The 144,179-nt window shown below is 30.8% G+C and overlaps 5 protein-coding genes across 12 annotated transcripts in view; 4 read left to right on the forward strand and 1 right to left on the reverse strand.

Annotated features, from left to right (window-relative positions):
- Window positions 1-391: 391 nt before the first annotated feature.
- LOC126734846 (adenosine deaminase-like protein) lies at window positions 392-15,222 on the forward strand. Of its 2 annotated transcripts, none has more exons than XM_050438625.1 (5): window positions 392-490; window positions 8,486-8,999; window positions 9,058-9,210; window positions 14,754-14,854; window positions 14,906-15,222. In XM_050438625.1, the coding sequence occupies exons 1-5, from the start codon at window positions 443-445 to the stop codon at window positions 15,101-15,103; spliced, it is 1,014 nt and encodes a 337-aa protein (XP_050294582.1). In that variant the 5' UTR covers window positions 392-442; the 3' UTR covers window positions 15,104-15,222. The 2 variants fall into 2 exon arrangements, with proteins under 2 accessions (XP_050294582.1, XP_050294583.1); XM_050438626.1 differs by lacking the exon at window positions 392-490 and adding an exon at window positions 6,865-7,076.
- Window positions 15,223-20,503: 5,281 nt separating this feature from the next.
- LOC126734848 (GTP-binding protein Rit1) lies at window positions 20,504-24,332 on the reverse strand. Its single transcript, XM_050438627.1, has 5 exons — window positions 23,974-24,332; window positions 23,753-23,809; window positions 21,583-21,656; window positions 21,313-21,520; window positions 20,504-21,026 (listed from the first exon to the last, which is right to left on the reverse strand). The coding sequence occupies exons 1-5, from the start codon at window positions 24,170-24,172 to the stop codon at window positions 20,791-20,793; spliced, it is 774 nt and encodes a 257-aa protein (XP_050294584.1). The 5' UTR covers window positions 24,173-24,332; the 3' UTR covers window positions 20,504-20,790.
- Window positions 24,333-24,644: 312 nt separating this feature from the next.
- On the forward strand, window positions 24,645-80,520 carry LOC126734831 (spatacsin). Its single transcript, XM_050438591.1, has 13 exons — window positions 24,645-25,015; window positions 27,871-28,065; window positions 28,174-28,513; window positions 29,609-31,437; window positions 68,431-68,610; window positions 68,668-69,796; window positions 73,732-74,012; window positions 74,337-74,528; window positions 74,591-74,780; window positions 74,831-75,186; window positions 75,380-75,579; window positions 79,813-80,165; window positions 80,240-80,520. The coding sequence occupies exons 1-13, from the start codon at window positions 24,872-24,874 to the stop codon at window positions 80,269-80,271; spliced, it is 5,421 nt and encodes a 1,806-aa protein (XP_050294548.1). The 5' UTR covers window positions 24,645-24,871; the 3' UTR covers window positions 80,272-80,520.
- A 23,377-nt stretch (window positions 80,521-103,897) lies between these two features.
- The window catches only part of LOC126734838 (protein dead ringer-like), a 235,509-nt gene continuing 195,227 nt past the window's right edge, over window positions 103,898-144,179 (forward strand). For all 6 annotated transcript variants that reach the window (XM_050438607.1, XM_050438608.1, XM_050438610.1 and 3 more), the window contains exon 1: window positions 103,898-104,284. In XM_050438607.1, the coding sequence (XP_050294564.1) occupies window positions 104,237-104,284 (48 nt within the window). In that variant the 5' untranslated portion in view covers window positions 103,898-104,236. The remainder of the gene's footprint in view (window positions 104,285-144,179) is intronic.
- On the forward strand, window positions 134,063-139,111 carry LOC126734842 (uncharacterized). Of its 2 annotated transcripts, XM_050438620.1 has the most exons (3): window positions 134,067-134,619; window positions 135,221-136,025; window positions 137,828-139,111. In XM_050438620.1, the coding sequence occupies exons 1-2, from the start codon at window positions 134,262-134,264 to the stop codon at window positions 136,015-136,017; spliced, it is 1,155 nt and encodes a 384-aa protein (XP_050294577.1). In that variant the 5' UTR covers window positions 134,067-134,261; the 3' UTR covers window positions 136,018-136,025; window positions 137,828-139,111. The 2 variants fall into 2 exon arrangements, with proteins under 2 accessions (XP_050294576.1, XP_050294577.1); XM_050438619.1 differs by having other exon boundaries at window positions 134,063-134,619; window positions 135,221-139,111.

A 144,179-nucleotide genomic window follows, 5' to 3' on the forward strand; every position in this document is an offset into this window, starting at 1 on the left:
AAAATAAGGAGCAACTTTTAGAAGTATATTAAAAAAACAACAATGCAAAACTAGGATAGCTTGCTATTTCTATCGTCATTATATAGGATTGTTTTTTAATTTGCGCTTTTTAAAAAATGAAATTTACATTATTTAATTCACCATACCAGAAAAAAAATTTCCTACAATCTTTTAAGAATTCTTGTCAGTGCATGCCCAGTTTCCTTTAAAAAATCAAACACTTTTTGGCTACACCTAATTATCGTAATTTTCTACTCGCATAATCTGTTGCTATATCTGAAGCCATTCGAAATAGCCTTATCAATATTCAACAATATAAATTTCATATGATTAATGCCTCGTAATCAATTATTGTAACCGCAATATCTGATAAAAGTGCCGTAAATATCTGAGGAAATTGCATTTTTCGTTTCAGTATAGTGAAGTTTGTGATGTGCGTAAGATGTCGTTTTGGCCTTTGTTCCCGAAATCGGATTATGTAAAAAATTTGGTAAGTCTTTAAGGTTTAATTAGAGCATAATTACAATAAAGCATTATACGCACACTAAAGCAAGACACAAATAAATAATAAAAAGTAATTAGTATTATAATGAGTAATTCCCTCAGGGTTTACTGATCTAGAGGCACTTTTAGCCAGGATCAATCTTCCCAAAGTAAAACCACCTGAACAAATTAAAGTTTGCAGATTTTTTAGTGAGTCGAATTTGAATTATTTCCGTAATTTATCCAAAAGTACAGACTCATGTTCCTCTCGAATAAAAGTTTCAGAAAACTGAAGGTAAAACAAAAAAACCATGGTCCTAAGGTGACAATATACCTTGAGAAAACTAATCCATGTTTCGACCATTACTATAATGTGTATAAAAAAAATTACAGGCAAGTTATAAGAAGGGCTAAGAAAGATTACTACGAGCTTAGATTGGAGATGGCACATAATAAACCCAAGGAAAATTGGAGCATTATGAATGAACTTAGAGATAAGTCAATGGGAACTAAATATTAATCAAATGGCAGAAACTGTCAGATAATCCTAAATCCCCAATCCTTTAGCTTTTACTCAATGTATTTCTGTTAAAGAATCTTTTGACAGACGTGAGGTTATGAGTGTTCTTTATACATTTAAAAAAAACACACTTACGGGATTGATGGATTATCTATTAAGATTCTTCAAAGTCTGCCAGATCAGGCTCTTTTGCATTTGCAATTAATGCTACATTTCTGAATAACCTCAAAGTAAAGTCTATTGTAAAACCTCTATTTAATGATGATGAACTATTTACCTCTGCTAGTTATAGACCCATTTTACTTTTACCAAGTCTTTCTTAAATCGTAAGAAGGTACCTTCCTCTATTTAGAGATTTAAAGGTGGTACTGACGTTAAGCTGTTTGTTTAAATTGGAAACAACGTGCAACTTCTCGATTTATCTACCAGTAATAAATCGAGTGAATAAAAATAAAGTGACTTGACTAGGAACTCTCTTATTTATTTCAGATTTCACATTTTTAATTATTTCCCAATTAATATAATGTCTGGACAAGCGTTGATTTGCTTTAAATGATCTGTTGTATCACTCCTTAAAAGTGAATCATTTTACATATATGCCTTATATTATATTGTAAATAATTTATGCTACATAGATATGGAAATTGAATATTCTCTGCATATATAATATAAATGAAATGAAATAAAATAAATTACGTCAAAATGTTCTATATCCTTGCAGTGTGCAATTTTGTGCGTAGTCATAAAGAATTAAGATGTTTGTTATATCTATGAAACTCGAGCCAATATGGTTAATAATCTAAATATTCCACAATCTAAGTGTGACTTAAATTTACATTTCACGTCTTATCTGGACCTAAATTTTATAATTTAATCCCTCAAAATATTAAGAATGTGGTAAATAACAAAAGCTTTAATATTCTGTTTAAAATATATTATTGGGAATATCGTGAAATGTTTTTACGTCTATTTTAAATTCTTTTAATTTTATATACTATGGGTATAAGTAGTGAGCAATGTATGTAATTTTTTCCATTTTTTTGTAGAATATGGTAGGTGCTTTTCTCGGTATTTTAGATTTGTAAATATATTTTGGTTTGTTAGCAGCTATGCAAATATTAATAGCTGTAGGTATATTTTAATTATAAAATTTGAAAAAGAAACATATGTACATACTAATTATTTATTTATTATATAGACTTATTATAGATACCAGGTGCATACAAATTTTCTTAAATTTAGGCACCCTTTATAATAATACTAATAATAAAGTTAATAAGGATCAGGGGTACTGTTTCTCTACAAAAAATTATATCTATTAAACATTTGCCAGGAATATTGCTTTTGCATACTTATGCGCTATTTGACTTATTGCAATACATGTTGTCAAGTGAGATATAGCTGGCGGTATATTCCACAGATATTGGGTTGTTATCTGAAAAATCTAAAAGTGGCATTAAGTGTCTTAATTTAATTCCAATAAGGCATCGGTCGTGATTTTTGTATGTGTCCAAGGAATTTACTGCGATTTTTTCGAGGAATAATACAATAAAATCCCCGGAAGAAAAACAAAATTACGTCAAGTACTCTAAAAGAATGAAAAAACGGTAATTACCAAAAAAAATATGAAAGAAATTAACATGTTTCAAGAAAATCGAAATATTATTCCAGACTTTGTTTTTCTTTAAGGAATTATAAGTTTTTTATATTTTCCAGAGATTTAAACAAAAATCCTTAAATCTCTGCAAATAACGTAAAATTCCTGGAGGATAAAAATTAAATTTATACTCTCTCTAGTTTCCAAAATTACCAAAAAAAAAATTTGTCTTATTTATTTTAAATAACTTACTGGAGTATTTTACAGCAATTGAAAATTGTCTGGATATTCTAGGCATTTTACCATATATTTTGTCAAATGAGATATAGATAGCATATTCCAGGGATTTTGGGTGTTGCACCAAAATCCCTGAAAGATACATAAAGTGCCTTAAAGACATAAATAAATAGACGTTTTATTTGATAAAAATTAATTTTATAGGTTTTTGAATATCAAAAAAATTTCCCAGGAATGTGAAATAATTTTCTTTGAATTTCAGGCATTGTCGTGACATTTGTATGTCTCCGTTTTCAGGAATTTAAAATAATTTTTTGTTTAAATCCCTGGAAAAAACACAAAATTCCATTAAGTACCTTAAAAGAATAAAAAATCATAATTATCTTAACAAAAATATAAAACATAAGCTAAAAACTCAAAAAAAAAATTAACGTTTCCAGAAAATCGAAATATTTTTTTATTTTAATCCAGACTGTGTTTTTCTTTAAGGAATTATAAGTGATTTTTTTATTTTCCAGAGATTTAAATAAAAATCCTTAAATCTCTGCATAAGATTTGTATTGGAAAAGTAACAGAATATCGTAAAATTCCTGGAAGATAATAAATAATCTTATACTCTCTCGAGTTTCCAAAAATCCAAAACTGCAAAAAAAATATTAAAAAATTAAGCAAACTAAAATATATCCATATTTTCCAGCAAATAAACAAAATTCCAGGCACAACTACTGGAATATTTCACAGAAATGAAAATTTAAAATTTTTGGCATATACGATTTCTGGCATATTTCTGGGGTATTCCAGGCATATTACAATTTATTTTGTGAAATGAGATATAAACGGCATATTCCACGGATATTGGGTGTTGTCCCTGAAGTCTCTGAAAGGTACAAGAAATGCCATATAAATTGTCTTAAATAAATAACAAAGTAACTTCTAAAAGACATAAAAATAGGATTTTATCTTAATAAAAATTAATTTTTTAGATTTCCAAATATCCAGAGAATTAAAATAATTTTCATTTTATTCCAGTCATTTGTCGTGGATTTTGTATGTGTCCAAGGAATTTACGGTGATTTTTCACGTTTTCCAGGTATTTGGCAGGCGTAACTCTATACAATTTTTTTTCCAAAATTTAGAATTATTTTTCTTTAAATCCCTGGGGAAAACATAAAATTACTTTAAGTGCCTTAAAAGAATAACGAAATAACGTAAAATTCCTAGAAGGTAAAAATAATTTTTTAACGTTCGGTTTCCAAAAAAACCATAATGCCAAAAAAATATTAAAGAAAAACACAAGCTGAAAACTCGAAAATCGAAATTTTTTTATGTAATTGTAAGTGATTTTTTATATTTTCCAGGTATATACTTGTTTAGTATCATTATTACAGCAGTTTCTTTACTGTAGTTTTCTGATTTTTTTAACTACAAAACTAAATTTTGGTGCAAAAAATTAGATACAATGTAAAAAAATTAATGCATAACATAAATGGACATGGTGCCCCTGTTACGCATTTATCCGTGACTTAAAATATTTTTTCTTTAAATCCCTGGGAGAAACACAAAATTACATTAAGTGCCTTAAAAGAATAACGAAATAACGTAAAATTCCTAGAAGATAAAAATAAATTTTCAACTATCGGTTTTCAAAAAAAAACCATAATGGCGAAAAAATGTGAAAGAAAAAATAAGCTGAAAACTCAAAAAAAAAAATTTTTTCCAGAAAATCGAAATTTTCTTATGTAATTGTAAGTGACTTTTTATATTTTCCAGGTATATGTATACTTGTCTAGTATCATTATTACAGAGATAAAAAAATCCTTAAGTTTCTACAAGATGTGTCCTAAAAAAATAACAGATTAATGCAAATTTTTTGTGTACTCTCTCCAGTTTCCAAAATTACGAAAGAAATTAAGCACGTTTGCCAGAAAATAAGAAAAAATATTATTTCAGGCATATTTTTTCGTAATTTGTTTTTATGACATCCAGGAACTTTAGGTACCTAACCTTTGCATATTTTTCATTATATTTGACGTTATTTTGTTACATTTGCCAGAAATTTGAATTTATTTTTCATTAACCCTGGAATGCTACACTTATTTCCGACTCTGCATCTGCTACACAGGGGTACAACCGTACCCCAAATAAAACACGTCGTATTTTAGAAAAACGAAAAATTTATTCACTTATAGAAAAATAATAACTTAAACCGAGCCTCTAAGAACACTTTTAACGCACATCCATAATAAGATGTTCATGCGGCACACACTGAGCATATTTTTTGTTGATGTTGCAAACAAACTTTTTGCATACAGCACAGCTTACTCTCGATTTTCGATCCTCTCTTCTGGGACAAAGCACACATCTACCCACTGTTATTGTAAGCCTAGTAGGTACTTCTTCTGAAGTGGTTATCTTGAGGACCCTATATAGTTTCACGGAGTTCGCGCCTCAAAGTTGGAGCTTCCAAACGACTCATCATGTGCGGTCTGACCAGGTCAAGGGCAAGCTTCTTGAGGTATTCTCTTCTGTGCTTTACAATTTCTTTATTCACTTCACCAGAGCCACGCAAAAGAATCATTGAATTATATCCCAGAATATCCAACAAATTATAGAACAGGCATAATGGCCAGCGACGTGTATTTCTACCAGTAGAATAAATGTGGCACAACTGGTCTAAAGTATCCACTCCTCCTTTTGTAGAATTATAAAATTGAATAATTTCTGGTAACTTGGTCGTAAATGCCCCATCACCTTTTTCGTGCATTGTCGAAAGCATAATTACTGCTTTTTTAGCACTCTTGGGTGGACAGTATGATAACAGTGTCAGATGTCCACTGTAGCAAAATATGGCAGAATTTTGATTCCTTTCTTTGAGTTCCAAAAACGACTCAGGATTTTTTTTTAATTTCTTCTCACAGTACCAAAAATGCTAATTTTCCTCTCCAAAAGATGTTTCGCGGTCTCAATAGAAGTAAACCAGTTATCCATGGTCAAGTTCCTATTTGTTCCTTGGACAGAACTGGTTAGTTTATTGCAGTAAAGTAGTAGTGTGGAACCTTTTCCTATATAAATTTCAGCATCAAGTGCAAAAGCTGTTTTGGCATCACAGGACAACACAATTTTGATTCCGTATTTCTTGGGCTTTGAAGGGATGTATTGTATATTTTGAAAGGACATCGCCCATGAAGGAGTATATAGGTTTTTCATTTTAACGATTGACCTCTCAAATACCTCTCGAAAAGCTGCAAGCTTATCAGTTTCTTTTCTTTCAGCTCTGGACTGCTTATCATCAAAGCGAAGACAGTTTATCAAAAACCTGAAACGTTCCTCGGGCATGGTAGCACGGAATATTGGAATTACTGTGTCTTTATCAAATAGTTCCTTGGTCAGAACTTCGGCCATTTTCAGAAACACCGGCATAATAAAATAGCCCGAAAAGTGCTTGGAGTTCAATGCTGTTTGTATCCTTAATCCAAGAGGGTCTCTTACCTACTGGCGTAATAACAGGTGCATCAGTATCTTGGTCATCGTTCTTATTTGAATATTTCAATCGTTGAACTTGGATCTCGTTATTAGTTATTATAGGAAAAACCGTGTGCCAATGTCAATTGTCGCACGCGAACTGACTTGCCGCGTCTTGAAACTAATAAGATGTCGGCGTTCGTTCCGCCGCCCACTTCCATTTAACTTGAGATATGATTAATGATGGGGTACAAATGTACCCCAAGTAGCATTCCAGGGTTAATGATCTTGGTTTGTTTCTATTTTCTTGTCAATTTTTAATATTGTTAAATTACTGTGATAACTTTGTTATACATTTATGATGTTTGCCTTTTTTATCAAAAGGATTGTATTTTGCTAGCTTTAATATCTTCTCCTTCCTATTTGCTACACATTAGTACTTTTTAGATTTAGATACTTTTAAATCACTATTTAGTTACTCTTCAAGTGCTGAATGTTTTATCTAGTAGGGAGCTTTATCCACAAACGCGTTGTATTGTGGACAATGTTTTGATTATATATTTTATATTTATCCCTATGACTTGTTACTTTATGAAAACAGTGGCAACCTCGCAAATACACAATCGCGAATCCTGTGCACAAGCACACACACATAAAAACGGTTTTATAGGCAAACACGAACTCATAGAATAATATTGAGGGGGTATATGCACGAACTCTTTTCGAATTTGACCTTCGCCCGAAATGGACTCGTTCTGTCGTAAACTACCGAAAATCGTGAGTAAATTTAAAGTACGCCCTACCCGCCCTTTTCGATGTTAATTGAGTCAACAATGGTCGAGTTCGGCGTTTCATCTTGTTCTATTCGGTTTACATTTGCCCTCAAGAGGGTCGCTTAATGTTATAAAAGGTCCGAACGCACTCGTTCACGTGCCTCGAATAATTTATAACCTTCTAATGGTGTTTGAGTTTTCATTGAAACTTTCGAGTTTTATCGGTTTTGTAGAGAGCATATTGAACCGCGGGGTTGCCAAGAAGTGATTTTTCTTATTGTATATTGAGGTGAACTTTCGAAAGTTGACAACAGCGTAATTAATTTGATAACATAATATGTCGGCGGGTTCAGTATATGCTATCTGCGTGATTTCTTAAACTTTTTGTATGTGACAAATTGCCACTTTAATGGCAATAAAAAAATAAATATTTGTCGGGAATATAAAATTGTAAAACAACCACGCAAATACAAAACTTAAAATTTCAACGTAAACATAATTGAATCACGTTCTGACAATTTAACAAGTTTAGAGTCGATTGTTTCAATTAATATAAAATCCCGGTATGTCTCTCATTGACTTATCATTTACAAGTATAGAAAGTATAATAAACCCAGGGGTAATCTTTGTCGAAGTAGATCACTTTTTAATTTATTCAGAATTTAAATTCGAAACTTTAAAAATAATTTAAAGAAGCAATTTGAACCCGATTTACGAAGCTATGGCTTGAAACAAATACTTTAATTACGTATTATGGATGAGAAATTAGAGTACTTTAACTTTACTATACCTTGAACTATTTAATTTTCACGCTCCAATAAAACAATGTAAAAAACGCAAAAATTACAACAATTATGCTGCGTGGATTATGAAGAATATTAAACTTATGCAAAAATTAAATAATAGTAAATTTCCCTACAGCTGTCATTAAAATGGAGTAGGAAATATATGTACGTACAAAATTTGAAAAATTATCGTACAAAAGTCCTTTTTTTACACCGCACGACGTGTCGAAGTTTGGCGAGAATCTTCCGGTACAGCGTTCTGCCGAGTATATAGCGAGCGGCAGCGCCGATTGAAGTCATTTGTCATTTCAGTGAAGTAAAGTTCGGATTATTGGCGCGAGATTTAAATAAATACAATAAAATAAATATTTCTAGTAGTCATAAGTAATCGTGTTTTCATGGTATAAATGTGTAAATAAATTAGTTCCCTATTTTCGATTGTTTTAATTCACCAAAGCTCCACAATATTAGTACACAAAATTTGATGATGGTAGACGAAACGCCACTTAACGAATTCAAAAATGCCGTTATTAGCGTAAAAAGAAACTTAAATTATTGGGCGTGGCTTACATGCATGACTACAGATCAAATTGGGCACATTTTAATTATTAATAATAAACCTATATAGGAACTTCACGCTCATTTAAACGGTTCCCTAAGTCGTTCCACTCTAAAAGCGTTGGGATGCCTCGACAATACCATCGGGACCTACCAAACCGTTGAAACCAACCTGGACGATGTTTTTTCCTTGTTCCAAGTGGCCCACAAAGCGACCCGAACCATCGATAATTTACTCTATGCCACCCGAAAAGTGATCGAAGAGTTCGCGGACGATAACGTGATTTATCTGGAGCTAAGAACTACCCCCAGAAGTGAGGAGGGCATGTCCACCGAGGAATACATCGAAACTGTTGTTAAAGCAGTGAGGAGTGTCGGGAGCGGTAAGATATTGGTGAAGTTGCTTTTGTCTTTGGACAGGAGGAGGAGTATGGAGAAACAGGAGGAGGTGCTGGATCTGATTATCGGTTATAAGGATAAGTATCCGGATTTGATTAAGGGGGTGGATTTGAGTGGTGATCCGAGTAAAGGGGCGTTTTTTAAGCAAGTATTTGAAAAAGCGCGCAAACACGGGCTTTATACAGGTGAGTAATCGTTAAATCTTAAATAAGGGAATTTTGAACTTTTATGGTGTATTTTTAGCTATACATTGCGCGGAAGTGAAAAACGACGAAGAAGTTAAGGATATCATTGAGTTTAAGCCGGATCGGTTGGGGCATGGGACATTTATTCATCCTCAGTACGGAGGTTCTTTGAATATTTGGGAGGTGTATAAGCAAAAGGAAATTCCTGTGGGTAAGTGGTGTATCAGGTTTGTATATGTAAAACGTTAGGGTTCGTTGGAAAGAGTAGGAATAAAACACTAAGTATTAGTTTAGTGCGGCATTTTGCCAATTTAATTGAAGCTTCCTCAGACACTGAGATAAAGATATGGATTTACGTAAGAAAATAGGGAGAAATCCTTTTCTTTAAAAAATGAACAAAAATTACTGTTAATATAGATATAAAAAAGGCAATACAGTTGAAAAGTACTAATTAGAAATTTAATAAAGTGTTCTTAAAAACTCTTAATTACGATTAAAAAAAACAAATTAATTAATTTCCTTAACAATCAGTGGTAATCCAGCAATACATGAGAACACAACACAAGAGATACATCACTCGTTTTCTTACTAAAATAGACAACTTATTCACATAAATACGCGATAAAAAAATCGGAAAAATCGATCACGACAGTTAAGAGACGTCGTGTATGCATGTATTGTTGGATTACCACTGATTATAAGGGTAGGTAATTAATTATTTAAATCGTATCGTCTATCAAAATTTAATTTGCTAAAAATTAGTCACGAACGTAGTCGCAGTAAATCTCAGCGTAAGCGCATATTAAATTGCAATATACGCTTACGCTGAGCTTTGAATTCCTGTATTTATCGTACTATTAAATTTTTTTTACTTGTATGTCGTTGTAGTAGCTATGGTGGAATATAAACAATCAACAATTATGCCAACAGTAATGTCTAGTCGTATTGTGTCATGTCGATAAAAAAAATTACCACAAATTACTGGTCATTCAATGAAAGTCTGCTATAAAAGATGTTTGTCAAGTAAAAGAGCTACTTTGCAAAAAGGTAAATCCCACTCGCAAGTCCCGATGAACCCTAATGTTTTACAAAGAAATTAATTTAAGGGAATAAAACTTACTATAATAGCTTATACTATTAGATAAGTAATCATTTTATTGATGAAGAATATGCCTCAGAGTAGTAGCTTGATATTGAACATCTTCTCTGACAAAATTGCTCCTAATTCAAGAAGCTTTAATTACCTCAATCAATCAATCAATGCTTTATTGTCAAGAAATTGTTACAATTTGTAGACAAAGCTGTAAAACAAAAAAGACACAAAAATACAAACAAAACACAATTAAAGAAAGAAAAACAAAACTAAAAAATTATAAAAAATCCTAAAATAGCTACACAAAGCAGTATATCATAAAAATACATAATCAGCTAGTGCGCAATTTCAAATCAATGATTACAAAAAAAAATCGTTAACTGTATAAAAAGCTCTCTCCAGTAAGAATGTTTTTAATGCCTTACGAAATGGAAAAAAAGATGTGATGGATTTAATTTCCAATGGCAGATGATTGTGCATTTTTTTTGCATTATATAATATGGAACTTTTGACCAACTCTGAATGTGGGGTAGGCAGGTATAGATCATGTTCCGTGTTTCTAAGTGGATAACTATGGGAAGGCCTATCAGATGCTGAACCGTGTTTGCGTATTAGACAAACGGACTCAAATATGAATAAAGATGGAAGAGTTAATATTTGAAATTTTTAGAAGAAATGACTTCTGTATTTAAGTCTCAGTGTATAACGTAAAGCTCTCTTTTGTAGTCTAAAAATACGGTCAAATTGAGTTGCACTACATGTACGCCAGAATGGAAGGGCGTATCGAAGGTGCGATTCAAAAAGGGCAAAATAAACTGTTCTAGAAGTAGACAGGCTAAGCTCCTTAGAAATTGATCTTAACGCAAAACAAGCGGAACTTAATTTTCTTGATAAAGAGTCAATATGTGTGCCCCATTTTAACGAGTTGTCAACAGTTAGCCCTAAAAACTTTACAGAATCAACTTCGTCAATTGTTGCGTTACCAAGTACAAAAGATTGCAAGGTATTTTTATAGGAGAACATTTTAGTTTTGGAAATGTTGAGACAAAGGAGATTAGAGTCGCACCATGATTTGATAGTAGTTAAATCACTCACGATACGGTTCTACGAAGTGTAGAAATATCCGGATTACTCCAGGTAAAACTAGTATCATCAGCAAATAGACAGACTTTACCGTTAATATTTAGATTAGCAATGTCATTGATGAAGATAAGAAACAAAAAGGGCCAAGTACGGAACCTTGAGGCACTCCACTTTGTATTGGCTTGCAAGAAGACATAGTCAAATCAATTCTCACAGCTTGACTTCTGTTATTGAGATACGACTTAAACCATTCAAAAAGCGCTCCTCTGAACCCGTAATATTGCAACTTTTTTAATAAGATGTCATGATTAACACAATCAAAGGCTTTAGAAAAATCACAGAAAATTGTTGCTGTAGGGTGTTGGTTGTTTAATCTAGAGTATACATTATTAAAAAGAGAAAACATAGCATCATTTGTGCATTTGTTATTTAAAAATCCAAATTGATGGGAAGTAAGTATTTTATATTTTAGCAAAAATGATAGAAGTCTTTTTTAACCAATATTTCAATAATTTTTGAAAGTGTGGGAAGAAGACGATAGGGCGATAGTTGCAAGACTGATCTTTGTCTCCTCCTTTATGTAGTAGAATTATTATCGCCATCTTAAGGCAGTTAGGAAAAACACCTTTTTGAAAAGACTGATTAATTAGAGTAATAAGATGACATAATGTACATTCGGGCAGATTTGAAAACATTTTGAGAGTAAGTCCATCAATTCCAGAAGAGCCTTTATTTTTGATTTCCCTAATTGAACTGCAAAGCTCTGGTAACACTACGGGCGTAAAGAAAAAACTATGGAAATTCTCATTTGCAATGGGAAGATATAAAAGTGGATCATGGGAAGGAGTTATGGTACTCATTAAATTATTTGCCACGTTTACAAAATAATCATTAAGGTTCTCAGTTGAAGTGGAGATAGCATTCGACAAAGAAGGCTTATTTCTCAAAGCATTAACAATCGACCATGTTTCCTTAGCCACATTTTTAGATTTAGCCAGTCTCCTATTATAGTAAATATTCTTGGCGGTTTTTAAAGTTTCCTGATAAATCTTTTTGTAAAGTCTTACGTATTCATGAAAAAAAGCGCTGTCTGAAAATTTCTTAAGATGAGATAATAAGCGCATGTTCTTAGCAGATGTACGCAAGCCTTGGGTAGACCAGGGGTTATGTTGCTTCTTTTTAAGAGGTCTCAAAGCGTTTTTACAAATCTAGAGAATTCTGAATCAACGTCGTCAGAGAGAATATTCCAGTCAGTTGATTGACAAAGGTGCCTAAAATGTAAAAAAAATTTATCCGAGAAAATACGGCCTAATTTGCGTGAAACATTTTTACTTTTAGATTTAGTTATGGAAAACTTGGTTAACACTGCTTCATGGTCTGAGAAACCTGAGCTTAAGACAGTAATCCCAAACCCAATCGACGAAATCTGGCTCGAAGGAAGATACGACATACTTAATCTATTGTACTAGAGCTGGTTTTAGTTATTCTGGTAGGTGATTTAATGTGCATGATTAAGCCAAAAGAGTCGAAAATGGACTGGAGAGATTCTCGAGCAGCACACACACTGGAAAAATCAATGTTTAGGTCGCCACATAAAATGAGTTTGCTTTTTAACGGCAGAGACTCAAGCAACCTTAGTATTTTTGGAAAAAAACATTTACGTCAGCATCAGGTGTTCTGTAAATACAAACAACGTAAAGATCAAAATTATTATTGTAGACAATGGAAAATTCAAATATTTTTTCAGAAACTAAATTATCGAACTTGGTTACCATTGAAAAGTCGTTGCTCGGAGATAATATCACAGGAGATAATACCTTTACATGAAGGAACTGAATTTCTTACTCTCAATGTCACTTAATATCCGTGGAATATAACATCATTTTTTTTTTGGCGCTGGTTTAATCATTTGGCCAGCTTCTCTCTTTATGAGATAAAGTGTAGGGAAAAATCAAATAAATAAAAAAAAATCATCAGTTTAAATTTAAGACCAATAATATTTTAAGTCTAATTCAACTAAAAACACTTTACACAGTTAAAGATTTTAAATTTTGTTACAAAGAATACCAATATATATATTTATGAAACCTATATACCCTTAAATTAATGCTATTACATAAAGGTAACTGTGTATAATGTTTTTTTCTTTTTTTTATTAATTAATTTTTTGTTTTAATTTTTTTTATTATATATTTTTTAATTGATATGTTACAATAAATTTATATAACTCTATCTATAGAGCTATATTTTCTGACAATATTATGGTACTTACATTAAACGGATTTATTACCTGTTCTACTATATTAGAATATAGAATAGTAATTTGATTACAATGAAGAGAACCATGTTGGTTTCTTAGACGAGAAAATATTCGTATTAAATTTTTTATTAGTTTCCTACGAATTTTGGAAAATAGGTTTTTAAAATAATTACCTTTAATACACACTTTAAAGCAATTCTGTCAGTTTTTTAAGTATTTGGTATTTTTTGCAAAAATATCAGTAAATGGTAAATAGAGAATGCCATCTATATCTAATATGACGAAATGTATTGCAATATGCCTGGAATATCCCACGAATATGCAAAAGCAATATTTCTGGCATATATTTAACAGATATGCAGAGAATATTCACTCTTCATATCTATCAAATATTCGAGCGGCATCAGTTATTTAAAATTAATATATTTTTTAATAAAGTACACGCACATTTATCTTTAGGAAAAGAATAAGAAATTGAGTCTCCATACATTAAAAAAAAAGAAGCAATTCAATAATTTATTATAATGGGCAATACATCCAGGTTGTCAATTTGACAACTTTTAATTCAGAAAATATTTGAAAAAATGCCGTTTGGAATATACTACGTTTTAGAAAGGTTGGTGGAACTATCATAAATTAATTGTAACCTCTTTTTCCAAATTTTTAATTAAAGGAGTATAGTAAGCAAATGAGACAAGACAAAAAAGACCTTTAATTGAAAATTTGACATCAGTGGTTCAATTTGAATGATAGGGACGCTTAGGCATCCCTAAGCGTCACCCACCCCTTGACAAAAATATGTAAATTATTACTTTACATTCTAAATGAAACTTCAAAGCAAGTGGTCATCAATGATATTGATTATATGAACACTCAGATTACAAAAACCTTGAATTTGACTCGTACATAATCCCAACTAATGAATTAGCAAAATGAAATTTTCGCTTATTAGATGTTGACAATCGCCTAATCGTCCCAAATAATTTTAGTTTTTATAACTTCTATGACAGTCATTCCAAAGCGCATTTTTCCAACTCTTATATTTTGCGAGATATTCACATGGACACTTTCTAAAATTGATCCTGTATAAATAATTAATTATGCCTAGGATGTATTTTAAAAGATGAATTATTCTGGGCATATGTATGCAATGTGTTCGTGCTGTCTGGGTTACTAACATGAAAGAACTAAACTAAGAATCACATTTTTAACCCTTAAATGTATCCTCTGTCTTCTACAGAAACACCCCTTTAAAATTCGAATGTACTACTGCAGTATCTAGTAAATTTATAGCTAAAAAATACTCTTATTATTCTAGAGTGTTGCTTAACCTCCAACGTTATATGTAAAACATCAAAGTCCTACAAACAGCACCACGTACAAGAGTGGATCAAAGAATCCCTGCCTTTCTGTTTGTCGGTAAGTTCCTCACATGTGCGCACTATCAGATTTTTTAAGGATTTCTTTCAGACTGATGACAAAGGAGTGTTCAACACATCCCTATCGAAAGAGTTCCAGGTGGTACAAGAAAATTTCAATTTAACCCAAGAAGAATTATGGAAAATATCCAAGAATTCCGTGGAATATTCCTTTGCCAGTCCCGAAGAGAAGCAGTTTTTGATTTTCGAACTGGAACAGTGGAGAAATAAGAATATTCCGAACCGATAAGGGTGTATAAATAAAAGTCCATTATAATTTAGTAAAAACTGTAATTTAATTAAAGAAAACCATCGGTAATTGAAAATTCGTATGCACTGTTTAAAAATTAAAGAATACAATATGGTCAATTCAGTCTTCTCTATAAAGTAGCATTTAAAGCAATTCATAAAATCAGGTAAACAGGCTCTTAGAACACTCAACTCGTAGTACTGTAAATCTGTCAAAAAAATTTCATTTTTTTATTTGAAAAATGTTTGGTTCAAGGGTACTGCCTTTTTGAAAATTGGATCTCACAAAAAGTCTAAAAATTTAACAGATTTACTGTACTGTCAAGTAAATTTTCAAACTTTGATTAAAACTGTTACCCAGTTTGTCCTAAGTGGTAGACTAGAAACAAAGAAATTTCACTAATAAACCTCTAGGCATAACAATTAAAAATTAACAAGCGGAGACTAGTTTCCTATATAACTTTTTTTTTGTACATTTGTTTGCACTTACAAAGCTTTTTATAAAAAATACTGTTTTTAACAAGCAACCGGGTAAAAATAACCAAAATACAACTGTATAAATAACAAATAGAAATAAAAAAGAACGAACGAATACACAACAAACGACTATTTCCATAAATACACTCTATATATCCATAAATTTCTCTAAATTTATAACCACTCAACGTTTTATTAATATAAACCTAATCGCGTCACACTCACTGGGGTACATAATATTATACATTCATCTTATTGCTTAATATTTATCACTTAGATAAGTTATACCACTATTCATTACCTAAATTGTTTTATATAAATTAATGATCGGAATAACTTAACGTTCTGTTTTTGGAATTTTTAAAGACCTTCTCAGTATGTTCTTTGGGAGAGCATACAACTGATTGTCACCTTTAAAAATAAACGAGAACCTTCACAGCACATCTGTGAATATCGTTAATCATTATTTTCAGGAGAAGCTTAAAAAACCGCTTTTTTCCTTTAAACGTACAGGGTGGACAAATGAGCAGCTGTAGCTAAGGCAACAATGGCTTTTTTTCGGTGATATTTATAGCAAAATAATCTGAGTGGTGTTTTTGGATCATTGTACCTACAAAAAACCTTTGGACTATATTTGCACATTTGATTTATATATAAGTTATAGTAAAAAAAATTCCCATTGTTACCAGATAACCAAGATACAACCGCTCATTTGTCCATTCTCAATAAGTAAAAACAAATTAACCATACCCAAAATGAGCAGCAATTAATTAATTAAACACACATTCACCTTAACATTAAATGGCTAAACCTAATATATATATAGATTAAAGCTCTGGTACTTATTTTGCCTCTAATAAAATATATCTAAATATATATCGATCGAAACGCAACAAAGCCCTAAAAATAATACCGAAAAAATATGAAATAATTTATGTCTGTTCACATAAATGCAGTAGTATTGGTCTTTAAACGATAAATTGTTTTTTTTTTTGGTCAATTATAATCTCTCAAGAACGACTAGTAATTAATAACATTTAGTTTATATACTATAATAATTTTTTTGTTTTAATATTCAGGGTTTTTTAGGCTTTTTTTTATTTGTTAGACTGGAAATTTTATAAAACACGTTTAAAGTGGTCGTAGTTTTTTAATCAATTAGGTCATACTTTGTACTGGTCACTTTAAAATATGTCATATTTTAAAGCACTTTTTGGTAAAAGTACCATAAATACGATAAAGTTCTGCTTTGGGTGTCTTATTGCAATCTTAGAGGGGAAGACTATTCCTCTTATAGGAGTTTTCATTTATAAAAGGCTCTCTTGGAAAATGAAGAATAAAACAGGACCAAAATTTGCAAAAGGATCATGGTTGAAATTTTCCCCAATTTACCTTCCGTCTATCTAAATATGCTATATTTTAAAGTACTTTTCAGTAAAAGTGGCATAAATAAATAACATAAGTTAAATAGGATTAAATTAATTGCTGGTCAATGGAATTGACCTTAAAAGAACCTTTCTTGTTCAGAACCTTTCAGTCACTGAGTCGTCATTTGACGACATACAAATCTAATTACGTTTATTCAGAAAGTATGCGATTTTTGCCGTTTAGTCACGATGTAAGCAATTGGCGATAAGGTATTTAACGCATTTAAACACTCAATGCCATCTGTGTTATTTCATCCGAATTTTGATCGCGCTTGGCTTATTAGTTGTTTTGAACGTGGGCACGCCGGGCCGTCATAACATTGACGATTATTCAAATACCAAATCGAGTTTTTTGATTTACATACGTTTTTGTTTTCAAGGGTTGTTTGTTTGCTTAGCGGTAAGTATTAGTAAGTAAATGTTTATAATGGAGTGAGGGTATTTTTTTTAAATTATGCGTCGTCATTTGGCGACAGTGTGACTAACCGGTATAAAATTTTTCAGAATTTGGAAAAAAAAAGGTTGTAAGAAATCAGTCATAATGAGCAAAAATAAACCGTTATCTTATGAGGAATTGGTCGCTCTAGCAGAGGAGATGTCAGACATAGAATATCTAAGAGATGACAATGGGCAAGATGAGAATGAAGATATAAATGGTAAAATTTGTAAACTAGTAATGATTTATTTGTTATTATTTTTAAAATAAATTTATAAAATAAATGTTTTTCTAGAAATTCTAGACAATAATGATATGAACGAGCTGCTTGATAGACAAGAAGATAAAATTGTTGATGGTTTGGAAGAGCATCAAGAAAATACAGAGGACGTAAGTGAGCAGGTAATAGTCAGTGAATCTTCTGTACGTGACGTAATAAATGTCCAGAATAAGGAATCTACTACTAGTGTGACAGAGTTTTTTCTCGAAAATGATCTTACGATGAAAAGAAACATACGTTGGAGAAGAAAGGTGACATTTCTTACTCCTCCAATACGGTGGTATAAAAAAAATGTTGAACAACATGTTACCTTGGAAAGTCCTTTATATTTTTTAAAAAAATATTTCACTGATGAATTATTTGAGGACATGACTAAATATACCAATCTTTATGCTATTCAACAACATAGCAAATTTAAAAATACCACACAAGAGCTTAAAAATTTTGTGAGAATTCACATAATTATGGGAAATTTGCACTATCCCCGGCTTCGTTTCTATTAGGATTCAAACTTAAGAATACCTCGTATAGCAGATTGTATGGCTCTCAACAGATTTTTTTAAATTTGAATGCATGTTCATTTTGTGAATGTCAAGGAAAAGGATCCACAAAACAATGATCGTTTGTGGAAGGTAAGGCCTCTTTTCGATGCAATAAGACAAATATGTAAATCTCTGCCTTTAGAAGGTGAGCTATGCATTGATAAACAAATGGTCCCCTTCAAGGACTTCTTGAACGTAAAGCAGTATGTGAAAAATAAACCGTCACCATGGGGTATAAAAATTTTCGCTCTGTGTGGAAAAAGTGGGACACTCTACGATTTTATTATATATGAAGGATCAACAACCAAATTAGAAGACCTAGAAAAAAAAGTTTTCGGCCTTGCAGGTGCTATTGTAGCAAAATTATCAACAAGAATAGACGTACAAAATATTCAGTTGTATTTTGACAATTATTTCTCCAATTATAATTTATTGCGATTTCTTAGGCATAAAAATATATATGCCACATGCACAGTAAAGAGTACGTCATGGTGCCGAGACCAGAAGTAATAAAAACTTATAACCGTTACATGGGCGGCGTTGATTGCATGATTTCGATTTACAGAACATTCATTAGATCACGGAAGTGGACTTTGCGAATGTTTACACATGCCATCGACATGGCTTGTACTAACGCATGGTTTGAGTATAGACAAAAAGCACAAGAAATGGGCATTTCATCGAAAGAAATCTTGGATTTGATACATTTCAGGAGCCACGTCGCAGAAGCTTTGATCGCGTGTAATGCTGTATCAAGAAAAAGAGGAAGACCTTCAAATGAATCACTTTTAAGTCCACTTCCAAAAAAGAGAAATTACCAAAAAACTAGACCCATAGATGATGTGCGCTTCGACAATTCAGGACATTTTCCTCTTCACGAGGATAAAAAATCAGCTTTAAGATGCAAACTTCCGGGCTGTAAAGGTACTTCTCGGATTTTTTGTGAAAAATGTAAAGTGCAATTTATGCTTGACAAAAAATAAAAAATGTTTTGTAGCTTTTCATAAGCAATAATAAAATAAAGTTTGATTTTATATGTAATTTTATACATACTTTTATTTCATTGTGAAGCAACCCTTTGGTCACAATGTCGTCAAATGACAACATTCAAAAATTATACCAAAAACAAAAAAAAACAATTTTTTAAGATAAAATGCTAAGCATAATAACATAATTTTTAAATTCCTTACAAATAATTGTGACTGAAAGGGTTAAACAATATCAAATATTAACTTAATAAACAAAATCAGTAAATTAATTATTAAGGAAAAAGTCCATTCTGAAGTGGAGTCAATATAATATGAGACTTCCCCCACTAACTTTTCAATACTAAATTAATTATTTGCTTAAAAAAAGATTAGCTAAAGCATACAATTCAATGCTCATTCTGATCTAAGAGTCTCCAAGGTCCCTTCAAAATCTTTATTTTGACTAGAGTAAAATTGTACATAAATTTGTGATATTCATAATTTTTAGGTCTCAGATGAATTTCAAAATTTTGGATAATTATTTTGCTATTACAGATAGAAAGTTGATTCAAAAACTAAAATTTGCACCCAATGATTTAGTCCATTTTATGTTACTACAAAAAAGTTTGAGAAATCAATGGTATTTGAGAAAAATCGAAATTTGTGATTTTTACAATTTTTATGTCTTGGATGAATTTCAAAACTTTGGATAACTTTTTTGCTATTAAAGATATGAAGTTGATTCAAAAAATGAAATGTGTACCAAGTGATTTAGTACATTTTATGTTACTACAAAAAAGTTTTAAAAATCAATGGTAATTGAGAAAAATGGAAATTTGTGATTTATACCATTTTCATGTCTCTGATAAATTTCAAAATTTTTGATAAGTTTTTTGCTGTTAAAGATAGAAAGTTGATTCAAAAACTAAAATGTGCACCGATTGATTTAGTACATTTTATGTTACTGCAAAAAAGTTTGAGAAATCAATAGTATTTGAGAAAAATGGAAATTTGTGATTTTTACCATTTTTATGACTCAGATGAATTTCAAAACTTTGGATAACTTTTTTGCTATTAAAGATAGAAAGTTGATTCAAAGATTGAAATGTGCACCGAGTGATTTGGTAAATTTTAAGTTACTACAAAAAAGTTTGAGAAATCAATGGTATTTGAGAAAAATGAAATATTGTGATTTTTACTATTTTTATGACTTGGATGAATTTCAAAACTTTGGATAACTTTTTTGTTATTAAAGATAAAAAGTCGATTCAAGGATTGAAATGTGCACCGAGTGATTTCGTATATTTTATGTTACTACAAAAAAGTTTAAGAAATCAATGGTATTTGAGAAAAATCGAAATTTGTGATTTTTACCATTTTATGTCTCAGATGAACTTCAAAATTTTGAATAACTTTTTTCTTATTACAGATAGAAAATTGATTCAAAAACTGAAATGTGCACAGAATGATACAGTACAAAATACATTTCCGACCCAAAATGTTATGCAAAAACGACCACTTTAACTTAAAAAAAAACCAAGACTAACCTTCACATTATTTAAGAAGTGACACTCGTCTGTCGTTTCCTCTTAAAAACCAACGCGAAAATACTCCTTAAGCGCCACCATTTACTGTGCCTGCGTAATTTCCGCTCGTTTCCGGGCAAACCGAGTCTCTGACGTTCTTTCGTCCGGATTTCCCGGACTAGAGTGTGAAACGCGTCGTCCACGTACGTCCTCAGGCAAGCGGACGTCTCGTAAAATGGACAACCGAATTGATGTGCTAGTGATTTTCCTAGAAAATTCAATATTACAATTTTTACGTAGTAACTATACACGTCTGGCAAATTTGTCCCTTGGGTATCGAAATACTAATGCATGCAACGGAAATTCATTAAAAAGATCACGACAATGCAGTATCATTGATTTACACCCCCGAATTACAATGCAAAAAGCTTTAACAAGTTCCCATAAATTATGATATTACAGAAAATGATAGTCATTTGAGCAATCATATAATTGATTTTCTCAATTGTTTTAATCCAAAGGAATTTTGGAGGAAGAAGATGAAAAATTTTTACCTTCTTCAGTGGAAACTTTGCGTTGCATATGAAGATCAAACTTATTGCCCACCAGCACCATGGGGGTGTCTTCCGAGGCCCTCACTTTCTGAATAAGTTTCCTGTACTCGGTTGCCTCTTGGAAACTGTGTCGGTCGGTAACACTGTAGCAGATCATAAATCCCTCGCCGCATCTCATGTATTGGTCTCTCATGGCGGTGAATTCAACCTAGGGCACACGTGAAGATGTCGGTTTTCTGGATTATCAGTTGGGAACATTGATTTTCTCACCTGTCCAGCTGTATCCAGAATGTCCAAGAGTGCAGGCTCGCCATCGATAACTGCCTGTTGTTGATATGAGTCTTCTACAAAATGAAATAGTGATTGGGACATGATATATTTTAAAATAAAATGGCTTGATATAGATAAGTTTACTTTAGAAGTACATCTGAAAAACTTCAAATGGTAGGATTACCATTGAAAATTAGGTTCAATATATTTAATGTTTGTAGAACAAAATACTACATCTACGGTATACAAACTACATTACAAAAGAGAGTTAGGTATCTATTATACATTAAGTTATTTGATTTGTAACTACCCCACTTGTATATACAGGCATTAAAGTTGATTCAAGAGAGTTCAACTTACATGGAATTAATTAAGTGCAAGGAAAAAGTGATTGACAATGGTCATTATTATTCCTGCGATTCGTGTTTTGAATTGAACGGAACTATCAGCACCTGAAATCAAATGTATGCCACTGCACAAAAGATGTCTGTCACATGATGTCTCAAAGTGATCTAGTAGGTTCAAAAAACCTGAAAACTGTATTAATGCCAACAATTTGTTTTTCTTTTTTAGTATAAAATTAATTATTATGCAGCCTAACTATCCCACATACCAACATCATCTACAGTTCTACACCATCTAAGAGATACAATTAATTATTGTCGATAATTGCTCATTCTGATCAAGAAGCCATACTAAATGAACTTGAACATTTAGCTGAAGGTATAGAATAGAACTAGAACCACTGCAAGCAGGACATATGGGGTAATAAATATTATGCAGTTAAATATAAAAAGTGTTAAGGAAAACTTCAGTAAGTTGCTACTACTTAGAACAGATAAATAGAACATATTAAGTTAACATGTTGATTAAAGGTGATTTTACTCAAATTGAAATGACAGGGTTCTTTTATTTATTGGGTCAACTAAACCCTGAAATAGTTGGTCATTTTCAATGAAAGAGAACAAAAAAAACTGTTACTAGAATCACCATCAAAGCAAGACTTGAAATTTCCACAGGTGCCCTTAACATTAATTTAAAAGATACAAATGATCCAATTGTACATGAGTATCTCTGCCTCTTAGGAAGCTTTGGCTACTTACCATTTATCAAGAATAGTACCAGATATGATACAGAAACATGCATTGACCATTTTTTTTAGTAATAACAAAACCCAACATCTTTTTCCGAACAAATAGAGCAGCCAAATAGTCAGGTAAATGTTGAGATTCAATATATGAAGTAGATTATGAAATCCTAAAGGAAAAACTGTCAAGGAAAACATGGACTCATGTCTATGACACCGGTAGCCCTAATCAAGCAATAGAAAATTATATCATGCTTAATAAATTCAATTGATCAATCATCACCCATGAATTTACCGCAATACCCTTAACAAATTAATTTAAAAAAAAAGCTTTAATGCTAGAGAAAAGAGATTGCCAATAAATGACCAACTTTCAATTCTATAAACATAAATGATACAGATGTTATTCAATCATGTAACAAAATTAAGTACCTTGGTCTTATGATAGACCAGAATCATAGATGGACAACCCATATTAAGAATGTTGCATCCAAAATTAGAAAGTTGGTTTATAAGTTCTATATTCTAAGAGATATATTAACTACCAATCTTAGTATGTTATTATATAAGTCCTTAGTGGAATCTTTGTAGCGTTGTGCTATAGTGGTGTGGGGTGGACCTACGTTCTAAAGGTTATTTATAAAAAAAGTAAATTATATAGCACTGATAGCTTGTATAATGATAGTGTCTTTAACATTGTAAAATTGTATATTTTGTAACAACCTGTATCTATATGCATAAAAAAATCAGAATAATTCATTCTCAGTATTAATAGACATTTAGTACTCCAGTCAGTCAGAAAACTTAATAGGGACAAAACGAGTAAAATAATGTATTTTTTTCTAATAACTATTTCTGTTTGTCATATTACTTAAGTTAATTAGGAAGTGTATTTTTTTGAGTAGCATCATTTAAGAGCGAACTTAATTCTTCTCATTTGTACATACAGGCATTTAATTGTCTAGGTGCAAATCTACATTAAATACTATAAAATTAGATTTTTGCAATTGGTAAGTAAATCTGTATCTTGGATTTATAATTTATACAGCAATATATTTAGTGTAGTATATAAATTTAACTTACCGATGGTTGGGTCATGGTAGTCTAAGAAACTGTGGCTTACAAACTGCAGGGTAACAGCTGAAATAACATTTAAACATAATTATAGGTAATAATTGTGAGTTTCAAAGATTTCCTTTAATAATAAGCAAAAGTTGGCATAAAACATTCTCTATGTTAGGTGGCAATTCAACACCTTATTAAGCCCCCAGGGGTGGACATGGTTAAGTGAAGAATTAACTTACCAGACTTTCCAACCCCACCATCACCCAAAACAACGATTTTATAAACCCTACTGCCCGTTCGGGACTTATTTTGTGTTTGATTACTGCTACCGCCTACACCGAGACGATTATCAACCTCGATTTCCGAGTCTTTGACGGACCTATTGGACTCCTGGCGCGATAGTTTCCCTTTTTTCTTGTAACTCACCTCACCAGCCATCGATGAACGGGGATTTCGGTGCGGTGCGCTTAATTTTGGACACCGCTGGCAAATTCATAGAGAGGACAAGTTTGAATATTAATTGAAAAGACACCCTCCCTCTCGATTTTACTAAAAGGAAACTTTACTGACCAGTTTGACAGCTGATTATTTTGAGTTTTTCCCGTTTTGAGTTTTCCCCGTTACGTCATCTGTCAACCGGCCGTCACCTGTCATGTGTCAAAGAGGTTTTAAACAACAACTGGTTCAGTAATCTGTAACCAGTTCCGCTTGGGAAAATATAAATTTTTATTATTTTTTCATATTGTATTTCTTTAAATAATGTTTGTTGATAGAAAATAATAATAAGCATTATAAAAATACAAAATAGTATGTGCTTTAGGCCTAACTAATATGGGAAACCCTATGACGTCATACCAATACAACCAGCCGTCAATTGAAACAGCTGATCTTCATGGCTTATTTACGTTTTTAAATATTCCAAAAAAAAATTATAAACAACAATTTAAAAAAAATCGATTACACAAATTCCACAACAGTTTATGAGTCACTTTAGTGGAATAATAGAAATTACGATAACATGGGGGTCAAAGCAAACGTTTCAGGTTGTATTTGGTGCGTTTAGAATTGAAGAACCTCATTTTGAACCAGCTTTACTACCATAATTATCTGAAAAAAGGTCAAACTAGTGATGAAAACATGCACAATATCAAATATCACAAGTACAGGCTTAATTCTGAGAGCCACCCTGAAAACAGTGCGAGTTCGGCATCATCTGCACCAAGGACTTCTGAGCCGCACAAAGTTGTAGCTAGAGGGGCCACTGTGACAAAAAATAAGCAGGTAATGGTTTGCACCAAATTTCCTCGATATATGCCACAAATCTAAGATAAATCCCCAAATGTAGTTCACTGTACTATATTTTTAGAATGTGTTAAACATTTCTAAAACACTATCTCAGAGTTGCCACCTTTTCTGTTTAGAAAATCGGGACAGAACTGACACAGCCAAAAATTCCAAATATTATAAAATTGATTTAAAAAAAACTACTCTTAAATTTATTATCTACATCTTATTATATTTACCTAAAAGTAAAAACTAAATAATATTATTTATTAGAAATAGGATTCAAAAAGGAACTTAACCTGACTACATTCTAATACATTTGACTATTTATTTAACTACATCTAAAAAGAAAAATTAATATTTCAAGTTAGTTACTTAAATTTAAGAAAGGTACTAGGCACTATATACTAATTCTAACTAAATAGAAATGCTAAAAACTAAAGTTATAATTTTATTTATTTTTAAAAGAATACTTTTTATTTGATTTTGCTGCCAAAATAAGAGATTGATAATTTTTAATCTTCTCTACGAATTCCGCACAATATATAATCCGGATAATTTATTGCCTGAGTTAAAACCAACTTAAAATCAATAATTAAAGTTGTTTGTTCCGTAGGTTTTAGGTTCTTGATATTTTGCATAGCATAGGATCCAAAAAATTCTTCTAAACGAGAAGAAGAAGTCGCTGAATAGCAGGCCCTAAAGATAACCATCTTGTTGGAATATGTTTTAATAATTCTTGCCATTCTAAATCTACAAACTCAACAAATTCCTTTAAATTTTCCCTTCTGGAAGCACTAGAACTAAAGTGGTTAGAAATTTTTAAAATAATTGTTTCAACATCAACTTTTAATTGCTGAAAAGAAAATTTAAATGTATTGTTAACAACATGTGCCAAACACCCATTTTTAATTAACCGAGATTTTTTTTTCACTTGAAAGGGGTGTAACCAGATCTATTTTTCCCGAAATTTGCGTTTGTGTTGTTAGCACTAAAAGCAGCGAGATTTTCAATTTTTAAATTTACTCTTTCTAGTGCTTTGGTAACAGAATTGGCAATTGCATCAGCCGTTTCTGAAGCTTCCTCAAAGAAATCCTGTAGTTTGGATTGAACACCTTTTTCAATTGAAAAATATTGTAGGCAGATCGGATACACTTTTCTGTTTCCTTTGTTAGATGTATCCGTGGCTACAGAAAAATAATTATAAACCCCTTTTTCACTAATTAAATCATTTAAAATCTCTTCTACAGACTTTGGCCCCAAAATATTTTTAACGATATTTTCCGCTTTAGTTCTCCCGCAAGACATTTTCTTACAAATATGTGAGTCATACAGAATTTTCGGAAGAAGTTTTATCCTGCAATCTAAAGAGTTATAGGATTGATTATATTTAACACAATGAAAAATTTGTGCTAACTCGGCTATTATCACATTACTAGTGTTTTGTATGTTTTTGTTATCAACAAAAAATGTTGTTAGTATTTGTGACTTTTCCGCATTTTCACGTCTTTTATGTTCATTTCCATGCTTATGGTGTTTAATGTCACTTAAACCGCCATGAGAAATAGAAAAGTCTTTTTTACAAAGAATGCACCGGAATAAAATGAAATACAATGAAACTTCTTTATTTAAAGAACCATACAATATAAAACTTAAGTATATACATTGCACAGCTAAATGAATTGTATTCAAAAGTCAAAGTACAATTTAATTTAGTACTAAATACTCTAATTTTCTCAAAAAGTTTAAAAAAATTCTATATAGAAACAATAATAAGTAAGAAACACATTAAATAGAACATTATTGTTAAGTATACAAATCAAGCAAATTGTTCAACAAGCAAATAATGGACAAACAATTTAAAACAAAAATTGCAATAAAAATCACAAGTTTAGCCAATATTATAATTCATGAATTCCTCACTGCTATAAGGTTCAATGTTAAATAAAGATTTCTTGAAAAAATGGAATGTTGTTTTTTTTTCCTTTTTTAATTTTGGTGGTAACTTATTGAAATAAGAAATGCATGTATTTGTTGGTCATTTCTCAATAATGTCAGGAGGGACATTATAGTTTAACGAAAGTGTATTATAATTTTGGTGTAAATTTTCAAATTATTGAAATTTATGTTCGTTGTTTACAAGGAAAACAATACATTCAAAAATATAAAAACCATACACAGTTACTAAATTCACTTCTTTGAATTATCCTTTGCAGGAATCTCTAAATGCCATGTTTGAATTGCTCGAATTGCTCTCTTTTGTGTAAAAAGATAACCTCCTTACTACATCCACCCCAAAAAATATTTGTAAAGTATAACAGACAGAGTTTAGGGTTTTTGTTTAGTCCTTTTTATGTGTGTTCCAATTTAAGTAAATTCTATATAAATGCTGTAAATGAACTTAATCTTCAAGGTAAAATGATATCCTATGCCGATGACACAGCAGTAATATTTGAGCAGCATGGGAAGAGGCTACAGCAAAAGAAGGTATAAATTTAATTAGACACTTTCTAGATTTCTTTAAATTGTCCTTAACTCCAATAAAAACAATTACATAGTAGCAACAGACCCAATTTCCTAAACATCAAAGTAAGTGACATTAGTAACCCCATTGAACCAGTAAAGTCTATTAAATATCTTGGAGTACTAGAGTATTGACTAAAACTCATATTACAAAGCTTGCAAAAACAATCAAGGGAATTTTACATAAATTCTGTGTATTGAGGGATTTTCTAAATAAGAAAAATTATTTTAATGGTACATACACAGGCAGACACAATCAGTCAATTTGAATCAATGAAATAAACTAAATAACTGATATATTCCTTGATTAAATTAGTGTTTTTTTACAGGAAACATTGGATCCTCCACCTCCCAGAGACATATCCAAGGAAAATTTAGGGATATGGATTGGCTGGACGTACAGAAGCGACAGAGAAGTTGCCAGAGAGTCAGCTACCAAAGGACACATAGCTTTGGCCAAAAGGTTTCTCAGTTTACGTAAGAGCATTATAATCGAAAGAGCCGCTGAGTTTATAAACAGTGAAGTAAGTTATTTTTTGATCTTGAATTTGCATCCAATAATCTTCTACCAATAATTTGGGAGGATAATAACTTCCTCTGCACTATTTTAATCTAAAAATTTCTTTTCTAAGGTTTTACTATGGGTAGATGAACTGTTAACCCGAAAGCTAATCCTGAGAATCTCAAGTTTATTAGAAAACATTGGCCTAGACCCGATTTACGAGCTGCAAAACATGTTCTACCAGACCAAAAACCCTGACAGGAGAGAATATATTGGGAACTATTTAAAAACCAAGGAAGTCTTACCGACGAACTATGAAAAACTATGGAATTTCTTAAATATAATCTTACAAAATAAGGTTTTACACTGTGGCGATGATACAGCAGCAGAAGTTAGTATAGAGGATCTAGAGAAGAAACCCGATGGGTGGAAGGAGGAAATTGCCGCCAAATTGTTCTTAGACACTTATGGTAAGTAATCTTTTATTATTTGGTACAATAAAACCTTATACATATAAAAAATAAAAGTTAAAGTCATATATCTGAGATATATTCAACAAAGAATTAAAAATCGATCTCTTTTTCACAAAGCACATAATTAATTCGGCCGATAAGGACCAATAAACTGCACAAATTGGTCGTGATTTTTACATTCTAAATGAAGAGTATCTTTATTCCAGCTGACTGAGGTTTAATTTGGAGATCTTGACCTCTACTAATTGTTGTCAGTTACTTCGAGTTTTATTTTTTGCATTATTCTTGGCACTCATTTTTCACTCAACCCATTTTTATTTAAAAATGTATTTTTGTGTGTTATGACCTTAAACATGCTGTGTTTTTGTATATGCGTATTGAGTAAAGGTGGAAATAGTTAAATTATTTTTGAAATGTAATTGGTATTATTAATAAAACCGTTACTTTGTTATTTAATGTCTTGCAATATTGAGTCAATCATTTCATATTAATTAATTAATTCATTGAATATAATTGGAACTCTGCGCAAAAAGTTCGAAGTTTAAACTGCTTATTCTACTTGATGTGACTTCTCATGTAATAATTTAGTATTATGACTTATTTGCGCAGTGATTGAATTAAACTTCTTCAATAAACTTGCTTTTGCTAAAAAGCAATTGCTTCAAGTAATTGCTAGATTTTTATTCATCAGGCCCAGTGTTGTTAACGTAGTCAGCAGTTTCTGCTTTATAGTCCACGTTATGGTTTATTGTTGTGGTCACGTTTAAAACCTTGACATGAAGGTTTTTCACCTCTGAAATGTTAGGGTTAAGGTCGTAATAATGAAATAAAGTGTGGGTCTATTCTACAACTTTGGCAAATCCTATTAAATTAAAAAAACTACTATTAAATAAAAGTAACTAGAAAACAGCTTGACATCAGATTTCGAAGACTAAGTATATATAACGCTTTAGTTGACCCCACTGTTTTTTTTCAAGCATAAGTTTTCAAGTTACAAGAAGTTGATAAATCTTTTGCACATTCCGTACGGCCATATATATGGCCCTTTTTTTTATAACCTTTTATATAAAATTAACAAGTAATTACTTCCAGATTCCACACTGGTCACCTGGATAAAACCCAAAGTTCTCTGGAAACAACTCTTACTAACCAACCAGCTCCATCTCATAAAAACCTGGATAAACTTATCCTTTTCCTCTGGCAATGTTGCTCCAAACACGCCGGAAACCATAACGAACTTACTAAAATCCTCCCCATTAACTGAGGAAATGATTGCGGAATTATCCGACTCGAATATGCCCCCGAGCAGTTTCGAAGTTATCCTAAACGATTTGGCCCTGTTTGGTATATTTATTGAGCCTGAAAAGAGTGACTTTGTAAAAGTGCTTGCCAGGGTCGATGCCGCTGATAAACTGTTGAATATTTACGAGATACTTGGAAAAACGACTTCGAACATTCCTCTGATCACTTTTGAGTCCATGCTAGTGGAATATTGTTTGCAAAACGATTTGTTAACAGTTATGAGCGCTTGTACGGCCAATTTTGATCTGGCGTTAATACCAAAACTGAGAGAGTCCCCACATGTGGATTTACTAATGGATTTTAGGTGCTTTATTGAGAATTTTAATGATAACGATTGCTTGCTTGGGAATATTTATAAAGTGGCCAAGTATTTGAGCCAAAGCAACTTGGAAGAGTATTTTAACGAGAATTTCATGATATTTTTGGCCCTTTTAGTACTCACCCCAGAGGTGTCTCTGGAAGACTCTATCAGAGATAAGTCGGTTTCATTATTCGGGAATAATTTGTTTAATTGCTTGGCCAATATTCTAAAGCATCACCCGTTGCTCTCCAACCTGTACTTCCGCAAAACAACCGGGGTAAAATGTAATTTAACTTATCAAGACTTAGTCGAGAAGCATCTTAAAATAGACCTGAGGCAAGTGAAGTGTTCCGTGTTGGAATCCCCCAAAGCCTATTCAAAAAAAGTTAATTTTATCTTTTACTTGATCCAGCATCGGCCCAGTATCGCGAGCAAGCGGTTCTTCCTGGATCTCCTAAAGAAAAACGAGCCTATCGATGCCAAAGCGAAATCACTGGCCCAAAATAAAGTCTATAAAATCGCCATAAAAAACTTTCTGGATCAAGGGTTGACCACCACTTGCGTGACATTTTTAAATATGATTGGAGCGGAGGCGGAACATTTACGTATCAGCTTAATGGCCGCGAACATTTTGCACCAATCGGGAGTGGATATGCACAACGTCATCTCACTGTTCCTGGACAATAACCCTCAAATAATCCAGACCTTATTGGACGAGAATCTGGTGAAGTTTTTCCAGTTTTCTCGCTCGATTTCCGGCGGTGAGTTCGTGAGGGCCGTAAAAACGTTCGATTTAGTGATAAAGTTTTCCACGTTGCATAACTTGCCGTTGCCCGAGAGTTTCTTGAGGAATTTGGCCCAGAATAACTTGTGGTTGCCCTTTTTGTTGTACGCCCAAATGAAGAATTATCCCATAGAGCAAATGAAGGAGTTATGTTCGAACATTAAGAGCCCCAACTTGTTGGAGCATGTGATCCATAGCGTTTTGCACGACATCCATGTGGACGAGACCAATGTTTTAATGCGAGAAAGGGATCCGAGAAAGTATCTGTTATCGAAGATCGGAGTACGTAGGACCGTGGATAGTTTAGTGGGTCCTACAGCATCGATTACTTCCAGATCTACTGTTGGTAGTGGAGACAGTTACGTGAGCACATCCGGTTCGGAATCGTTGGAAATCGATATTTCTAACACGAAGGCCACACTGTTGCAGATTTTAATACGGTGCCATAATAGTACGGATCCGCCCAGGGCTCTTTTGCAGGCCTGTCAGCTGTATAGGAATCCCCTGTTGGCTATTTTGGCCACTAGTTACGAGGTAAGGTTCATTTGTTTTATTTACTTTTATTATTTGTTTTATAAAAATTACGTAAAATAGAATATTACGTGAAGTCTTTAGAAAACATACCACAAAAACCCTGGAATAAAATTTTAATTTCTAAATAGTGTTTGGATCGGCTAAAATTAGTGTTTTTCTCTTGTAATGTGTCTAATTATACCCGAAAAACATCATTTAATTCCCATCCTCTTTTAATTTTTTGACTAAGATAGAGATATAGAAATGAGAATTTGATTTTTCCACCTAATTTCTATATCATCGTTTAATTTTCTAAATAGTGTTCGGATCTTCTAGAATTAGTGTTTTTCTCTCGTAATGTGACTAATTATACCCGAAAAACATCATTTAATTCCCATCCTCTTCTAATTTTTTGACTGAGATAGAGATATACAAATGAGAATTTGATTTTTCCACCTATTTTCTATATCATCATTTAATTTTCTAAATAGTGTTCCGATCTCCCGGAATTAGTGTTTTTCTCTCGTAATGTGTCTAATTATACCCGAAAAACATCACTTCACTCCCACTTTATTCTAATTTTCAAACTGGGATAAGGATATATAAATAATAATTTGATTTTCCCACCTATTTTCTATATCATCGTTTAATTTTCTAAATAGTGCTCGGATCTGCTGGAATTAGTGTTTTTCTCTCGTAATGTGTCTAATTATACCCGAAAAACATCACTTCACTCCCACTTTATTCTAATTTTCAAACTGGGATAAGGATATATAAATGATAATTTGATTTTTCCACCTATTTTCTACATCATCGTTTAATTTTCTAAATAGTGTTCGGATCTCTTGGAATTAGTGTTTTTTTCTCGTAATGTGTCTAATTATACCCGAAAAACGTCACTTCACTCCCACTTTATTCTAATTTTCAAACTGGGATAAGGATATATAAATGATAATTTGATTTTTCCACCTATTTTCTATATCATCGTTTAATTTTCTAAATAGTGTTCGGATCTCCTGGAATTAGTGTTTTTCTCTCGTAATGTGTCTAATTATACCCGAAAAACATTACTTCACTCCCACTTTATTCTAATTTTCAAACTGGGATAAGGATATATAAATGAAAATTTGATTTTTCCACCTATTTTCTATATCATCGTTTAATTTTCTAAATAGTGTTCGGATCTCTTGGAATTAGTGTTTTTTTCTCGTAATGTGTCTAATTATACCCGAAAAACGTCACTTCACTCCCACTTTATTCTAATTTTCAAACTGGGATAAGGATATATAAATGATAATTTGATTTTTCCACCTATTTTCTATATCATCGTTTAATTTTCTAAATAGTGTTCGGATCTCCTGGAATTAGTGTTTTTCTCTCGTAATGTGTCTAATTATACCCGAAAAACATTACTTCACTCCCACTTTATTCTAATTTTCAAACTGGGATAAGGATATATAAATGATAATTTGATTTTTCCACCTATTTTCTATATCATCGTTTAATTTTCTAAATAGTGTTCGGATCTCTTGGAATTAGTGTTTTTTTCTCGTAATGTGTCTAATTATACCCGAAAAACGTCACTTCACTCCCACTTTATTCTAATTTTCAAACTGGGATAAGGATATATAAATGATAATTTGATTTTTCCACCTATTTTCTATATCATCGTTTAATTTTCTAAATAGTGTTCGGATCTCTTGGAATTAGTGTTTTTCTCTCGTAATGTGTCTAATTATACCCGAAAAACGTCACTTCACTCCCACTTTATTCTAATTTTCAAACTGGGATAAGGATATATAAATGAAAATTTGATTTTTCCACCTATTTTCTATATCATCGTTTAATTTTCTAAATAGTGTTCGGATCTCTTGGAATTAGTGTTTTTCTCTCGTAATGTGTCTAATTATACCCGAAAAACGTCACTTCACTCCCACTTTATTCTAATTTTCAAACTGGGATAAGGATATATAAATGAAAATTTGATTTTTCCACCTATTTTCTATATCATCGTTTAATTTTCTAAATAGTGTTCGGATCTCTTGGAATTAGTGTTTTTCTCTCGTAATGTGTCTAATTATACCCGAAAAACGTCACTTCACTCCCACTTTATTCTAATTTTCAAACTGGGATAAGGATATATAAATGAAAATTTGATTTTTCCACCTATTTTCTATATCATCGTTTAATTTTCTAAATAGTGTTCGGATCTCTTGGAATTAATGTTTTTTTCTCGTAATGTGTCTAATTATACCCGAAAAACGTCACTTCACTCCCACTTTATTCTAATTTTCAAACTGGGATAAGGATATATAAATGATAATTTGATTTTTCCACCTATTTTCTATATCATCGTTTAATTTTCTAAATAGTGTTCGGATCTCCTGGAATTAGTGTTTTTCTCTCGTAATGTGTCTAATTATACCCGAAAAACATTACTTCACTCCCACTTTATTCTAATTTTCAAACTGGGATAAGGATATATAAATGAAAATTTGATTTTTCCACCTATTTTCTATATCATCGTTTAATTTTCTAAATAGTGTTCGGATCTCTTGGAATTAGTGTTTTTCTCTCGTAATGTGTCTAATTATACCCGAAAAACGTCACTTCACTCCCACTTTATTCTAATTTTCAAACTGGGATAAGGATATATAAATGAAAATTTGATTTTTCCACCTATTTTCTATATCATCGTTTAATTTTCTAAATAGTGTTCGGATCTCTTGGAATTAGTGTTTTTTTCTCGTAATGTGTCTAATTATACCCGAAAAACGTCACTTCACTCCCACTTTATTCTAATTTTCAAACTGGGATAAGGATATATAAATGATAATTTGATTTTTCCACCTATTTTCTATATCATCGTTTAATTTTCTAAATAGTGTTCGGATCTCCTGGAATTAGTGTTTTTCTCTCGTAATGTGTCTAATTATACCCGAAAAACATTACTTCACTCCCACTTTATTCTAATTTTCAAACTGGGATAAGGATATATAAATGAAAATTTGATTTTTCCACCTATTTTCTATATCATCGTTTAATTTTCTAAATAGTGTTCGGATCTCTTGGAATTAGTGTTTTTTTCTCGTAATGTGTCTAATTATACCCGAAAAACGTCACTTCACTCCCACTTTATTCTAATTTTCAAACTGGGATAAGGATATATAAATGAAAATTTGATTTTTCCACCTATTTTCTATATCATCGTTTAATTTTCTAAATAGTGTTCGGATCTCTTGGAATTAATGTTTTTTTCTCGTAATGTGTCTAATTATACCCGAAAAACGTCACTTCACTCCCACTTTATTCTAATTTTCAAACTGGGATAAGGATATATAAATGATAATTTGATTTTTCCACCTATTTTCTATATCATCGTTTAATTTTCTAAATAGTGTTCGGATCTCTTGGAATTAGTGTTTTTTTCTCGTAATGTGTCTAATTATACCCGAAAAACGTCACTTCACTCCCACTTTATTCTAATTTTCAAACTGGGATAAGGATATATAAATGATAATTTGATTTTTCCACCTATTTTCTATATCATCGTTTAATTTTCTAAATAGTGTTCGGATCTCTTGGAATTAGTGTTTTTCTCTCGTAATGTGTCTAATTATACCCGAAAAACGTCACTTCACTCCCACTTTATTCTAATTTTCAAACTGGGATAAGGATATATAAATGAAAATTTGATTTTTCCACCTATTTTCTATATCATCGTTTAATTTTCTAAATAGTGTTCGGATCTCTTGGAATTAGTGTTTTTCTCTCGTAATGTGTCTAATTATACCCGAAAAACGTCACTTCACTCCCACTTTATTCTAATTTTCAAACTGGGATAAGGATATATAAATGATAATTTGATTTTTCCACCTATTTTCTATATCATCGTTTAATTTTCTAAATAGTGTTCGGATCTCCTGGAATTAGTGTTTTTCTCTCGTAATGTGTCTAATTATACCCGAAAAACATTACTTCACTCCCACTTTATTCTAATTTTCAAACTGGGATAAGGATATATAAATGAAAATTTGATTTTTCCACCTATTTTCTATATCATCGTTTAATTTTCTAAATAGTGTTCGGATCTCTTGGAATTAGTGTTTTTTTCTCGTAATGTGTCTAATTATACCCGAAAAACGTCACTTCACTCCCACTTTATTCTAATTTTCAAACTGGGATAAGGATATATAAATGATAATTTGATTTTTCCACCTATTTTCTATATCATCGTTTAATTTTCTAAATAGTGTTCGGATCTCTTGGAATTAGTGTTTTTCTCTCGTAATGTGTCTAATTATACCCGAAAAACGTCACTTCACTCCCACTTTATTCTAATTTTCAAACTGGGATAAGGATATATAAATGAAAATTTGATTTTTCCACCTATTTTCTATATCATCGTTTAATTTTCTAAATAGTGTTCGGATCTCTTGGAATTAGTGTTTTTCTCTCGTAATGTGTCTAATTAAACCCGAAAAACGTCACTTCACTCCCACTTTATTCTAATTTTCAAACTGGGATAAGGATATTTAAATGAAAATTTGATTTTTCCACCTATTTTTTATATCATCGTTTAATTTTCTAAATAGTGTTCGGATCTCTTGGAATTAGTGTTTTTCTCTCGTAATGTGTCTAATTAAACCCGAAAAACGTCACTTCACTCCCACTTTATTCTAATTTTCAAACTGGGATAAGGATATTTAAATGAAAATTTGATTTTTCCACCTATTTTTTATATCATCGTTTAATTTTCTAAATAGTGTTCGGATCTCTTGGAATTAGTGTTTTTTTCTCGTAATGTGTCTAATTATACCCGAAAAACGTCACTTCACTCCCACTTTATTCTAATTTTCAAACTGGGATAAGGATATATAAATGATAATTTGATTTTTCCACCTATTTTCTATATCATCGTTTAATTTTCTAAATAGTGTTCGGATCTCCTGGAATTAGTGTTTTTTTCTCGTAATGTGTCTAATTATACCCGAAAAACGTCACTTCACTCCCACTTTATTCTAATTTTCAAACTGGGATAAGGATATATAAATGAAAATTTGATTTTTCCACCTATTTTCTATATCATCGTTTAATTTTCTAAATAGTGTTCGGATCTCTTGGAATTAGTGTTTTTCTCTCGTAATGTGTCTAATTAAACCCGAAAAACGTCACTTCACTCCCACTTTATTCTAATTTTCAAACTGGGATAAGGATATTTAAATGAAAATTTGATTTTTCCACCTATTTTTTATATCATCGTTTAATTTTCTAAATAGTGTTCGGATCTCTTGGAATTAGTGTTTTTTTCTCGTAATGTGTCTAATTATACCCGAAAAACGTCACTTCACTCCCACTTTATTCTAATTTTCAAACTGGGATAAGGATATATAAATGATAATTTGATTTTTCCACCTATTTTCTATATCACCGTTTAATTTTCTAAATAGTGTTCGGATCTCCTGGAATTAGTGTTTTTCTCTCGTAATATGTCCAATTATACCCGAAAAACATCACTTCACTCCCACTTTATTCTAATTTTCAAACTGGGATAAGGATATATAAATAATAATTTGATTTTCCCACCTATTTTCTATATCATCGTTTAATTTTCTAAATAGTGCTCGGATCTGCTGGAATTAGTGTTTTTCTCTCGTAATGTGTCTAATTATACCCGAAAAACATCACTTCACTCCCACTTTATTCTAATTTTCAAACTGGGATAAGGATATTTAAATGAAAATTTGATTTTTCCACCTATTTTTTATATCATCGTTTAATTTTCTAAATAGTGTTCGGATCTCTTGGAATTAGTGTTTTTTTCTCGTAATGTGTCTAATTATACCCGAAAAACGTCACTTCACTCCCACTTTATTCTAATTTTCAAACTGGGATAAGGATATATAAATGAAAATTTGATTTTTCCACCTATTTTCTACATCATCGTTTAATTTTCTAAATAGTGTTCGGATCTCCCGGAATTAAAGTTTTTCTCTCGTAATGTGTCTAATTATACCCGAAAAACATCACTTCACTCCCACTTTATTCTAATTTTCAAACTGGGATAAGGATATTTAAATGAAAATTTGATTTTTCCACCTATTTTTTATATCATCGTTTAATTTTCTAAATAGTGTTCGGATCTCTTGGAATTAGTGTTTTTTTCTCGTAATGTGTCTAATTATACCCGAAAAACGTCACTTCACTCCCACTTTATTCTAATTTTCAAACTGGGATAAGGATATATAAATGATAATTTGATTTTTCCACCTATTTTCTATATCACCGTTTAATTTTCTAAATAGTGTTCGGATCTCCTGGAATTAGTGTTTTTCTCTCGTAATGTGTCTAATTATACCCGAAAAACATCACTTCACTCCCACTTTATTCTAATTTTCAAACTGGGATAAGGATATATAAATGATAATTTGATTTTTCCACCACTCTCACGAGATGTGTTTTAATTTTCTAAATAGTGTTCGGATCTCCTGGAATTAGTGTTTTTCTCTCGTAATGTGTCTAATTATACCCGAAAAACATCACTTCACTCCCACTTTATTCTAATTTTCAAACTGGGATAAGGATATATAAATGATAATTTGATTTTTCCACCTATTTTCTACATCATCGTTTAATTTTCTAAATAGTGTTCGGATCTCCCGGAATTAGTGTTTTTCTCTCGTAATATGTCCAATTATACCCGAAAAACATCACTTCACTCCCACTTTATTCTAATTTTCAAACTGGGATAAGGATATATAAATGATAATTTGATTTTCCCACCTATTTTCTATATCATCGTTTAATTTTCTAAATAGTGCTCGGATCTGCTGGAATTAGTGTTTTTCTCTCGTAATGTGTCTAATTATACCCGAAAAACATCACTTCACTCCCACTTTATTCTAATTTTCAAACTGGGATAAGGATATATAAATGATAATTTGATTTTTCCACCTATTTTCTACATCATCGTTTAATTTTCTAAATAGTGTTCGGATCTCCCGGAATTAGTGTTTTTCTCTCGTAATATGTCCAATTATACCCGAAAAACATCACTTCACTCCCACTTTATTCTAATTTTCAAACTGGGATAAGGATATATAAATAATAATTTGATTTTCCCACCTATTTTCTATATCATCGTTTAATTTTCTAAATATTGCTCGGATCTGCTGGAATTAGTGTTTTTCTCTCGTAATGTGTCTAATTATACCCGAAAAACATCACTTCACTCCCACTTTATTCTAATTTTCAAACTGGGATAAGGATATATAAATGATAATTTGATTTTCCCACCTATTTTCTATATCATCGTTTAATTTTCTAAATAGTGTTCGGATCTCCTGGAATTAGTGTTTTTCTCTCGTAATGTGTCTAATTATACCCGAAAAACATCACTTCACTCCCACTTTATTCTAATTTTCAAACTGGGATAAGGATATATAAATAATAATTTGATTTTCCCACCTATTTTCTATATCATCGTTTAATTTTCTAAATAGTGTTCGGATCTCCTGGAATTAAAGTTTTTCTCTCGTAATGTGTCTAATTATACCCGAAAAACATCACTTCACTCCCACTTTATTCTAATTTTCAAACTGGGATAAGGATATATAAATGATAATTTGATTTTCCCACCTATTTTCTATATCATCGTTTAATTTTCTAAATAGTGTTCGGATCTCCTGGAATTAGTGTTTTTCTCTCGTAATGTGTCTAATTATACCCGAAAAACATCACTTCACTCCCACTTTATTCTAATTTTCAAACTGGGATAAGGATATATAAATGATAATTTGATTTTTCCACCTATTTTCTACATCATCGTTTAATTTTTTAAATAGTGTTCGGATCTCCCGGAATTAGTGTTTTTCTCTCGTAATATGTCCAATTATACCCGAAAAACATCACTTCACTCCCACTTTATTCTAATTTTCAAACTGGGATAAGGATATACAAATGATAATTTGATTTTCCCACCTATTTTCTATATCATCGTTTAATTTTCTAATTAGTGTTCGGATCTCCCGGAATTAGTGTTTTTCTCTCGTAATATGTCTAATTATACCCGAAAAACATCACTTCACTCCCACTTTATTCTAATTTTCAAACTGGGATAAGGATATATAAATGATAATTTGATTTTCCCACCTATTTTCTATATCATCGTTTAATTTTCTAAATAGTGTTCGGATCTCCTGGAATTAGTGTTTTTCTCTCGTAGTGTGTCTAATTATACCCGAAAAACTTCATTTAATTCCCATCCTCTTTTAATTTTTTGACTGAGATAGAGATATACAAATGGGAATTTGATTTTTCCACCTATTTTCTATATCATCGTTTAATTTTCTAAATAGTGTTCGGATCTCCCGGAATTAGTGTTTTTCTCTCGTAATATGTCTAACTATACCCGAAAAACTTCACTTCACTCCCACTTTATTCTAATTTTCAAACTGGGATAACGATATATAAATGATAATTTGATTTTTCCACCTATTTTCTATATCATCGTTTAATTTTCTAAATAGTGTTCGGATCTCCCGGAATTAGTGTTTTTCTCTCGTAATGTGTCTAATTATACCCGAAAAACATCACTTCCACTCCCACTTTATTCTAATTTTCAAACTGTGATAAGGATATATAAATGATAATTTGATTTTTCCACCTATTTTCTATATCATCGTTTAATTTTCTAAATAGTGTTCGGATCTCCCGGAATTAGTGTTTTTCTCTCGTAATATGTCTAACTATACCCGAAAAACTTCACTTCACTCCCACTTTATTCTAATTTTCAAACTGTGATAAGGATATATAAATGATAATTTGATTTTTCCACCTATTTTCTATATCATCGTTTAATTTTCTAAATAGTGTTTGGATCTCCTGGAATTAGTGTTTTTCTCTCGTAATGTGTCTAACTATACCCGAAAAACATCACTTCACTCCCACTTTATTCTAATTTTCAAACTGGGATAAGGATATATAAATGATAATTTGATTTTTCCACCTATTTTCTATATCATCGTTTAATTTTCTAAATAGTGTTCGGATCTCCTGGAATTAGTGTTTTTCTCTCGTAATGTGTCTAACTATACCCGAAAAACATCACTTCACTCCCACTTTATTCTAATTTTCAAACTGGGATAAGGATATATAAATGATAATTTGATTTTTCCACCTATTTTCTATATCATCGTTTAATTTTCTATATAGTGTTCGGATCTCCTGGAATTAGTGTTTTTCTCTCGTAATATGTCCAATTATACACTCTCACGAGATGTGTACTCCCACTTTATTCTAATTTTCAAACTGGGATAAGGATATATAAATGATAATTTGATTTTTCCACCTATTTTCTATATCATCGTTTAATTTTCTATATAGTGTTCGGATCTCCTGGAATTAGTGTTTTTCTCTCGTAGTGTGTTTAATTATACCCGAAAAACATCACTTCACTCCCACTTTATTCTAATTTTTAAACTGGGATAAGGATATATAAATGATAATTTGATTTTTCCACCTATTTTCTACATCATCGTTTAATTTTCTAAATAGTGCTCGGATCTGCTGGAATTAGTGTTTTTCTCTCGTAATGTGTCTAATTATACCCGAAAAACGTCACTTTACTCCCACTTTATTCTAATTTTCAAACTGGGATAAGGATATATAAATGATAATTTGATTTTTCCACCTTTTTTCTATATCATCGTTTAATTTTCTAAATAGTGTTCGGATCTCCTGGAATTAGTGTTTTTCTCTCGTAATGTGTCTAATTATACCCGAAAAACGTCACTTCACTCCCACTTTAATCTAATTTTCAAACTGGGATAAGGATATATAAATGATAATTTGATTTTTCCACCTATTTTCTATATCATCGTTTAATTTTCTAAATAGTGTTCGGATCTCCCGGAATTAGTGTTTTTCTCTCGTAATATGTCTAACTATACCCGAAAAACTTCACTTCACTCCCACTTTATTCTAATTTTCAAACTGTGATAAGGATATATAAATGATAATTTGATTTTTCCACCTATTTTCTATATCATCGTTTAATTTTCTAAATAGTGTTTGGATCTCCTGGAATTAGTGTTTTTCTCTCGTAATGTGTCTAACTATACCCGAAAAACATCACTTCACTCCCACTTTATTCTAATTTTCAAACTGGGATAAGGATATATAAATGATAATTTGATTTTTCCACCTATTTTCTATATCATCGTTTAATTTTCTATATAGTGTTCGGATCTCCTGGAATTAGTGTTTTTCTCTCGTAATATGTCCAATTATACCCGAAAAACATCACTTCACTCCCACTTTATTCTAATTTTCAAACTGGGATAAGGATATATAAATGATAATTTGATTTTCCCACCTATTTTCTATATCATCGTTTAATTTTCTATATAGTGTTCGGATCTCCTGGAATTAGTGTTTTTCTCTCGTAATGTGTCTAATTATACCCGAAAAACATCATTTCACTCCCACTTTATTCTAATTTTCAAACTGGGATAAGGATATATAAATGATAATTTGATTTTTCCACCTATTTTCTATATCATCGTTTTAATTTTCTAAATAGTGTTCGGATCTCCTGGAATTAGTGTTTTTCTCCCGTAATGTGTCTAACTATACCCGAAAAACATCACTTCACTCCCACTTCAGTCTAATTTTCAAACTGGGATAAGGATATATAAATGATAATTTGATTTTTCCACCTATTTTCTATATCATCGTTTAATTTTCTAAATAGTGTTCGGATCTCCTGGAATTAGTGTTTTTCTCTCGTAATATGTCCAATTATACCCGAAAAACATCACTTCACTCCCACTTTATTCTAATTTTCAAACTGGGATAAGGATATATAAATGATAATTTGATTTTCCCACCTATTTTCTATATCATCGTTTAATTTTCTATATAGTGTTCGGATCTCCTGGAATTAGTGTTTTTCTCTCGTAATGTGTCTAATTATACCCGAAAAACATCATTTCACTCCCACTTTATTCTAATTTTCAAACTGGGATAAGGATATATAAATGATAATTTGATTTTTCCACCTATTTTCTATATCATCGTTTAGTTTTCTAATAGTGTTCGGATCTCCCGGAATTAGTGTTTTTCTCTCGTAATATGTCTAATTATACCCGAAAAACATCACTTCACTCCCACTTCAGTCTAATTTTCAAACTGGGATAAGGATATATAAATGATAATTTGATTTTTCCACCTATTTTCTATATCATCGTTTAATTTTTCTAAATAGTGTTCGGATCTCCTGGAATAAGTGTTTTTCTCTCGTAATGTGTTTAATTATACCCGAAAAACATCTCTTCACTCCCACTTCAGTCTAATTTTCAAACTGGGATAAGGATATATAAATGATAATTTGATTTTTCCACCTATTTTCTATATCATCGTTTAATTTTCTATATAGTGTTCGGATCTCCTGGAATTAGTGTTTTTCTCTCGTAATATGTCCAATTATACCCGAAAAACATCACTTCACTCCCACTTTATTCTAATTTTCAAACTGGGATAAGGATATATAAATGATAATTTGATTTTTCCACCTATTTTCTATATCATCATTTAATTTTCTAAATAGTGTTCGGATCTCCTGGAATTAGTGTTTTTCTCTCGTAATGTGTTTAATTATACCCGAAAAACATCACTTCACTCCCACTTTATTATAATTTTCAAACTGGGATAAGGATATATAAATGATAATTTGATTTTTCCACCTATTTTCTATATCATCGTTTAATTTTCTAAATAGTGTTCGGATCTCCCGGAATTAGTGTTTTTCTCTCGTAATATGTCCAATTATACCCGAAAAACATCACTTCACTCCCACTTTATTCTAATTTTCAAACTGGGATAAGGATATATAAATGATAATTTGATTTTTCCACCTATTTTCTATATCATCGTTTAATTTTCTAAATAGTGTTCGGATGTCCTGGAATTAGTGTTTTTCTCCCGTAATGTGTCTAACTATACCCGAAAAACATCACTTCACTCCCACTTTATTCTAATTTTCAAACTGGGATAAGGATATATAAATGATAATTTGATTTTTCCACCTATTTTCTATATCATCGTTTAATTTTCTAAATAGTGTTCGGATCTCCTGGAATTAGTGTTTTTCTCTCGTAATGTGTTTAATTATACCCGAAAAACATCACTTCACTCCCACTTTATTCTAATTTTCAAACTGGGATAAGGATATATAAATGATAATTTGATTTTTCCACCTATTTTCTACATCATCGTTTAATTTTCTAAATAGTGCTCGGATCTGCTGGAATTAGTGTTTTTCTCTCGTAATGTGTCTAATTATACCCGAAAAACGTCACTTCACTCCCACTTTAATCTAATTTTCAAACTGGGATAAGGATATATAAATGATAATTTGATTTTTCCACCTTTTTTCTATATCATCGTTTAATTTTCTAAATAGTGTTCGGATCTCCTGGAATTAGTGTTTTTCTCTCGTAATGTGTTTAATTATACCCGAAAAACATCACTTCACTCCCACTTTATTCTAATTTTCAAACTGGGATAAGGATATATAAATGATAATTTGATTTTTCCACCTATTTTCTACATCATCGTTTAATTTTCTAAATAGTGCTCGGATCTGCTGGAATTAGTGTTTTTCTCTCGTAATGTGTCTAATTATACCCGAAAAACGTCACTTCACTCCCACTTTAATCTAATTTTCAAACTGGGATAAGGATATATAAATGATAATTTGATTTTTCCACCTTTTTTCTATATCATCGTTTAATTTTCTAAATAGTGTTCGGATCTCCTGGAATTAGTGTTTTTCTCTCGTAATGTGTCTAATTATACCCGAAAAACGTCACTTCACTCCCACTTTAATCTAATTTTCAAACTGGGATAAGGATATATAAATGATAATTTGATTTTTCCACCTATTTTCTATATCATCGTTTAATTTTCTAAATAGTGTTCGGATCTCCTGGAATTAGTGTTTTTCTCTCGTAATGTGTTTAATTATACCCGAAAAACATCACTTCACTCCCACTTTATTCTAATTTTTAAACTGGGATAAGGATATATAAATGATAATTTGATTTTTCCACCTATTTTCTACATCATCGTTTAATTTTCTAAATAGTGCTCGGATCTGCTGGAATTAGTGTTTTTCTCTCGTAATGTGTCTAATTATACCCGAAAAACGTCACTTTACTCCCACTTTATTCTAATTTTCAAACTGGGATAAGGATATATAAATGATAATTTGATTTTTCCACCTTTTTTCTATATCATCGTTTAATTTTCTAAATAGTGTTCGGATCTCCTGGAATTAGTGTTTTTCTCTCGTAATGTGTCTAATTATACCCGAAAAACGTCACTTCACTCCCACTTTAATCTAATTTTCAAACTGGGATAAGGATATATAAATGATAATTTGATTTTTCCACCTATTTTCTATATCATCGTTTAATTTTCTATATAGTGTTCGGATCTCCTGGAATTAGTGTTTTTCTCTCGTAATATGTCCAATTATACCCGAAAAACATCACTTCACTCCCACTTTATTCTAATTTTCAAACTGGGATAAGGATATATAAATGATAATTTGATTTTCCCACCTATTTTCTATATCATCGTTTAATTTTCTATATAGTGTTCGGATCTCCTGGAATTAGTGTTTTTCTCTCGTAATGTGTCTAATTATACCCGAAAAACATCATTTCACTCCCACTTTATTCTAATTTTCAAACTGGGATAAGGATATATAAATGATAATTTGATTTTTCCACCTATTTTCTATATCATCGTTTAATTTTCTAAATAGTGTTCGGATCTCCTGGAATTAGTGTTTTTCTCTCGTAATGTGTCTAATTATACCCGAAAAACGTCACTTTACTCCCACTTTATTCTAATTTTCAAACTGGGATAAGGATATATAAATGATAATTTGATTTTTCCACCTTTTTTCTATATCATCGTTTAATTTTCTAAATAGTGTTCGGATCTCCTGGAATTAGTGTTTTTCTCTCGTAATGTGTCTAATTATACCCGAAAAACGTCACTTCACTCCCACTTTAATCTAATTTTCAAACTGGGATAAGGATATATAAATGATAATTTGATTTTTCCACCTATTTTCTATATCATCGTTTAATTTTCTATATAGTGTTCGGATCTCCTGGAATTAGTGTTTTTCTCTCGTAATATGTCCAATTATACCCGAAAAACATCACTTCACTCCCACTTTATTCTAATTTTCAAACTGGGATAAGGATATATAAATGATAATTTGATTTTCCCACCTATTTTCTATATCATCGTTTAATTTTCTATATAGTGTTCGGATCTCCTGGAATTAGTGTTTTTCTCTCGTAATGTGTCTAATTATACCCGAAAAACATCATTTCACTCCCACTTTATTCTAATTTTCAAACTGGGATAAGGATATATAAATGATAATTTGATTTTTCCACCTATTTTCTATATCATCGTTTAGTTTTCTAAATAGTGTTCGGATCTCCCGGAATTAGTGTTTTTCTCTCGTAATATGTCTAATTATACCCGAAAAACATCACTTCACTCCCACTTCAGTCTAATTTTCAAACTGGGATAAGGATATATAAATGATAATTTGATTTTTCCACCTATTTTCTATATCATCGTTTAATTTTCTAAATAGTGTTCGGATCTCCTGGAATTAGTGTTTTTCTCTCGTAATGTGTTTAATACTCTCACGAGATGTGTGTTTAATTATACCCGAAAAACATCACTTCACTCCCACTTTATTCTAATTTTCAAACTGGGATAAGGATATATAAATGATAATTTGATTTTTCCACCTATTTTCTACATCATCGTTTAATTTTCTAAATAGTGTTTGGATCTCCCGGAATTAGTGTTTTTCTCTCGTAATATGTCCAATTATACCCGAAAAACATCACTTCACTCCCACTTTATTCTAATTTTCAAACTGGGATAAGGATATATATATATATATATATATATACACTTCACTCCCACTTCAGTCTAATTTTCAAACTGGGATAAGGATATATAAATGATAATTTGATTTTTTCCACCTATTTTCTATATCATCGTTTAGTTTTCTAAATAGTGTTCGGATCTCCCGGAATTAGTGTTTTTCTCTCGTAATATGTCTAATTGATACCCGAAAAACATCACTTCACTCCCACTTCAGTCTAATTTTCAAACTGGGATAAGGATATATAATGATAATTTGATTTTTCCCACCTATTTTCTATATCATCGTTTAATTTTCTAAATAGTGTTCGGATCTCCTGGAATTAGTGTTTTTCTCTTCGTAATGTGTTTTAATTATACCCGAAAAACATCACTTCACTCCCACTTTATTCTAATTTTCAAACTGGGATAAGGATATATAAATGATAATTTGATTTTTCCACCTATTTTCTATATCATCGTTTAATTTTCTTATATAGTGTTCGGATCTCCTGGAATTAGTGTTTTTCTCTCGTAATATGTCCAATTATACCCGAAAAACATCACTTCACTCCCACTTTATTCTAATTTTCAAACTGGGATAAGGATATATAAATGATAATTTGATTTTCCCACCTATTTTCTATATCATCGTTTAATTTTCTATATAGTGTTCGGATCTCCTGGAATTAGTGTTTTTCTCCCGTAATGTGTCTAACTATACCCGAAAAACATCACTTCACTCCCACTTCAGTCTAATTTTCAAACTGGGATAAGGATATATAAATGATAATTTGATTTTTCCACCTATTTTCTATATCATCGTTTAATTTTCTAAATAGTGTTCGGATCTCCTGGAATTAGTGTTTTTCTCTCGTATATGTCCAATTATACCCGAAAAAACATCACTTCACTCCCACTTTATTATAATTTTCAAACTGGGATAAGGATATATAAATGATAATTTGATTTTTCCACCTATTTTCTATATCATCGTTTAATTTTCTAAATAGTGTTCGGATCTCCCGGAATTAGTGTTTTTCTCTCGTAATATGTCCAATTATACCCGAAAAACATCACTTCACTCCCACTTTATTCTAATTTTCAAACTGGGATAAGGATATATAACATGATAATTTGATTTTTCCACCTATTTTCTATATCATCGTTTAATTTTCTAAATAGTGTTCGGATGTCCTGGAATTAGTGTTTTTCTCCCGTAATGTGTCTAACTATACCCGAAAAACAGCACTTCACTCCCACTTTATTCTAATTTTCAAACTGGGATAAGGATATATAAATGATAATTTGATTTTTCCACCTATTTTCTATATCATCGTTTAATTTTCTAAATAGTGTTTCGGATCTCCTGGAATTAGTGTTTTTCTCTCGTAATGTGTTTAATTATACCCGAAAAACATCACTTCACTCCCACTTTATTCTAATTTTCAAACTGGGATAAGGGATATAAATGATAATTTGATTTTTCCACCTATTTTTCTACATCATCGTTTAATTTTCTAAATAGTGCTCCGGATCTGCTGGAATTAGTGTTTTCTCTCTCGTAATGTGTCTAATTATACCCGAAAAACGTCACTTCACTCCCACTTTAATCTAATTTTCAAACTGGGATAAGGATATATAAATGATAATTTGATTTTTCCACCTTTTTTCTATATCATCGTTTAATTTTCTAAATAGTGTTCGGATCTCCTGGAATTAGTGTTTTTTCTCTCGTAATGTGTTTAATTATACCCGAAAAAACATCACTTCACTCCCACTTTATTCTAATTTTCAAACTGGGATAAGGATATATAAATGATAATTTGATTTTTCCACCTATTTTCTACATCATCGTTTAATTTTCTAAATAGTGCTCGGATCTGCTGGAATTAGTGTTTTTCTCTCGTAATGTGTCTAATTATACCCGAAAAACGTCACTTCACTCCCACTTTAATCTAATTTTCAAACTGGGATAAGGATATATAAATGATAATTTGATTTTTCCACCTTTTTTCTATATCATCGTTTAATTTTCTAAATAGTGTTCGGATCTCCTGGAATTAGTGTTTTTTCTCTCGTAATGTGTCTAATTATACCCGAAAAACGTCACTTCACTCCCACCTTTAATCTAATTTTCAAACTGGGATAAGGATATATAAATGATAATTTGATTTTTTCCACCTATTTTCTATATCATCGTTTAATTTTCTAAATAGTGTTCGGATCTCCTGGAATTAGTGTTTTTCTCTCGTAATGTGTTTAATTATACCCGAAAAAACATCACTTCACTCCCACTTTATTCTAATTTTTAAACTGGGATAAGGATATATAAATGATAATTTGATTTTTCCACCTATTTTCTACATCATCGTTTAATTTTCTAAATAGTGCTCGGATCTGCTGGAATTAGTGTTTTTCTCTCGTAATGTGTCTAATTATACCCGAAAAACGTCACTTTACTCCCACTTTATTCTAATTTTCAAACTGGGATAAGGATATATAAATGATAATTTGATTTTTCCACCTTTTTTCTATATCATCGTTTAATTTTCTAAATAGTGTTCGGATCTCCTGGAATTAGTGTTTTTCTCTCGTAATGTGTCTAATTATACCCGAAAAAACGTCACTTCACTCCCACTTTAATCTAATTTTTCAAACTGGGATAAGGATATATAAATGATAATTTGATTTTTTCCACCTATTTTCTATATCATCGTTTAATTTTCTATATAGTGTTCGGATCTCCTGGAATTAGTGTTTTTCTCTCGTAATATGTCCAATTATACCCGAAAAACATCACTTCACTCCCACTTTATTCTAATTTTCAAACTGGGATAAGGATATATAAATGATAATTTGATTTTCCCACCTATTTTCTATATCATCGTTTAATTTCTATATAGTGTTCGGATCTCCTGGAATTAGTGTTTTTCTCTCGTAATGTGGTCTAATTATACCCGAAAAAACATCATTTCACTCCCACTTTATTCTAATTTTCAAACTGGGATAAGGATATATAAATGATAATTTGATTTTTCCACCTATTTTCTATATCATCGTTTAATTTTCTAAATAGTGTTCGGATCTCCTGGAATTAGTGTTTTTCTCTCGTAAGTGTCTAATTATACCCGAAAAACGTCACTTTACTCCCACTTTTATTCTAATTTTCAAACTGGGATAAGGATATATAAATGATAATTTGATTTTTCCACCTCTTTTTTCTATATCATCGTTTAATTTTCTAAATAGTGTTCGGATCTCCTGGAATTAGTGTTTTTCTCTCGTAATGTGTCTAATTATACCCGAAAAACGTCACTTCACTCCCACTTTAATCTAATTTTCAAACTGGGATAAGGATATATAAATGATAATTTGATTTTTCCACCTATTTTCTATATCATCGTTTAATTTTCTATATAGTGTTCGGATCTCCTGGAATTAGTGTTTTTCTCTCGTAATATGTCCAATTATACCCGAAAAACATCACTTCACTCCCACTTTATTCTAATTTTCAAACTGGGATAAGGATATATAAATGATAATTTGATTTTTCCCACCTATTTTTCTATATCATCGTTTAATTTTCTATATAGTGTTCGGATTCTCCTGGAATTAGTGTTTTTCTCTCGTAATGTGTCTAATTATACCCGAAAAACATCATTTCACTCCCACTTTATTCTAATGTTTCAAACTGGGGATAAGGATATATAAATGATAATTTGATTTTTCCACCTATTTTCTATATCATCGTTTAGTTTTTCTAAATAGTGTTCGGATCTCCCGGAATTAGTGTTTTTTCTCTCGTAATATGTCTAATTATACCCGAAAAAACATCACTTCACTCCCACTTCAGTCTAATTTTCAAACTGGGATAAGGATATATAAATGATAATTTGATTTTTCCACCTATTTTCTATATCATCGTTTAATTTTCTAAATAGTGTTCGGATCTCCTGGAATAGTGTTTTTCTCTCGTAATGTGTTTAATTATACCCGAAAAACATCACTTCACTCCCACTTTATTCTAACTCTCACGAGATGTATGATAATTTGATTTTTCCACCTATTTTCTACATCATCGTTTAATTTTCTAAATAGTGTTTGGATCTCCCGGAATTAGTGTTTTTCTCTCGTAATATGTCCAATTATACCCGAAAAACATCACTTCACTCCCACTTTATTCTAATTTTCAAACTGGGATAAGGATATATAAATGATAATTTGATTTTTCCACCTATTTTCTATATCATCATTTAATTTTCTAAATAGTGTTCGGATCTCCTGGAATTAGTGTTTTTCTCTCGTAATGTGTTTAATTATACCCGAAAAACATCACTTCACTCCCACTTTATTATAATTTTCAAACTGGGATAAGGATATATAAATGATAATTTGATTTTTCCACCTATTTTCTACATCATCGTTTAATTTTCTAAATAGTGTTTGGATCTCCCGGAATTAGTGTTTTTCTCTCGTAATATGTCCAATTATACCCGAAAAACATCACTTCACTCCCACTTTATTCTAATTTTCAAACTGGGATAAGGATATATAAATGATAATTTGATTTTTCCACCTATTTTCTATATCATCGTTTAATTTTCTAAATAGTGTTCGGATGTCCTGGAATTAGTGTTTTTCTCCCGTAATGTGTCTAACTATACCCGAAAAACATCACTTCACTCCCACTTTATTCTAATTTTCAAACTGGGATAAGGATATATAAATGATAATTTGATTTTTCCACCTATTTTCTATATCATCGTTTAATTTTCTAAATAGTGTTCGGATGTCCTGGAATTAGTGTTTTTCTCCCGTAATATGTCTAACTATACCCGAAAAACATCACTTCACTCCCACTTTATTCTAATTTTCAAACTGGGATAAGGATATATAAATGATAATTTGATTTTTCCACCTATTTTCTATATCATCGTTTAATTTTCTAAATAGTGTTCGGATGTCCTGGAATTAGTGTTTTTCTCCCGTAATGTGTCTAACTATACCCGAAAAACATCACTTCACTCCCACTTTATTCTAATTTTCAAACTGGGATAAGGATATATAAATGATAATTTGATTTTTCCACCTATTTTCTATATCATCGTTTAATTTTCTAAATAGTGTTCGGATCTCCTGGAATTAGTGTTTTTCTCCCGTAATGTGTCTAACTATACCCGAAAAACATCACTTCACTCCCACTTCAGTCTAATTTTCAAACTGGGATAAGGATATATAAATGATAATTTGATTTTTCCACCTATTTTCTATATCATCGTTTAGTTTTCTAAATAGTGTTCGGATCTCCCGGAATTAGTGTTTTTCTCTCGTAATATGTCTAATTATACCCGAAAAACATCACTTCACTCCCACTTCAGTCTAATTTTCAAACTGGGATAAGGATATATAAATGATAATTTGATTTTTCCACCTATTTTCTATATCATCGTTTAATTTTCTAAATAGTGTTCGGATCTCCTGGAATTAGTGTTTTTCTCTCGTAATGTGTTTAATTATACCCGAAAAACATCACTTCACTCCCACTTTATTCTAATTTTCAAACTGGGATAAGGATATATAAATGATAATTTGATTTTTCCACCTATTTTCTATATCATCGTTTAATTTTCTATATAGTGTTCGGATCTCCTGGAATTAGTGTTTTTCTCTCGTAATATGTCCAATTATACCCGAAAAACATCACTTCACTCCCACTTTATTCTAATTTTCAAACTGGGATAAGGATATATAAATGATAATTTGATTTTCCCACCTATTTTCTATATCATCGTTTAATTTTCTATATAGTGTTCGGATCTCCTGGAATTAGTGTTTTTCTCTCGTAATGTGTCTAATTATACCCGAAAAACATCATTTCACTCCCACTTTATTCTAATTTTCAAACTGGGATAAGGATATATAAATGATAATTTGATTTTTCCACCTTTTTTCTATATCATCGTTTAGTTTTCTAAATAGTGTTCGGATCTCCCGGAATTAGTGTTTTTCTCTCGTAATATGTCTAATTATACCCGAAAAACATCACTTCACTCCCACTTCAGTCTAATTTTCAAACTGGGATAAGGATATATAAATGATAATTTGATTTTTCCACCTATTTTCTATATCATCGTTTAATTTTCTAAATAGTGTTCGGATCTCCTGGAATTAGTGTTTTTCTCTCGTAATGTGTTTAATTATACCCGAAAAACATCACTTCACTCCCACTTTATTCTAATTTTCAAACTGGGATAAGGATATATAAATGATAATTTGATTTTTCCACCTTTTTTCTATATCATCGTTTAGTTTTCTAAATAGTGTTCGGATCTCCCGGAATTAGTGTTTTTCTCTCGTAATATGTCTAATTATACCCGAAAAACATCACTTCACTCCCACTTCAGTCTAATTTTCAAACTGGGATAAGGATATATAAATGATAATTTGATTTTTCCACCTATTTTCTATATCATCGTTTAATTTTCTAAATAGTGTTCGGATCTCCTGGAATTAGTGTTTTTCTCTCGTAATGTGTTTAATTATACCCGAAAAACATCACTTCACTCCCACTTTATTCTAATTTTCAAACTGGGATAAGGATATATAAATGATAATTTGATTTTTCCACCTATTTTCTACATCATCGTTTAATTTTCTAAATAGTGTTTGGATCTCCCGGAATTAGTGTTTTTCTCTCGTAATATGTCCAATTATACCCGAAAAACATCACTTCACTCCCACTTTATTCTAATTTTCAAACTGGGATAAGGATATATAAATGATAATTTGATTTTTCCACCTATTTTCTATATCATCATTTAATTTTCTAAATAGTGTTCGGATCTCCTGGAATTAGTGTTTTTCTCTCGTAATGTGTTTAATTATACCCGAAAAACATCACTTCACTCCCACTTTATTATAATTTTCAAACTGGGATAAGGATATATAAATGATAATTTGATTTTTCCACCTATTTTCTACATCATCGTTTAATTTTCTAAATAGTGTTTGGATCTCCCGGAATTAGTGTTTTTCTCTCGTAATATGTCCAATTATACCCGAAAAACATCACTTCACTCCCACTTTATTCTAATTTTCAAACTGGGATAAGGATATATAAATGATAATTTGATTTTTCCACCTATTTTCTATATCATCGTTTAATTTTCTAAATAGTGTTCGGATGTCCTGGAATTAGTGTTTTTCTCCCGTAATGTGTCTAACTATACCCGAAAAACATCACTTCACTCCCACTTTATTCTAATTTTCAAACTGGGATAAGGATATATAAATGATAATTTGATTTTTCCACCTATTTTCTATATCATCGTTTAATTTTCTAAATAGTGTTCGGATGTCCTGGAATTAGTGTTTTTCTCCCGTAATATGTCTAACTATACCCGAAAAACATCACTTCACTCCCACTTTATTCTAATTTTCAAACTGGGATAAGGATATATAAATGATAATTTGATTTTTCCACCTATTTTCTATATCATCGTTTAATTTTCTAAATAGTGTTCGGATGTCCTGGAATTAGTGTTTTTCTCCCGTAATGTGTCTAACTATACCCGAAAAACATCACTTCACTCCCACTTTATTCTAATTTTCAAACTGGGATAAGGATATATAAATGATAATTTGATTTTTCCACCTATTTTCTATATCATCGTTTAATTTTCTAAATAGTGTTCGGATCTCCTGGAATTAGTGTTTTTCTCCCGTAATGTGTCTAACTATACCCGAAAAACATCACTTCACTCCCACTTCAGTCTAATTTTCAAACTGGGATAAGGATATATAAATGATAATTTGATTTTTCCACCTATTTTCTATATCATCGTTTAGTTTTCTAAATAGTGTTCGGATCTCCCGGAATTAGTGTTTTTCTCTCGTAATATGTCTAATTATACCCGAAAAACATCACTTCACTCCCACTTCAGTCTAATTTTCAAACTGGGATAAGGATATATAAATGATAATTTGATTTTTCCACCTATTTTCTATATCATAGTTTAATTTTCTAAATAGTGTTCGGATCTCCTGGAATTAGTGTTTTTCTCTCGTAATGTGTCTAACTATATCCGAAAAACATCACTTCACTCCCACTTTATTCTAATTTTCAAACTGGGATAAGGATATATAAATGATAATTTGATTTTTCCACCTATTTTCTATATCATAGTTTAATTTTCTAAATAGTGTTCGGATCTCCTGGAATTAGTGTTTTTCTCTCGTAATGTGTCTAACTATACCCGAAAAACATCACTTCACTCCCACTTCAGTCTAATTTTCAAACTGGGATAAGGATATATAAATGATAATTTGATTTTTCCACCTATTTTCTACATCATCGTTTAATTTTCTAAATAGTGTTTGGATCTCCCGGAATTAGTGTTTTTCTCTCGTAATATGTCCAATTATACCCGAAAAACATCACTTCACTCCCACTTTATTCTAATTTTCAAACTGGGATAAGGATATATAAATGATAATTTGATTTTTCCACCTATTTTCTATATCATCGTTTAATTTTCTAAATAGTGTTCGGATGTCCTGGAATTAGTGTTTTTCTCCCGTAATGTGTCTAACTATACCCGAAAAACATCACTTCACTCCCACTTTATTCTAATTTTCAAACTGGGATAAGGATATATAAATGATAATTTGATTTTTCCACCTATTTTCTATATCATCGTTTAATTTTCTAAATAGTGTTCGGATGTCCTGGAATTAGTGTTTTTCTCCCGTAATATGTCTAACTATACCCGAAAAACATCACTTCACTCCCACTTTATTCTAATTTTCAAACTGGGATAAGGATATATAAATGATAATTTGATTTTTCCACCTATTTTCTATATCATCGTTTAATTTTCTAAATAGTGTTCGGATGTCCTGGAATTAGTGTTTTTCTCCCGTAATGTGTCTAACTATACCCGAAAAACATCACTTCACTCCCACTTTATTCTAATTTTCAAACTGGGATAAGGATATATAAATGATAATTTGATTTTTCCACCTATTTTCTATATCATCGTTTAATTTTCTAAATAGTGTTCGGATCTCCTGGAATTAGTGTTTTTCTCCCGTAATGTGTCTAACTATACCCGAAAAACATCACTTCACTCCCACTTCAGTCTAATTTTCAAACTGGGATAAGGATATATAAATGATAATTTGATTTTTCCACCTATTTTCTATATCATCGTTTAGTTTTCTAAATAGTGTTCGGATCTCCCGGAATTAGTGTTTTTCTCTCGTAATGTGTCTAACTATACCCGAAAAACATCACTTCACTCCCACTTCAGTCTAATTTTCAAACTGGGATAAGGATATATAAATGATAATTTGATTTTTCCACCTATTTTCTATATCATCGTTTAGTTTTCTAAATAGTGTTCGGATCTCCCGGAATTAGTGTTTTTCTCTCGTAATATGTCTAATTATACCCGAAAAACATCACTTCACTCCCACTTCAGTCTAATTTTCAAACTGGGATAAGGATATATAAATGATAATTTGATTTTTCCACCTATTTTCTATATCATCGTTTAATTTTCTAAATAGTGTTCGGATCTCCTGGAATTAGTGTTTTTCTCTCGTAATGTGTCTAACTATACCCGAAAAACATCACTTCACTCCCACTTTATTCTAATTTTCAAACTGGGATAAGGATATATAAATGATAATTTGATTTTTCCACCTATTTTCTATATCATCGTTTAGTTTTCTAAATAGTGTTCGGATCTCCCGGAATTAGTGTTTTTCTCTCGTAATATGTCTAATTATACCCGAAACACATCACTTCACTCCCACTTTATTCTAATTTTCAAACTGGGATAAGGATATATAAATGATAATTTGATTTTTCCACCTATTTTCTATATCATCGTTTAGTTTTCTAAATAGTGTTCGGATCTCCCGGAATTAGTGTTTTTCTCTCGTAATGTGTCTAACTATACCCGAAAAACATCACTTTACTCCCACTTTATTCTAATTTTCAAACTGGGATAAGGATATATAAATGATAATTTGATTTTTCCACCTATTTTCTATATCATCGTTTAATTTTCTAAATAGTGTTCGGATCTCTCGGAATTAGTGTTTTGCTCTCGTAATATGTCTAATTATACCCGAAAAACATCACTTCACTCCCATTTTATTCTAATTTTCAAACTGGGATAAGGATATATAAATGATAATTTGATTTTTCCACCTATTTTCTATATCATCGTTTAATTTTCTAAATAGTGTTCGGATGTCCTGGAATTAGTGTTTTTCTCTCGTAATGTGTCTAATTATACCCGAAAAACGTCACTTAACTCCCACTTTATTCTAATTTTCAAACTGGGATAAGGATATATAAATGATAATTTGATTTTTCCACCTATTTTCTACATCATCGTTTAATTTTCTAAATAGTGCTCGGATCTGCTGGAATTAGTGTTTTTCTCTCGTAATATGTCTAATTATACCCGAAAAACGTCACTTCACTCCCACTTTATTCTAATTTTCAAACTGGGATAAGGATATATAAATGATAATTTGATTTTTTCACCTATTTTCTATATCATCGTTTAGTTTTCTAAATAGTGTTCGGATCTCCCGGAATTAGTGTTTTTCTCTCGTAATGTGTCTAACTATACCCGAAAAACATCACTTCACTCCCACTTCAGTCTAATTTTCAAACTGGGATAAGGATATATAAATGATAATTTGATTTTTCCACCTATTTTCTATATCATCGTTTAGTTTTCTAAATAGTGTTCGGATCTCCCGGAATTAGTGTTTTTCTCTCGTAATGTGTCTAATTATACCCGAAAAACGTCACTTTACTCCCACTTTATTCTAATTTTCAAACTGGGATAAGGATATATAAATGATAATTTGATTTTTCCACCTTTTTTCTATATCATCGTTTAATTTTCTAAATAGTGTTCGGATCTCCTGGAATTAGTGTTTTTCTCTCGTAATGTGTCTAATTATACCCGAAAAACGTCACTTCACTCCCACTTTAATCTAATTTTCAAACTGGGATAAGGATATATAAATGATAATTTGATTTTTCCACCTATTTTCTATATCATCGTTTAATTTTCTATATAGTGTTCGGATCTCCTGGAATTAGTGTTTTTCTCTCGTAATATGTCCAATTATACCCGAAAAACATCACTTCACTCCCACTTTATTCTAATTTTCAAACTGGGATAAGGATATATAAATGATAATTTGATTTTCCCACCTATTTTCTATATCATCGTTTAATTTTCTATATAGTGTTCGGATCTCCTGGAATTAGTGTTTTTCTCTCGTAATGTGTCTAATTATACCCGAAAAACATCATTTCACTCCCACTTTATTCTAATTTTCAAACTGGGATAAGGATATATAAATGATAATTTGATTTTTCCACCTATTTTCTATATCATCGTTTAGTTTTCTAAATAGTGTTCGGATCTCCCGGAATTAGTGTTTTTCTCTCGTAATATGTCTAATTATACCCGAAAAACATCACTTCACTCCCACTTCAGTCTAATTTTCAAACTGGGATAAGGATATATAAATGATAATTTGATTTTTCCACCTATTTTCTATATCATCGTTTAATTTTCTAAATAGTGTTCGGATCTCCTGGAATAAGTGTTTTTCTCTCGTAATGTGTTTAATTATACCCGAAAAACATCTCTTCACTCCCACTTCAGTCTAATTTTCAAACTGGGATAAGGATATATAAATGATAATTTGATTTTTCCACCTATTTTCTATATCATCGTTTAATTTTCTATATAGTGTTCGGATCTCCTGGAATTAGTGTTTTTCTCTCGTAATATGTCCAATTATACCCGAAAAACATCACTTCACTCCCACTTTATTCTAATTTTCAAACTGGGATAAGGATATATAAATGATAATTTGATTTTTCCACCTATTTTCTACATCATCGTTTAATTTTCTAAATAGTGTTTGGATCTCCCGGAATTAGTGTTTTTCTCTCGTAATATGTCCAATTATACCCGAAAAACATCACTTCACTCCCACTTTATTCTAATTTTCAAACTGGGATAAGGATATATAAATGATAATTTGATTTTTCCACCTATTTTCTATATCATCATTTAATTTTCTAAATAGTGTTCGGATCTCCTGGAATTAGTGTTTTTCTCTCGTAATGTGTTTAATTATACCCGACAAACATCACTTCACTCCCACTTTATTCTAATTTTCAAACTGGGATAAGGATATATAAATGATAATTTGATTTTTCCACCTATTTTCTATATCATCGTTTAATTTTCTAAATAGTGTTCGGATCTCCCGGAATTAGTGTTTTTCTCTCGTAATATGTCCAATTATACCCGAAAAACATCACTTCACTCCCACTTTATTCTAATTTTCAAACTGGGATAAGGATATATAAATGATAATTTGATTTTTCCACCTATTTTCTATATCATCGTTTAATTTTCTAAATAGTGTTCGGATGTCCTGGAATTAGTGTTTTTCTCCCGTAATGTGTCTAACTATACCCGAAAAACATCACTTCACTCCCACTTTATTCTAATTTTCAAACTGGGATAAGGATATATAAATGATAATTTGATTTTTCCACCTATTTTCTATATCATCGTTTAATTTTCTAAATAGTGTTCGGATCTCCTGGAATTAGTGTTTTTCTCTCGTAATGTGTTTAATTATACCCGAAAAACATCACTTCACTCCCACTTTATTCTAATTTTCAAACTGGGATAAGGATATATAAATGATAATTTGATTTTTCCACCTATTTTCTACATCATCGTTTAATTTTCTAAATAGTGCTCGGATCTGCTGGAATTAGTGTTTTTCTCTCGTAATGTGTCTAATTATACCCGAAAAACGTCACTTCACTCCCACTTTAATCTAATTTTCAAACTGGGATAAGGATATATAAATGATAATTTGATTTTTCCACCTTTTTTCTATATCATCGTTTAATTTTCTAAATAGTGTTCGGATCTCCTGGAATTAGTGTTTTTCTCTCGTAATGTGTTTAATTATACCCGAAAAACATCACTTCACTCCCACTTTATTCTAATTTTCAAACTGGGATAAGGATATATAAATGATAATTTGATTTTTCCACCTATTTTCTACATCATCGTTTAATTTTCTAAATAGTGCTCGGATCTGCTGGAATTAGTGTTTTTCTCTCGTAATGTGTCTAATTATACCCGAAAAACGTCACTTCACTCCCACTTTAATCTAATTTTCAAACTGGGATAAGGATATATAAATGATAATTTGATTTTTCCACCTTTTTTCTATATCATCGTTTAATTTTCTAAATAGTGTTCGGATCTCCTGGAATTAGTGTTTTTCTCTCGTAATGTGTCTAATTATACCCGAAAAACGTCACTTCACTCCCACTTTAATCTAATTTTCAAACTGGGATAAGGATATATAAATGATAATTTGATTTTTCCACCTATTTTCTATATCATCGTTTAGTTTTCTAAATAGTGTTCGGATCTCCCGGAATTAGTGTTTTTCTCTCGTAATGTGTCTAATTATACCCGAAAAACGTCACTTTACTCCCACTTTATTCTAATTTTCAAACTGGGATAAGGATATATAAATGATAATTTGATTTTTCCACCTTTTTTCTATATCATCGTTTAATTTTCTAAATAGTGTTCGGATCTCCTGGAATTAGTGTTTTTCTCTCGTAATGTGTCTAATTATACCCGAAAAACGTCACTTCACTCCCACTTTAATCTAATTTTCAAACTGGGATAAGGATATATAAATGATAATTTGATTTTTCCACCTATTTTCTATATCATCGTTTAATTTTCTATATAGTGTTCGGATCTCCTGGAATTAGTGTTTTTCTCTCGTAATATGTCCAATTATACCCGAAAAACATCACTTCACTCCCACTTTATTCTAATTTTCAAACTGGGATAAGGATATATAAATGATAATTTGATTTTCCCACCTATTTTCTATATCATCGTTTAATTTTCTATATAGTGTTCGGATCTCCTGGAATTAGTGTTTTTCTCTCGTAATGTGTCTAATTATACCCGAAAAACATCATTTCACTCCCACTTTATTCTAATTTTCAAACTGGGATAAGGATATATAAATGATAATTTGATTTTTCCACCTATTTTCTATATCATCGTTTAGTTTTCTAAATAGTGTTCGGATCTCCCGGAATTAGTGTTTTTCTCTCGTAATATGTCTAATTATACCCGAAAAACATCACTTCACTCCCACTTCAGTCTAATTTTCAAACTGGGATAAGGATATATAAATGATAATTTGATTTTTCCACCTATTTTCTATATCATCGTTTAATTTTCTAAATAGTGTTCGGATCTCCTGGAATAAGTGTTTTTCTCTCGTAATGTGTTTAATTATACCCGAAAAACATCTCTTCACTCCCACTTCAGTCTAATTTTCAAACTGGGATAAGGATATATAAATGATAATTTGATTTTTCCACCTATTTTCTATATCATCGTTTAATTTTCTATATAGTGTTCGGATCTCCTGGAATTAGTGTTTTTCTCTCGTAATATGTCCAATTATACCCGAAAAACATCACTTCACTCCCACTTTATTCTAATTTTCAAACTGGGATAAGGATATATAAATGATAATTTGATTTTTCCACCTATTTTCTACATCATCGTTTAATTTTCTAAATAGTGTTTGGATCTCCCGGAATTAGTGTTTTTCTCTCGTAATATGTCCAATTATACCCGAAAAACATCACTTCACTCCCACTTTATTCTAATTTTCAAACTGGGATAAGGATATATAAATGATAATTTGATTTTTCCACCTATTTTCTATATCATCATTTAATTTTCTAAATAGTGTTCGGATCTCCTGGAATTAGTGTTTTTCTCTCGTAATGTGTTTAATTATACCCGAAAAACATCACTTCACTCCCACTTTATTATAATTTTCAAACTGGGATAAGGATATATAAATGATAATTTGATTTTTCCACCTATTTTCTATATCATCGTTTAATTTTCTAAATAGTGTTCGGATCTCCCGGAATTAGTGTTTTTCTCTCGTAATATGTCCAATTATACCCGAAAAACATCACTTCACTCCCACTTTATTCTAATTTTCAAACTGGGATAAGGATATATAAATGATAATTTGATTTTCCCACCTATTTTCTATATCATCGTTTAATTTTCTATATAGTGTTCGGATCTCCTGGAATTAGTGTTTTTCTCTCGTAATGTGTCTAATTATACCCGAAAAACATCATTTCACTCCCACTTTATTCTAATTTTCAAACTGGGATAAGGATATATAAATGATAATTTGATTTTTCCACCTATTTTCTATATCATCGTTTAATTTTCTAAATAGTGTTCGGATCTCCTGGAATTAGTGTTTTTCTCTCGTAATGTGTCTAATTATACCCGAAAAACGTCACTTTACTCCCACTTTATTCTAATTTTCAAACTGGGATAAGGATATATAAATGATAATTTGATTTTTCCACCTTTTTTCTATATCATCGTTTAATTTTCTAAATAGTGTTCGGATCTCCTGGAATTAGTGTTTTTCTCTCGTAATGTGTCTAATTATACCCGAAAAACGTCACTTCACTCCCACTTTAATCTAATTTTCAAACTGGGATAAGGATATATAAATGATAATTTGATTTTTCCACCTATTTTCTATATCATCGTTTAATTTTCTATATAGTGTTCGGATCTCCTGGAATTAGTGTTTTTCTCTCGTAATATGTCCAATTATACCCGAAAAACATCACTTCACTCCCACTTTATTCTAATTTTCAAACTGGGATAAGGATATATAAATGATAATTTGATTTTCCCACCTATTTTCTATATCATCGTTTAATTTTCTATATAGTGTTCGGATCTCCTGGAATTAGTGTTTTTCTCTCGTAATGTGTCTAATTATACCCGAAAAACATCATTTCACTCCCACTTTATTCTAATTTTCAAACTGGGATAAGGATATATAAATGATAATTTGATTTTTCCACCTATTTTCTATATCATCGTTTAGTTTTCTAAATAGTGTTCGGATCTCCCGGAATTAGTGTTTTTCTCTCGTAATATGTCTAATTATACCCGAAAAACATCACTTCACTCCCACTTCAGTCTAATTTTCAAACTGGGATAAGGATATATAAATGATAATTTGATTTTTCCACCTATTTTCTATATCATCGTTTAATTTTCTAAATAGTGTTCGGATCTCCTGGAATTAGTGTTTTTCTCTCGTAATGTGTTTAATTATACCCGAAAAACATCACTTCACTCCCACTTTATTCTAATTTTCAAACTGGGATAAGGATATATAAATGATAATTTGATTTTTCCACCTATTTTCTACATCATCGTTTAATTTTCTAAATAGTGTTTGGATCTCCCGGAATTAGTGTTTTTCTCTCGTAATATGTCCAATTATACCCGAAAAACATCACTTCACTCCCACTTTATTCTAATTTTCAAACTGGGATAAGGATATATAAATGATAATTTGATTTTTCCACCTATTTTCTATATCATCATTTAATTTTCTAAATAGTGTTCGGATCTCCTGGAATTAGTGTTTTTCTCTCGTAATGTGTTTAATTATACCCGAAAAACATCACTTCACTCCCACTTTATTATAATTTTCAAACTGGGATAAGGATATATAAATGATAATTTGATTTTTCCACCTATTTTCTACATCATCGTTTAATTTTCTAAATAGTGTTTGGATCTCCCGGAATTAGTGTTTTTCTCTCGTAATATGTCCAATTATACCCGAAAAACATCACTTCACTCCCACTTTATTCTAATTTTCAAACTGGGATAAGGATATATAAATGATAATTTGATTTTTCCACCTATTTTCTATATCATCGTTTAATTTTCTAAATAGTGTTCGGATGTCCTGGAATTAGTGTTTTTCTCCCGTAATGTGTCTAACTATACCCGAAAAACATCACTTCACTCCCACTTTATTCTAATTTTCAAACTGGGATAAGGATATATAAATGATAATTTGATTTTTCCACCTATTTTCTATATCATCGTTTAATTTTCTAAATAGTGTTCGGATGTCCTGGAATTAGTGTTTTTCTCCCGTAATATGTCTAACTATACCCGAAAAACATCACTTCACTCCCACTTTATTCTAATTTTCAAACTGGGATAAGGATATATAAATGATAATTTGATTTTTCCACCTATTTTCTATATCATCGTTTAATTTTCTAAATAGTGTTCGGATGTCCTGGAATTAGTGTTTTTCTCCCGTAATGTGTCTAACTATACCCGAAAAACATCACTTCACTCCCACTTTATTCTAATTTTCAAACTGGGATAAGGATATATAAATGATAATTTGATTTTTCCACCTATTTTCTATATCATCGTTTAATTTTCTAAATAGTGTTCGGATCTCCTGGAATTAGTGTTTTTCTCCCGTAATGTGTCTAACTATACCCGAAAAACATCACTTCACTCCCACTTCAGTCTAATTTTCAAACTGGGATAAGGATATATAAATGATAATTTGATTTTTCCACCTATTTTCTATATCATCGTTTAGTTTTCTAAATAGTGTTCGGATCTCCCGGAATTAGTGTTTTTCTCTCGTAATATGTCTAATTATACCCGAAAAACATCACTTCACTCCCACTTCAGTCTAATTTTCAAACTGGGATAAGGATATATAAATGATAATTTGATTTTTCCACCTATTTTCTATATCATCGTTTAATTTTCTAAATAGTGTTCGGATCTCCTGGAATTAGTGTTTTTCTCTCGTAATGTGTTTAATTATACCCGAAAAACATCACTTCACTCCCACTTTATTCTAATTTTCAAACTGGGATAAGGATATATAAATGATAATTTGATTTTTCCACCTATTTTCTATATCATCGTTTAATTTTCTATATAGTGTTCGGATCTCCTGGAATTAGTGTTTTTCTCTCGTAATATGTCCAATTATACCCGAAAAACATCACTTCACTCCCACTTTATTCTAATTTTCAAACTGGGATAAGGATATATAAATGATAATTTGATTTTCCCACCTATTTTCTATATCATCGTTTAATTTTCTATATAGTGTTCGGATCTCCTGGAATTAGTGTTTTTCTCTCGTAATGTGTCTAATTATACCCGAAAAACATCATTTCACTCCCACTTTATTCTAATTTTCAAACTGGGATAAGGATATATAAATGATAATTTGATTTTTCCACCTATTTTCTATATCATCGTTTAATTTTCTAAATAGTGTTCGGATGTCCTGGAATTAGTGTTTTTCTCCCGTAATGTGTCTAACTATACCCGAAAAACATCACTTCACTCCCACTTTATTCTAATTTTCAAACTGGGATAAGGATATATAAATGATAATTTGATTTTTCCACCTATTTTCTATATCATCGTTTAATTTTCTAAATAGTGTTCGGATGTCCTGGAATTAGTGTTTTTCTCTCGTAATGTGTTTAATTATACCCGAAAAACATCACTTCACTCCCACTTTATTCTAATTTTCAAACTGGGATAAGGATATATAAATGATAATTTGATTTTTCCACCTATTTTCTATATCATCGTTTAATTTTCTAAATAGTGTTCGGATGTCCTGGAATTAGTGTTTTTCTCCCGTAATGTGTCTAACTATACCCGAAAAACATCACTTCACTCCCACTTTATTCTAATTTTCAAACTGGGATAAGGATATATAAATGATAATTTGATTTTTCCACCTATTTTCTATATCATCGTTTAATTTTCTAAATAGTGTTCGGATCTCCTGGAATTAGTGTTTTTCTCCCGTAATGTGTCTAACTATACCCGAAAAACATCACTTCACTCCCACTTCAGTCTAATTTTCAAACTGGGATAAGGATATATAAATGATAATTTGATTTTTCCACCTATTTTCTATATCATCGTTTAGTTTTCTAAATAGTGTTCGGATCTCCCGGAATTAGTGTTTTTCTCTCGTAATATGTCTAATTATACCCGAAAAACATCACTTCACTCCCACTTCAGTCTAATTTTCAAACTGGGATAAGGATATATAAATGATAATTTGATTTTTCCACCTATTTTCTATATCATAGTTTAATTTTCTAAATAGTGTTCGGATCTCCTGGAATTAGTGTTTTTCTCTCGTAATGTGTCTAACTATACCCGAAAAACATCACTTCACTCCCACTTTATTCTAATTTTCAAACTGGGATAAGGATATATAAATGATAATTTGATTTTTCCACCTATTTTCTATATCATAGTTTAATTTTCTAAATAGTGTTCGGATCTCCTGGAATTAGTGTTTTTCTCTCGTAATGTGTCTAACTATACCCGAAAAACATCACTTCACTCCCACTTCAGTCTAATTTTCAAACTGGGATAAGGATATATAAATGATAATTTGATTTTTCCACCTATTTTCTACATCATCGTTTAATTTTCTAAATAGTGTTTGGATCTCCCGGAATTAGTGTTTTTCTCTCGTAATATGTCCAATTATACCCGAAAAACATCACTTCACTCCCACTTTATTCTAATTTTCAAACTGGGATAAGGATATATAAATGATAATTTGATTTTTCCACCTATTTTCTATATCATCGTTTAATTTTCTAAATAGTGTTCGGATGTCCTGGAATTAGTGTTTTTCTCCCGTAATGTGTCTAACTATACCCGAAAAACATCACTTCACTCCCACTTTATTCTAATTTTCAAACTGGGATAAGGATATATAAATGATAATTTGATTTTTCCACCTATTTTCTATATCATCGTTTAATTTTCTAAATAGTGTTCGGATGTCCTGGAATTAGTGTTTTTCTCCCGTAATATGTCTAACTATACCCGAAAAACATCACTTCACTCCCACTTTATTCTAATTTTCAAACTGGGATAAGGATATATAAATGATAATTTGATTTTTCCACCTATTTTCTATATCATCGTTTAATTTTCTAAATAGTGTTCGGATGTCCTGGAATTAGTGTTTTTCTCCCGTAATGTGTCTAACTATACCCGAAAAACATCACTTCACTCCCACTTTATTCTAATTTTCAAACTGGGATAAGGATATATAAATGATAATTTGATTTTTCCACCTATTTTCTATATCATCGTTTAATTTTCTAAATAGTGTTCGGATCTCCTGGAATTAGTGTTTTTCTCCCGTAATGTGTCTAACTATACCCGAAAAACATCACTTCACTCCCACTTCAGTCTAATTTTCAAACTGGGATAAGGATATATAAATGATAATTTGATTTTTCCACCTATTTTCTATATCATCGTTTAGTTTTCTAAATAGTGTTCGGATCTCCCGGAATTAGTGTTTTTCTCTCGTAATGTGTCTAACTATACCCGAAAAACATCACTTCACTCCCACTTCAGTCTAATTTTCAAACTGGGATAAGGATATATAAATGATAATTTGATTTTTCCACCTATTTTCTATATCATCGTTTAGTTTTCTAAATAGTGTTCGGATCTCCCGGAATTAGTGTTTTTCTCTCGTAATATGTCTAATTATACCCGAAAAACATCACTTCACTCCCACTTCAGTCTAATTTTCAAACTGGGATAAGGATATATAAATGATAATTTGATTTTTCCACCTATTTTCTATATCATCGTTTAATTTTCTAAATAGTGTTCGGATCTCCTGGAATTAGTGTTTTTCTCTCGTAATGTGTCTAACTATACCCGAAAAACATCACTTCACTCCCACTTTATTCTAATTTTCAAACTGGGATAAGGATATATAAATGATAATTTGATTTTTCCACCTATTTTCTATATCATCGTTTAGTTTTCTAAATAGTGTTCGGATCTCCCGGAATTAGTGTTTTTCTCTCGTAATATGTCTAATTATACCCGAAACACATCACTTCACTCCCACTTTATTCTAATTTTCAAACTGGGATAAGGATATATAAATGATAATTTGATTTTTCCACCTATTTTCTATATCATCGTTTAGTTTTCTAAATAGTGTTCGGATCTCCCGGAATTAGTGTTTTTCTCTCGTAATGTGTCTAACTATACCCGAAAAACATCACTTTACTCCCACTTTATTCTAATTTTCAAACTGGGATAAGGATATATAAATGATAATTTGATTTTTCCACCTATTTTCTATATCATCGTTTAATTTTCTAAATAGTGTTCGGATCTCTCGGAATTAGTGTTTTGCTCTCGTAATATGTCTAATTATACCCGAAAAACATCACTTCACTCCCATTTTATTCTAATTTTCAAACTGGGATAAGGATATATAAATGATAATTTGATTTTTCCACCTATTTTCTATATCATCGTTTAATTTTCTAAATAGTGTTCGGATGTCCTGGAATTAGTGTTTTTCTCTCGTAATGTGTCTAATTATACCCGAAAAACGTCACTTAACTCCCACTTTATTCTAATTTTCAAACTGGGATAAGGATATATAAATGATAATTTGATTTTTCCACCTATTTTCTACATCATCGTTTAATTTTCTAAATAGTGCTCGGATCTGCTGGAATTAGTGTTTTTCTCTCGTAATATGTCTAATTATACCCGAAAAACGTCACTTCACTCCCACTTTATTCTAATTTTCAAACTGGGATAAGGATATATAAATGATAATTTGATTTTTTCACCTATTTTCTATATCATCGTTTAATTTTCTAAATAGTGTTCGGATCTCCTGGAATTAGTATTTTTCTCTCGTAATATGTCTAATTATACCCGAAAAACATCACTTCATTCCCAATTTATTCTAATTTTCAAACTGGGATAAGGATATATAAATAATAATTCGATTTGTCCACCTATTTTTTACATCATCAAAAAAAATTTTCCCACCGAAACTGCTCGAATCTTTACCGCAAAATCCCGGTCCTACCCTCTCAAATTCATCCTTAAACACCCCTCTATATATTTATTATTATGAGAAAAAAATTTGGAAAATACCTTAAGTTGCCCTTAACTCACAAAATAGCTGTTGCTAATTTAAATTGCCTTTTAGCCCGACTCTGTAATAACCAACTGGCTCACCTGGCTAGCGGTTTCCACCGACCTATACGAGTTATTCACCAACTTCGAGTCGATTTCGGCTTCGAGTCAAAAAGTCACCGAACTATTGGACCACTGCATGCGCCAAAAATTCCCCAAGACACTTTGCCAGAGCTGCCTTATTTTCGTGCCGGTAAGTAAACTTTATTTTATAGAATTAATCACAAATCATAAACTAATAATTCTTTAGGACAACCCTTTGGCGCCCTTTTGCATCTTCTTAAACGCCCTTATATCCAAAGAGTATGAAACCGAATTCCTTACAGCTCCTCTGGAGATGTTTAAAAAACTAAAAAGCACCCGACGTGCAAGCGTCTTAAGCCAAACCGATTATGAGTTGACTTATTTGAAAAATAAACTATGGCTAGAAACGACCGCTTTACAACTCCTATGCTCCGCCTTAATTTATAACACAGATTCCCACTATGATCAGCTGCGTTTCGTGCAGATCCTTTGCAACCTGGATATCCAACAATACTTTTCCTGCGAAACCCCTAGGTTTCATAACTTGCAAATTATCCTGGAAATAATCTATGATAGTCCGGTGCAGCTTGATTTAGCCGAGTTCCTGGATAGCACCAAAGAAACCGAAGCTGTCCAGAGGTGCGTCAGTAGTTTACTGGATCGGCACCTCTTCGAAGCAGCTCTGATTGTAGCTGAAAGTTGCGCCCGATCAACCGAGGAAATCGTGTTGGAAAAGTGGAAATTCTTGTTTAAAAACTGTGAAAACTTTGAGGGTTGCCTTAGGGAGTGTGACGCGGACTTTGAGGCGCAAAAAGTCCCTCCAGAAGCCGCAGTAGAATTCTTTAAAGAGCGTAAATCCATTGGGGACTTTGAGCGCTATTTGCTCCTAAAATATTCCCACAAGTGGGCTGCAAAGCACGACTTACCGACGCGCTACCACTTGGAAAGAAAAAAAATCCTGGCTTACCTAAAAGTGATGGATAAGCCTTTAAGTATCGCCGAATTAGATGAGGAAATCAAGCCGTTTTGCACCTATAAAGATATGCTGGACGTATTGGAAACGATCGAGAGACCCCTGGCTAACTTAGCTACGGATTACATGAAGGAGCTGAATAAGATCCAGCTAGAGGCGCTGGATTTGGAGAATTTTTGGTTGGCATTGAAGCTGGAACGGATGTTCGGTTGTAGCTGTAACGACTTGAAGGTTTTGGTGCTTTGCCACGAGTTGGCCGAGGGGCTGGTGTTGCCCCATCAGTTGAATAACGAACAGCAGCAGGTGGTGGCCAGGGTGAAGGAGATTCAAGAGTTGACGCACCGTAGGAGGAGTTTTTATAGGGATGTGAGCTGTTCTTCTGGTAAGTTTTAGATGTCATCTAAGGGAATTGCAACCTGAAAAATGATTCTAAAGGTCGTTTTATTTAACCTCAAACGTTTTTTGGGTTTAGTTTTGGAGGTGCCTCAAATTCTTTTAAAACGGTATCTACTAGAGAACTGGGAAGTCATAGAGCGAACTTAAAATGATGTTAAAGGCTTGAAAAACGTGAAAAAGGGACTCTAGAAGTCTGAAATTAATGTAAAAAATTTAATGTTATGAGATATAAAGGGCGCCTAAAATAATTATGCATGTGACATCAAAGGCCATTTTGGTCTCAAAAATAAGGATTAATAAAAATCAAATATTTCGGTTGAAACTATATACAAATGTTTCTTCTTGTTTAAGATAAATTGAATTCAATAATTTTTTAATACAAATTTAACTATTAACCCTTTCGTCCCGAACGGTACACATATGTACCAGGCAAATTTAAAAATTCCTGTTTGTAAAATAAAGCGTTTTATTTGGTATAAATGTGTACCGGTCCGGTATATCAGGCTTCCGCAGTGTACCTACAATATGCATTGTGGTAAATGTGTGGTTATGTTGATTTAGTTAGCACGTGTATTTAGTAGCGGTATTGCTGCAATAAAATTAGTTATTTAGGACACTCAAAGTGCTTATTTATGCAGTTTTTTATTAAGTTTTATTTATTATTTAATTTCAAGTGCAGTGCTGTTACAAAGGTAGGTCAAAACTATGTTTTATTTTTGTATTTTTGGGTATGTTCGTGTGGTACATATATGTACCAACAGGTATTTATGATGGTACACATGTATACCAGCAGGTCTGTAATTACGTTTATTTGATTTCAGCTTCAATATGGATCGCCGCCTTCCGCTTTCACGAAAAGAGCTGGAAAAGCTTATTGAAGAATCCTCAGATTCGGAACCATTTTCTGCTAGCTCCAGTGATAATTATGAACCAGATTCCGATGAAGAAGCTGGCAGTGATACGTCCGATATGTCTTCGTCATCTTTATCGGAAACAATGCAAACCATTGTGCATCGAAACTCAGACATAAACTCTGCGCAACCACCACAGGTTGTGATAGAAACATAGTTCTTGACTGGGTCATTCCTGACGAAAAATTTGAGCCTGCTAAAATCTTTCCTCCTGAAAGAGAGTGTATGCTGGCTCCAGATATCACCAAGCAGTTGACACAAGTATTTCCTCATTCTCTTTATTTGCACATTGCAAATTGTACAAATGAACGTCTGAAAATTCTAAAGCAATAAAAAAAAGGAATGAGAAAATGACTGACAAAGGAGAAATACAGAAATTATTGGCTGCATGTCCATTATGTGCTACAATCGCCTTCCAAGCCTAAAAAAATTATGGGAGCAAGAAGGAGTCAATGGGAAATAGCACAATTCAAAAAACTTTTTCAAGAGATCGTTACATAACTTTGAGGTCAAACATTTACTTTGCTTCTCTTCAAAAACCCCCAAATGCTTCAAAAACATATTATATTGTCGCCAGGATAGCCGGTATCAAAGTATCGACGAATCTATGACCAAATTCAAGGGTCGATCTTCTTTGAAACAATATATGCCCCTCAAACCAACCAAGAGGGGCATAAAACTATGGCTTCGCTGCGATGCAGATTCCGGCTATACGTGTGATGTCAATGTATATTCTGGAAAAGAGGACCCAATTCCCGCTAAAAATCAATCCCTAACTTTAGGAGAGCGAGTCGTAACAGCTCTTGCGTCTACAGTTAAAGAAAATGATGGTGTGTTGTGTTTTGATCCCTTTTTTACAAGTTTGAATTTGTTACTTTCACTAGACTATGCAGCCTTGGGAACGTGCATGTCCAATCGCAAGAATGTACCAACTATGGGAGACAAACTCCAAAAAGGCGAATCTCAATTTAGATTCACTTCTTCTGGATTACTTTGTGTAAAGTGGCAGGACACAAAGGAAGTTTTGCTAATGAGTAACTGTCATAAGCTCAATTTGACAACAATGATCAAAAAAAGCAAAACCGGTGAACAAGAAAATATCGAATGTCCAGACGCAATTTCTTTTTACAGAAAAAAAATGCAAGGGGTTGATCGGGCTGATCAATTTATTGGGCTATATGATCATGATCGAAAATCAGCAAAGTGGTGGAAAAAGGTGTTTTACACATTCCTCAATATGTGTGCAGTAAATTCGTGGATAATGTATAATCAACTGAGACGTAAAAATGAAGGCATATCTTTTCTTTCCTTCCTTACCACACTTGCAGAAGAATTACTAGCAGAAGGTATACGATATACAAGCTTACCATTATCGAAACAAGGCGCTCCTTCAAGAAAAAGAAAGTTATACGGATCTTCAGCATTACATCTGCCTGTAGAGGGATCAACTAGAAGAAGATGCACTAGATGTTCTGAAGAGAAAAAACAAACAAGAACAAAAACTCTTTGCCGAGAGTGCAATATTCCATTGTGCAAGTTCTGTTTTCTGTTATATCATACCAAATAGTTAATTAGTCCGTTTTTGTATTTATTTTTTAAAATAAATGTTGGTATGGCATTTTTTTCTGTTTTTATGAAATTTTCGATCATACCTGTTGGTACACATGTGTACCACCATAAATACCTGCTAATACATATATGAACCACCCCCTCAAAAAATTTATATTAATAAAAACTCATTGTTAGGCATCCTAACAATAATACTTTACACTATTTATTACTTAAACTAAAATATTTAAATTTTATTTACTTTATTTACTAAAATTTAGGGACGAAAGGGTTAACCTATTTTACTTAGTTTGAAGAACCTTGTTTGTTCATGGAATAATGCTAAAAGTAGAATAATAATAAATATGTTTAGGGTTAGAGAGAATCCTATTTAATTGGAAATTTTCGTTGCTAAGCTGATTATTGGAAGGAGGATGGTTAATTCAACGTCAAAAATAACAAAATTTATAGCAATGGAGAACGGGCTAAATTTTTAGGCTTTTCTCGGTCATTGAAAGTTTTTTTGAGATTAAGTTAAAAATTATTGTTAAGGTTAAGATTATAATTCATTTTTTGGAAAAAATTTATTTAAATATATATACTAATGATATAGACTTTTTGATTAGAAGTCAAATATAATTAATTACTTTATATAAACAGATTATCTACCTCATCAGTAAATTATTGAAATGTAAAGAAATAGCCATACTATGTCGGCAAAATGTCATTATCATGCTGCAGCTTCAAATCCAAAATAATGAATTTGAAATGAAAAATGATTAAGATAAAGTCGAATTAGACAAGTTGGTAAAAAGGTTGAGGCATAAACTCTATCTGAAATTCTAAAATCACGCTTCTTTATACTTAAATCCTTGATCCCAATAATACAGTAAGAGCAAGTCTTGAGATATGTAGTTTTATTCTAGTTATTTCCTATAATTGTATGATGCGATCAATAATCAGGTAATTCCTGAGAATGAAAGAATGATATTAAAGGAATTTCTAGTGGATTAATAGTAATGATTTGCTTTGGCGATAAACTAATTTAAGTTCAATTCTAGAACAAAGTTTAGCATGAAAAAATGCAAAAAAGGAAAATACTTCTCGAGTAAAAAATAATCATTGTAATCCTAAATTTATCTTAAAAGTAGGCAGCCCTTGTACGGCTAATAAAAACTATATTTTTTTTTGCTGGAATAATATCAGAAATTATTTTTAATTCCGAAAAGATATTTCCAATGTCTGGAACATGTCCTTCCTTCAAATCCTGAAAAGAAATCAAAACGAGTTTTTTCAAAATTTTAAAAAGTACCAGAATATACTTAAATCATAAAATAAATAAAAATAAAGAATTTGAAATGTATTAAAAATTACTTCTTAATCTTACTTAAGATGCGATATCTACTACAATTCATATCACATTACTAGTTAGGATGCTAATTAACCTCTTACTCCATTCTAGAAACCTATCTCGATCTGATAGAAGAAGAACCCGATAACACCATCCAGGCCACCCTAAACCTCATTCATCTCCTCATCGAGAAACTGCATCACGGATCCGTATTGGCTTATTCGGTTTTCATGAAGTACCGTATAAGCGCCAACATCGAAGTACCCTACGGAATCGTAGCTTCAAACAGCGATCCGTTAAAAATGCTAAAATTCGCCCTACAGGACAACTGCATGAACAAACTGGAGGTGGTCCATGACTTTTTTGAGATATTCGCCTGGTCCAAGAAAGAGGTTAGTATTAAGAGAGGACATTATAAATATCCAAAGGAACATATCCAAAGGAAGTTAAATAAGTGTGGTAACTAGGTTTCAAGATGGTTAAAAGAACTTCCTTATTTCTTCCAGGCAGTTGAAAAAACTTCTATTTTCATTCAGAAGCATGCCAAGGATTAGAGTGACATTTTTATTGTTCTCCAAGCCAGTGGGCATTTTCAGTTTCTCCAAGGCATTTTATAACACTGCCAATTAGTTTCAAGCACTTAAACCAATTTCTTCCCGTAATATCGAAAAATCTGTTGAAGTCCTTTAGTATTGAATTTTTTTCCCCACTTTTAGATAACAGATTTTGTTTGTGACGAATTCATAACGGCCGCATCCAGCTACTCAAAGTCGAAAATCGAAAATTTCACCATGTGGGACGTAAAACTGGCGGAGCAGTTCCATTTGATCCTCAAACACCTTAAAGACGAGTGTTCCACCTTAGCGTACAAATTTTACAATTTCGCTTGCGCCGTACACCAACAACAGGTAAAAAAAGCATATTCACTTTTAAAGCACCATTTACTATTTATCTTGTTTTTTTTTTTAAGGAAATAGCCGAGTTAAACTTCAAAATAAGCGAAATGTGTTTGGTGGTGGAGCTACTTGTAGCCGCCCACAGCTGTTTTACCGCCGATTGTAACATGGAGGGCATCTCCGTCGTTTTGCGGAAATGTCGAAAAGTCATTTTTCACCTTTTAGACGTCAGAAGTTGGAAATTGATCGTACGATTGCTTACAGGTATGCCACTTGCAAAACCCTAGAGCATGTACTAACCCTACTGGATTTAGGTATAGGCAGATACACGGAACTGAACTTCGTCTTCGACAAACTAAAGGAACATTCGCAGTTCGAGTTTTTGCTCAGCAAAGGTTCGAAAAGGGACGAGCGTCTAAAATTGGCCTGCGTCGAGTATTTGAAAAAACACTGTCCGGAAAATAAGAAATTATACGAACTGGTGGCGATCCATTTCAATTTGTATTCGGAGGTGGCGATGGTGTGGGAACGGGAGGCTCAGGGCTACTTGAAGAATTTATACGCGATCGCTGTGGCGGAAATGCAAAATCGTAGGCCAAGCATGTGGGATAACACTGGAGAGATGGTCGTTTTAACTAAGAATGACGATACCAAAATGTTTTTACATAAGGTACATATTATATTATTTATAAAATATGCCTGTTGTATAGTAGAAAGTTGAAAATGCACGTGTGTAAAGAGTCTTGATTCTCTATGTTATCTACAGTTATTGGGAACAACCGCAAGTTTCAACTACTTTCATGCTATTTTTGCTTATGATTTACGTCAAAACAAGCTTGTAAATAATATTTTAACGCTTTTAGGCGATGGACAAATATGTTTTTGCGGCAGAATTTCACACCCAAGCGGAAAAACTTACCTATGCGTTAAATGCGACCAAACAGGCGGAACTGATTGCTTTACAAAAATCACTAATTCGCCAAGTGGCTCCGAACGACACGGTTCCTTGTCTGTTTTATTTATCGCACGCCGCTGTTACTAAATTGATGAGTAACAAACTCAGGTAAATAATTTAACCAAGTGAAAAACATAAATTTAGCAACTTTTGGTGACTAAAAGCTTAATTGAATCCATTAAATTGCAACTAAAATTATGAAATTGGGGTCTGATTTTTGAAAATAATCTAAAAATACTAGCAAGTCAATAAATATGATTTTTTTTCTTTTTGTCCTTAGTATTTCTATCACAACAACTAGTTACACATAAATAAAACAAAAGCACGTCCTGAGGATAGTTTTTGCCCTCAAATCTATCCTCAGGACGTGCTTTATATTAGTGTGAAACAATTATGAATATATTCCAAGGGGCTTATGAGTTATACCCAAAAATGTCCACTAATACATAAAAATCTTGAAATTGCAATATGCTTATTAAAAATGCTGCTCTCAGCTGGACCAATTTTCCTCTAATTCATAATTCATATATACGAAATTATTTAGCAAGAAATTCTGTTTTTTGTAGTGAAACTCTTATAGCAATATTCCAATTATTTTATCAGAATATTCTAGTGAAAATTTGTCTGTGAAAAAATACCTTAACTAAAACTCTTCTAACTACCCAAATCCTTGACCCAAAATCAAATTTTTACCCTCAAATCCATCCTCAAGAACTCCTCGATACTCATGTAAAAAAATTATGAAAATATTTCAAGTGATTTCTAAATTATGCGCAATATTGTCCAATAATATATAAAAATAGGGGTGTCAAATTGGGTGTCACTTGGACCTCGCTGGACTAAATTGACTCTAATTCAGAGAGTGCTTGAGGTGCAAAAATCGTTCGCATATGAAACTATTCGATAAGAATAACTGTTTTTTGCACTGAAACTTTTATAAGAATATTCCAATTATTTCAAGAAAATATTCTCAGTAGTAGTGAAAATGTGGCTGTAAAAAAATGCCTCAACCAAAACTCAACCATTACCCAAATTTTTGACCCAGAATCATGTTTTTACCCTCAAATTGATCCTCAGGAAATTCTCAATATTTTTGTCAAAAAATTATGAAAATATTCCAAATGGTTTGTAAATAATATCCAAAAATGTTCATTAATATAATCTTGTGGATATGTGGAAAAGTCCTATGAAGAAGTCAATAAATAGTTGTAATTTTGCGGTATTTAATGCCGGCCTTACAGATTCTTTCCAGCAGTAAAACCGGCCAACGTTTTCAATGTCTTCTTTCTTATACCTTATAATAGATGCTAATTATGTAACAGTTTATAAAGCAGTTTATAAATGAAAGAATTTTAGTGACTGATATGCAATGCTCCTCATGTAAAGTCTAAATCGGCTACTGAATTAAGAAAATTATTGTGTTGTTTCTGAAAACATTGCAGCCGTGGAGTTATTTGATCTAGATATGTGGGATTTTACTAAATTTATTATGTTGTTCCAAAAGCTAGATGATTCGTTAAAAACTGGGTTCGAGGCGGGATACAGATCTAATAAAGTTTTCCCAGGATATTCAGATTTGGTGAATTTTTTAGAAAAGCAGTATAAGGCTTTGGAAACTAGTCTAGTCAACGCTTTTATAGGTGTCAACATTCAATCTTATGTTCAATCAAAAAACATATATCAGAATACTCTTCAAGGTTGAAGAATTGGGCATGCCAGTTATGGTTATTTTATACCACACCATTGTATAGTAAAAGATGATAAGGAAAATTTAAAACTTCGTTTAGTGTTTGATGGAAGAAGATATTGTTTCGATTTTATGGGCTTTTAGATTGTAAAAATATGTCATTACAACAAATGTATCGTCCAATTCTTGTCCATATGGATCATCGTGATCAGTGTTATTAAAGAAATTTATGGTGATTCTCGCCTTGTCAGTCAATACAGGAGTTTCAGATAAACATGGTTACTATGGCTTATTTCCTAAAGTCCATTTCTTATATGAAATTATTGAATTGTAAGAATATTAAAATTATTTCATAAGGAGTTTCTCAAGAATCTTAAAAACATGCCTGAATGAAAACTGCTCCACTATCCAAATCTTTTACTCAGAAATATATTTTTGCCCTCAAATCCATTCTTAGGAATTTTTCCATATTCTTGTAAAAAAATTATGAGGATATTCCAAGTAGTTTCTAAGTTATACTCAAAAATGTCCACTAACTCATAAAAATTGTAATATTGCGATGTGCATTTTTAAAAATCTCAAATTGGGTGTATCTTGCTCCTCGTTTGATAAAATTGTCTCCAATTCAGGGAGTTTTTGAGGTACGAGAAACGTTCATATATGAAATTCTTGGGTAAGAAATACTGTTTCTTGGTCTAAAACATGTTTAAGAATATTCTAATTATATCATAAAGATATTCTCAACACTATTGAAAATTTGCCTCAGCCATAACTTTACTGTTCTAACTACCCAAATCCTTGACCCAAGTTTTTACCCTCAAATCCATCCTCAGGACTCTTCTATATTCACATAAAAAAAATTATGAAAATATTCCAAGCGACTTCTAAGTTATACCTAAAAATGTCCACGAATACTTAAATATCTTGATATTCCAATATACACGTGAAAAATTTCACTTGAATATCGCTGGATAAAATTGCCTTTAATTCAGAGAGTTTTGGAGGTACGAGAAATTTTCATATATTATATTGTTCAGCAAGAAATTCTGCTTTTTTAATGAAACGCTTATAAGAATATTCCAGTTATTTCATTAGAATATTGAGATCGTATCTGGTAATTATTTAAATTATGATGTTTTGTCTTTTTTAATGAAGCTCATAAAATCAACTTTATGAGCTAAAAATTAACTATAATAGTAGTAGAAATAATGCTTAACATTCTCTAATAAATGATTGGAAAAATAATAAAATGAATGGAAAACTACCCACGAACTTCAATTTCGGTTTATTTAACATATATTTATTCTTCTATATAGTCGAATTTTTTCCGCAATAACCTGGAAAAACCCAAAAATCATGAATTCTAGAGATTTTTCTAATAAATAACTGGAAAAACATCAAAATGTTTACAAAGCACCAAGAAAAAGTCTGTCCTAAGGTTGTTTTGACTTTAACAAACCTGATTGTGCCCATTTGCGTGTAATCTAACCTTTAACTTTCAATGACATACTTGTGAGATCTTAAATTGAATGAAACTAGCCAGGAACTAATTCCTTTTCACAAAAAAAATCCGGGTACTCTTAGTTTTTTTTTTAAATCGTAAAAGAAATTCTGGCGTAAATAAAGATTCTTTAATAAATGACTGGAGAACCACCCACGAAATTCAATTTCTTTTAATAGAACCTAATTTTGTCCTTTCACCCAATCCAGGTAGTTTTCCCTTAAGCCTGTGGAAACATCCGAAAATAAATAAATTAGGAAAACAACTCATTGATTCTAGCTTTAAATAAATTCTAGTTTTTTCAATTATTAAAAAACTAAATTTCTTTAAATAGAAACTTGATATTTTTCGTTCCAGGCATCCAAAGCTTTTTCTTAAGTGCCTGGAAAAGGCACAAAAAAAGATCTCGTCAACGGTTCACCCTGAAATGAAAATATCCTAAAATAACGGTGAAATAGGGCATTTAAGACCACCCTTCAACATATAAAACTCAATACTTAACTCAAGTATAGTAAAAATTTACCTCTGAAAGAGATACTTCAACCAAAATTGTTCTACCCAAATCTTGAACCCAAAATCAACTTTTTACACTCAAATCCATCCTCAGTATACATGCAAAAAAATTATGACAATAATACATGCAAATCTTATTGTTAAACTATGCATTTCAAAAACTGCAAATATGATGTATTTTATACCTTTGTGGACAAAAGTGCCTCTAATTCAGGGAGTTTTTGAGGTACAAAAATTGTTTGCATATGAAATTGTTGGTTATGAAATGGGCTTTCTTTAACTGAAACCCTTTTAAGATTATTCGAATTATTTCATAAAAATACTTTCAAGAGTAACGAAAATTTGCTGGCGACAAAGATGCCTCAACTTAAACTATTCTAACTACCCAAGACGCAGAATCAAGTTCTTACCCTTAAATCCATCCTCAGAAACTCCCTAATATTCATGTAAACAAATTATGAAAGTGGCTTCTCAGTTGTCCACTAATAATCGAAAACATCGAATTCGATGTCACTTTTGCTGGACAAAATTGCCTCCAATTCAGAGAGTTTTTGAGGTACAAAAATCGTTCATATATGAAATTATTTGGTAAGAAATGCTATTTCAATTATTTCATAAAAACACTTTTATTTAATTACAGTTTTCACGAATCCTACATATTATCGCAAGCCTACAACCTGCAACCGGACTGGCCCCAAATACTGTACGATCAAACCATCACGAACAACAACATAAGCTACTTTGAAGAATACGCGGAATTCCTCGGGATAAATGATGAAATCGTGAAAGATATGGCGAGGAAATTTTTAGGGAATCACGCCCTTACCGAAAACGCTTTTCGCAATATGAAACGAATTATCGAACAGGTCGGATCCGTACATGTGAAATATCAGTTGGCCAGCGAGTTGGGATTCAGTCGGATGGTACAAGAAATAATCGTGTCGGGAGAGACGTCTTATTTAAAGGATACGGTGTATAAAAGCGGATATAAGGGTGAGATTAGAGATTCAGTTTATTTTAATGGTTTTTGAGTTTAAATTGATGATCAATTTTTCTCTATATTTCAGGTAGGAAACCGTCGAGAACTGTTGATAAATAAACCTGAATGTCTGATTTATTAAAGAAGGAATTGTGATTGAATATCTTTATTCTGTGATATTTACTTTTTCAGAAACAAAAATTGAACTTTCTATTGTATTTTCTTATGGTAATCGATTGTTTTCGGATTGATATTGTAAAATAGGTGTTTTTGTAATAATTTTGTTATGTTTATATGAAAATATGTATATGTTTAAGCGGTTATTGAACCAATATTTCTGTGATGAATAAAACTAATAAAAATACTTTATTTGATGTTTTTAATTTGGTGCTTAAAACATTTTACAGTTTTAATGCCTCTACCTTGTAGCCTATTTACAAAGTGTGGTGTTTGTGAGTGAAATATTCGTTTTTATTATTTAATATATAGAAATAATCTTTGAAATTCTCACTTTCTAGACATTAAAAAAAAGTCCAAGAGTCTCGTTTCATTTAAAAGTTATCGTCAGGTGTCGGCATTTGTCTAGCGCATTTGCCGTTAATTAAAACGGTATTTTTTAAAATCTCGATGCTTTTTTTTAGATTATTTCCTGTAATATGACCTGATAAGTTTCCTGATGCCTACGCCAAGTTCTCAGTGCGTCGAGATAAACTAGAGAAGCGCGAAATTTGCGTTTTTTTTTAATATACAGGATAAATCACACAGTCCCAAATTGTACTAATAAAAAATATAACCTATATAATCTAGCCAATAAAATGGTTATGAGTATACAAATCAATATTAATTAAAAGTATGTCTATCCGAAGGTTTCCGATTATGTGGGGGGGCTATTTTCCCTAAGTAATGAGATACCTGGCCTCGAAGTACTTGGTTGAGTGTCACTAAGCAATTCCCTAAACGCATTTGACAAATTTTGAGCTTCAACATCACTTACTTTAGAAGGAGATATTTGATTATGAATAGCATTACACTGCACAACAAATCGAAGGTTATTTTATGTTGACTGAAATATTTTTATTGTTGTTTACTAATTCGAGGCATCTGATTTCGAATCTGTCGTCAGTTTTACTCTAACAGCTCGAGTTGTTTAGATATAGCTACGTTCTTCTCATTTATCTTTATTTTTGGTTTTTTATCTATTATAGTCGCGTTTTAGATAAATTATTGTAATTTTCATCATGACTTCGCTAAGAAGGGTCTGCATTAACGATCCGAATTGTTTTTGTTATATTTGTGGTGAATATGTTTTTCAAAAATTTCGATTGAATATGTCAGACTTTGTGAAACGAGCGTATTTAGAGTGTTTTGGTTTTCCTTTGGAAACAGATAACAAGTGCCGGGTGCCCAATATTATGTGCAAAATTTGTGTTGAAGAATTACGTTTATGGGCCACTAAGAAGAGACTCTCTTTTAAATTCCAATCCCCAATGATTTGGCGTGAACCTTTAAATCATCACGATGACTGCTATTTTTGCGTTGTTAATATAAAAGGAATCAACAAGACGAACCGCTCCAAATGGATTTACCCCACATCAACATCAGCTGTGAGGCCTGTAAGGAGCTCAAAAGATACATCTTTACCATTACCATCTACATCTACAGAAAGTTCTGATGAATTGAATGAACTGAGTAGCATGAGCGATGACGAGTTTGTTCCAGAAAATCTCTTTGAACCAAAACCATTCGATCAAAGTGCACTTGATGATTTAATTAGAGACCTTGGACTATCCAAAACTTCCTCTGAATTATTGGCCTCCAGATTAAAAGAGAGAAATCTTTTAACTAAAGAAACTAAAGTTTCTTATTACCGCACTCGAGAAAAAGACTTATTTCCCTTTTTCGCTGAGGAGGATAATTTTGTATTTTGTACTAATATTTCTGGTTTAATGACTGCGATGGGCTTGCAGAAATATGAACCAATCGATTGGCGTTTATTTATTGACTCGTCAAAACGGAGTTTGAAGTATGTACTATTGCACAACGGAAATAAACTAGGCTCCATACCAATAGCACATTCAACTAAAGTTAAGGAAGAATACCCCACAATAGCACTGGTCATGAACAAAATCAAATATAACAATCATAAATGGGTGATTTGCGTTGATCTTAAGATGGTGAACTTCCTTTTAGGACAACAAGGAGGCTACACTAAATATCCTTGTTTTATGTGTTTATGGGATAGTAGAGCAAAATCAGAACATTGGTCAAAAAAAGAATGGCCCTCTAGGGAAGCACTACTTCCAGGTAGTCTTAATGTTATAAATGAACCTCTAGTGCCACGAGATCGTATCATATTGCCACCCCTGCACATTAAACTAGGTTTAATGAAGCAATATGTTAAGGCATTAAATAAAGATGGTGAATGTTTCAAATATATTTCAAGGAAATTTCCAAGTCTAAGTTCCGAAAAACTCAAGGCAGGTATATTTGATGGTTCACAAATTCGCAAGTTGGTAAACGATCCTAATTTCACCAGCTCAATGTTAGAAATTGAGAAGAATGCATGGGATTCCTTTGCTTGGGTTATCCAAAATTTCTTAGATAATAGGAAGGGTGATGATTACATTGCGCACGTCGAAGAGATGTTGTCACACTTCCAGCGACTTGGATGTAACATGAGCATCAAAGTGCACTTCCTACACAGCCATTTACACCATTTTCTTGAAAATCTCGGTGACATGAGTGAAGAACAGGGTGAACGATTCCACCAAGATCTTCGAACCATGGAGGAACGATTTCAGGGTCGCTGGGATGCACATATGTTGGCCGATTTTTGCTGGAGTATTCAGAGTAGCAGTTCATTCAAAACTAGTAGAAAATCATATAAAAGAAAATTCCTGAGTGTATAGTTCTTGTAATTAAAAATGTTTGTACGTTGAGTGTATTTTTAATTCCCAAAAAATACTCCCTCCTTTTAACTCAAAAACTAGAGCTGACACATATAAACTGATGACATTATTTAATATCAGCATTAAAAATAAGCCTAGAATCATAAAAATATTCCATGCAACATACATGCTGTTGGGCGGTGTTATTATTTCTAGGGATAAATGATTCGTTATAAATATAAATTTTCACTTTTATACACTTTCACTAGATATACATTTTTACCTAATATTTTGGTGAACTGACAAATTGTCCTCGTTGGTTTTACAATATTAAACAAATTTGATTTTAAAAAATAAATTTTCATGCACTACAAAAGTATTTTTAGATGGTACGCTATTAATAATACAAAAACTTATCAAATCAAACTTAGAGCGAATTTGTTTTCTTAAAAATAGTTTTGAGGGTGTTTTCCCTTAAAATTTTATTCTTTATTATTTATATTTGATTCCTTAAGAATTTCTTTTACACTGTTTTCTACAGGGCCATTAAAAGCTACATGATAAGTAAGAGAAATTGTTTGCACATTGCGTAAATTCTGGAGACACAAACTGTGTATCATTATCAGAGCACAGTACTCGTGGCAATCTATATTTTGAGAAAAGTCCTCTTAATTTATTAATGGTTTAAGCAACGTCCAGCTATTTTGAATATTTTTCCTTGATGGGTCCCAAAAAATCTATATAAATTCGGTCCCAAGGTCTATCTGAAATTTGCAAAGTTGCCATTGCTAGGATTGGACTATTATTTTTTATATACAGACAAAGATTTACATAGATTTTCAATATCTTTACTTAAATTAGGTCACCAAACATAGGATTGCGTTAGCGACTTTATTCTTACTATGCCCATATGGTGAATTACAGAGCATTTGAGGAGCAACTATCCAAAACGCATTAAATCCATTTTTTAACATTTTTCAGGTGAATATTAAAATTTCCTGTATTTTAGACAACCTATTATCCTGACAGTCCAGTTTCATCAAAATGATTTAAATCCATTAGAAACAGCTATAGTGAAATTGGGGAATTAAACAAAATGCATTAAATCCATTTTAGTATCCCTTTTGTTGTGTGGATACGAATGCAAGAAAACCCACGTTTTATACATGGACCGAAAATATGGCTGGTGGGGGGGCTGTTGAAGTATCATCTGCACTTACCTGGACCTTCTAAATATACAGAAACGTGGCCTTTTCTGTGACGGGTGTGGAAGACAAAACAAAAATGCCCATGCCATCCATGCCCTTTATTACTTTTTAAAAAAACAATCACCCGAGAGTTTAAAAGAAATAAATATTACCTTTCCAGTAAGAGGACATAGTTTCTTACCTGCCTGCTGAGTAGAGAAAGTCTTAAGAAAACAAACAACAATCAAGACTACAGAAGAATACAACAATATATAATATATAGCGAGTTTAAAGAAGTAAAATATCTTGGGGAAGACTGACGGTATATCCGACATGAAAAGGGTCGTGTTGCGAAAGAATCAAGCTTCACCCATCTCCATAACACTCTTCGAAAACTTTAGGCATGAAAGTACTTCTGAAACTCCAAAAACTCTGCTTAAAAAAGGTAAAAAGGACTCTCAGCTACAAATGGAACTACTTGAACTTGGAAGTCCTCTTAAGGAAAAAAAGAAAAAATATTTTAAACATTTATTGGGTCAAGACTTTGGTAAAAAATGGGAGCAAGAAGATGAACTGGAATTGTACAAAACAATTTTAGAAACCAGTGGAAATGAAATAGAGGATGAACAACACGACAATGCTGGAGCTACCTGTGACTGCTTAGAAGAAGATGTCGGTTTACATATTAGATTTCTTTGTAATTTTCTTAATAGAATAAGTTTTTCACTAAAATTTTAGATTTTATTAACCTTGTAAATAATATGAAATATTTGTTTTGTACAAAACGCAATAAATCCAAAAAAGAATTGAGCACAAAAAAATAAATCCACACTAACTATTGCATTCCAATTAAGCAAAACGAATTAAATCCATTAAAAAAATTAACATATTTCTATTAATGTTATACATTTTATAATGGAGCCGCAGTTTTTTTGCGATAAAACTGTTTTTAAAATCATTCTTTACAAAAACAAATTTAATTTTTTCCTTTCAAACACTTTTGCTGGTTTTTAAGGTTTTACTCAAAACAACATATTAGGGATTTAATGCCTTATGGATAGTTGCTCCTCATTTGTAAAACTGAATTTTAAAAATGTTTGGGAATTATGACACGATTTCCCTAAACCAGTACCATAGTTGCAATTGAACTTGCATCCTGTTTTCTAGAATAAGGTTCCAAAAAATTATCGATAATTTCTTTTGCTAAAAGTATACATTTTAATGCGAAATACTAATAATAATAATAATAATAATAATGACCGATGCCCTGCCTAAATCTATACTGTTTTTTTTCAGTGCATGGAGATAAACCAGACTGTGATATACCTTATAATTTTAAACCTAATTTTTAATGATTTTCTCAGCAACCTATTTTGTAATTAGTGCGAAAAAATTATAAAATAAAATGAAAAAACTATTGGCTCGTAAATGTAGAAAAAAATAATAATGTCCCCTGTTTCGTTTAAAAGTTATCGTCACGTAAAGGGAAGTGTTGTCGCTTTTCTAGCGCTTTCGCAAATAAATCGAAACGGTACGTTTTCGAATTTATGGCTTGTTTTTTTTTTAATATATCTTGTCATTTTTATTCCTTTTTGTCAATATTTCTAAAAAAAAATCACTTTTGTTTTTATATTTCACTTTAGATAATAATATTTATTAAAAAAATCAGTCAATATATACGTACCATGAATTAATTAGTTTTAAAATTGAAAAAGCTATATCATATTTATTTTCGATTCTTTTGAAAATATGTTTACTAAATTTATGTATACCAAGTATACTAAGTTTTTTAGCTTCCTGTGGTAAATAAAGGCTTTTGGTAGAGGAATTGCTGTTTGGATAAAGTTTCCTAGATTTTCTAATTAAATTTTTGCTTAATGAAAATAATACCACTTGTAGCTACTTTAGCATAACTAGTACAGTTTGATGGGTTTCCTATCTCTTTCACCAAAAATGTTTTTTTTTAGAAATTTCTTAATTGATTGCTTAGCACCCTTATTTTGAATTTATTGCAAAAAATATATTAAATAAGATAAGAAAACTATTATCTCCTAAACATAGGAAAAATGATGAAAGTCCCTTGTTTCGTCTAAAAGTTATCGCCAGTTATATAAGATATAATTTTTAATTTATGGCTTGGTTTTTTGATTAGATCTTTCCTTGTATAACCAGTGAAAAAATAATTAAGGTTTTTTGTTGCCTTTAAAATTTATCGTCAGTTAAATGGACGTCGCCATTTGCCTAGCTCATTCACCATAAATTGAAACAACAGTATTTCAAAGTCTATGGCTTAATAGATAATTTTCTACATTAATTTAACATGTATAATTTGATTAAAACACAATTTTTTAACCTGTTTTTAATAAAATTACTGTCTTTGCAGCTGTGAAAGTTACGGAAATTAATTCGGTTAAAAGTGATCTTCAATTAAGTGGACATTAGCGCTTGCCTGGCGCATTCGCCAATAATTTATAACAGTTAATTTTAAAATATGCTTTCGTAAATAACTTGATATAATCAATTCCAATTTAAATAGAACACAATGAAATTAATCAGAAATATAAGATTTTAAATAAATTTAGTGAATTATATCTGAATAATTAAAATAGTGCAATTTTGCAAGTAAAATTTGATGCTTAAGTGTAAAATGTTTTACTAAAATCTAGAAGACACAGGGAAGTTATAAGTTTCTTTTGGTCATTTAAAGTGGTATCAGGTAAATTATGACAATGGGCTACAAAGCAGTCTTTAAGTATATTAGCAGTATTTAAATTAGGAGGATTAGAATTATGTATAATATTTTTTTTATACAGTATTCGAATTCAAAATCGTTTTTCCTGAGTTTGTGATAAAATTTTAAAGTAAGCATTCCTTTCACCCATAACTGAATGCTTAGTAAAATTTTGTAAATTTTGGTAGTATGTTAATTCAAACAATTTTCCGTTTTATTTCTTTTATGAGTTTTATCCTTAATTTAATAAGTAATTTAATGTTACTGGTGATCCATGTATTATAAGGCCTATCCGGTAATTTTTTGAACTGCAATGTTGCGTATATTTATGATTTAAATTAGTATTTTTTTTAAATATTATTAGTATTAAAAATATTTATTTTAATATTAATGTTATTTGTGAGATAGAAGATTTCCTATGGTAGCTGAGAAGCTTCTTGTTCAAAGAGACGATTGTTGATAATATTATTATAGTTTATATATATCTTAGAAATTTCATTTTATATTTAAGTCGAAATTACATAACAATGATCTGAGATTGTATCTGAAATAGTTAGAAAAGCATTTTTTTGATACTAAATTCATTATTTGTAACAATTAAATTAGAAGCCTAGAAGTATTATTATATGTTCAAAACCGACCCGACTTATTCACACCTTCAAGCCTTCAAAATTTTGTTAGATGTGTAAGAAGCCCTTGAAAAATAAATGTTGAAATCTCCAGTAAGAATAACATTTTCATAGAAAGAAACTGATATAGATATACAAATAAAATGTTCTGCTGCTGATAAATTCTAAATGTGACACAAGTGAATTTGCATGTTTTTGTAGAAATTTAAATGTCCATAAACTTGTAGGTTAGGTTTTACAAAAAGTTCAATACAGCTCTCCATACCCCCTTGTCGATCAAGCGCTTTCGTCAAATTACGAAATCGTATATTGTTCTACTCAAAGAGTTCTATTATTACTAGGATATTAATGTATGCAGAACATCAGTGCTCGATGCATATTCGTGACCCATATGGAGAGATCTTCCTGCTTGTGTAGTCGGTTCCATACATTAAAAAGAATATTTCAAAATTGAAGAAGCTGAACTAGCAACAAGAGGAGTAAAATTTTGGGAACTACAGCACCTCCTACATAAAACCCTCAAGTAATGCGAAAAGTTACTAACGAAATGTACAAACCGCTACTGTTCTTCCTTCTTTCACCATCACACAAGGATGCCGCGCTTAATCAATAATAATCAATGGGACGAAATCAAAAAGCGACACCGCTCGCACACACATCAATCCAAACAAAAGGACCCCATCAACCCGATATAAAACTAACACTGCGCGTCGTCCGATGTTAAAACAAAGTTAATATTGATAATTTTCGAGTTGTTCCTCTTCTTCTTCTTCTTCTTGTTCGATTCGAGATATTCTCAAGAAAACGAAGGCCAATATTGACACGGCATTTATAGTCCGGACGTTGCGACTCCACAAATAGGCTCTCTCCGAGTCAACCTGTTAATTACTCAGATATGCGGTTAATGCACACAAGATGACCACTTATTACTTGATTGATATTTATCTTTTGATTCAGGGTACGTTTTTTCACGTTCCCGAAGACGAGACGCGATGTTTATTTCTTATTTTCTCGCAATGTGTTTGCCGAAGGTGAGGACGTATAAATATACTCGCATTATGGCTTTTAACTCACTATATTATGTAGGTTGGGATTTAATTTAATGTACATACATATTGAATTTTGAGGTTTTTTTTTGGTTATCACTGATTCCCTTGCAAAAGAGTTTCTTTATGGTTTCAGGAACTACTAGAGGCGCAACCTTTTAAATAGTCTCATTGGATTAGGATTCAGGAAAGCAAGAGTTCGAAAGAATGAAACTTTGGAACTCGATTGCGGGAAAACTAAGAATTCTTTTTTCAAAATTCCAACGATTATTTGATGCTCTTATTTTTCTGAGTGTAACGAGACCATTCATAAGATAGTAGCTCTTATAGTTTATAAGTTCTGGTATTTTTTTAAGTCAGTATATTTAGAATAAAAGAATTGAATAAAAATTCAAAATAAGTTATAAATAAATATTTTCAGGGATATTTCTTTGAACTTATTCGATCGAATACTTATCGTGTTTACAGAGATTATTCCACTTATTCGTTAAAGAGGAAGGAATATTCCCTCAGTAACCGAATGTTCAAAAATTTTCCTGAAGATGTTTTCTGCGAATATTTTTCTGTTGTATTTTTAATTTTGATTTTTTTAAATAATACCCAACTAGCAAAAATAAAATTTATAATCAGCCTAAATAAAAGAATATGCCAAGAAATGAAGAGAAAATATTCGATTTAGGAATATTCTTGTAAATTTTTTTACAAGAATATAAAAATCATTCTCTATTTTATTCTAAAAGAACAGTCAATAAATATTCAAATTTCCAGGAGCATATTCGATTAAATAATCGTGTTGTCTATGTAATATTTCAATAATTTTTGTATTTATTTATTAGAATTATACAAAAAAAATTGAATCTTATTTATTAGAATTTTTTCCTATCTTGACAATCACTTTTACTTTTTTAGCAAATATTCTATAAAAATATTTCCACAGTATCCGAATAACACGAAAATATTCAAAGATGATATCCGAATTTTTATTTTCTATTTTGAGATATTTTAAATATTTATTATCATTTTTTTATTATATATTATAATAAATAAATAAATTTACCAATAAATTTACTGATAATTTCGAATGATGTAAGAATATTCTTGTAAATATTTTCTTGGAATGTTTTATGCCTTCCAAAATATTTCAAGCATATCATATTGAAAGATTCATATTTCTAATATTCTATAATCAAGATGATGAGAATCACAAATTAGAAATATTCAGGGAACTATGTTATTAAAAAAAAATCTATATTTTATTCTAGACGAATATTTAAGTAAAATTCATAATAGTTTAGTAATTTAACAGAAGATATTCAATATTACATTCTGGGACTAATTCGCAAGACAGAGAATATTTTTTAAATTTCCAAATAAATATGATAAAGAGAGCAGAAAAACTATTCATTAAGTAAATATTTAATTAATTATAAAAGTATTCCAGGAATAATCAGAAATTTTTGAATTTGAAAAAAAATTTAAAAAAATGAACTTCATGAATGAATAGGAGGATAAATATTTTAAAGGATATTCTTTAAAAAATATTCATAACATATTTCATCGTATATCCGATATATTATTTATGTAAATGTCTAAATAAATTCATATTTATTGGAATATTGACAGAACATTCTATGCCTAAAAAATAAATTACACTTTTACAAGAAATATTTTTTTGAGAATATTCTGTATAGGATTCTAAGGCTTATTCCCCAGATATGAGAGAATATTCCACCAATTTCCAAATAAATATTAAAATATTCAATATTTCAAAAAATATTCTAACAGAAAATCCGAAATTCTCTCTTCCAAAATATTCAATGCATATCATGTCTCAATATATGAAATTATTAATGATATTATATATAAACAAGATCCTAAGGATATAAGTCAAAAATTCTATAAATATTTTGAAGAATATTTCCAAGATTTTGTATAAAATATAAAAACTGTCAGAGTAAAATTTATTTCTCTAACAGTACAATTCCCTCGAATATTACAGCATAAATGCGAATAAATATTTGACTCCTATAAAGTATTTCCAGGAATATTTCTTTAACCATAGGTATTCGATCAATATCCGTCTAAAAAAAATATTCCACGTTTTCCACTTATTTGAGAAATAAGAGAGAACACTCCGACAGTAGCCGAAATATACGAAAATATTCAACATTTTCTTAAATGATATTCGAGAATTTTTATTAGAACATTTTTATAGTATTTTAAATAATTAATATTTTTTTAAATTTTACCAAACCAGCACGGAAAATTCATGTTCCGAGAAATTGAAAGAAAATATTCGGATCGAATACTTATCGTGTTTACAGAGATTCAATCAATCAATCAATTGAATTATATTCGAAATTAAATTCGAATATTCGAAAATTTCTCTGCAGATGTTATGTGCGAATATTTTTCTGTTCTATTTTAAAATTAGATTTTTTTAAATATTACCGAATCAGCAAAAATAAAATTCATTATCAACCTAAATAAAAAAATACGCCAAGAATTTAAAAGAAAATATTCGATTTAGGAATATTCTTGTATATTTGTACTTTTATTCTTGGAATTCTTCCAGAATATTTAGGGCGTATTTTAGTCCAATAAATAATTCAAATATATAATTTTATAACAAAAAATCATTCTCTATTTTATTCTAAAAGAACATTCAATAATCAGGAGCATATTCGATCAACTAATCGTTTTGTCTATTTAATATTTCAATAAATTTTGTATTTATTTATTAGAATTATACAAAAAAAAAATTGAATCTTATTTATTAGAATTTTTTCGACGAAATCTCGACAATGAGTTTTACTTTTATAGAAAATATTCTATATTATATTTTTAGACATAACCATCAGATAGTAGAGAATATTCCCACAGTGTCCCAGTAATAACACGAAAATATTCAAAGATGATATCCGATTTTCTTTTTCTATTTTGGGATATTTTAAATATTTATTATCATTTTCTTAATATATATTCCAATAAATTTACAGATAATTTCGAATGTCTGATGTAAGAATATTCTTGCAAATATTTTGTTTTTATTCTTAAAATGTTTTATGCCTTCCAAAATATTTGAGGTATATCATGTTGCAAGATTCATATTCCTAATAGTCTATAATCAAAATGATTAGAATCACAAATTAGAAATATTCAAGGAACTATTTTATTAAAAAAAATAATTCTATATTTTACTCTATAGACGAATATTCAAGTAAAATTCATAATAGTTTAGTAATTTAACAGAAAATATTCAATATTACATTCTGAGACTAATTCGCAATAGTGAATATTCTTTAAATTTCCAAATAAATATGATTAAAGCGGCAGGAAAATTATTCATTAAATATTTAATTAAGTAATTAAGTATAAAAATTAATTAATATATTAATAATTTAATTAAGTTTAAAAGTATTCCAAGAATAATGAATAATTATTTTATACAAAAAGAATATTCTTTAAAAAACATTCATAAAATGTTTTATCGTATATCCGATATATTATTTATGTAAATTCCTAAATAAATTTGTATTTATTGGAATATTGACAGAACATTCTATGCCTGGAAAATAAATTACACTTTTACAAGAAATTTTTTTTTGAGAATATTCTGTATAGGACTAGAGATATACTGTATAGGACAGATATGAGATAATATTCCACCAATTTCCAAATAAATATTATAATATTCAATATTTCAAAAAATATTCTAACAAAAAATCCGAAATTCTCTTTTCCAAAATATTCAATGCATCTCAATATATGAAATTATTAATATTATTATACAAAATTTGAATAAAAAATTAAAAATGTTAATTAAATTAACAAAATCCTAAGTCAAAATTTCTATGAATATTTTGAAGAATATTTCCAAGATTTTGGCTTTTTTTTAAATATTCCTAATGATGTAATATAAAAACTTTAAAAGTAAAATTTATTTCTCAAACAGTACAATTCCCTCGATTATTACTGCATAACCAGAAAATAATTCATTATAAAAATATTCAAAGAAATTGACAGAGTATTTCGAATTATAAATAATAATATTTTCGAATATATTCGATTATTTGATGCTCTCATTTTTCTAAGTCTAACGAGACCATTCATAAGATAGTAGCTCTAATAGTTTATAAGTTCTGGTATTTTTTAAGCCAGTATATCTATAATATGCAAGGCGGAAAAGATTGAATAAAAATTCAAAATAGGTTATAAATAAATATTTTCACGAAATATTTCTTTGAACATATTCGATCGAATACTTATCGCGTTTACAGAGATTATTCCACTTATTCGTCAAAGAGGAGAGAATATTCCCTCAGTAACCGAATAAATGTTCAAAAATTTTCCTAAAGATGTTATCTGCGAATATTTTTCTGTTCTATTTTAAATTTTAATTTTTTTAAATATTACCCAACCAGCAGAAATAAAATTCATAATCAGCCTAAATAAATGAATATGCCAAGAAATGAAGAGAAAATGTTCGACTTAGGAATATTCTTGTATATTTGTTTTTTATTTTTTAAATCATTCAAATATATCATTTTATTAAAAAAATCATTCTCTATTTCATTCTAAAACGACATTCAATAAATATTCAAATTTCCAGGAGCATATTCGATCAAATAATCGTTTTATCTATGTAATATTTCAATAATTTTTGTATTTATTTATTAGAATTATACAAAAAAAAATGAATCCTTTTTATTATAATTTTTCCTGTCTCGACAATATGTTTTACTTTTACAGAAAATATTCTATATTATATTTTTATACATATCCATCAGATAGTAGAGAATATTCCCACAGTGTCCGAGTAATAAAACGAAAATATTCAAAGATGATATCCGAATTTTTATTTTCTATTTTGAGATATTTTAAATATTATTATCATTTTCTTATTATATATTCCAATAAATTTACAGATAATTTCGAATTTCTGCTGTAAGAATATTCTTGTAAATATTTTCTTGTTGTGGAATGTTTTATGGCTTCCAAAATATTTGAGCCATATCATATTGCAAGATTCATATTCCTAATATTCAATACACAATACACTTTTAATTGAGTGAATTATTACCATGAGCGATAGAACCAGCCAATTTTAGGCGACATTTTAAAGCTCTTTTAACATGTCCAATTTACATCTAGAAAAGTCAAACTTCTTCGACTAATTCCAGTAGACTTTTTACATATTTGAACCAGAAATCCTGAACATTTTCTCTGGACAACCTTAGACTCCATTTTTATTACCTCAGAACCCTCTGGATTGAAGCTCTTTAAGTTCCCGATTAAGAACTTTTAATCGGGAACTTTTACACAGGGTGGTCATATTTGATGTTTAAAATGACACTGTATATGAGTCAATATTAATTGTAATTACTACTAAAGTTAATGTTTATAAGAAAATCTATTGACAACGGCCTGGATTAGCACATAAAACGCTCGGGTTCAAATAAAATGGCTGTCTCGTTTGGAATCTGGAAATGCCTCCCGTTTCTCCCATCAACCGTCTGCGAGGAACAGAAACGATTCGGTATCCGGAATTCGGTAATTTCCAAGCGGTTTCTCGTTGATTGATCGTCGGCGCTTGTCACCCGAACCGATATAGAGAAATTTCCATTAATTTTCCCTTTCAACACTGACATGTTTCGTTTATATTAACCCCGTGCACCCCTGAGAAATTAGAACCCAAAAAACACCCCACTCGGGAGGAAGCTTTTGGGTGAAATTTCCCTTTTTTCCCACAATGTACAACTTATCTGATCATACATCAGAGTTTTCAGTAGGGAAAAACTCCCTAAATACTTCGTATTTTGGAAATCTTCCGATCCATTTCCATTGATTCATTTTTTGCCAATTATATGTGTATAAAGTGAGCTTCGTTAAATAAATTCCACGTTTTCCCGCGATAATTAAGTTCCCGACAGGCAGATGTAAGATTAACGATCCTTTTCTGTTCAATATTAAATGCCGCTCTTCATCTCCTAAACAGTAACACGTCTCCCATCAAAGGTTATCCCCGTTGCAAATGAATTTGGGAATGATTGGGACAAGGAGGGCCTGCTTAAGGGTCCGTTTAGGCCGGAAGTTTTGCGATATTTTACAGCCATTTTAGTGTCAAAGTTCACTTTAAATGTTTAATATTTCAAATGTAGGAAGAACCTTATTGTGGATGGTTTGAATTGATTCAGTAGATGGAGAATATGGAAATATCGATTGAGGTCTTAGTTTGTTTACAGTTAATTGTTCTTTACAGTTTGGGATTTTTTATTTATTAGGTATATTTGGATGGAATGTTCTTATGTGTTATTAGTGGAATATTTCAAATATTCTCGTATTTAGTAGGATATTGGTGGAATAATTCGTGTCTAGGTAATAGAGGCAAATTGAAACAATAATATTTATGTTTGATTTTTATTAAAAATATATTTACAAGATTATTTTTTTAATCTTTAAAATCTCGCCAATATAGACTCCGACGAAATATATTTTATGTAACGGTTAATTGATTTAATATTCTATTTTAATTTGTAGAATGTTTCATGCTTTCCAGAATATTTAGGGCTTTCTATTCTATTCCAATAAATAATTCCTATAAACTATTTTATTCCAAAAAAAATAATTCCCTATTTTATTCTAAAAGAACATTTAATAAATATTCAAAATAAGTATCCAAATTTCTAGAAACATATTCGATCAAATATTCGTTTTGACTATGTACCTACTATTTCAAATGTTTTCGTATTTATTCGGATAATATATTGAATAAATACACAAAAATATTCAAAATATTTTCTAAAGATATATGATATTCGAGAATATTTTTCTCTTCTATTTTTAAGTATTTTGAATATTTAATTTAATAAAACAGCCAGAAAATAATTCAATATGAAAGTAAATATGAAAATATTCCAAGAAATTGACAGAGTACTTTGAATATTTGATCTAAGAATATTCTTGTAAATATTTTGCTTTTATTCTTAGAATCTCTCATGCCTTCTAAAATACAGGGTGTCCATTTATAAACTCACACATTTTAACTGCTTATAAGTGGAGAACGAAAAATGACAACAATGTGCGGTTTTCACAGAACTTCATCAATATTTTTAAAGTTTTTTCGACAGTGTTGCCAAGTTTCAAAATTTACCTAAAATAGGAGGAAAAAAATTGATGATTTTCGAAGGCCGATTTCTCAAAACTTTTAAATATGACACCCTGTACTTTTTAATTTCACATGAAAGCCTGTTAAATCCCCTTTCCGAAAATGTATAAATTGTCTTAAATTCATTATTTTTTTTACAGAGCGAATTTTAGTAAATGACACCTTTTTGAACATTTTCCTAGAATACATATTCGGTGATTGATGAAAATTTTTTGGTAATTGCCTATGTATCGCTTTAGCATGATCATAATTAAATAATTTGCGCTATTGCCATGTCTATAAAAAGTATTTGTTCTATGTATTAAATTACAACTATTTACACAAAGTTTAACAACAAAGAATTGAAGAAAGCAATTTCGCTCTGAACACAAATGTAGACGGAGAAATAAGTTGCCGAAGGCGTTTTGTAGCATTCGCGGTGTAATTTGGTTGAAAACGTTTACTATGTTGTTGCGCAGTTCATCCAAATTTCTTGGGGTTGGATTGTAGCAACGGTCTTTTACATATCCCCATATACAAAAATCTGGAATGGTTAGATCGGGAGAATAAGGTGCCCACTAGATGGGACCTGCTCGACCTAACCATCTGTTTCCAAAAGTAATATCTAAGGAATCCCTTGCGACCCTGGAGAAGTGTGTTGGTGCACCGTCTTGCTGGAAGTAGACCGTGTCTAAAATTCCATGCTGCTGAAGTTGAGGATAAAAAAATGTTTCCAACATATCGGTGAATTTTAGATTTCGATACTGCACACCAAACGTTCAGCTTAGGAGAATCTCTTTCAAATTCGTTATACACTCGAGGATTTTCGTCTCCCCAAATTCGGCAGTTATGCTTATTTACTGGACCGCTGATGTGACATGTTGCCTCATCAGACCTTATTAAATTGGTATCCGGCTCATTTCTAAAAAGGTCTAGTAGAGTTTCGTATCTTTTTTCAAGGGCGCGATTTTCTATTTTTTGGAAAGTTTGAATTTTGTAGGGTTTAAACTTAATTATTTTTAGAATTTTATGCACTTATTTTACTTTTTGACATATTTGTCGTTTGAGCTATATTTGGTTATTGTTTAAAGACAACACTTCCTTTACCAGCAAAATATCATCCAACAGATTATCTTGTGCATTTAGGTTTGTTCTAACTTTTCTTTTAACTGTAAAATTGGCGTACCCAATGAAGTATAGAATTACGTGAAGGTGGAGCCCTTTCAAAAATCTGCCTAAATCTTCTTCTCGCCTGCGTAACTGATTTGCATTCACTAAATAATTACACGCAACGTGCCTTTTCCCGAGTGGTAAACATATTAAAGAAATCAAATTATTGGGACTGTCCAACGAATGACGTTAAAAAGATTTGACAGTGTGTGACTTAAGTATAATATATTTAAAAAAAACATATAACAGATATTGAAAAAGAAATGTTGAAAATAAAAAGATATTTTTTTTTAAATGAAATGTAAGGAAAACTATTAAAATAAAATTACAGGTATTATTCATCTAACGAGGATTCTGAAAATTCATATTCATCCAAATATTGCTCAATGAAGTTACTTTTTATTGGATCTTGAATTATTCCTGAGGTCAGCTAATTTTGGGTCAGAAATAATTAACACCGTTCTTATGAAATCTGTATTACTCTAAATTCTTGAGTTTTTTTAGTTAGTATATGAAGTGGTAATACATACGTATTTGTAAAATAATTCTGCGTTTTTCTTTATTTATTTTTTTTATTTGGTATTAAAATGCATAATTATATTAATACTTTTTTATTAGTGGTTTTAGAATTAATTAATTAAAAATATTGGGAATATCAGAGGCGTTTCGTTGAAAATCGATTTTTTTACTTTAAAAGGCTATCAATTTCTGAATCTATTTAATTTAGGTTTTTACTTTGCTGTTTTAAGTTTATAAGACCTTTTCATCGACCTATTTTATTAAATTCAAGTGTTAAATTTTTGACATTTATTTTGGCAAATAAAATAATTAAATGTACATTATCGTAAAGGTTTTGAAAAGATAAGATAGGAAACTAAAAACCGTTTTTTTCTAAGTTGAATAGATTCAGAACTACAGCCTCTTAAGGTCAAAAAAAGTCGATTTTTTTTTATTTAAAAACAGTTGAACAAAATATGACCTATGATATCTCAAATTTTTTAAATTTTTGCGTGGAACCTAAAAATCAAATAATATATAGGGTATTCCATTTAAAAAACATAAGTTTGATATGTTTCTGCACTTTGAAATACCCTGTATATCAAAAAACTCATTTTAAAAAAATTTCTGGAACGCCTCTTATATTCTCAATTTTTTTTTACCCTGTAGTTAGTCTTAATATTCCGTGTCGTATGTCGTGAATGATGTATATTTCTTAATTCACCCTGTATTAAATTTAATTACATTAAGGTGTGTATAATTACGACATTCCTTGCCTGCCTTTAAAGTAATTAAATAAATTTAAGTTTTGTCTAAAAAATAAACTTAAAATTGTAGTCTTGATACTTCATACTAAAGGGTGGAAGGTGGCTTTTTTTATATATTATGTAAGGTATAAATTCTTTAAAATATAGTAACTTTTATTGTTTTCATTGGGGTGGGTGAAAAGGAGGCCAAGATTTTTTTGTTAGCTACCATAACAACACCATTTATTTAAATAATTCTATTTGCAATTATTAAAGTTATTAAAAAAAAAACGAAAATTTCCGCAAAATGCGATATGTAAGATCTTTCGATTGTAAGCATTTTCAAGAGTTAATAAGAATAAAATTGCAAAACGGTTTTTCACAGTTTTTTTGTAATCCTAAGATAAAAAAAAATTAAAAAGAAAACTGCCAGTTTTTATCATTTTTTTTCCATACTGCCGACAATTAAATTTTTTTTTAAATGTTGTTTACAGTTCCATTAATAACTAAAAAAAAATCACCTTAAAAGAACAATTACTTATAATTAAAAGAATAATTCAAAACTAAAAGCCTTAATATAAACAAAAATATTTTTCTTTTTTTCGTATTTTTTTCTTGTGTAATACATATATAAATAAAAAATTCTTTTATCGTCCTTTATAGGTACTTCCCTAAACGTAACGTTATAAAACTTTCAAAAAATCTGTACTGTAAATTTTGAATTTTGTCCATTGTACAAAACACTGAAAATTTCGGACATTCAACGTTGATTCTACTATACCTTGCTACTTGGGCAGAAGACTATACAATACAGTCCAGATACGGACCTGAACTCCCCAGACGAAGTGGTTATTTCATATTTTTTACAATAGGTCGTTATTGTGATAAGGGATTAACTTTTATAATTACTTTCTTAGATCTATGTTACGACTGTATACAGTGACCGCCTAAACTTCCGCATAAATTCGATAAAAATTAGAGACATGATTTTTTGAGAAGATGCTCGGACCCGTCGATTTTTATTTTAAGTTGCGCATTATTTCACATAAATTTTTGTGTACAGGGTGGAACAAAAAAAAAATGACGTCATCGATAATTTTTTTAAATAGAATGCTATATTTTTGATTGCATTTATGAAATATAGGCGAAATTTCAAGCAAATTTCGTATAACACACCTTATCACAAAACTCAGCTGTTTCTGAAATATTTACATTTAAATAACAAGAAAACAAATAAGTACGTCTATTTACAAATTAAGGTAAAATCGAGGATAAAAATAATGTTATAAACATTGCCAATTGTTTCTATTTCCATGGTTGCACTTGTAAAGAATCTCTATTTTCGAATGTCACTGTCAGTTCGAAAATTAATAGTTTCTATCAGAATAAATTATGGCTAATTTAACGGAAACCCAACGAATTGAAATGTTGATGATGCTAGGGTACGTGGATCAAGTGCGCACGCAAAAAGAAGTACTTAAATGAACTGTTTAATGCCAAATATCCAAACCATCCTATTTCTCAGTCAACAGTTAGTAGAATAGAGCACAAATTCATAACTTCAGGTCATGTTAGGGATTTGCCAAGATCAGGTCGTCCAAAAATTTCTGAAGAAACAAAATTAAACGTTTTGCTCTCCGTCGAAGAAAATCCAAACTTCACAAATTTCAGTTGATAATAATATAGCCGGAACGTCAGTAAGACGCATCTTAAAAGCAAATGAATACCACCCTTAAAAAATTAGACTAATACACTAATTGAATGAGGAATATCCTGATCGAATAAACCAATTTTGCGGGGAAATGATGAACATTTGCACTAATAACCGTGCAACCTTTTTTTTAACACGTTGACTGCCATATGAAGTAAATATAATTCACACGGCGTTGGGCACTCTGCGCCATGTGAATTTTTATTTAACTCCATCACATCCTTACCTATAACGCCGTGTGATCTGTACGCTGCACGTTTTAATACTTTGCTTATGGAGTGATATTGACCATGGCACCAGGAGCAAACTAATATAATTGGCCTGTAGTTTTAGTTTATTTTTTTAATTAACGGAGGCATAAAAATACACATATGTTATAACTAATGATACCTTTATTAAAGACAAAATAAACACACAGGACACCGGTGTAATAATTGTCTGTGTAAAGTATTCTTCCCGAATCCAAAAAAATTAGCCACTAACTCCATTACTACAGATGAAGCTGCTGGTGCTCCTGGCTGGACATCTCTACCGCAATATACTTTCATGTTATAAGTATAACCATTTTCAGTGCATAATTTATATACCTTTATGCCAAATTTATGTTTTTTATTTTTTATAAATTGCTTAAAGGCAAGTTTTCCTCGAAAAGGTACCAAAGTTTCGTCTATGCAAATTTCTTTTTTGGGTATATTTGCTGCCTGAAAGCGTGCCAATAATAAATCTATAAGGTGTTTTATCTTAAAGAGTCGATTACCTTCGGGGCGTGCTTTATTATCTGATAAATGCCACATGCGTAGAATAAGCTCAAAACGATTTCTGGACATTCAATTTTTTACTTTATTCTCATAAATAAATTTTTGTGACCAGTAATCAGATAGTTTTGATTTTTTATTGAGACCCATCCAAAAAATAATGCCCACAAAAGTCTCAAATTCCTTTGCAGATAAATCTTTCCATTTTGTAAGCCGAGAGTGTCGTGAAAGGTTTTTATTTTCCAGCGTTTGTTGTGCATACCTGTTTGTCTCTGTCACCATGTGCTGAATGATGCCTTCAGTCAAAAAGAACTTGTAATAATTATACGGACTTTTGTCAATTAATTCATTGATAATCTCTGCAGGAATTCCAGGGTTGACTTCAGAAAATTGAAATTGTTTTAGGTTTATTCCAGTAACGGGGCTCCATACCAACTCCCCAGGAACATCAGAAGAATCCTCATCAGGCTCCGAATGGTCAGATAATTCTGGGTTTTGATCTGCTTGATTTACTACTTCCTCTATAATTTGATCAACCGTTTAAGTGGATGGCATATCGAGTGATATTGACCCTATTTGTTGATTGGTGTTAGGTTGTTTCTTTTTCAAAATATCTGTTCTAAAAAAAGCCATATTCGTTTAAAAAAATATACATTTAAAACTTTAGGTATTTACCTTTCAACTTGTTCTTCCTAGGGCCTCGTGAATTACATTTAATTCACGGCCCTAAATTACCCTTTTTAAAGTAAATATGTAAAACTCATTTATTATTTATTTATTAAAGCCATTTTTTACTGATATTTATCAAAAAGTCGCAATGGCTCCAGGTTTTGTGTTTTTTTTTTGGAGTGTGGCAGTCAACATGTTAAAATGGCAAAATTGTCGGTACTGGGGCCGTATTTTCGAAACCATGCGAGAATCTTCGAATGCGAACAAAGTCGAGCGGCAAAATTCGCACACGAATTAAAAAGTGCATTTTTGAACAGCATTTGATATTTCATTCGTATGCGAACATGAAATGTAGTGGCAACGTAGCAAAGTCGAGTGCTATTGGAGGCCGTGTCAACCGGGATGAAGACGATAACGATTTTTTAACCTAACCTAAAATTTAAGTTTAAAAACATCAAGGAATTTTGAGGTTTTTTCATGGCGTTTCTTGGGTTTTTGCGAATTGACTTTTTTTTTAATGAATTCAAAAAATAAAAAATATTGCGGTTTTGTGTCGAGTGAGCGAAAGAAAGAACTAATTTCATTTATGGAAGAGCACCCGGAATTAAAGTCGGGCAATTTCACCCAAAATTTTTCGGCTAAAACTGCACAAGCCTTATATAAAACTAGTGGATAGATTACACAGTCTCAGGAGCACATAAAGATCACATCATCGTAATATGCTTAATCATTCTATCGTAATAGGCTTGCTTAATTTATATAATTTATTAAATTAAGCATCTGCATACATTTCAAATGGGTCAAGAAATGAAGAGTACATCCTATTCCTTCTATCTGCCAGAGTTTTAGTCTCTTCCAGTGCATCGACCACATTTCTTTGCACAAGATTGTTTAATCTTGCCATTTGATTATTGCTATTTTTTTTTCAATAAACAATAAAAAAACACTACGAAAATACTTAACCAACTCACAAATTAAAAAAAAAATAAAGCTAGTTTAAAATCAAAACAAGACAAGTGGCAGAATCGCACACGAACTTGAAATTCGAATGGTATATACCCATTCGATCCACCGCATGCGAAAAAGTTCGCATACGAAGCGGTCGAAAATACGAATATCGATTTTTCGTGCGAAATCCTCTAATTTCGTATGAGAATCAAAGTCGAATGGTTTCAAAAATACGGCCCCTGGTCAGTGTCAAATCCACACTGGGCAACTGAGGCTCATAAACAGTACCGTAAATCTATTAATATATGGGCTGGTATCGTGGAAAATAAAGTAATAGGGCCATACTTTTTCGAAGAAAACTTAACAGGACAACGCTATTTGAATTTTCTTCAAGAAGATCTTATCCCTGCTTTGGCTGTCCTATACCCAGACGAACAAGACCAGACAGCGTTCCCAGGAAGATGGATAGGACGAAGAGGGCCAATAGAGTGGCCGGCCAGGTCACCAGACCTAAATTCCTGCGACTATTTTCTATAGGGGTATCTACCTGAAAAGTAAAGTTTATATTGAGAAGCCAAACAACGTAAAAGATTTGAAAAATAGAATTAGATAAGAAATTAGACGTATATTACCCAAATTAATTGATAGTGTTTTACATGAGTTTGTAAACCGTCTTGCTTTCTGCCAAGAAGTAAATGGGGATCAGTTTGAACACTTTATACATTAATAAGAGTTTTCACAGTTTATAACATTTTATCCTCCATTTTATCTTAGTTTGTAAATAGACGTAGGGTACTTATTTGTTTTCTTGTTATTTAAATGTAAATATTTCGGAAACAGTTGAGTTTTGAGATAAGAGGTGTTATACGAAAACTTGCTTGGAATTTCTCTTATATTTCATAAATGCAATCAAAAATATAACATTCTATTAAAAAAAATAACCGATGACGTCATATCTTTTTCTTTTGTTCCACCCTGTATACAAAAATTTATGTGAAATAATGCGCAACTTAAAATAAAAATCGACGGGTCCGAGCGTTTTCTCAAAAAATCATGTCTCTAATTTTCATCGAATATATGCGGAACTTTAGGCGGTCACTGTATACGAATATTTGTTCGTTGCTATTGTCGCGGAATATTCTGTTCAATATTATAGGGAATATTCGTTGAAAGTAGGCAGCCATCGGAACATATAAACGAAATAACAACGCGAATAAGCAGCAACTTAATTGTTCGACAAAAATCGAGGTTTATTATGATTACGGTGCGCGCCCCTCGGATCATAAAATACCGTCCGTCCATAATAATAATAAAAAAAGAAAAAGAGAGACAGCAGACGCCGATATCTCACACACAGACATAAAATCAAAAATCCACCTCGGTTTTAATCGACATCGCACGGCAATGGCAAACGATTGGATAATGTACGTAATAAAAACGTATTATTAATGTGGTGTGCGACTTAAGATCCCACCCCGCCACTTATCGGGACTCCTCCTGGCTCTCCCCATTGGTCAAAACGGATAAACCGGCTCAAATTCGGGGGAAACACCACGCTACCGATTCCACGATCAACCGGATCGACAAATCCGTCCTTCGTTCATTCGAATTTATTCAACCGCCCGGTCCGTATTTATTCCCGCCAACATTAAAAAAAAATTGAAAAAAAAATTATTAAAAACTTGATTATTCGTCGCGTTTTGTTGGTACGCCAAAGTGTCTTGTTGTCTCTTGACTATGATTACGGACCCTAGTTTAGTAATTTAGGGATTTTTTTTCGCAGTTGGTGTTTGTAGTGACTGACTAACCGGATTGTTGTTACTGTGGTTTTGCTAACTTTTCTGGTGATTTTTTTTTGTTGTCGTTTGTTGTTGTTGTGGGGTGCGTTAGTTGACGCATTCTACGACCGGAGGGCGGCAAAATTCGCGTAAAAAACAGGGATCCGGTGCCGGTTTACGCCATGGAAATGGACAGGGCCCAGGGTGGATTAGGGGATGATAGTCCTGTGGTAAGTAGTGCCAGGGAATATTCCTAGCGTTATTAAATTCCAGGGTATTAAAAAAAATTAATGTCTAGGGTTCAGAGAATATTCCGGGAATATTTCAAAATGTCAATTTAGTTTGAGAGCATTTTTACTAATTAATGTTCAATTGTCAGTTGATTAAACTTAACCTTTCTTAAGTCAATATCAGATCAAGCAAATTATTTTTTATTCCATTTATTAAAACAAATTATGGTTAAAACTCTCCATATAATATGTAGAAAACAAAAAGTTATAATTTGTACTGCCATTCATTGGACATTTTTAACATGTCAATACAGTAAAAAATACTTTAAAGGGAAATATTGTCTTTGAAACATTATAAGATTCATGTAGAAATTTGCCATTAAAAAATTACTTTAATCTTTCATATTTAAATTGTTTTGATTAAGTCTTTTTCTTATTATTAATAAAATAGTATATTTATATAATAAAATAGTATATAGGCTTGTAGCCTGTTTTATCTCTTTATGGTCACCAAATAAATAAATAAGTAACAGCATATTCAAAATATATTTCACAGCCTTCAATTGTTTAGAGAATATTCCTGGTTTTATTAAATACTGAATGCATTTTTTATATCCAGAAGTGCACTAATATTACTCTCTCCAAGCATTGAATATTTTTTAAAGAAATATTTCTCTATCTTATCAAAACCAATAATAATTATGAAATATTGAGCTTAAGAATTCATGAAATTATTATGTTCTCTAATACTCAATGCCAGATATTAATGATTCTTTATTTTAGTGTATCTGTATGTAAACGGACTATTTCTGTGATTTTTTTTTTAAATTCAATATCTACAATGATTTAATAAGTACACAATATTTTTGAATATTCTTTTTAATCTTTGGCCCTTAAATAGTCAGTTAGAATGGAGTGTTCATATGGTACATTTAGAACCTAAAAATAGAGGGTTTAATAACTAAATTTAAGTACCAAAAAATCAAAAATTGTCTTGACTATTCTTGATATTTGTTGAAACTGTTGAAAGTCACTTAACATAAGAATTGATTGGACTCAGAGGTTTTTATTTATCTCTTACAGGCAGTTGAGAACATTATTTTGTAAATTTCTTCCAGGTACCTATGTCTTGGAAATTATTTAATTTGCTTGAAAATTTCAACAATTCTAAGAGCTCTAAAAGGGTTTAACTGGAAAATTATTTTTTTCTTCCAGGTAGTTGAAAACAATTTTCATATTTTCCAGGTTATAAGGAAGGGAAAAAGGAAACCCTTATTCTTACAAAATGGTCTTGATCATAAATTGATTAGTTATTAATTTCTAATATCTTTTGCCCCTCTTCAAAAGAATATTCCTGTAAATATTATTTTTCTTTAAGTGTTCTAAAATATTCATTATCTACAATGATTCAATAGGTACATACTATTTTTGAATATTCGTAACAATTTGAAATATTTATTTCCTCTGCAGCAATGAAATTTTTGAAATATTCGTGGACATTCTTAATTTGTAATTTTCTGACTATAAATGAATATTCTTGGACAAATTTTTATCATATACTTAAAATACTATTTATTTCCAGAAATGCATATAATTTTCAATTTTTAATTAACGTCATTAATTTCCAATTCCTTTTGCCCCCTTTAGTACATAAATTCTGTAGAAATTATTTTATTTTGAGGGAAAAATTGGACCATTTGTCTTTAGACTAATTTTTCAAGGATCACTTGGAAACCTTTTGAGATACCTAATTAGGGCTCTTACTCAAAGAAAACGTATTTTCCAGAGAACAATTTCATAGACGAACCATTTTTGTGGTTCTAGTAGTTTCTTAGTTACAGCCAGTTTTTCCCTTCAAGGTCCAATGCTCACTAAATCTGAGGTTTTAGGAACAAATTGCAAGTTTTAATTTTTTCTATTATTTTTGGACATTTTGGCATATAGCCTCCAAACTATTTAGGATATTTATATAATTCCTTTACAGTTTTATAGTGGACATCCTATAAATAAATTCTGTGTAAATATTTTTATTCTGAGTAAAAAACGTGGATTAACTAGGGCATTTTGCACTAGCACACATATTTGGAACATTCCTGGACGATTTTAATTTGTCATATTTATTCCAATAAAACCATGAATGAATATGGTAGGAATATTCTTAGGCATCTTTATTCCAAATTATTCAGTGCAGAATATTTTCAAATAGTCGTTGACGTTATTGGTTTCTAATTCCTTTTTTCCTTTTAAATGCTCTAAAATATTTAATATTTTCAATGATTAATATTCAATACGTAAAGTGCATAAGAGTTTTGAATATTTATTTTCCTTTTTAATAAATCCTAAAGTTATTTTGATATTAATGCCTAAATATTTGGAATATTCGTGGATATTCTTAAATTCTAATGTTTTGGCCATTAAATCCATGACTGAATATTATAAGAACATTTTTATTTCAAAATATTTAATTTATTTTCTGCATATATAATATTTAATTCCAGGAATGCATAAAATTTTCGAATAATCTTTACAGTTTTTTATTCCTAATAAATCTTAGTACTGTGCCATTCATTCTATACATGAATATTCCTGGACATAATTTTGACTCGTTACAAGAATATTTTACAATATTTCTTTTATTCGAACCATATTTTCAGATATCCTCATGAATACTGTTGATATCTTCTGTAATTTTTTTACTTTTTCTCATTATTTATATGTATGAATATTATAAGAGTATTTTTAGATCTATTCGCATATTCTAAAAATTACACCTTTGAATTGCTTAAAGAATATTCATGGAACTATTACATTCCTAAATGCTTCAAAGTTTGTCATTATTTTTATATTAGGACATAAAGTTTCGTTAAAGGAATATTCTTGTACATATTTTTTCTTTTCAGATGGATTCAATACATGATATTTTTAATGTTCCGTAATATTTAATTTATTTAATGCATTTTTAAAAATTCGTGGTTGAAATTGATTTTTTTGGTCTTTATCAATAATTCAATATTACTTAAGTATTATAAGAATATTCCCAGAAATATGTTTGTTCTATTCATTGAGTCGAATGTTCAGGAATTTTTAAAGTTTGTGATTCGTGGACACATGGTGGATTAAAATTAAGAAATATAAGAAAATTCGAAATATTACTTAAATATTCAATGCATAATATATTTGTCATATTTTTTTTATATTAAAAAATATAGTTTTTTTTTCATAGATGGTCCTGTAAATATATTCTAAAATATTCAATATCTACAATATAAAATACTTAATTAATTATCCCAAAAGGATTATTTATGATATCTATAAGAATTTACAAGAATATTCCAGGAATAGTTTTAAAAAATCAAATATTTCATGAGTGAAAAACATTTTTTAAGAATATTTAAAAAATTTATTTATAGAAAATTTTGTGCAACATATTTATGATACATGTGTTGGAATATGCACTATCTTATCTATCTCTAGGAAATAATTTCACTCTCGATTACGGAATAATTTTATATTAATTTTAATATTTAAAAATGTTGCAGGTATGAAAAATCGAATATTCTTGTAATAATATATGAATATTCCTCGGATAATTTTTTTTTCCTAGAATATTTATCAAATTCATGATATTTTTTTAATATTTATGCTAGTCCTTGATTTGTAATTGCTTTGCTCTTTATTATTAGTTTCCTACTGGTGTATTATATAGGAACATTTTTAAACATATTTTCCTCCTATTCGAAAAATATATTGCTTTATGTCATGCATGAAATTTTAAAGAATATTCTGTATGTAATATGCAATACCTTATAAAACGCTGATAATATATTCAAATTATTATAATATTTTCGGGCATGTTTTCCTATATATCACAGAATCTTTTAAATATTCCAAAATATTTAATTCAGTCAGTGCATTAATATTCTGACACTATCCCAATACATCGAGATCGTTTTAAATTAAGATGATAGCCAAGGAATATTACCGAGAGATATTCTCGGGAATGATTAATATTCATAGAGAGAAATAAATTTGCCTAAAGTACTAAAAATGTCCTTTAAGCAGACATCGATAGAACATTAAAAGTATGTCATCCACACAAAACGTAAATACATCTACAAACGATGTTGTTTACCGCTTTTAGACTAGTGGAGCAAACCGCTTGATTTTCAAATAATAATTTTAATTAATTTTTAATAATTATCACTTACCTTCGTGCAATTCCATTTTAACGATTTACGCTTTCACTTCGATTATTAACTTAATTGCCCATCACATAAGAAATCTTTATACTGCCAAATCGTTTTATTATTATTTAATTGACAGCATATAATAGGTTTTAAACTTTCTATAGGATGTACTTGATTTTATTCATCGAAAATCACATAAGAAAACTGCAATTTTTAGGCAACAAAGGGGATCTAATCAAACATCTTAAACAAGGAAAAAAGTAATTATGTAAATTAAAGTTATGCATTTATTAAGGTAATATGGACCATTTTATCAATCACAACTGATTAAACAGTAACTTAGGGCATAATTAATTTTTTTTAATAAGAAATAAGACCAGGAGTCTTTACCAAAAGTTCTAAAAGGGGGAAAACTCTAAGAGACCAAACCCGCGGGGGCACATAAGGGATACATATAAAAAGGGCGGAGTCGCAGGGCCGCCTTTTGATCCAATCGCGGGGCATTTTCGTCGTAAAAGGCGATATTGTGATATCAAAAGGGTCGTCACCCGGATATTGCGCACAACGTGCATTTAAAGGGGCTTTTTATTCTTTTAAATCTCATAGGCGATAAGAAAAATTGTTCTTTCAATATTTAATTGGGAATATAGAGAAATTAGTGCATAACACCCTTTTTATTATAATTTTTTCCTCACTAGAGCCTGCAATGTGAGTTGATATTTCTCGGAATGCCTTAGCAGAAACAATCAATTAATAAATTAACGGTTATTGGAACTATCTATATGATTTTTTTGAAATTGAAAGCCGATTTACTCCTGAAGAAGTCGATAAACAGAAACACGTATGCTCCTCGTATTTCGAACAATACGTAATAAATTAACGGTTTTTTTACATCTTCAATATGGTTTTCTCATTAAATTCTCGATAATAACTTATTGGTTATACTGCACGGCACAATATATATAAGCAGTAAAACGTTTTATGTGTCAAGAATAACGTAAAAACTAATTAAACTCCCCATAATATACATATTAATGAATTTCAATAATTTTTATTCTATGCCCGTTGGTTAATGTAAATTTTAATTATATTTAATAAGTAGTAAAATAATGGTTGTGCGGGACGTACTGGCGACGTTTATAAAATTACTTTTTATTGTCTTATAGATAAAAATTGTTTATTTTATTGAAATTTGAAAAACCATTAATATTAAGTCTCTCACTCAAATATTATCAATTAGTGCATAACTTTAATGTATATAATGCTCTTTTTAATAATTTCTCCCTCTAAAGCATACAATATGCAATTGGATGACCGAGATCGAGGATTTCGATGGCATATTTCACGCTCTATTTCCGGACTAAATTTCTATGGTTTATTTATTGAGAATTTCATGCCCCATAGAAGGCCCTAAAGTTATTTATTGGGTTTATATAATATAGAAAATGTGAAATATGAGGGTTTATTGTTGTTTTACAGCCGTGACTATTACGCAATAAAAATTGTCATTTTTACGGATTCTCTGCATAGAATTTTGGCTCGAAGGAGCAACAAGACGGGACGTTTATTGGGTTACTATAAATATTTATTAGAAATATATTAAGACCTTAAATTAATGCATTACGTTTTTGTATTTTTTCCTAATTTATTTCATTCCTGGATGACCAAGATGAGAATAAATCTTAAGGTACTTGCGACCGTCGTTACTATTATACAACTACAAAAACGCCATTGACACGAAATAATGTTTGAACTGTGTACGGTTATACGACTATTTTACGACGTCTGTATAACGTAACATCTTCACTTCGTCTATGGATTAGATACGATACAAACAATAATAGATTTGTTATTTGGTGTCACGTTAAAATATATACACTGTGAATGCATCAGAATATCAATTAAAAAAAAATTGGACAAAAATTATATCTTTCAAATATTAAGCATAAGATTCACACCTTGAATACTTTTACAAATAAATTCTAAGCATTCATATTTATTTTGCTTATAGGCGTCTTTATATATGCGAAAAAAAAACCAGCTCATGCCACAGTTTTAACAAGAAAAAATTATAAAAAAGGGATATCATGTATATTAAAATTATGCACTAATTTTTAATTTTTTCTCGATTCCTTAAAAAAAATGTAGACTCTTTCCTCCCTTGTAATAAAGAATTAAATGAGAAAATGATATTCAAAAAATCGTTGTTTTATTATTTTATATTAGAAGGATACGTGTTTCTGCTTATAGGTGTCATTTTTCAAGCTTAAGTAAGGAAAATTAATAAAAAAGGGACGTCATGTACATTAAAGTTATGCTTTAATTTTAAATTATTTAAAAATCTCAGTTTTGTTCTTGTATTTGATGTTTTTTTTTAAATATTTTGCCCATTTCGTGATATTAAAAAAAACAAAATTCTAACAATATTTTAATGACATAATTTTCTCTTGACTATCTTATGTGAAACGTATACTCTTTGCTCTATTCTCAATGTTTTTTTTTAAATTTTTGTATACAAAGTTTGATAAATAAAAAAACATACAAAAAAAAACCAAAACAAAAGACTCAATACAGCATGCAAATAAAAACAGAATGCTTACTATAACTCTTGGTACAATAAAATAAAAAATATAATTATTGTACGTAGTCGTAAATGGAAAAATAAAATAAAGAATCAAAAATATTTAAAGTTCCATATATTGCTAATTTATTATTTATTGTTTGATATAAAGACGTGTTTCTACTCATAGGCATCTTCAAACATTCGAACAAGAATCAACTCATATTGCAAGTTTTAGTCGGATAAAATAATAAAAAAATTAACGTCATACCCATTAAAGTTATGCACTAATTTTATATTATTTAAAAATTGCAGTTTTGTGCTTAATTGTTTGTTTATATATTTTTCCAATTTCGTAATATTAAAAAACTAAATTTTTAAAACTTATTTTATTTTATTCTTTTTCCTGGCTTTTCTATGTAAAATGTATCGCCTTTTATACTGAATAATTTAAAGAAAAAACTATATTGAAAGTTCAAGAGTTGTTTATATTTTGTTTTAAATATGAACACATGTTTCTGCTTACAGGCATCTTCAGGAATTGAAAGCAAAACATCAACTCTTTTTGCAAACTTTCATGGAAAAAATAATAAAAAAGGAGATGTCATGTACATTAAAATTATGCACTAACTTTTAATTTTTTTTCAATAAGATGTGACAGTCCATTAATTTGTTTTATATTTCTCTTAACATCCGAAGAATATATGTTTCTCTTAGTAAGCATCTTCAGGCCTTCAAAAAATTTTTTTTAATTTTGGTCCATTGATAAGTGGTTCTCAAACAATCGGATAAAATCCAAATCAGTATAAAAAATTTAAAATATTAATAGGTTCCAGTAGTTCTTAAACCATTTAATAACATTCCTTTCATTGGATATTTTTTAATTAAAATTGTATCTCAGTGGTTCTCAAACTAATTTAATAAGAAATGTAAGTATATCAGTGATTAAATGAAGTCTATTTGCAGGCAATTTGCGTACTTATTCATATAAAACATTTTAGCAATAAATTAGTTCCAGTGCGTCTCAAACAACTTGATACAATTCCATTAAGTATCAACATTTATTGACATTTTTAAAATTGAAATTATTTCTGTGATTCTCAAACAAGTTAGCAAACCTTAATTGCACATTTTAAAATATGAATTGAATTCTAGAGGTTCTAAAACAACCTAAATGAATTACAAGGCATGTTTTAATAAAATACCAACTTCAGTCGAACATTTTAAGGCATAAATAAATTCCAGTGCTTTTCAAACAACTTGATAAATTTTAATTGAGCACCGTTGAAAATGCTTAGAGATAAATCGAGTTCCAGTGCTTCTAAAATAGTTTAAATCCATTTGCAGACAATTTTTTGAAATAAAATACCAATTTGTAAAATAACATAAAAGTACGCATTTATATTAAACACTTTAGGTATATGCATAATTTCCAGTGCTTGTCAAACAAGCTGGTTTTCAACCAATTTAAATTTTTCAACAAACTTTCCTTAAGTATCAACCTTCTTAAATATAAACTGATTGCCCCAGGGGTTCTAAAACAAGTCAAATGAATTTGCAGGCAAATTTTAATGAAACACCAACTTCAGTTGAACATTTTCAGGCATTAATAAATAAATTAATAAATTCCAGTGCTTCTCAAACAACTTAATAAGATTCCATGAAATATAAATAATTATTATAAATTTTCAAATAAAATTGCATTTCAGTAGTTAATCGATTTACAGGCATAAATGAGCTCCAGTGCTTCTAAAACAATTTTTTATAGTGCTATTAGGTACCAAACCTCAATACAAATATTTAAATGTAGATATGAGTTCCAGCGGTTCTAAAACAATTTAAGTCCATTTGCACGAATAATTAAATCCAGTGGTTCATAAACAATTTTCTATTAGGTTCCTACATAATTTAACAATTTAATTTATAAATTAATTAATTCCAGTGGTTCTAAAACAATTTAAATCTATTTTTAGACAATTTTTAATTAAATATTATTTGCATAAATGAGCTTTTTAAATTTGCAAATATATTTGGCAATTTTTAGTGGAAAAAAATAATAAAAAAACGTCGTCGTGTACACCAAAGTTATGCACAAATTTTTTGCTCTTTTTTAATAAAGAATTTAATGAGAAAATCATAATCAAAATTACAAAAAAATTGTCTTTGTTTAATACAAGGTGGATGCGTGTTTCTACTTATAGGCGTCTTCAGGTAATTGAAGAAAAAACCCACTAATAATGTTAACTTTAGTGGCAAAAAGGAACTTCAAATACATTAAAATTATGCACTAATTTCTTTTTTTTACCTTGTTTATAAAATATTTTTAATTTATGTAATATTCTCTAACCATTAATTTGTTTTATATTTTTCTTAACATCAGAAGAATATATGTTCATCTTCAGGCCTTCATAAAACTTTTTAAATTTTGGTCCATTGATAAGTGGTTCTCAAACAACTGGATAAAATCCAAATCAGTATAAAAATTTTAAAATATCAATAAGTTCCAGTAGTTCTCAAACCATTTAATAACATTGCTTTCATTGGATAATTTTTAATAAAAACAATTGTATCTCAGTGGTTCTCAAACTAATTTAACAAGAAATGTAAGTATATCAGTGATTAAATGAAGTCTATTTGCAGGCAATTTACGTACTTATTTATATAAAACATTTCAGGAATAAATTAGTTTCAGTGCTTCTCAAACAACTGGATACAATTCCATTAAGTATCAACATTTATTGACCATTTTAAAACTGAAATTATTCCTGTGATTCTCAAACAACTTAGCAAACTTTAATTGCACATTTTAAAATATATAAATTGAATTCTAGAGATTCTAAAACAACCTAAATGAATTTACAGGCATGGTTTAATAAAATACCAACTTCAGTCGAACATTTTGAGACATAAATAAATTCCAGTGCTTCTCAAACAACTTGATAAATTTTAATTGAGGACCGTTGAAAATGCTTAGAAATAAATCGAGTTCCAGTGCTTCTAAAATAATTTAAATCCATTTGCAGACAATTTTCTTAAATAACATATCAATTTTTAAAATGAGTACGCATTTATATTAAACACTTCAGGTATATACATAAATTCCAGTGCTTCTCAAACAAGCTGGTAAATTTTCCTCAAGTATCAACCTTCTTAAATATAAACTGATTGCCCCAGGGGTTCTAAAACAAGTCAAATGAATTTGCAGGCAAATTTTAATGAAACACCAGCTTTAGTTGAACATTTTTAGGCATTAATAAAATCCAGAGCTTCTCAAACAACTTGATAAGATTCCAGTAAGTATCAACATTCATTGGAAATCAAACAACTTGACTTGAACAATCTAAAATATAAATTAAATACCAGGAATTCTAAAACAACTTAAATGAATTTACAGGCATGCTTTAATAAAACACAATAATATAAATAAATTCCAGTGCTTCTTAAACAATTTATATCAGATTGAAGAAATTTTTCATTAAAATTGTAATTAAACATTGTCAGGTATAAATGAGCGGCAGTGGTTCTCAAACAACTTAATAAGATTCCATGAAATGTAAATAATTATTACAAATTTTACAATATAATTGCATTTCAGTAGTTATTCGATTTACAGGCATAAATGAGCTCCAGTGCGTCTAAAACAATTTAAGTCCATTTGCCCGAATAATTAGTTCCAGTGGTTCATAAACAATTTTCCATTAGGTACCTACATAATTTAACAATTTAATTTATAGATTAATTAATTCCGGTGGTTCTAAAACAATTTAAATTCATTTTTAGACAATTTTTAATTAAATATTATCTGCATAAATGAGCTTTTTAAATTTTCAAATACATTTGGCAATTTTTAGTGGAAAAAAATAATAAAAAAACGTCGTCGTGTACACTAGAGTTATGCACAATTTTTTTTGCTCTTTTTTACTAAAAAATTTAATGAGAAAATCATAATCAAAATTACAAGAAAATTGTCTTTGTTTAATACAAGGAGAATGCGTGTTTCTACTTGTAGGAGTCTTCAGGGAATTAAAGAAAAAAACACTATTAATGCCAACTTTAGTGGCGAAAAGGGACGTCATATACATTAAAATTATGCACCAATTTCTTTTTTTGCCTGATTGTAAAATTCTATTAATTTATTTAATATTCTTTAACCTCTGACACATGTTTCTTCTGATAGGCGTCTTCAGGCAACCAAAAAAACTTCTATTGTATCGTAACAAAATTAAAACAGGGGTATCAAGTACAATAAAGTTATGCATTAATTACTTGTTTTTTTCACCTGTTTTCTGACACTATGACAATGTTTATTAAAATTTTTCTTGAATATTGTCAGTTATAAGTGACTCATCAGTGGTTTTCAAACAACTTTACACAGTTCTAATAGGTCCTATAATTGAATTAAAATATTTAAATGTAAATCGATTCTCAGGGGTTTTAAAAACAATTTAAGAATTTATTTGGACGAATAATTGATTTATAAATAACTTTGCATAAAGTACTTAATAATATTTTTTATAAATTAAATTATTCGGGTGGTCCTATAACAATTTAAATCCGTTACTAGCCAATTTTTAATTAAATATTAACTGTATAAATGAGCTTTTCTAATTTTTTGCTTTATTTTAATAAAGAATTTAATAAGAAAATCATATTCAAAATTTCGAATATTTTATACAAGTAGGACGCGTGTTTTTACTTATAACTGTCTCCATGCATTTGAAGAAAAAAACCACTATTAATGCAAGCTTTAGTGGAAGAAATTATAAAAAAAAGTACGTCATGTACAATAAAGTTATGCACTAATTTCCTAATTTTTTTATGGAGAATTTATTGAAAAACCCTATTAAAGATGTAAATTCCATCAATTTATTTAATATTTTTTAATATCAGACACATGTTTCTCCTTATAGGCGTCTTCAAGCAAACAAAAAACTTCTATTGTATTGTAACAAAATTAGAACAGGGGTATCACGTACAATAAAGTTATGCATTAATTACTTGTTTTTTTTATTTTCAGACAATCAACGAACTATATTCTATATTTATTCTTTCAAATAATATAGCAGGTATATCATGTTACTTAGTCACACCAGAAATAATTGTTTATTTACCGAAAATTAACACCTTCATCGCATATAACGGACCATTCTGAATGATTTAACATGTTTTTACCATTAACCCGACAAACGAACACAATAGAATTCTTTAATTGCGAAAATTTGATGATCGCGTGGGATCGCACGATATATTCTAACCATTAACTCAATTTACATCAATTTTATTTATATCTTGAGTAATGGAATATTTTTTCCTATCATCCTGTATATAAAATCTCGTCTTGTAACAAGGACAACGTTGCACTTAACTGAAAATGATTATATTAAGAAAATAGATGTTTACGCAGAACTTAACGACTAATTAGTGTTGTTTATGGCGCAAAAGGAATTTATGTGATATAAACTTTATGTTTCTCGTCAGACATTAAAAATCTCTTTATATTAAACTCTCTCGAATTTGATGGATTGGTGTCTAAAAAGTCTCTTTGTATATGGCGAGGGTTTTTAATTAAAATGTCATTGAGAAAATTTAATAAGTTATTTACAGGGTGGTTCACCCTAAGTTGTTCGACGAAAACCTAATCGTTATTTTGGCCTAATGCCAGGTAATTAAACGTTCTTAAATAAATTGCCGCGATTAATATAAAAAACGTAGCCGCGTTTGGCGGGCTTCCAGTTTATGCACTTTTCGCTTTATGATTGTTATTAATTCGCGCATTTCGCCTGCGATTTGTTTATGCAACATTGTTGTCTTTACTGTGATTATTTTTTGATTTATCGTCGGTTTTTATCTCGTTTTATTTCGGTTTCACAGATTAAATGAATCATCATCTCGACAATTATTATGACGATTTTTGGATGTGAAATTTGATTTTTTAGAATGATTTAAATAAATTAATAATTTTTGCATGAAAACCTTAAGCTTCTTTTTTTAACGTGTGAAAATCAATTTTTTTCAAAAACTATTCATTTTAGTTTTGAAATTTTCGAAAAAAATCTTGAGGAGAATGAAAGGAGTTACAACCCATTTTTTATAGCACTAAATCTGAGTAATACTTTTGTTCCTTTGCAATTTTAAGTTTCTTCTCAGCCTTTGCATCATTTTTTGGACTTTTTCCAGTTTCCTATGAATGAAGTTGATATCTCTAATAATTGTGCCTCTACAACAGTCAATCGAGATATTTCAAGCTAGTTTTTTTCTGGATTCTCTGAATATTTATTGTGGTCCTCGACTTCTAAAGTCTCTTATTATTTTTTTCCAGGTATAGGTTATTAGAGGCGTTTAAAGAATTGTCCAGAGATTTGTGACGCAATTCGTTTTGGATTCCTTTAACACTTTTTCTATTTCTGGACATCTTTAGTCCAGGCATTAGGATCAAGTTTCTTCCAGGCCTTTGCAGACCATTTATTCTGGATTTTTTCAGGCAGGTCAGACAGCCTGTTTTTTTTTCAGGATTCTTTGAACACTTATTGTGATCCTGGACATTTAAAGCCTCTTATAAATTTTTTCCTGGTTTTTAAAGTATTTTTTTTAATTGTATTTTAACTCAGGCATTCCTTTATGTCTTGACGGTCTTCTTTTCTGGTTTCTTTGAACACTTTTCTTTGAAGTAATTCCCTAACTTTTGGCAGGCAATTGAGGTCATTTTTCCATTCCATATTCAAGAATTGTAGGTTTTTACTAACTCGATATATTCCAGGCATTCGGAGTTATTGTTTTATTTTATGCCAATCATTGGAAGATGACTTTTCTGGATTTTTTAGGCATTTTTGTTTACCTGTTTATTAACTGATTATGTTCTATTTTTATGTAACACAATCTGTGCAATAATCTTGCTTCTTGGCAATTTTTTTGATATCACCAATAAAAGTGAAGATATTTGAAGAAATAACTAAGGATAGTCGATATTAAGTGTTTTTAGGCAAAATATTAAAAAACTCACTAAATTGATGAAAAAAATTTGGAAATAATTTTTAAATAAAACCAATAAAAATGAAGATTTTTGAAAAAAATACTGAGAATAGTGAGAATTAAGTGCTTTGAGGCCAAATATCAGAAAAAAAGCACCGGGTTTATGAAAAAAATAATAGAAATCATTTTTATAGATTTTACTTTAAACAATAATTTTGCTCCGTTGCTATTTTTTGATAGAAGCAATAAAAGTAAAAATGCTTGAAGAAATAACTAAGGTTACTTAGATATTAAGTGCTTTTAGACTAAATATTAAAAAAACCACTAAATGTATGAAAAAAAATTGGAAACCATTTTTATAGAACAGAATCCCAGCAATAATTCTACTTTATTGCTATTTTTTTGAAGTGCTTTGAGGTTAAATATCTAAAAAACCACTGGTTTTATTAAAAAAATTTTTGAAATCATTTTTATAGAATTTAATCGGAGCAATAATTTTGCTCTTTTGATATTTTTTGAGAGAACCAATAAAAATGGAGATATTTGAAAAAACACTTAAGGATAGTGGTTATTAAGTGCCTTGAGTTCAAATACCTAAAAAACCACTGGCTTTATGAAAAAAAATGTTAGAGATAATTATTGTCGAACAGAATTTAAGAAATAATTTTGCTTGTTTGCCATTTTTTTAAAGAACCAATAAAAGTGAATATATTTGAAGAAATAATTAAGGATAGTTGGTGTATCTAAACGAATATCTGTGATTAATTTTTGATTTATCGTCGGTTTTTATCTCGTTTTGTTTCAGTTTTAAGGGACTGAATCTGGACATTATCTCAACAAATATGACGATTCTTGAATGTGATACAGGAATTTTTTTTTTTGAATAATTTAAAGAAATTAATGATTTTTGCGCATGAAAATCTTAAGCTTTTTTTCACGAGTTAAAATCCATTTTTTTTCAAAAACTATTCAGTTCAGTTCTGAAATTTTCGGAAAATTTTTAAGGAGAATAAAAGGAGTTACAACCCATTTTTTATAGCACCAAATCTGAGTAAAACTTTTGTTTCTTTGCAATTTGAAGTTTTCTCTCGGCTTTTGCATAATTTTTTGGACTTTTTCCAGTTTTTCTTAGGGGAAGGTTAGACTCAACTGCAAATTAAAATGTCTCAAAAACTAATATAATTAGGAAAGTAAAATAAAAATTGCATTAAAGGTATAGTAGTGGGCTTCAGATTTTATCCTATGAATGAAGTTGATATCTCTAATAATTGTGCCTCTACAACAGTCAATCGAGATATTTCAAGCTAGTTTTTTTCTAGATTCTCTGAATATTTATTGTGGTCCTCGACTTCTAAAGTCTCTTATTATTTTTTTCCAGGTACTTAGAGGCGTTTGAAGATTCGTCCAGACATTTGTAAAGCAATTCTTTTTGGATTACTTTAACACTTTTTCTATTTCTGGACATCTTTAGTCCAGGCATTAGGATCAAGTTTTTTCCAGGCTTTTGCAGACCATTTATTCTAGACTTTTTCAGGCAGGTCAGACAGCCTGTTTTTTTTCCAGGATTCTTTGCACTTATTGTAATCCTGGACATTTAAAGCCTTTTATAAATTTTTTCCTGATTTTTAGAGTCATCTTTTCTATTGTATTTTAGGCATTCCTTTATGTCTTGACGGTCTTCTTTTCTGGTTTCTTTGAACACTTTTCTTTGAAGTAATTCCTTAAATTTTGGCAGGCAATTGAGGTCATTTTTCCATTCCATATTCAGGAATTTTAGGTTTTTTCTAACTCGATATATTCCAGGCATTCGGAGTTATTGTTTTATTTTATTCCAGTCATTTGAACATGAATTTTCTGGATTTTTTAGACATTTTTGTTCACCTGTTTATTAAATGTCAATTTTTTTTGTTATAACCAATAAAAGTGAAGATATTTGAAGAAATAACTAAGGAAAGTGAATATTAAGTATTTTTAGGCTAAATATTAAAAAAACTAACTAAATTGATGAAAAAAATTTGGAAATAATTTTTTTAGAGCAGAATATTTTTTGATAAAACCAATAAAAATGAAGATTTTTGAAAAAAATACTAGGGATAGTGAGAATTAAGTGCTTTGAGGCCAAATATCAGAAAAAAAACACCGGGTTTATGAAAAAAATAATAGAAATCATTTTTATAGAATTTACTTTGAACAATAATTTTGCTCCGTTGCTATTTTTTGATAGAAGCAATAAAAGTAAAGATGCTTGAAGAAATAACTAAGGTTACTTAGATATTAAGTGCTTTTAGACTAAATATTAAAAAAATCACTAAATGTATGAAAAAAAATTGGAAACCATTTTTATAGAACAGAATCCCAGCAATAATTCTACTTTATTGCTATTTTTTTGAAGTGCTTTGAGGTTAAATATCTAAAAAACCACTGGTTTTATTAAAAAAATTTTTGAAATCATTTTTATAGAATTTAATCGGAGCAATAATTTTGCTCCTTTAATATTTTTTGAGAAAACCAATAAAAATGGAGATATTTGAAAAAACACCTAAGGATAGTGGTTATTAAGTGCCTTGAGTTCAAATATGTAAAAAACCATTGGCTTTATGAAAAAAATTGTTAGAGATAGTTATTGTCGAACAGAATTTAAGAAATAATTTTGCTTGTTTGCCATTTTTTTAGAGAAACAATAAAAGTGAATATATTTGAAGAAATAATTAAGGATAGTAGGTGTATCTAAACGAATATCTGTGATTATTTTTTAATTTATCGTTGGTTTTTATCTCGTTTTATTTCAGTTTTACGGGCTGAATCTGGACATCATCTCAACAAATATGACGATTTTTGAATGTGATACAGGAATTTTTTTTTTTTAATAATTTAAAGAAATTAATGATTTTTGCGCATGAAAATCTTAAGCTTTTTTTCACGAGTTAAAATCCATTTTTTTTCAAAAACTATTCAGTTTAGTTCCGAAATTTTCGGAAAATTTTTAAGGAGAATAAAAGAAGTTACAACCCATTTTTTATAGCACCAAATTTGAGTAAAACTTTTGTTTCTTGGCAATTTTAAGTTTCCTCTCGGCTTTTGCATAATTTTTTGGACTTTTTCCAGTTTTTCTTAGGGGAAGGTTAGACTCAACTGCAAATTAAAATGTCTCAAAAACTAATATAATTAGGAAAGTGAAATAAAAATTGCATTAAAGGTATAGTGGTGGGCTTCAGATTTTATCCTATGAATGAAGTTTATATCTCTAATAATTGTGACTCTACAACAGTCAGTCGAGATATTTCAAGCTAGTTTGTTCTGGATTCTCTGAATATTTATTGTGGTCCTCGACTTCTAAAGTATCTTAATATTTTTTTCCAGGTACTTAGAGGCGTTTGAACAATTGTCCAGACATTTGTGAAGCACTTCTTTTTGGATTCCTTTAACACTTTTTCTAATTCTGGACATCTTTAGTCCAGACATTAGGATCAAATTTTTTCCAGGCTTTTGCAGATCAGTTGTTCTAGACTTTTTTCAGGCAGGTCAGACAGATTATTTTAGCAAAAAAAAAAAATAAAATGCCTGGAATAAAAACAAAAAGTACTTTTAAAAAATTGAAAAAACATAGAAAAATTACCGCAAAAACCAATTTCATTCTGAAGACATGTTTTGGGATTCAGAAAAAGTGGTTTTAGGCCAAATATTAAAAAAAATTATTGGAACATCATTTTACTGCAAATTATATCAATATTGCATTATACCAAAAAAAACTTAATGAAATACACCTCAATGGTGGTTCTGGTATGGTTTATTAATGGCACCACGAAAAAACTCCCATTGATAAACACCATGGTGGTGTCGTACCACATCCCGCTGATCATCCCCCGTGGCGATAAAACGGCGCACCTCGTTTTATAAATTCAATTATTCAAATCCGGCCTGTGTATCATCCGGGACAAAACAAATATTCAAATGGCACAATAAATACTTGGTGACAATATTAAAATGGAACGGGGCATTAATACGAAAGTAATAATATTACGGAGGCGCCCCGCGGTACCGAAATGATAAATCAATTCCCAACATCGCAGTACTAATAGTGTCCTCGGCGTCCCGCCGTTCCGACTGCATTATTTATGATAAATTTATAAATCCTCTCTCGAATGTATCTCTCTGAATGCCTTTGCACACCCTTGATATTGCTGCTCCTCATTTCCGATTCGGTTTAATGCACCGAAGATCGATTTAAAAGGTTGAAGGGACTATAATAAAATGATGTCAGAAAAACACAATTTCCGAATGAAAGCGATGGGGCAAGTTCAGTTTCCAAGTCAAGAATAAATTTTTGTTTCGATATACCAGCTTATTGATAATTTTTTTTTATAGATAGTTGAACTTATTGTAGGCAAAAAAAATTTCAATTTTTAACACAAGTTTCGCCAACTTTATCGTCATCTTCATGGAAAGATTTAAATGTTTCTCAGTGTGTGTACAAAACAGCTGTAACTTGAGAACTTGAAATGGACCGTAGTGTTCAAAGAAATTGTAGTCCGGTTAAACAATTTTAGTACTAAAGGTAGTCGAGTTATTTATCGAAAACGGTGGTTTCAATATTTAAATATTCCAGGCAGTTGAGCCTGCTCATTTAATTTTGTTCAGGTAGTAAAGTGGTAATTGAAGATCGATATTATCTTTATAGATTCTAAGTTTATAATAAATATTATTTATATTCTTTGCAAAATGGCAGTGCTCGTCGGAACTGTGGAGTAGAAATAAAACACTATTAGTTTAGTGCGACGTTTCGCCGGTTTAATTCAAACTTCTTCAGGCACCGAAATAGATTTCACATAATAAAATAGGGCAAGAATTACAGCATCTGTTCAAATGTAAATACAAAAAAGATAACGAAGTTAAAAGGATTAGAAAGTTAATAAATTAAAACAATTTAACAAAACGCACTCTTGCTTGGTATTAACCGCAAACTGATAAAAGAGAATATCCATATCTACGCGATGGTCACAGCTATGCGGTAGTCAAAAACAAGTAAGGTAAAAAAAAACACGGATCCCGGATTTGAGGAGACGAAACTTACAATAATAATTAATAATGCTCAAAAAATGTCTAATACATGATTGAAGCACAATTTGTGATAAACCGTTGAATTCGGAATTAAAAGTAGTTAATATTTGACATCGGAAAACGTTGATGATGATGGCCCGAATACGAAACGTCGGATCTAAAATTTAATAACGGTATATTAAAAAGGGAAACAAGTGGCTATGAGAAAGTGCTATTTATTTTCTAAAAACCTTTTGTAATAAACTCAGCAGAAAATATATTTTTTTTTCGACAAATCGTTTTTTTTTCGGATATCTCCGGTACTATTTACTCTAATGAAGTGATTTTTTGCAATTTTTATGTAAGTACGTGGCATCATTAGATCAGAGATGTTACAAGCAAACAAACTGCCCATAGTTTCACGGCATGCTATTTCTAGCCTTTGAATGTTCTAAGTTCGAGGTAGGAAAAAAATGTAATTATTTAATTTATATTGTTCATTAGACGTTTTTCAACTATTTTAATTCTATTTTAATTATCGAAGTCCATAAGTCAAAGAAAAAATCACTGGTTTGGTCAGTGATGGATCTCCGATTTTATTGGTTGTTCTTTAAAAAAAATGGCAAAGGAGCAAAATTATTATTCAGATTCTAATTTACAAAAATAAGTTCTGACAATTTTTTCGTAAATACAGTGGCTTTCTAGATAATTGGCTTAAAATCTCGTAACACCCACTATCCTTAAATATTTCTTCACTTTTATTCTTTTTCATCCTCAGCCATTGCTTTTCCACCCTAGAATAGATCTCTTTTACTTCCTTTCGTGTCGTTCTGTCTTGTGCTAACTGTAACCAGTTTATACACTCAATTTTCTTTACACCGTCTCTTCTGAGGTTTGTCTACTCTTCATTTTGTTTTTCTTGATCTCCATCTTGTTAATTTTGATGTCCATTCTTGCTATATACCTTGTCCATTGCCATTTAAGTTTTGCTATTCTTTCGACTACATCTGTCACCTTCATTCTTCCTCTTATTTCTTATTTTCTTTTATTTTGTCACTTACATAGACTGAAGCCCAACATCGTTCTTTATGACAATCTCTGAGTTTTTCAGCAATTCTTTTTGTGATAGTCATGGTCTGTAAGTTGTTACAGATAAGATACACTTTCATCTTGCAGTTTATTGCTATATCTTTATATTTAGGTATACATCTAACCTGCTTAAATGCAGCCCACGTTACGGCAATTTTTCTTTTGATTTCCCGTTCCTATTCTGATCTTATGTCCCCGATATATGTACTCGCTGACTTTTTCTGTTTTTTTTGTTGTCAATAAACATTTAAATTTCATCAATACATTACGTTTGTTTTTGGTTTTAATTTGACACGATACATTCTCTAGTTGTTGCATCATAGTTTGCAGCTAATCGACATTGTTAGTAATGAGTACAATATCATTAGCAAAACGAAGGTGGTTGATGTGACTCTTGTTGTTTTTAATTCCAAGATGTCCTTCAAGGCCAAGGTAAACAATTTGAGAGAGTAGTATCTCCTTGTCTTACTCGTCTCTGTATTCACATTCACTCATTTATGTCTTTAGTAATAAAAGTGTATCGAGAATCGATTGTGGCTGTTTTGAAGGCTCATCCAACCCAACCCAACTGTATCAAACGCCTTCTAATAGTCCACAAAGGCCAAATGAAGCGGGATATTATATGCTGTCTGGTACGTCTTTCGAACCTACATTAAAAATCTGTGATGCGGTCTTTTTGAGGTCTATAGATCCTGGTAGAAATCTTGGATTTTTGTCTGATATAATTGATCCGTCCTTGTCTTTACAAATTTACTATTCTTGGTCTTCCTTTCGATGATTTTGTTCCCAGTACTTTTATTGTTTTCTATTATTTCTCAGTTACCATTTCAGATCTGGTGACCTTGATTGGTATTTTGAAGTATGACTTTCAGAGATGGCGCCATAAGTAGTAATTCCGAAATAAGAGCAAAAGTGAAGGAATAATTACAAAATAAACTACTGACTTATCTAAAACTACATCGGAATACTAATCTTAGAAATTTAAGCCAGTATTTGCAATTAGATATAAAAGATTATAAAATACTATCATGTTTAAATATCATTATTAAACTATAGCTGAACCCAAAAAATTACTCTAATATAAGATAAAAAACCAAATAAGTTTTTCCTACTTTGTCGATTTTTTTCTTTATATTCTTAGTAAACTATCGATCTTATATCAGTATCTTTCCTGAATTCTTTTGTTTCTAACATTAAGTTTATTCTTTCTTTCTTTATATCTTTCCTTACAGTTTATCTTCCTGTTTCTTGATCCTTTTTTTTGGGAGCTGATTTTTTTTACTGAAACTTGGATCCTCTCGAATATTGGTTTAGATACACCTACTTTCCTTAGTTATTTCTTCAAATATCCTCAATTTAATTGGTTTCATCAAAAAATAGTCAGGAAGCAGAATTATTTTGTAGAGTCTGTTTTATAAAAATGATTTTTTCATAAATTTAGTGGGTTTTTAAAAATACACTTAATACCCTTCATCCTTTAATATTTCTTCAAATATCTTTACTTTTATTGGTTCTATCTAAAAAATTGTTAAGATAAAAAATTATTGCTCAGATCATGTTCTATAAAATTGATTTCTAACAACTTTTAGTGGCGGTTTTTATATTTGGCCTCTTTTCACTTAATACCCACTAGCCTTAGTTGTTTCTTCACTTTAATTGGCTGGAATTTAGCTTTAAATCGCCAAAAAAAAAAAAATATGTTAAAACTCTAAAATTTGTTAAAAAAATTTTTTTTATTGGAAATTGATAAATTGTCTGAAAAGCTTTAGAAAAGTGTCATAAAACTTTTTTGAAAAATGTACCACAAGAAAATTACCCAATTTTCCCAAAACAAAGTCTTACGCATAAAATCGAAGAAGACTACTAATTTCGGTTTTTATTTATTTTTTCTAGAAAACTATTTAATGGGGAAAAAAATTGTTAAAACAAAAGTTTTTCCTTATTTTCTCAAAAAAATTATTGGTAGTGTGGCAAATTTTCTTTTAACATTGTATTCCTAATCAAAAAATTAGCTGTAGAGCGAAAAATAAAAGAGTTATGGAAGATTTCTGAAAAATTAGAATTTGAATTAATTTTTTTTAAAAATTGCTTTTTCTTTAGAAATACTAAATTGCCAAATTATTAAGACATAAACCCAATAGTCTGCCAAATTCCAAAGTGTTGAAATATTAGACGAGGTAGGGAGATACGCTAATGATGATTTTCGAATGATTATTGAATTTCTATCAATAATTTTTACTACTGCAATAAAGGCAATTAATAAATAAAATTTAAGGAAAATTATTATTTCTATATAAGGATAATTAAAATATTTATTTAAAGTTAAATTATTTGATCGGCCTAATAAATTTCTAATTGAAGATGAAACAAGGTGAGAACAAAAATTATCAGTTAGTAGTAGGAAATAGATGATTAATGCTCTGCAATCTTTAGAGAAAAAACAGTTGGATCCCTCCAATTATAGTTAAAAAAATGATGTATCTAAATTATATACGGTAATTAAAATAATTATAATAGAAAATATAGAATTCGTTGAAAAAAAATCATAATAACGGGAAATTTTTGGAGATTAATGATAGAGATTTCTCTTATCCTAAAATCTTAAGAGGAAAACCTTATTTCTGGTTTACAAGATCAGTATTTTTATTAAATTATTGAAGCAATACTAGTTTTTTGTACTTATTTTCTTCTAACTTTATTATTTTTTTCGGGGTATTTTAAATTTCGGTATTTTTTTGATATTACTAAGATAAGAACTTATAATTTTATATCTGCACGTATTTATACCTAGAAATTTTCCTTTTTTTCGATTTTTTAGCAATATTTTTATGAGTATGTGATAAAGCTTTATGGCTTTACATTAAACAACACGTTTACACATTAAACATTCTGTTCTTAGTTTTAATAGTACTGCTTCAATTTCTTAAACATATTTGGAGGCCAGTACTGGGATTCTAAAATCACAATTCGATACGATTATTTGATATGACTGATTCTAAATAAAATTTTCAGTCGTGAGTCGTGAGCGGATTGCCTAGTTTTTAACGATTTGTCGCTTGGGTATATCGTATACACCAGACGATATAGCTTCTTCCTTCTTTAATACGTGTATAATGTGACAATATCCTTTTTTAAACGTATTTGTCTCGTACATAGTGTTTTCATTAGTAGATCCAGAAACTTTCTTAAACACAACTAATAGATTTAATTCGACCCTATTTTCCACAACCTTCTGTTAATAATAGAGGCAGAGGAAGTAGAGTTACCATTGTATGGGCAGTTTTAGTATGTCAAGATTTTATGCCACAGATTGTTACCAAAGAAGCATTCGGCAATATTTTAAATTTGGATCTAGCGAAACTACTACAAGTCGTTCGATCGATAAAATTACTGAAATTATTGACAAACACCTTGATGACCGATTCATTATTTTTCAAATATAAGAGATGAGAGACAAATTAATAAATTAACATTTATAGAGTGATCCAATTGCCCTGGTGTTATAGGTCCTATTGATTGCACCCATGTTGCCATATTAAATCCAAAAGTGAATAAACAGAACAAGTTTTTGTGATTTTCCATGAATTCGATTATTATTTTCCAATGGATAGTGGTGCTTTTACACGACCTTTTTTATTTTAAAGAAATAATATAGGCATATATTTAAATAAAAAAAAAACACGAAGGCGAAAAAAATGAACAAAATAAATGAAAATTCTTAGTGTTGTCAATAGAAAAGACAATTGACGTTTCCATCTGTCACATATTAGTGAAAATAACAAGAAATCTAAACCAATTCAAATAAAACGAGTTTAGCTGACGATTGAAATTTAGAATCACCTTTCTCGTCACAACTGAGTCGCGATCGAATTCGAAGTCGTGATTTTAGAATCCCAGCTCTGTATAATCAATAATTGCATATGACTAACGTTAAGAGGAAGTTGAGAAGTAGTTTCAACCCTTTTAGGACATAAATGAGCGTTTCCCATACAGGAACCGTCTAAATTGAACTGAAAAAAGTCGAATCTTTAAAAATCGCTTAACCGGACCGAGTTCTGCGAAGGAATAAAATTGTAAACCCTTTTAGATACGGTTCCGGGCGTACCGCATTATAATGAGCCATATAAAATCACGCCCGGGCGTAATATAATAAAATAATACCCGACGACCCACCGGCGGCCCTTATTTAATTCGGAACCGACGGTCCTAAAAGTCCCTCGACGAAACTTTGACGTAATTAAATTTGGCGGCGGAATTAAACCGCCAGTCCGGCGGTCGTAAAACGGTAACAAAAGGAAAAAAAAAACAAAAAAAAAAAAACGAAAAAACAAAAGTAAAACGGGGCGAGGTCGCCCCGATTGGCCGACGGACGAGGGTCACGCCCTCGTTTTATTGTTCCTTCGTTTTTATCACCCTCGTCCGCCAACAACCGTTTGTTTCTTGTGATATTATATTGCCACCACTTATAATATAAATGCGAGTTTCGTGGAATTTATTTTAATATTCACTGTTGGTGTTAAACCGGTTGGTATTCGTAAAAAAAACGTATTTAAGTTATCTTGGATAAGGTAAAAGATTTCATCAAGTATCTCTGGTTCTGTAGGGTTTATCGCGAAATCTATAGGGAGTAAAATTGCTGCCCTAATTCTGCTCTATAAAAATGTTAACTAAAATTTTTTTCATAGAACCAATAGTTATTAAGATAATTGGCCTGAAATAACATGAAAGCGCTTACCCAAAAAAAAAATTAACATTCATGGTTAGTGGATGTTTAATTCAAATTTACAAAAAAAAACCATTGGATTTACTGAGAAATTGTTAGAAATAATTTTGATAGATTGGGAGCAGACCAGTAATTTTACTTTTTAACAATTTTTTAATAGAACAAGTGGGAATGAAGATATTTGAGGTAATATAGCCAAGGTGGGTAGGTATCAAGTCGTTTTTACCCCAAATATTTGAAAAACCATTGAATTTACTGGGAAATTGTTAAAAATCATTTTTCTAATGTCCTGGAAGTTAGCAACAGAATCAGATACAAAAATCAAATTTTTACAGTCGCCCAGATAAGTTCTGCCCGCAATAATTTTCTTTCATATCTAAGAATTAAATCTGTTGAATAGGAACAGCTATAATTACAGATTTATTTTTTTTTGCAAATATAAAACACAAATGCCCATAAAATAATAAATATTTTAAAAAAATCACAGTAAGTGATACAAATTTTGTTACACTTTGTAACTCGATGCGTGGATAAAAGAATATTTTTACTCCTTGAAAATGAAAGAAAATTACTGCGGCATCAGAACTTATCTGGGCGACTGTAAAATTTTGATTTTCGTGTCTGATCTAGTTGCTAACTTCCATGATGTTTTTTATAGAGTTTCACGGAATTTATTTTAATAATCACTATAACTTCGGAATGTCGTAGACCATATTTTTGAAAAGAAAAGTTATCTTGGTTAAGGTAAGAGATTTCATCAAATATCTCTGATTCTGTTGGGTTTATCAAGAAATGTGTAGGGAGTAAATTTGCTGCTCTAGTCCTGCTCAATGAAAATGCTATCAAACTTTTTTTTCATAGAACTTATAGTTCTTAAGATAAACGGCCTGAAATAACTTGAAACCCACTTAAGTAAAAAAAAATAGTTAATATCAAAGGTTAGTGAGTGTTTTAGGTCAAATTTACCAAAATTCGTTGGATTTATAGAAAAATTGTTAAAAATAATTCTTATAGATTAGGACCAGTCCAGTAATTTTACTCTTTAACAATTTTTTAAAAGAACAAGTGGGAATAAGGATATTTGAGGTAATAGCTAATGTGGGTAGGTATCAAGTCGTTTTTCACCCAAATATTTGAAAAACCATTGAATTTACTGTAAAATTTTTAAAAATCATTTTAAAATGCCGTGGAAGTTAGCAACGGAATCAGACACAAAATTCAAATTTTTACAGTCGCCCAGATAAGTTCTGCCTGCAATAATTTTCTTTCCTATCTAAGGATTATATCTGTTGAATAGGAAGAGCTATAATTACAGATTTATTTTTTTTGCAAATATAAAACACAAATGCTCATAAAATAATAAATATTTTAAAAAATCACATGACTGATACAAATTTTGTTACACTTTGAAATTCGATGCGTGGACAAAAGAATATTTTTACTCCTTGAAAATGAAAGAAAATTACTGCGGCATCAGAACTTAACTGGGCGACTGTAAAATGTTGATTTTCGTTTCTGATTTAGTTGTTAACTTCCATGATGTTTTTTTTGCAGAGTTTTACGGAATTTATTTAAATATTCACTATTGTGGTTAAACCGGTTGGTATTCGCAATGCGATAGATCATATTTTTGAAAAAAAAAAGTATGTAAGTTATCTTGGTTAAGGTAAGAGATTTCATCCAATATCTCTGATTCTGTTGGGTTTATCAAGAAATGTGTAGGAAGGAAACCTGCTCAATGAAAATACTATCAAACTTTTTTTTCATAGAACACATTTTTTATTCCCTATTATTCTATAGCAGCCTCACTATAGGTTTACAGGCAAGGGTGGCTTGGCCGTAATAGGTTGAGTAAAGAACCACTTGATTGTAGAATTCAATACTGATTTATTCCTCCAAAACTACAACTATTTTATCATATCAGTCTTAAACTAACAATTGGTGGTAATTTTCAAAACTAAGATGTTTTCTCTTTACAATACTCCCTACATTCCTAATGATGAAACCTTGCAAATTGTTTTAAAAAACTACAGTTCGTGATTCGGGTGACAGACCTATATTTTTTTAAACTATACTACGCACCTTAACGGACTAACATAAACAGTTTTATATACTTAAGTAAAAAATAGATTTTTTAAATTAATAAATTTAAAATTAAAAATGTCGATTAGACAAATAGTTAATATCAAAGGTTAGTGGGTGTTTTAGGTTAAATTTACCAAAAACCATTGGACTTAATTTCACAACGGAAATAACTTTTATAGATTGGGACCAGACCAGTAATTTTACTTCTTAACAATTTTTTAAAAGAATAAGTGGAAATAAGGGTATTTAAGGCAATAGCCAGGGTGGGTAGGTATCAAGTCGTTTTTACGCCAAATATTTGAAAAACCATTGAATTTACTGTAAAATGTTTAAAAATCATTTTTATAACGTCCTGGAAGTTAGCAACGGAATCAGACACAAAAATCAAATTTTTACAGTCGCCCAGATAAGTTCTGCCCACAATAATTATCTTTCATAATTAAGGATTAAATCTGTTGAAAAAAGTATAAGGAGAGCTATAATTACATATAGAAAAACAGAGTGTAGATTTATTTTTTTTTTTGCAAAAATAAAACATAAATGCTCATAAAATAACAAATATTAAAAAAAAATTATAGTCATTGATATAAATTTTGTTACATTTTGAAACTCGGTGCGTGGATAAAAGAATATAAAAAATACTATATATCTCAAAAACACAGGTTTTTTCAGATGAAGAAAGGGTGTCAGCCACCCCCAAAATAGTGCAAAAAATCATAACAAAAAAATGAAAATTTACTAGTTTTAGATAAATATTTGATTTAGGTATTTATATTATTTCAAATATATTAAAAAAACTAATAAATTTATAATTTTAATTAGCTTTTTTTAAATCTGTTGCAACAGTCTTGAGGATGACCTAATATAAGTCAAAACATCGGCAATATAAAAATTGAATACCTGAGTTTTATTTGACCCGACATCCAATTAACTTAGCAGGAAGCGTAAAAAAAATTTTTGTTACAAGAGACAACAATTTCTAATTCTTTAAATATGAAAAAAAGTTACTGCTGCAGAACTTATCTGAGCGACTGTAAAATTTTGATTTTCGCTTCTGATTTAGTTGCTACAACTAGTACTTAAAAAACCATTGGATTTACTGATAAACTGAGAAATCATTATTATAACGTAATGGAAGTTAGCGACAGAATCAGATACAAAAATCAAATTTTTACAGTCGCCCAGGTAAATTCTGCCCGCAATAATTTTTTTTCTATTTAAGGATTAAATCAATTCTAAAAAAAGTTGTAGAGAATGCTATAATCACATATAGAAAAACAGAGTGTAGTTTTTTTTTGCAAATATAAAACAAAGATGCTCATAAAATAATAAATAATTTAAAAAATCACAGTAGTTGATATAAATTTGGTAACGCTTTCAAACTTGGCGTATAAATAAAATATTAAAATTTACTAGTTTTAAATAAATATTATATTTAGTTCATATTATTTTGAAGGTATAAAAGAGCACTAATAATTTGATAATTTTAATTAGCATTATTTATATCCATTGTAACGGTTTTAAGGATGGCTCAATATAAGCCAAAACATTGGCAATATATAAAATCACCCCACATCCAATTAACTAAGCAGGAAGCATCAAACAAATTTTAGTTTTCAAAAAAGAAAAATGTTTACTTCTTAAATATGAAAGAAAATTGCTGCGGCAGAACTTATCTGGGCGACTGTAAAATTTTGAGGTTCGTTTCTGATTTAGTTGCTATTCTGATATTGAACCAATTTTGTTATAAAATGAATGGTTTTAAAGATAATTGGCCAATAAGGACTTTACAGCGAATAACCTTAATGAAAGTAACTTAATTTCGTTAGATTTTTTATTTTATCTCAATTTCTGTTAATTGTATCGTAAAATTGCAAAGAAGTAAAATTATTAGTCAGACCTTAGTCTAAAAAAAATAGATACTAGCAATTTTTTAATATTAGAATAGTTTTTAAGATAATTGGCCAAAATGCACTCAACAGCCTTGGAGAGAGTCATATGTTTCTTTATTACTAGGTTGGGTTGGGTAAATGTCATAAAATAGAGTTACAAGACTACATTTTGGAAAAATCACTAGGAAGTATAATTATTTGTCAGATCTTATTCTATAAAAATGGTTTCTAATAATTTTTTCATAGGCCTTGACCAAACTTCCTTAAAAAACTCAATTTCTGTTGCTTCCAATTGAAAAATTGCTTAATAGTAATATTATATATTAAGACCCTGCTACATAAAAACAACTTTAATAAATCTATTAGTTTTCCAGATATTTTGACACCCACGTACCCTGGACAACGTTACATAATCCCATAAAACATTAATGAACCGCGTGATTCCCATACAGCATCGCATAGTGTCATGACATATACCCTCGAAACTAAAACATAATACAGTTTCCATTGTCATTCCGAAGAATGGAATCAATTAGTTTCGATAGTGAATGATGATTGAATCGGACAATATTGAATACCGATGGGTATCGGGCTCACGGAGAGTCTCGCGATTCTCCGTTGAGATTATCTAAATCGAGTCGGTTGTTTTCCCGCGTAAACCCCGTCCCCATCTGACAGTTGATAGATCTCTTTCTTTTACATTATACATAATAATATCGCCACAAATAAAGGATGCCCCACGATGTTCGACATAAATCACGGGACATAACATTCCTATGGGAGATATCATTATTTGTATTTAATGGGGTTTGAATGGGACCCGCGATAACCCATAATACAACAGGGGGACAGATGAAATTTTTAGATATAAAGTTCGTCATTGTTGTGATATGGGTCATTACTATGGCGTCGTTGATGATACCGATACGTCATATTCGGTTTTTTTCCAGCTATACTTAGTTAAATAAATTAATGTTGAAATATTTTATCATTATTTCACATTTTTTCAAAAAGTATTTTACGTTATTGGTCCTTCGAGTCACGGTCATATACAGAGATCTGAGGAATAATTTCTTCCAGGCTAAATTTAACGAAAAAAACTCTCAAGCGGAAGGACCAAAAACGAACATTAAAAAAGCTGTAATAACTAATAGGGTTATCATATTAAAGATAATAATTAAAAAGACGTGTTTATATCAATACATGGGTACTCGGCATAAGTTAAACATTATATTTCAGCCTCGCCTCCATAAATAAGAATAGTGTAGTAGCTCCGTATGGCGTCAACTCACACAGTCCAAAGTCTATATCTTTTTTCTCTCTCGGATTCCCTAGACCCGGTCCTATTTACCCCATCACATCATTCTTCGTTTGTGTGTCGACTCGAACCAGTCAGTGTTAAAAAGTGCGGGTAATTTTGTGAAGTGTAAACGAAATGTCTAAAAGATTGTCAGTACATCGGTCTCGTAGCCCTTCCCGAGTTAAGAAAGCAGATCCTTCTATTAATAAGGTATTAAGTTACCTCGAAAATATGAACAAACGATTACAAAATATCGAAAAGATAAATAAAATTCGAAGTCGTAGTCGTAGTGGTCCGAGTACGCGTAAGCGGCTTCGTCGGATCTCTACATCTTCGTCTTCTTCGCATGAATCGCGCAGTTCGTCTTTGTCTCGCTGTATAAGCAACCCGACATCCCCAGGATCGCTGATAATGGATAGGTCCACCGATAACGAGGCGGACACCGCCCAGGAAAATATTTTGGTTACAGAGGGAGCTGAATCGAATTTTGCCGGTAAGTAAAAGAAACCCTATTAATGCGGTGTTGTGTTTTTAAACCGATTTATTTATCGCGCGGTGAGCGATTAAACTATATTATACTGGCAGTAAGATCAAGGAAGCACTCTTGCATTTCTTACTATATCGTTGAGCATATGCATGGCAAACTATTAATGATAAGGTATCATTGAGTATACCTATTTTGGCATATTATAGTATCAGAGAGAATACTTTTTCTTTATGAGGTATCATCGAGTATACCTATTGTGGCATATTATAGTATCAGAGAGAATATTTTTTCTTTATGAGGTATCATCGAGTATACCTTTATTGCCACATAGTATCATCGAGAATACTAACTTATTTCTCTATGGGAAAAATTGAGTAGGTATTTATACTTATTTTGCGATATAGTATCAATACAAATATACTCAATTGGAGGTATCATCGAGGGTACCTGATTTGCCATACCAATGCCGACCTATGCCAACGACAGATGGTTCAAGAATAAATTAAAAAATAAATAAATAAATACATAAATAGAAGGAAATTGTAATGTGTCAATAAAAATCAGAGGTTTTATCTTTATAGTTTCCCATTATATTTTTTGGTTTTAGCCGAAGAGCATACTTCTCCTCAAAATAATGCCTTACTGTCAGACGATGTTGTTGCCATTTTGGGACCTAAAGATTTTAACATAAAAAAATATGGCCCTAGTCTACATGACGATCTAGCTTTGCGGTGGGACAAGCTATTAGCTGAAGGTTTGTCAGACGAAGACAAAAGGAAACTATGTGAGGCTCATCTTCCACCTAAAAATTTATCGGCCATGGCAGCGCCAAAACTCAATCCACTAATCGAAAAGGCTGTGTCTCCCTCAAATGTGTCGAGAGACAATCGCTTGGCTGCAGAACAACAGCAGGTGGCTGCAACTTTGGCTGCTATAGGGCAACTTTTTAGTTCGGTTCTGTCGGAAGAGGGGGGCGGTAATCGCCAGCACATTAGTTTGCTTAATGATACAAGTAAATTACTCCTAGATCTTTTTCATCAACAATCGAAAACTCGTAGAGCTTTAATTGCCGTAAATTTAAATCAAGAATTTCAAGAGGCAAACAAGGAAAATATTACCCCAGATGGTTTTTTGTTTGGAGAGAATTTGGAGGAGCGGCTTAAAGCCGCTAAGAATCTGGAGGTTTCCGGAAAGATACTTAAACCGAAGCCAAACAAAACTTCATATAAAAAGCCTTTAAACTCCAAGGCCCCTTCTCGGCAACAGCGAGGGACGACACGTCGAGAGGGGAACCCGCGTCAATACCGACCAGTGCCCAAATATCCAACCCAGCACAGGGCTTACAATACAGTGATGAACAACAACCCTCAACGCAAGCGAGCAGTTCGACGTTGGCAAACCTAAATAAACAGGTGTGTATTGCTGAAAGATTAAAGGTTTTCTATCCGGCCTGGACCAAATTTTGTCAAGACCGTTTAGTTCTTAGCTGGGTTAGAGGTGTTAAAATACCGTTTGTAGACTATCCAAAACAGTATAATTTTAAAACTACATCTTGGTCACCTGCAGAACGTGCTTCTATTCAAAACTGCATCAATAAATTACTATTAAATAAAGTAATTAGTAAAGTCTCTTGGTGCAAAAATCAATATATCTCAAATATTTTTCTTAGGCCAAAAAGTGATGGTTCTCACAGACTGATTCTAAACCTAAAAAATGTTAACAAACATATAATTTGTCATCATTTCAAAATGGAGGATAACCGTACAGTAAAAAATTTGATTAAGAAAAATTGTTTCATGTGTAAAATAGACCTTAGGGATGCATATTTTCTAATTTCAGTTCACAGAAAATATAGAAGGTATTTGAGATTTAAATTTAATGGGGTCATTTATGAATTCAATTGTCTGCCATTTGGTCTCAATATAGCGCCTTATGTGTTCACTAAATTAATGAAACCTATATTTAGTTTTCTAAGAGCGAGAGGCTTTCTCTCGGTGGTTTTTTTAGATGACATTTTGCTTATTGGTAACACTTATGCAGAATGTTTAACTAATCGGAATGAGACTTTGGATCTCTTACTTAAATTAGGGTTTGTGCCTAACTATGAGAAAAGTATCTTGATTCCTTCCCAGGTAATTCAGTATATTGGCTTTATTTATAGTTCGATAGATATGTCAGTAAGCCTTCCTCAAGATAAAGTTTCAAGCACCCTAGAACTGGTTTCAAAATTCTTATTATTAGAAAAATGTAGTATTAGAGACTTTGCCAGAATGCTAGGGAAAGTAACATCTATTTGTCCTGGTATTAAATATGGTTGGCTATACACAAAGTATTTTGAGCGCCAAAAATTTCTAGCATTGCAGAGTTCAAATGAAAACTATAATGCAACAATGAAAATTCTACCATTACTCTATGAGGATTTTCAGTGGTGGATTAAAAACTTACCAAAGGCGAAAAACTTTATTCAAATTGACTCGTTTGCAATAGAAATATTTTCAGATGCATCTTCTACAGGCTGGGGCATTAGCTGTTTAGGCAAAAAATCGCGGGGGTTCTGGTCAGTAGTTGAAAAAGAATATCATATAAATTATCTGGAATTACTAGCTGTTTTCTTTGGACTCAAGTGTTTTGCCAGCCATCTGTCAAATTGCAACATTCTGTGCCGTGTCGATAATACTACAGCATTAGCATATATCAATAAAATGGGCAGTGTACAATACCCTAAACTCAATAATCTTTCACGCACTATATGGCAATGGTGTGAGGAAAGAAATTTATTTTTATACGCGTCTTATATAAAATCTATAGACAACTGGGAAGCGGATCATGAATCTCGTAGTTTGGCAACAGAGACTGAATGGGCTCTGGATCTACCAGCATTTATGAAGATATCTTCATCTTTTGGCGAACCAGAAATTGATCTATTTGCATCTAGAACAAACGCAAAGTGCGGGAAATTTGTTTCATGGCTGAGGGATCCAGAGAGCATTGCAATAGATGCATTCACACTAAATTGGAATCAGCTTAAATTCTATGCATTCCCACCATTTGCCTTAATCCTAAGAGTGCTTAACAAAATAATCTCTGACAATGCAAGAGGTATTTTAGTGGTGCCTCTCTGGACAGCTCAGCCTTGGTATCCTGTTTTTCTCTCACTTCTAGAGAGAGAACCTATAATTTTTGCACCCTATAAAAATCTAATGTCTTTCAACAGCACACCACACCCCCTTTGGAGAAAAACTACCCTGGCAGCAGGGATTGTATCAGCGAAGCATTGAAGTTAGGAGGAGTTCCTACCGAATCGTTGGATATATGCCTTGCATCAATCACAACTAATACTATTAAGCAGTATAATGTTGGCTTAAAGCTATGGTGGAAGTTCTGCAGCCAGGAAAAAACGAGCATTTATTCTCTATCGATTCCGACGGTACTGAAGTTCTTAACGCTACAGTTTAATAAGGGCGCCTCTTTTAGTTCTTTAAATTCATACAGAGCAGCTCTCTCACAGATTTTAGGTCCAAATCTTAGTGAAGATTTTAGAATTAAACGAATATTTAAAGGGTTCAGCGCTTTACGACCTCCTCTTCCCAAATACGACATTACTTGGGATCCAAGTATTGTTCTTAATTATATAAAAAACACATACATTAATAATTTGACTATAGAACATTTAACTTTTAAAACGGCTATGCTTCTTGCTCTGGCTACAGGTCAACGTGTACAGACACTGGCAAGCATAGAGTTAAGTAACATTGAAAATTACCCTGACAGATTAGAAATAAAAATCTCTAAAAGGTTAAAGACTTCTAATGTTAATAAAATACAGCCTACGCTTATCCTCCCATTCTTCACAGATAATGCAATATGTCCGGCAAAAGCCTTACTTTTATACATACAGAGAACTCACTCTATTAGGGGAAACATTAATTGTTTATTCATAACTTTGAAAAAACCATATCGAACAGCTAGTTCTCAAACGATCAGTAGATGGCTGAAAACTGTGTTGGCAAAAAGCGGAATAGATGAGAAACATTTCAGTGGGCATAGTACTAGACACGCTTCCACATCTGCTGCCGCCAGGAAAGGGCTAAGCTATGACAATATTCGGTTGGCAGCAGGGTGGACTGAAAGGTCTAAAACATTTGCCAGGTTTTATAAAAAGCCATTAATAAACGATAAAACTAATTTTGCCAAAACCGTTTTAAACCATCCCTAAGTTCTTTTAAATGGATTATTTTATGCATTTTTTTTTATAGAGCTATAAGTTGTTATTTATAGACCTAAGAGGTTATCTATAGGGTTAAGTTGTTGTTTTTAGAGTTAATTCTTATTTACTAATAAGTTGTTTGCACTACTTTAGCAATGTGCAATTTATGATTTATTTCGCCATTAATTCATAGCGGGTTTGTAGATTTACATGAAATTAGTACATATATGAATAATACAATTACTTGTTCTTTGGGGAGTTTTGTTGGAATATATCAGATTTATATCAGAATGGTGGTTTAATTTTTCAGATTAATCATAGTTGCAACTTACTTTAAACTACTACACTATTCTTATTTATGGAGGCGAGGCTGAAATATAATTACAGGATTAAACAAACTTACCTATGTGCAGTTTAATCCAGATTATATGAAGCCTCGCCTCCATAAATAAGCTCCCACCCCTTATTTCCCTTCCCAAATTAGTTGCAACAAGCTTGGAATAAGAATGATGTGATGGGGTAAATAGGACCGGGTCTAGGGAATCCGAGAGAGAAAAAAGATATAGACTTTGGACTGTGTGAGTTGACGCCATACGGAGCTACTACACTATTCTTATTTATGGAGGCGAGGCTTCATATAATCTGGATTAAACTGCACATAGGTAAGTTTGTTTAATCCTGTAATTATATTTTTATTGTTAAATACCACTTTGCGCCAATTTTATATTATTTATGGAAATAATTCTTATCACGGAAACTTTTTAATAGTTGGCGTAACCTTGCTACGTGTATCAAACTAGGTATAATTTTAATATTACAATAATTAACATGCTTTATAAATAATTCATTTTTATACAAATATATAGGTAATTTTTGTGATAACGCTTTAAATGGAGGTAATTAGCTTTGAGTTGCTGCTTATCAGTAATATAATGCATAGATTAAGGCAAATACGTAAATGCAAATTATACATATATATGAAAAAAAATATTGACTTTGTTAATTAGTAATAAAGTTTTAACATAAATAGTTATGAAGGACCAAACATTATTATATTTAGTTTCTTAATTATATTATCTGGATCATTTCAAAATTAGGTTTTTCTATCCTATATTTATACAATTAGATATAAAAAACATCATTTTATTACTATTCTTAATGGTGAAATATTATTGGAGAATGTTGGTTTCTTTTTTTGAATTGCTGTTTCTATTCTACACCTTATTTCTCCATCTGGATTTAGATGTTCAGTCCAAGGTATTTAAACTGGACTATCTTGTTTATATTTTTCGTATTAATCTGATTAGACTTATTATTTATGTTGAGCACAATTTTTTGTCCTTCAGCGTTTTCACTATTTAGTAGACGTTGCAGGTCTTCTAGTTTATCATCACACTGTCGTCGCCATATCGTATCGTATTTCTAGATTTTCCATTAATGTGTGTTCCCATTTCTTGTCTGAATATATTTTCTTCTATAATAAATAATAAAATAATTGAGGTTTGTGACTTCAAATGAAGTCAATTTTAACTTTATTAAAAAAAAATAAAATTATGTTTTATGGAAAAATTTATTTATTTTTTAAATCGCACAGCCTAAATGCGTAAGCCAGTGAAACAAGTCTCTTTTAAATAAACAAGAGTAGCAAGGTGCTTAGACTGTGACTCTAATTCATACATTCACAGTTTAAGTTCCAAGCTAGGTTAGAGTTCTTATAATACGTTGCAAATTAAAAATAATTAATTTGGAGTCACATTCTAAGTTTTATGTCTGCTTTAATATAAATAATTTTTCCACAGGTGTATGCCCTTGGACTGTGAGATATCAACAATTAAAAAAAAATATTTTTTTTTAAGGCTGAAATGCTTTGTTTGGATTCACAGTCTAACTACCATGCTGCTCTAGTTCATCAAAAAAAATCTAGACAAACTTATTAGTTTGGACTGTAACATATTGAAATTAATACGAGGGCGGGTCAATAAGTCCGTGACTTTTTGGATAAAAGACAGGTTTTTATATAAAAAGGTATTTTATTTTTCAACATAGTCTCCTTTGAGTTCTATACACTTAGTCCAACGTTTCTCCAATTTTTTTATCCTTTCGCAAAGATATGATTTGTCGAGGTCATCAAAATAGGCATTTGTTTGAGAGATGATTTCGTCGTTGGAGTCAAATCTCTTTCCGCCGAGCCATTTCTTTAAGTTTGGGAATAGGAAATAGTCACTGGGGGCTAAATCTGAAGATTAGGGCAGATGAGGAAGTAATTCGTAATTCATGGATTTTTGCCATGGACCCTTGCATTGTCCTGGTGGAAAAGAACTTTTTTTTTTGGCCAAATGTGGTCTTTTTTCTTTCAGTTCCTCATTGAATCTATCCAGTAAGTTGGTATAATATTCTCCATTGATTGTTTTCCCCTTTTGAAGATAGTCAATGTGGATTATACCGCGTGCATCCCAAAAAACGGTCGCCATGACTTTATTGGCTGACAAACCCACCTTTGCCTTCTTGGGCGCCGATTCACCCCGAGAAATCCACTGTTTTGACTGCTGTTTGGTCTTCGACGTGTTGTGGTGGATTCACGTTTTGTCCACGGTGACGAAACGATGCAAAAATTCGTCCATATTGCGGTTGAATAACGCCAAACACTCCTGGGAAATTGTCACACGGTTGCGTTTGTGGTCGATTGTGAGCAAACGCGGCACCCATCTTGTGGACAGCTTTCTCATACCCAAATGATCATTCAAAACTGAAACTACTGAACCATGTGAGATGCCTATGGCTTCCACAATCTCTCTCACTTTCAATCTCCGATCGGCTAAAACCATATCGTGAATTTTTCGATTGTTTTGGATGTACAGACCTCGACTGGGCGTCCAAAACGTTCGGCATCTTCCGTGCTTGTACGGCCACATCGAAATTCAGTAAACCACTTCTTTACCATGGAAATGGATGGTGCAGAGTCCCCATAATATTTATCAAGCTTAGCCTTGGTTTGAGTGATGTTTTTTTTCCGTTAAAAATGATGCTTAATGAGCACACGAAATTCACTTTTTTCCATTTTCTTCTCAAAACGAGTGGTAGTCTGCTATCAACAGCTGTCAAACACAAACTAAATGACGCAGCTTGTTCAAATTTTGACAGTCAACTAACAGTTCTCTGTTGACAGGAGCAGAGTTGCCATTTCCATTAAAGGGCGGGAAATTCAAAAAGTCACGCCCTCGTATAAAGATGATAAAAAAAAGAAAAATACCTCATTGAAAGTCACAGTCTAAGTACTAAGTCAGATTTTTATTTTTTTTTATCCATGAGTAACAATACTTGAACTGTGGTATAACAAAAATGAAAAAAAAGTTCCAGGCTAAAAGTCCAAATTATTTTATTTGGAGTCACAGTCTAATGGTCCAAGCTGGTCTTGTTAATCAAGAAAAATAATTTCTAGACAGGCATATTCGTTTAGACTGTGACATTGAAACACACATTAAGGTCTCTAAAAAAATGTAAACTAAAAATACTTTATTGAAAGTCTCAATACTAAGCTGGATTTTAAATTTATAGACAAGCTTAATAAAAATATAAATTTCGTCATCAGTGAGTCAATTTGGTTAGTTCTTAATTAGTAACAAACTAAAAATAGGCTTAATTTAAATTTAAGAGAATTTAAAGGTTTACGCCCCTGGACTGTGACATAACGTAAATAAAAAACAAAATTCTAGGCTAAAATTCCAAAAAATCTTTACCTAGAGTTACAGTCTAAGTACCATGCTGATCTAATTTGTCAAGAAAAAAAACGATTTCTAGATATGCTTAGTCGTTTTGACTATGACATATTGAAATACATATAATGATTTAAAAAAAAACCCTTATTGCAAGACACAGTCTAAGTATCAAGCGGGAGTAAAAATTTTGTCATGGACGAGTCAAATTAGGTTAAACTTCTTAATAGGTTATAAATTAAAAATTTAAATTAATAAAAAATTTACAAATATATGCCCTTAGACTGTGACATAACAGAAATGAAAAAATATGGCAAAACTTAACTTTTAATTTAGTGGAAATGATTAAAACAGGAGAATTAAACGTAATAAAATATACTTAGAGATATTCATTAAGAACTGATTTAAACACAAAAAAATAATTAATATAATTCATAAAAAATTCAAAAAAAGAGAAAAAATGTTGCTTTAAATGAATGTCTGAATGTCTAATTACATGAAATTTGTAATTTCATGTAAAAATTATCATTAAATGGGTATAATTTTCGAATAATTATTGTAAAAGTGAAATTAATTAATATTTGCCTTAAGTATTCATAATAGAATAGTATTAATTACCTATTTGAGTACAAAAAAAAACACACATAAATATATAATAATTTTATTTACTTTGTATGTATGTTTGTGCTGGTTGTCTTTTTTCTTCTTTTCTCAAGTTTTGTCAAATTTATTTATATTTCTTTTCTCAAATTTATTTATTAATGTCTTACTTTTAGAGTTATCAATTTAAAAAAATATATATATTTTAAAGCAAAAAAAAGGAAGAGACGAAAATTGTTTTTAATATTAACTAACAATCTTCTTCCCTCATTAATATTTAACATGTTAATGCGCTTGAACTGCGACATACTACGTAAATAGAAGATATTTAAAAAAATGTAGAGTCACAGTCTCCAATACCGCTATGGCTTATTTAAAAAAAAAAAAAAAATCTTTGACAGATTTATTTGTTTGGACTGTGAACTATCAATAAATAAAAGATTTAATTGTATCAGTATTAAAAATAGAAGTACCTCATTTGAAGTCACAGTCTAAGTACCATAGCGCTCTAGTATATACAGAAGATACTTTGTTCCACAGACTTGTGCAATTAGACTGTGAGATTGTAAAAATAAGACAATTTTTCAAAAAATTTTATTGAATTGAATTTCGTCAGTTGTACACTGTAATTGACTATCGAGCAACACGTATTCAGCGTAAGAAATGTCTTACGCCGAATACATATTATTGTTCTATGTGACTTTCCTAATAAAAAATTTAATTCTTAGTGGTTTTAAAGTTAAAAATAATTACGTTTGTTGTTACAAATACAGATCAGAAGAATACAATTTTGAGATAAGTCTATTTTTAACCTTAACAAACGAATAAACCTCTCGAGAAATTGACAAACTAAAGCGTTTTGGTGCTTAGACTGTGACTTAACAACTGAACTGCTATCATAATCCACAAAAAAAAAAAAAACAAAAACAAGTCTGCAGCTAACACCGTTCATACCAAAACAAGAAACTAAGACCGGCGGTCATTAAATGAGAGCTCCTTTAATACCCTCTCAACCTCAACAAAAACGACATGAACCATCATTTTCG

The sequence above is a fragment of the Anthonomus grandis genome, chromosome 4, assembly GCF_022605725.1.
Source record: "Anthonomus grandis grandis chromosome 4, icAntGran1.3, whole genome shotgun sequence".
Classification (NCBI taxonomy): domain Eukaryota; kingdom Metazoa; phylum Arthropoda; class Insecta; order Coleoptera; family Curculionidae; genus Anthonomus; species Anthonomus grandis.

Bases quoted from the DNA above. Each gene is read 5' to 3' on its own strand.
- LOC126734831 (XM_050438591.1), top strand. From the start codon at position 24,872: ATGCACAATATCAAATATCACAAGTACAGGCTTAATTCTGAGAGCCAC. The intron at 28,514-29,608 runs GTAAGTAATCTT...AATTACTTCCAG, and splicing joins ATTGTTCTTAGACACTTATG to ATTCCACACTGGTCACCTGG. The intron at 31,438-68,430 runs GTAAGGTTCATT...ATTGCCTTTTAG, and splicing joins TTTTGGCCACTAGTTACGAG to CCCGACTCTGTAATAACCAA.
- LOC126734848 (XM_050438627.1), bottom strand. From the start codon at position 24,172: ATGGCTGGTGAGGTGAGTTACAAGAAAAAAGGGAAACTATCGCGCCAG. The intron at 23,810-23,973 runs GTAAGTTAATTC...ATGTTATTTCAG, and splicing joins TGGTGGGGTTGGAAAGTCTG to CTGTTACCCTGCAGTTTGTA. The intron at 21,027-21,312 runs GTAAAAATTTTT...TGAATTTTCTAG, and splicing joins CAAAGTTTCCACTGAAGAAG to GAAAATCACTAGCACATCAA.
- LOC126734842 (XM_050438619.1), top strand. From the start codon at position 136,362: ATGGAGGATAACCGTACAGTAAAAAATTTGATTAAGAAAAATTGTTTC.
- LOC126734846 (XM_050438625.1), top strand. From the start codon at position 443: ATGTCGTTTTGGCCTTTGTTCCCGAAATCGGATTATGTAAAAAATTTG. The intron at 491-8,485 runs GTAAGTCTTTAA...AAACCTATATAG, and splicing joins CGGATTATGTAAAAAATTTG to GAACTTCACGCTCATTTAAA. The intron at 14,855-14,905 runs GTAAGTTCCTCA...GATTTCTTTCAG, and splicing joins CCCTGCCTTTCTGTTTGTCG to ACTGATGACAAAGGAGTGTT.